This window comes from Chaetodon auriga, chromosome 16, assembly GCF_051107435.1.
Source record: "Chaetodon auriga isolate fChaAug3 chromosome 16, fChaAug3.hap1, whole genome shotgun sequence".
NCBI lineage: Eukaryota > Metazoa > Chordata > Actinopteri > Chaetodontiformes > Chaetodontidae > Chaetodon > Chaetodon auriga.
Window position 1 is genome coordinate 15,932,251 of NC_135089.1, and position 110,458 is coordinate 16,042,708.

Sequence of the window (110,458 nt, forward strand, 5' to 3'; positions counted from 1 at the left end):
GTGCAGTGGACCACGGAGTAATGTTAGCCCAAAGTGTGGCGGATAAAGATGTGATTGAGGAGAAAGGTATTAAGATAACGCTGATGCTACTACTTAATCACATTTTCATCATTAGTTACACTGCGTCTATTATGATACAGTTCACACCTGTACAATCTAATGCAATCTAATACAACAACCTTGCTATTAATCCTGCCTTTGCGAGGCATAGTCTTCAGTTTTTGTTGAAGCTCTATGGTCAAATCTGTAGTATTATTGAAGCTGGTGTTGTATTGCAGCATTGCATTTAGAGGATTTTCTAGTATTTTGGTCATCCCCGTTTATATGATACTTCTCAAGCACCTACGACAAGCGTGACAATGAGAAATTACAAATATTACGGCACAAAGGCTGAATTCTGTCATAAACATACTGTATGTCTAAATGCAGACTTTGATTAATCATGCAATTATCCCACAACCTTCAACTCTGCCAGCTTCAATGTAATGTTTTATATATTTATAGTGACAAAGCCATAGAGGGTGTTTTCGGAGCTGAGGCTTGATGCAGACAGGCAAAAAGAAGCAGCTACCAGATCTCTGACAGCACGGAGATACCGGAGGAAGAGAAAGTGGACCGATTCTGGGGCATTTTAGAGAAATACGAGAGGTTAAGCCAGCTGGCAGTCGTCATGAAAGCCAATTCTCTGCATCCCACAAATGTCTCCTCAGAGAAAACCTTCAGATTGGTTAAAAAATTGCCACTGAAAATAGAAAGAGTGTGGACAATGGTTGCCTCTATTCTCTTTTGTCCTGCAAGATCAACTACAGAAACACTGGCTGCAAATATGCTCCAACTCAGAGAGCTGCCAAGTCTGCTACCTGTAATTACAACAGTTTGTGAAGTGAAGGGGCCAGCATGAGAAAGCATTCACACATTAGCACACCATCTTTTAGATCCCCCTTTTTAAAGCCTCAAAGTCTGTTTGTATTCTCATGGCAGATTGCTGAATCACCCGTTTTGGTAACAGCTATCAAAATACAATTTGCGACCTTTGTAAAGATGTTTGTAGTGGCAATAAAGGTCTAGTTCAAAATCAGGTCATAGAATCTGATGGGTCGCAGATTACACAGTAAAACAGAGCTTAAAATCAAGACAGAGGCAGCACCTCTGTTATCAACATTGAGAGCTTTTGCACCATTTCCTTTCAGATCTGTCTTTCTGTCATTTTCCCTGTGTGCATAGGCACTGCAGCTTCACATAATAGTGATGTATTACAGTAACCGTCCTTGTCATTGACAGAAAAAAGTAGAAAAGCAGTAAATAAACATTTCGCAATTGCTGTCTTCCATATCTGGCTGCTGTTGAGCCATCATTAACAACTCCCCTTTCCTCTGCAAGAGGTAGTTTGAGTTTGAGCTGCTGCCGCAGTAACAATGAATATTTCTGCCAAACTGTCAAAGCTGTTGAACAATCACAGAAACAAATCTCCAGTTTTATATGGCTGCATCAAACTTTCACAGACACCAGTGAAACTTTGTCACACATAGTGAAAACCCACAGACATATTGGCGTATTCCCTCTTTCAATATATCAAACAATTTATGCCCTTTAAGTATTGCTGAAAGGATTTCCTTCCCTCCCTGATGTAAACCGGAGGTCTTCTGATTAACTCTCATGTGTAGAAACAGGGATATCACTGCTTGTGTGGTTGAGATCCACTGATGTGAAACTACAACTTCAATATAACCTGGAGGACACTAGTGATGGTACGTCACAATGACGACATTCGTTACATAAGCCATTAACCCTAATATGGAGGCACTGATGCAACTTTTATTCTCTATACCAATTGTGATATTTCAGCGGAGGGTATCTGCCCATACTGAGCATAAATACGATACTGGAGCTCTGTTTGTCCTACATTTCAAATGTTTATACCTTACTGCATGGAACCCATTGCTCGTGTAACATTTCTACTGCATCTATGCATACTTGTGAGGACCTTAATCTACATAATGTAATTCCCAGCCCCTAATCCTAACATCACAACTAAATGCTTAACATTAGAAGAGAAGATCTGTACCACTCTCATATGGACCTTACGGGAGTTTTCATTTTCACACTCTGATTTCTCTACGGACTGAACAAGCAAGATATAACATGTTCATCTGTGAACTTAGGAAGGTAGGCAGATTTTGTTACCATAGAGACAGCCATGCTATGTGTTTCCCTCTGTTTCCAGCCTTTACGCTAAGCTAAGCTAAGCTAAGCTAAGCTAAGCCAACTGGCTGCTGAAAGTCACTTAATAATTACTGAACAAATATGGAACTTGTATCTATATTTTCAAATAACTCTCAGAAAGAAAGTAAATAAACTCAATTCTCAAAATGTTGGACTATTTCTTTCACCCTGAAACTACTGGTCCACCTTAAAGTGAGGACCAAAATGTCTTCACTTTCTCTCTTTAGGTATTACACTTAAACTGTCCCTCTCTTATTCTCTGATGTTTCCATTACTTTTGGGGGGGGGACATTACCCAGACATGCATTCATTTCCTGGAGACTTACCCTAACCCTAACCATAACCCAAACCTAACTTTGCCTTAACCTTAATCCAAGTAACCTTAACCCCTCCACACACATACAAACACACACTCGAGTGTGTGTTTGTGTTTGTGTAGAGATCTCTACTCTAACCTGTGTGTGTTTGTGTAGAGATCTCTACTCTAACCTAACCATTAACAGCAAGTTTTAACCCTCAAACAGGCCTTTGAAGGTCTGTCTGAAACTGAGGACTGTCCAGAATGTCCACACTTTTGAGAAATGTCCTCACTTTCAAGGTCTAAGACTCAAATTGGTTCTCACAAAGATAGCCAAACAAGAACATATACACACATATGCAAACACACAACAGAAAATATCACTGTCATAAGGACATGAGCATCAAGACTAAGCTAGTTATCAGTGAATAGGCACCCTGTCTCAAGCACACAGGCACACACATACACACAAATTCAGGCAGGCTGAGTTGGGAGCAAAGGTAATGATTTGCATGGGCAGGTGGGCAGTGGAGCGTTTTGGAGTCTGTCCATCGAAGAGACGAGGGCACGACACGCAACAACATCCCGACAGGAGTGGCTTCACCAGGTCAGCCGAGAACTGAAAGGACTGCTGTAAACCTGGCTCAGCCTCAAGTCAAGGTGAGATGCTGATGAGTTGTTGATAAGTTAAAGCAGGTGCAGTGAAGATATAAAGTGCAGTATTTGACTGTCCCAGAAGGACTGGCTGTCACACATGGGGACAGTACCACAGAGGTACTTCCACAGTGCACTGTAAAGTGCATAAAGAAAAAAACAGTCTAAAAATTTTAAATTCAGATATTGGCAGGTGTGATAAAGGAGTGTGCCCACATGACAGGAAATAGAGAAGAAAAAAGAGCTAAAGCAAGAAATAGGCAGAAGTTCTTGCTGTTGGAAGCAAAAGATGGTAAATACACAGGAAATAGTGAAGAGACAAGTTGAAATGTCAAAGAACTTTTCTGTCCCATTTGGATAGTCTACATTCTTTTGAGCTCTGAATTCCTCTAAAGTAAACTGAGGACATTTTCCCCACCAAAAGTATGGCTGCATTGAAAAAGTTACACAAGTCAGAGTCTTAACTGTTGCCAAAAAATGTTTTCCTCCTAAGCAAGCCACAATCCTCCTGCCACAGTAAACCACACAATCATTTATCCAAAGAATATCTTTTGAAAGAGTCTCAAAAAGACTTCCAGCAATCATGAATGAGTGATGATCTCTCAGCCATTCTGACACAGAAAAAAAGTGCATGCCTGATCTTTCGGGAGACATTTTTCTTCACTTATGAACAATGTTTCCACACTGCCAAAGTTGTGACACCACGACAAACATTTTGTTACGCAACCAAAAACATAAAACCTGACTGCTGAGTTCTTGCACCACACACATGCAGTTTGCGCTGATAACATGGCGGATTTGTAAAAATACCTCAAATAAGAGCTCCTTTCAGAAGCAGGTTTTTCATTGGGAGCCAGCTGATGTCGATTTTGTTGGCTCAAATGACAGTCATCGCTGGTTTTTAAGAGCTGTATCCAGCATGCTAATTAGGCTAATGCTAGTTCCATGAGTTAGTTGAAAAGCTGTCTCTGGATTACTTTTTAATGTTTTCAGCTGACAAATGGGGTTGACGTACATCCCAAGCAGTTGATCCATGTAAAATACCTGGAAAAAAGGAAACACAGTTCTTGTATCACAAACTAAATCTATTTAGCACAAGTATTAAATGATAACAGTCTGATCTCACATTTTTCCTTGTTTTATTCTAACATACGCCGTTTGGCTGCTTAGCTTACATAATCGCACCAGCGAGACAGAGGTTAAGCTCTCAACTCATTGTTTAATTTTTTTTTTTTTTTAGACATTCTATGCCTTTATTAGGCAGCAACATTAGAGAGATTCAGCTGAGGTCATGGGCTGGAATGACCTGCAGGCTTTTCGGATGAGGACAAACCAGCGAAATGCTACAGCAGATGGGTCATTTTGAACGGGCCTTTTTTCCTCTTAACCCCACATAATGTAGTTACCTAATGCTCCTTCACCAAAGAAGTAACACTAGGTCAGTCAGTAAGCTAGTGTCGTTAGCTGGGCATGCTAACACATGTAGCTTACATTAGAACAGATAAGCACACTGTTCAGTTTTTTCCACTTTGTCTCCTTTGTTTTCAGATTTTTAGATCCTGAGCATCGTTCGTTAGCTGTAGCATCAAGTGACCAGAATTATTCACCCAAATGGCACCCACCAATAAAACAAGAAGACGAACAAGAATAGACAGATAAAGTAAAAGTATGTAAAATGATTCAAACTGCGCTTAGTTAGTCAGGGTGGGTTGAATTAGCAGCTGAGTCCACTGAAATTTTGGATGTTTTCGCAGATGTGGGCAAAGAGCTGGAGTGCTACAGGGAGCTGAGCTCTGCACTGTACAGTTGACTTTACTGATGAGCAGAAACAAGGAGCCCTGAGCAACTGACAGCACAGCGAGCAAAAGATATGACAGTACACAGAAAAACACAGAGCGCTGGGTCAAGAGAACGAGAGGAGGAGGACACAAACAGAATCACATAGAGACACACAAAGAAACAGACTTGAGGGGATGCATACATAAATACATACATAAACCAACACAGCCAGTATTGCACACAACCTTCCACACATTCTTGTGTGTGTTTTTCATTATTCTGCACTTTTTCACTTTGTCATTTTACCACCTCTCCTGCTGCAACGTGTCACGAAGCATTTCTTGATCCACCTTCCTCACATTTCTAACAGTGCCGAGATTTAAGCTCGCATGTATTTCGTGTTCCCGCATTTGCTTGATTCTCATTTTCACACTCTTTGCTGTGGCACCCCCCCCCCCCAACCAAGATCATGAAAGATTGATCTCATCACAGGGAGACACAAGGCGGGAAAGAAAAACAGGATAGCACAGGGTACACAGGGCGCTGAGCTGCAGCATCTCTGACGTTATGTACTGTTGCTGTCAAGTGTTGTTGTTTTAATTGGAGCCAAACCCAGCTCAACACAGCAGTCAGATCCTCTCAACCTGACCCCAAAACAACAGATACTCCCCCCGACACCCCTCCACACACTCACACACACACAGAATAAGACACAGGTATGCTGATATAGACACGGACAGGATGCCAGAAAGGTTGAAACAGATGGAAATGCCATGAGAGAGACTGAAACGGGGCTTAGGATAACATCTTGTTCAGTGAATAACCTGCTCATGGTTTATGTATGTCTAGTTTATTTTGACAGTTTAATGAGTTACCAGCTGACAGACGGTGGCTGCATTTCACAATAGTAACTCCCCATTCCTTTAAATCTCCATGTTTTAGTCAACAGCACTGCTAACGGTAATCTAAAATGAACTGTACCATGTTAATTAGTAGTTTTGAACACTGGAGAACAGAAATTGCATGATTACAATCTTTAATCTCAATCCTCCGCCGTGAGAGGCGACGGGATTCATTCAGTCCCTAAAACAATGTTGATTATGTGCTTGAATGCCTTGGCATTATTGTTCCTCATTCAGCAATCACAAAAGACAGTTGGAGTGAATTGATTTAAAGTCAAGTGAATGGGATTGAATTGTGCATTGTGGCACAGAGGGAGAGGCAGGCCAGCTAACTGCAAAGCTCAGTGCAATAAATTAATTCAGCTGCTCACAGGTGCCAGATGTATTGCCAAGTGTGGCTGATTAAAAGGTGGGACCTGCATAGGGAATCAGAACAATGGTGCTTTGTAAATCTAAATGTAAATCTAATCTGACGTACTGTTAAATAAAAAGGCGCACTTTGAAATGGAAAACGTGTCGAAGAAATGTGGAAGTTTATTTTGGCCAGGTGCACCTCCACTAATCAAGCCTCGAACTTGTGTTCTGTGATCTTGCAGGAAAAGTTCCCCATGAGATTCTGTTAAACGGTGTTTTGCTCGAGAGGTGCAATGCTTTCCAAATTATTTTTTGATGTAGCATTGATTCTGACTGTAAACACTTACATATTCAGCCAAAGCTACTGTGTGTTTTCATTTAACGATTTCTGATATTTCTCACGATGGTGTTTGACATGCCTAGTGCTGACTCAGCGGAACAAGCAAAAGTGAAAGTGACTTTACCTTAATCCAGGTGACAAAAATGAGGGAGGGAAGAAAACAATGCTGAGGGGCTTTATTCCGGTCCTGACACTGAAGCCGTCAAGTCCCCTTGAGGACATCTCTTCCTATATAACTTCTGAAACTTCAAAAAATTATTGTAGAGAGAAACCTCTTTGACCATGAGAGGCTGATACGAAAGGCAGCTGTATGCAAGATGCATTGAATCAATTAGCACTGACCACCTACACAAACAGATATTTAAACTTTTCCTGAATAGACGTTCTTTCAGGGCTATATTAGCTTTATTAACGTCTGACCTCCCGTTAGCTTTCTTACGCTTGTTATAACCTCTTACACTCGATGGTCACGTAACATAAAAGGCAAAGTTAAAGCAGCCACTGCTTTGGGGGCAATGGAGCAAGTTATAAACCCAACATATTATCACCTCATTTGGTTCATATACTAGCAAACACATTTAGCAGTCACGGAGCAGCATTAGCATTCATTTGGAGTCGTGTTGATGACCACCTGACGGATGACAGCCCAGCAGTTACTCCACCGACTCTTGAGGGAAATTAGCTGCTAAATGCTTCACTTTATTCACCAGCTAGCTGGTAATTTCATCTGCCTGCTGCTGCTGCGAGTCAGGAGATAATTCTCTGTGGGTCTCCATGATTCATATGTAGCGACAATGTCTAGACGTGTTGTGGCAGATGAACTGCAGCCTTTATAGTGATTAGGGTTGGGACAATAGCTGAATAAGAGAACAATCAACAACTTCAATTGCTCAACACTGTATTTTTCAAATGTAAATTTTCCAGCTGTGTGTTGAATTGAGGGACAAATGCACACAAATGTGGAAGATTCGTCAAGATGATACATTTTACATTCTGCACAACGAAAGAAAATGAAGGCCAAAGTATTACATTCTCTATGTTAATGAGAGCCAGTTGTTGGAATAATAAATAAAGCGTTCTCAATTTTTAGTCTAAAGCCAATTTGTTTTCACCTTGAGTGCAAATTTGATATGTAGAATTGGGAGGCCTTAGCAAAGTTCCCTCGTAGCTCAGCCCAGCAGTCAGCCTGAAAATAAATCTGATTAGCAAGAGTAAGACAACATCTGTGGGTGTGCAGGCCGGTGACTGTTTCTCCAATAATTTTGGTCCAAACTTTGTATGTTATGGATTTGACTCGTGGCTTGTAAGAAACAAAATAATTACATATATACTCTGTTGTTTTTTTTTCACTATTATGGATTTATTTGTTCTGTCAATTGTTTGGCTCTTTAGTATAAAGGAGCTGCTTGACTGAATCGCTGTAGGAGACAGGTTAGTTATTGCAGAGAGGGAACATAAAAGCTTCAGATGAAGCAGATTAATGGTTGTAATTGAGTGGAAAAATTGCAGCTCCTGCACTGGTGAGAGACTATCGTGGCGCAGAAGCAGATTAGTTCAAAGTGCAGTGATGAAGAGTGACAGGATTCAATCATAATCACTCAGTGATTGCTCACTCATGATCTATGTTCGTAGTTCTGTTTGTTAGACCAAAACAAAGCGTTTAAGGTGTTTGAATTAAAAAAAGGGAGGGAGACAATTTAATACACACCAGGTTGAGCATGATTTGATGCTGATTATTGAGTCTGCAACTTAGTCTTTTGATATTTCCCTTTGTGTGCACAGACTGATGTATTATTCTGAATTGTTTAAGCCATTTCAGCAGATGCCATTTAATGTGAGCATCAAATTGAATTTGAGTCAATTTGAGCTAATGTTTCCATTTCCAGTTTTCTGTTTGTGTGAACATTAAACACAATAACTTGTGAAGCTGTTGAAGCATCTGCAGTCAAGCAGCGGCGCCGTCACGTTCATGAAACTCTTCAATCATTCTATTTTTTCTTACTCTTTTTATTACTTCAGAGAGATTGTCAGATTTTAAATTTCACACCAGTGACTTTGAGGCTGTAAAATTTTATTTCTCCAGATAACGGTTAAATTGAGAATTCAGTAGAATCTGAACAACGTAATGTTCTGTAATAAGAGCTACAATTCAGCCGCAGATTTGCCTGTTCAGCTCAGGAACAAGTCTTCACCGATTAAAAACAAAAAAAAGACTCTGTTCACATGCAAACCAGCGGTTCTTGAGCCTGTGCTGGATACCACTGCTTTGAGCTAAATGCTAACTTTAGCATGCTAACATTCTCACAGTAGCTGGGTTTCCATCAGTGTATTTTTTGAAAAATTCGTGAAGACCCCTCTCCATTGTTCTCCTGTTGCTGGTCGAGGTGACTGGCTTTGTTTCTCCTTCTTCTTCTTCTTCTTTGGGGTTTTCTTCTGCTCTGTTTGTTACAGACATGTGTGCCAAATTCTGATGCACTTTGTGTAGCCTTATTTATTTTCTCTAATTAGCATTTTCTTTTGTGCCAGTCAACAGGTTTGCTTCACATTAGCTCGACAGATGGAAACACAACTATTGACGATGCTAACATGCTGATGTTTTGCAGGCACTATGTTCACCATCAAATTGCAACGAATGCCAAATGCCTTTATTTTTGCAGGTATCTGGTTATAAACAAAGAAACTGAAAACAAACTGAAATTCTGATCTGATTATGGCGCTAGATGAAAAGTGACATAATCACCAAAGTCATTAGGATTCATCCTCTGGGCACCATGAATGTCTCAAAGCAATCCAACACATAGTTGACATTTCAGTCCTGCCATTCCCAGAGCCACGCCGCTAGCGTGGCTCTAACACCGAGCCACGGGGCGGCCATGCAGGCTGGAAAACGGAATGAGGTGTGTCCTGCCCTTTCTTAGCAATTACAGCTGCTGTTTACTTGATCAATGCACGGAGCTCCCAGCTGGAGCAGGTAGCAGTGCAATAACAATGTGAAGCAAGATAGTGCTGCAGGAGCACACTCAGCAAAGCTTTGATGGAGAAATCAAAGGTAACATATGGGAAGAAATGTTCCCAGCTGACACTCACAGATTAATTGTGGCTGATTTCAGGTCAGGTGAGAGACAGAGCGAGTGGCCGGCTACCTGATGACTGACTGCTTTAATGACTGGCTTTACTTCCAAAGAGTTAATTTAAAAGACGACACACAAGCACACATTACATTTAATTTTCAGGTATGCACAACCACACCCCCTCCCACTCTGTAGCCATGATAAGACCTCCATCATCATCATCATCATCATCACACACACACACACACACACACACACACACACACACACACACACACACAAGATAAAGCCAGAGTAATTACGGATGTGTCCAATCACCATGAATTTCCTTAAGTTTAATTAATTTTGTGCAGAAGGTCTTGGCTCTATCTATCCATCAGGTTTTATGTGCTGTGTGCCGCCCACCTCTCCATCTACTATCATTTCCCCTTTAAAGCAGATGTATTGATTGGGGCTTGTCGGCGTTTTATGAAGTAGTCCGGAGAGCTTGTCTCTATTTTTCTTTCTTTTATATCCCTGTTGTTCTGGCGCTGAAAGCAAGTGGAATTTGACTTGTCACTGCGGTAATAAAAGCGGAGGTCCCCTGATGTAAACTGTAAAATTTTGCCTTAAATGACATTTGTTTTTCGACAGAGTGAGCAAAGACCTTAAACATTCAAGAGTGAGATACGTGCTGCAAAGTCTGTTTTTACTCCAAGTCATAGTAAATGAGGTCAGCAAACAGTGCTGAGTAGATGATCTATGGACAGCAGTTATGTTTTTAATATCCTTTGTTATATTGCCTCTGACAATAGAGGCAGGCTGTGCTGTTGAAGTGGGAACGAGCGGAGAATTAGTGGCACAAACCGGTAGATTTCCCGCCAGAACAGAGGGGGAGGGATGGAGAGTGAGATTTAGATGGATAGAGGAGTGTTCTTCCTCAGGAGGCCTGCAGTTTAATTGAGTTTATGAAGCGGTGGACGGAGCAGATTGATGGAGGACATCCATCTCATAGCACGATGATGTCTGAGGAAGTCTTGTCTTCATTCTGGCTCTGCATCTTTCACCTGATCTTTTTCTCCCCGTTTCCTCTTTATTCTTCCTCTATTCATCTCACTTACTGTCCTGATGCTTCCCCCTGCCTCTTCTACACCCTCACACACTCTTTAATACTGTATGGCCAGATCCTTCACATCCATCGCCACTTTAAAAGTCTCCACCATCTCAAGCTATTCCTCATGTTCCTCCTTCCCACATTGTTCTCAGCCATCTCTGCATTTTCATCTTTTCCTCTCTCTTCTTATGGGACGTCGATGTGGTATATCTCTGCTTTGGCATGTGTTGAATACAAAGTTTTTGGCTCACCTCTTTTTTATTTCAATCATTTTTACTGCTTTAGATCACAGCCCTCAAATTACAATGCAAATATTTTGTACATATGTGGTGCCAATGAAATACTCTGTTGCTAGCGATACTACATCAAAATGGATGACATGAAGGCAAAAACAGCCACTGTGGACAATACATCACTGAAATAGAATATATTTACATTGATGTATTGGTGCTTTTACAGAAGTAAAAGATTTGATTACTTCTTCAATCAGTGTGAAAAAAGGAGTTATGTGTCAAACTTTCACTGTAAGATAAAAATTGTTCCTCAGTAACAATCAGTAGAAATGTTGTAAATTTGCACATGTTGACATCTGTTTTAACATTTAGATGAAATTGTGGAATTGTTTTTGTTTCACACTGCAGTGTTTACAATCACAATAAGTAATGCTACGGTGTGTACATTGTGTAATTACACAAAAGCAATGAGAGAACAAGGGATGGCTTTCAGCGTACAGCCCGCACACCCATAGCCTTCAGTGCCTTGTCCTGATGGTAATGTACTTTCCTTGAAAAGAAATCTTGTCTATTACCTCGGCTGGAACGTCATGTCTTATGATTTGTTGAATTTAGCAATAGCAATATCAATGTTACCGCATTTTTCTTGCCAATTTAAGACATCCTTAAAGTGTAATTTGCCTCAGTACCTCCTAAACACAAGGTTTTTCCCCCTTACTCACCTGTCTCCTGTACCTGCAAAGCTTTCTACTGATACACAGTATATACTTAATAATTATAGTGTAATTTGTGTGCTGCAATCTAAAACCTTACCCCATACTTATGCACACGCCCATGCACCAACACACACACGCTTAAACCTCTTTTGTCAGCCTGTTACATTCCCGACTGTGTGTTGACAGCTGGTTGCAGACAGAGAGCTGACCAGATTGATGGAGCTGTCGCTGGCCAGGCCTGCAGAGTTGCAGATTCGCATGTGTGTGTATGTGTGGCTGGCTCGGCTGCGTGTGTGCCTGCATGAGAGAGAATCTACTGATTGAAGAATAGAACGCAAGAAAGAAAGAGCGAGGTCTTTGGGATGCAGAGCATGTGAAAATGATATGCTGATGAGTGCATGTTGTATGAATAAAAGAGCAGAGAGTTAATATGTGTGTGAATATGGTGAAAATCCTGTGTTCATGGGCGTCTTTCATTTCATGTGCACATGAATTGACTGTCTCCTTCCTCCCCTGATGATATTCAGCGTCACACTGTTACCCCTGTAATTATAATTCACCGTCATAACACACACCTTAATGCCTCAGTACCTCTTATTAACTCTTATTTAACCGTTCTAGTCCTACTGAGCTTTCTTAATGATCAGTTGCTTATTAGCTAATTAAAGCTGCTTATGCAAAGCTGAATAGAAGACTCATAAATATACCTGATCTGACAAAGCAGGGAAGACCAGAATACCATCCATGAATAAACATAAACAGACAAAACAGAACGGGGAAAAAGGAAAAGAGAGGAAGCAAAAAACATTTCTAGTAACCAGGATGCAAAATTATGTAAGAGTGTGACATTAAATGACTAAATTGAGGAGAATAGAGTGTTTTTTTGTGTACATACAGAGATGGTCATATCTAGGTTACAGTCAGACTCATAATTATGATCAGATTTTTTAAAGTTTCTGCCACTGTACGTACACACAGGACAATTTACCAGAAGATGAAACAGACACAGAGCTAAGAACTGGGCTTTGAGTTTAATGTTATCTTCAGCACGCTAACATGCTCACAGCAATGACACACCGATACTGAGTGGATATAATGTTCATACCATGGCCACCATTTTCGTTTAGTGTGTTAGGACATCACTAAAGTCACCAGGATCCATTCTCTGGGGACCAATCTTCAGTCTTGACCAATTTCAGTGCGCACATCCCGAGAGCCAAAGGCTGAAAAATAAAAAGTAAAGGTTTAAGTCTGTAATGGAACAGCTCAGTGGGTTGGCCACTGGTTGGAAATGAAAGCGTATGAAACTCACATGCTCTTGGCCCTCTGTGCCACGTAGCCTGTCAAACCACCAGGCTCAGCACTTCCTTAGCTCTCCATGGCCCCGTTTCCAGCTGCGAAGTCCCCAGTCAACCACCGTATTAGCTGGATTAACCTCCACACTCTTTTGGCTCGTCTGTCTCTCTCCTGCAGCACCAGACTTAAAGCTGTCCTTTGGTCCTTCCTGCCTCTGCCAGTCTATCTGTCTTTTTCCACAGCTTATGTTACATTCTGTTAGTTCTGTGGCAAATGAACGCCTCGCTGTCTTTCTCCCTGTGCAGTTGGAAATGTCATCTCCCTTTTCTCTCAGATTTCTTTTGTCCTTCCTTTCTTCTCCTGGTATTATCTAGCTCAGTCTCATTCTTGCAATCATTCTCGTTTTGACAATATTTCAGAGAGGGGATATTTCATCCCCTCTTTTCTCTCTCTCTCTCACCCTCCTCTGGCTTTTTGGTGTTTTTTCTTCTTCATTCATTTGGTTCTCTGTCCTGTCATTATCGACTGCGGCGACTGGCTTTGTGTGGCAGCTCCTGTCTTATCTGGTTCTGTCAGGTGTCGGTTAAAATCCATTCATCGGTAGGTTGCACAAAGGTGGGCTGGTAAAATGCCAGTGCTGCCTCCACACTGCAGTGGGAGAAATGTTTTTTACCTGGACAATCTGCATGGCACTAAATGTGTCTTGATTGCCTCTTCTTCTTCTTCTTCTTCTTCTTCTTCTTCTTCTTCTTCTTCTTCTTCTTCTTCTCAATTTATCTTCACTTTATGATCTACCTGTCTATCAGCAGTGGGAGAGATGTCTGTTTCCTTGAAACAAAATATCACAGGTTATTTTAATAACCTCTCTATCTTTGCTTGAAGTAACAAGGGGCAAGTGCAGTTTTGAAGTTGCAGAGAATGGTTGTCCACCCGAATACAAATTTCAATGTGCTGCACGTCTTTTGAAGAGAGCTCCGTCATAAAATCTGACCCCACAGACGAAGGCTCCTTATACACTTATCAGTAAGTTATTTATTGATATAGAATATTAGATGTTTTTTATATATATATATATATATATATATATATATATATACATTCATATGCAACTTTAATGACAAGCAATAACTTTAATTACAGTAACAACAATGCAGCATTCAGGACTGAAGTATTCCAGCACACCAGGAGCTCAGATTGTTCGACTTCCTATGAGATGTTTTTTTAATGCAATCATATATAGTTGCATGTGTATCATAATTAATATATACTATTATATAATATATAATAATAATATAATTATTTTGCATTATAAAGTGAGTATAATGTATACAGGAAGTTTTGAATATTCAGTGGTTGTATTTAGCCCTGCTGTCAACATAAGCATTGGTGAAATTCTTGCATGACAGTTATTCAGGATATAGAGATTAAATTATTTTTAAAGGCTGAAGATTGCACGTTGAGACAAGTTCGACATTCTGAGCGGTTTGGTTTCAGTTTTCATTTCATGCCTTTATATTTCTTATATAAACCTGACAGTCTTGGTTTAGACGTTTCAACTCATTTTCAACGTTGAAATGTTTGCAGGGTCTTTTTTTTTTTTTTTTTTCATAGAAGACATCTGGACATGTCACATTGGGAAAACCACACGTCTAAATGACAAAATTAATGATGAGCTGCTTCAGTTTTAGGGTCCTACTATTGTTCTGGCTGGCACACACCGTCATGATGTCTAGAATGGAGCCATCATTCATGTTATTAGTAAAACCTGTGCTATCATTATAAGCCAACGTGCCTGTTGAGAGGAATCCATATTGAATGGATACAGAATCATACTGTTTATGTAATAAATTCCTAGATAACAATTAGGTTGCTGAAAATGTTCCTTTTGTTAACTATAAGGTCAGTGAAAGGTTTCATCTTGCTGCTAGAATGCAGAGTTCCTGCATTAGTATTAGCGGAGCGGCTGAATAAGTAATGGTAATGCAATATTCCAGTATCCTCTGACCTGAATAAGAACATTTTTACACTGGTACTGAGCCCCAGGATACCCGCCATGGGCGAGAGAGAGACTGAGAGAGAGAGAGAGAGAGAGAGAGAGAGAGAGAGAGAGAGAGAGAGAGAGAGAGAGAGAATTATCGCGGACATGGTTTGTGGCATTTGGCTTTTTGCTCTCTGTGATGGATTTGGTCCAAACCCTTGAGACACACAAATGAACTGTGACATCTATGACAGCTGGAGATGATGCCCACTGCCCTGCCTGCACACACACACACACACACACTCACGCAGGCAAGCACGTGCACACACAGACACACAGACACACACACAAGCACACACACACTCACTTGGACAGCTTTTATGATGTTGCAATTTTCTTGCAATAATAAATAAATGTGAACATTTATTATGACGGGCTGAAATACTGGCATGAACATTAGTGAGGGTTTTCCCAAGTATAGCGTCTTTGTGGAGGCTAAACTACATGTTTATTCAGCACTACTTGCATTTTTTGGTGATTTTAAAAGCACTTTGAATTAAAATATGCAGAAACGCTGTAAATTTGTCTTTCAAGCCTCTGGGAGTAACAGCAGGAGAGCAGTGTGAATATGAAGAGTGCTGTGATTTAAAAAAAAAAAAAAAACCAAGAGCCTTTCCAATGTGTCTTTCTTTAAGGTCTAGCCTCCAGTGATGTACAGTATTTCTTGTTTTACCTCTCGGCCTCATTGTTGACTGCTGGTTTGTGCTTGTGCAGGATTCGACGCTGTTTCCATGCATGTACATTAACATGTTTTCTGCGTTTCCCTGCTGCAGTGTGTGTTCACATGTGAGCATCTGTGCTCATTTAACTCACGTCTGTTACACATTACTTTCTTTATGCACATTGGATATGCTTATTTTGCTCTTTGTTTCAGCCATGTGCACAAAGGACAACATTAGCTATTTTAAAATGTATGTGCACACAATCAAAAACCACACAATCCTGTTAGAGGTCTTATTCTGTCTCTCTGTACTGTAACTCTTCTCCAGGTCAAAAACGATGGAAGGCCTAATTAACAGTATGTCTTTATTGCAGGATAAATGGGCAATCATATTATCAGTGTCAAAACCAATTAACCAAGTCATTGTAAAGGCTTTTAATGTAAGCTGCAGGTTGAAAATAAATGAAGTGACATTCTGAGCTGGATTAGAGTATTGATCCAGTTATGAGGATGCTGCTGCACTAAGTATGAAACAGTCATGGTATGAATACAATCAGCAATCTTGATTATGATTTCTCTAAATGATAAAATATTCATACTGACTGTGGCGGTAAATGTTTATCCTCTCTCACACCACTAACTAAACTGGCTTTGAACTGATGATGCATTAAGATTGAGCTTTACTTCTGTTAGGTGTGCACGCGCTCAGGAGGGATTGGTCTTTTGACAGGCTGCAGGAAACGAGGTGGCGCAAAAGGTTTTACACGCTGTCAGCTGACATCACGCACTCGGGGGCTCTAAAACACACACTGCCAGCTCACTCATAACACACAGGATACGCATCCAGTCAAATCCCAGATGATGTCAGAACAAATTAAGCGGCAACACGCCTCTTTGGGAAATCCAGACTTTAGGCTGTGTATGACAAAGAAGTGAGAGGAGGAAAGAGAGGAAGGAGAGAGGCAGAAAGAGAGAAGGAAGACAGAGGGAGCTGCTGCTTTCACCTGATCAGGAAACTGGTGTTGCCAGTGTTGTCAGATGTTGCTATCATGGCCATCAATACTGCACAGTCTAAGCTGTTGGGGGTATTTTATCCATCTTTTTGTTAGATGGGGATTTTCTGTCCAAACTGTATTGATTTGTGTCGCTTACCGGTAAACCCGAAAGCATACTGTGTGTGGCATCAAGCTTTGGCGCTCCCAAACTGGGTCAGATTCAAGCTTGAAGCAGACGCTTCTTTGCTCGCACTGCCTTGAATGTTCGTCACAGCCATTTATTTAGGAACATTTTGGGGAAAACCTTCATTCTTGGATAATCCTGTGCTTGTTTATATCATCAGTCTACGACAACCAGTGCTTTTAGGGGTTTTTTGTGATGAAGTGTGGTAATTTACCCCGGCTTGAACCCACTTTCCCTCCCTTCTCCTCTCAGTTACTCATTTTTTGGTATTTCCCTGGATTCTTTTTGACAAGCCGCAAGCCGGAACTTGATGAATATCAGATGAGGGGTTGCTTAGTGCCTTTTCCATGTTGGATTTATTCTGCATGGCTGTTCTATGTCAAAAAATAGTGAGTCTAATACATGAGACCAAAAACCAGTTGCTTTTGGTGCTTTAAAGGATTCAAGATATATAGTATTTTCAGTGTGATTTGTGCAGGACAATTTAAACACAGCAGCCAGTCTGTTGTAAAAATGATCAGAAGTGATTGAACACTTTAAGTTATTTCTTCAGCTTGTTTTGATCTTTGTGTTCTGACTCATTTGAAGTGGGTGGGGCTCAGATGGAGAAGGTTGATGTCCTGTATTCCCATCCACCAATCAGAGCGACCTTTTAGTCTAAACGTGATGACATTTGATGAGACCCTCATAGGTCTCATAAAGCAGATTAATGGAGTTTTACAGCTTGATAAATAACAACTAAGAATCTTTTTTTAATGAGTTTTCCTTTGATTGCTGCTGACTGAGTAATGAATATTGTCTCTACAGTGAATATGAAGTTACAACCAGAAGCTATCTTAGCTTAGCATAAGAGAGCATGGAGACAGGAAATGGGGGAAACAGCTTGCCTGGCTCTGGTCAGAGGTAAGAAATCTACCTGCGTGCGACTCTAAAGCTCACTAATTGACCCATTCTTGTTTGTTTGATCCACACAAAAACCAAAAAGTATAAGGGACAGGTTCTGATGGGATGTCATGGGAGGTAATGGACTGTTTCTTGGGCCTTCTGAGAGCTGACAGTTGAGAAATGACAGGAAATATGGACGGGGAGATGATGACATCCAGCAGTGGTCCCCCTCCCGACACTAAATGGGGATGTTGTGGTTTATGGTCACTGCCCATCACCAGGGTGCCCACGGTCATAACAAGTGTCCAGGAATTTGCTGCAGTGCGGCTAACATTTAGCATTTGTAAAATCACATTTCCTTTTTACAATTAGATTTTTGTGTGGAATAAACAAACCACATATAACATATGAACTAGTGAGCTTTAAGGGTGCTGGTTGGCGTAATTTGTTACCTTTGGACAGAGTCAGGTCAGCTGTTTCTGTCTTTGTGTTAAGCAGGGTTCACTGGCTGTGACTGGCTGTTGGCAAAGAAAGCGAACAAGTCTATTTTCAAATATGTGTAACTATTCCTTTAATGGTCTGAGTTGGATCTTTGTCACAAAATGTTGGTTACCCGTGCATTTCTGAAAATATAGCTCCTCCTGAACAGAAACAGCCTGTACACACACGTACAATTAACAAATGAATGTATTTCTTGAAAGATTTATTCAAACAGGACACATGGGCCAACGTCGTATGAGTGCCTATAGACATTTCAGTTAGTCAGTCAAAACTTTATTTATATAGCATCTTGTATGCATGAAAATTCTGTTCATTTCCCTTCATCCCTAAAAAAAACCTCTAGAGAAATTTGTCTTGAGTTACAGAGAGTGACGTCAGATTGCCCAGTCTGCTTTTATATCTATAAAAAGCCCTTATATAAGCTGAGTAGTCAACAAATTTCACAGCAGACAAGTGGTACAGCATACATATATACACAAGTAATACATAGCAATCCAAGGCAGCCTATTGCTGCCCATAACAAATTATCATGAAATAACGCATGATTTTTTTTTTTTTTTTTTCATTTTTCATTTTTCGCAGATGCAAAAGCTGTACAAGAAATCACTGAATCTTCCTTTCACCTGTCAGCTAATGTGTTGGCAAAGCACTTGGATACAATGCAATATCTTTTAACATTAAATACATGAGTGCATGTATATACCATACAATGGAACTCAAAAGATCACAAGCTCACAAACATTTGACATCCCCTGGTGGTAAAGGAAGGTGAGTGGGGGGAGGGGTTGAAGGGTGCGCAGCCATGAGTCTAAAGTCTGGAAGCACTTTCCATTGGTCAAATGAACTTTTTTTTTTTTTTTTTGTTTTTGACAGGAGCTTAATCCTTGAAAAAACACAGTACAAAAAACAAACTGACAGAAAACAAAGAAACAATTGAACCATACACCATAACCTATATATTGCTAGGGACCATGGAGCCCAAGTATGTCTACCAGGTTGCATTCAGATAACCTGTTGTAGAATACTTGCATTGTTTCTTTTATAGAGAGGAAGTTTTACAAACAACAGTCAGTTAGCTCTGAGATGAGCGAGTGGTGCCATAGTCTGTCATTAATCAGGAGAGATTGAGTAAATGCACTCTAAGCTGATGATCCAAAACAGTCTCAGCATTCTCACTGTTTGGGATGTTTGAGCATCAGTTAGGTGTACTCAGTTTCCCCTGATTCGAGGCTTTTGGTCCTGTTTTGTACCACAAACTTGTGGACATTGTACAGAAGATATAATTAGTGTTTCAGCTCTGTGGCTCTTGTGTCTTGTTTCATGTGTCTGTGCGTGTATGTTTGTGCATGTGTTCTTTTTTTGTTTTTTACATTGCCCACAACAGAGGCAAAACTGTGGCTCAACAGAGGCGTTTTCAGTCTAATTGATTCTGTTTTGGCAACTGTTTGTTTTCAGGCAGGCCTTTGCCTGAAGGGGGTCTCGTCCATCCAACATGGCCGAAAAAATCATGGATCCAGGATACCCGACCGCAGGGAAATTAACACTGAAAGGTGTTTTCCGGCACATCAGCGTGATTGTGTCTTGTGAGTGTGGCACCTCCAACGCAGATCTCCCAAAGAGCAAGAGGATATTCAAGAGTCAGCCATTCACAGTGCTCGTTTAAACTCAGCCAATCGATTTGAGCCATGCCAGGCAACAAAATTTGAGGAAAGTTGAGAAGAAGTTGTGAGTCTCTTTAGGTTTGCTGGTAGCCTGTCCTCAGGCTCTGTTTGTCCCAAAGCACTTCCTGTGCACTCCAATCTTAAACTGTAAATCCTGGAGCCAGTGGTGCCATTGAGTTAAATCTCCAGTTTCTTAAGTCAGCCAGTGTTGTAGGGATACGAGTGGGTCCAGCTCCTCCCGAGACCCAACCGCAACAATAACAATGTTGAAATTGGGCGATTCAGATTAAAGACCAACTTCCCCTTTCAGCTACAGTCACACAAAGCTTTTGAAAGCTCGTCGTTTGAGTACATCAGAGAGATAAAACCCAGAATTAATGTTTTTAAATGACCCAGGCAAACCCGAATGAAAAACTACCACCGCCATATCAGCTGTGTCCATGCAACCTCATTTCTCTTTTCTGTCTCATCTCCTTCATCTGCTCCCAAGCCCTCTGCAGAGCCAATTCGTTCGCTCAGCTCTCCCTTTGGTTTTAACACCCGCACCCTCATTAGCACCCACCCCTAAACTCCGAAGAGGGCTCCAGATAGGCAGACAGACAGAGAGATAAGGAGAGGGTGAGGACGGTTGGGCGCTTATTGCTTTACTGACGCATATTGCTTGTTTACTCGCTGTCATTCCTCGTTTGTTCTCAACCTCTAATGCATTCCGAGTGATTAAGGACAGACCCCACAGAATATTTTGGTAGGGCTTTTAGAGGCCAGAAAACTTTTCTCGTATGAAGTGACCCACTTAAAGTGTGGCACCTCGTGGGAATAAAAGTCAAAGAGACAGGGAAGCCATGGAGAAGAAACCTGCTGTAACATGGTACATTACATACTGTGCAGCGCTGGCAGGAGCGTAAGCGCAGATGTGTTTGATGCATATTCACACCATGCATATCCCATTGATGCTTTTGTATTCATGATCCCCATTCTCTGCTGATCCCTTATTACAAAAGCATGCCAGCAGCTCCGAGCGCCGCTCCAACAGCTTGCCTTACAGGTTTTCCACATCTTGGAGAGGTAAAGTAGAGGAACCGCTGCAGCATAACAAACAAGCATTATATTGCTAATTTATTCTCTCTCGTTAAAGTTTTACTCCGTCGCTCATTTTATCTGTGTACACTCACAGCTCCATATAATTGAGATGCAAATTGGGGAGTTTGGCTGACTGACATTTCTGCTTGGAAGAAAAATCAATGGAGTCCAAAAATTTTAATTACACAAGATCACCTGCAAATTTCCAGATGTGAGTAATATATTGATGATTCGTGTCCTAGCCTGTGTTTGTGGATGCAAGTTGTCTATGTTTCCTCTTGAGCACACATGCAAGAGGACTATAGAGGAGAATATCATGGTTTATAACAGCTTGGAGCGCTGGGTACCAAACACCAGACAAGTGCTTGGTAATCATCACTCAACCCTTCGATGGACTTGGATGCACAGAGGGAGGTCGGGGGGGAAGATGACAGTCTGCTGGGGAGCAGAAAAAGAGAAGGAGAGCAACAGAAATAGAGAGGGAGTGTGATAAAGTGCTAAATAGTGTGTGACTCTGGTAAGCGCTGCTGTTTGATTGGGTTCCACCACCTGTCTGATGTGCTATAGCATGTGTCGGGCATATGCACTGCGGCATAGCTGGTATTCTCACGATAACAAATTAAGGTGAATTCAATTAGTGAGTCACATTGGCTGTTGGACTGTTCTGTACGGTGGAGGAGAACGTGAGAGCATGTGGTGTGGAGATCTTTTAAAGGTAATACTGATTGGAAACTGAAGCCACCTATAACCAGCGCTGAAAATTGTTGTGTATTACTCATAAAAGTTGCATTATTCATTGCTTCAGTCACAAGCTCTATCCAAGGTGTCTTTAAAAGAAATTCTGGTATATTTCAATGTGGTGTAGTTCCATAAACTGCTATTGTGACTCTATGGGTCATGCTAAGTTTGCACTTACCATCTTAACTGCAGAGTTTAGTCTGACCAAACACAAAAAAGTCACTGCCTGGAACGGCCATTATGGCTCACTGCATAGGGACAACTTGCCGTCTGACCTAATCAATTAAACTGTCATCTAAGGCAACTCAAAAAGCTGAATGCAATGATGGATTATCCTGCAGACTATTATGAGGATCACTGTGAGTCACTGCACTTTGATGGATTACCGTATTAATTGGAACCAGACACAGATGAGGAGCTAAATCAAATGGAAGAGGAAAGATGAAAAAGACTGTCGCCAACATCTCTCATGCAACTGGTGGTGTTCCTGTGGTCACCACTCTCTCTTGAAATACTCCACCGTGAAATAACACAACACGTAACTAAGTAATGCAAACCAAATTTGACCATTTTCATGCCAAAGAAAAGTATGTCTACAGTGTTTGAGTGCATTCAAAGCAGGAATTACATGGACTTTTGTTTAAATGCAAGCAGTCATTCCTTTTGTGGATGCTAAAGCACTTCATCTACAGGAAGTGAAGTAAAATTGCAAAGCGCTGGCAAGTGGTTTCAGTCTCATATTATGTTAACGTTGCAGCAGTAGACGCATGCATCAAACAGTTGTATTTAGGACTAGCCATGCTGGGAAAAGGTGTTCCTGTAATGCGTCGGTGCTTTTTCTTCCCACATTGAGAAACGCTCCATGATGTCAGTCATTAGTGTTTGATAATGAAATCATGTCTTCGCAAACTTGTGGATCTGCCACTTGAACACAGTAAAGTGGATCCTAGAGGATGTACATACAATATACATATTCATCAAATCATTTCAGTTCCTGGTTCAACCAAATACCTGCACCAAAATGCAGCATCGGCTGATGTTCTTTTGAGAGAAACCCAGTCTAACTTGTAAGAGCCAGTGTAGAGCAGAGAGGAAGAGGGAAAACAATGACTTTGTAATGACCTTTCTGGTTACATGGACTCTTTTTCTAGGCATCGTGACATATCCCAGGTTCTCTTTAGAGGTAAACAGCAACACAGAAGACAGTGACTGAAACGAGCAGTTCAACAAACCGTTACAAATGCCAACAAGAGAGCTCGCTATTTCGTTTCCCCAGTTTCTGAGGGTGAGTGCGGGGAGAGACAAGTGTGCGTCTGTTTGTGTGTCAGTAGGGGGTGCCTGTGGTCTCTGACACTGCTGAGAACCTTCTGTAGTTTTTGACAAGTGTGTAGTGTGTGTGTGTCTGTGTGTCTGTGTGTGTGTACATGGTTCAGATCCTTCTCATCTCATTTGCCCCTGGAATGAGATGAATAACCAACCCCCTCTCCCCGACCCCCGCCCTCCTCTCTGGTATGAATTGCCAGGCTGATATCTCACTCTCCGGAGGGGCCGGAGGGCAATGGGAGCTGACAACACAATGGCATTGTTTCTGCTGATGGGGAGCCAAAGTCTTAGGGGAAACACTCCCCTACCAGCCTCCTCGACAGTCTCCGAAAAAGTGGGTAGAGTCCGTCTGGGGTAGTTTGTGGGGTAAATGTGTTTGTGTGTGGGATTTTGGACGTTTGTGCCTGGTGGTGTCATTCTACAGAGCAGTGCAGAGTGCCGTTGAGGTGTGAGGGGGTTGAGAGGAGAAGGAGGAGAGAGCTGTGCCAACACACTGAGAGGCCACTCAATTATTTAGACGAGCCGCCAGGTTCAAAGCGTCACAGCCAACACCTGCCAATCCACCACCTTCACAGCTTATCTGCTGCTGCTGTTTTGATCCAGTGGTCTTAAAAGTACAGAGATATCGCTCACATTATTATTACTGTTGTCAACAATGATGAGGAAAACGCAGAGTTAAAAAAATCAGATTATACACGATATTTGCTTTCTTCCCCTCTCGCCGTGACAGCTGTGGATATAAAAGATATCTGAGCATTTCTTTTAAAGTTGCTTAAAACTCCACTTGGTTTCCTCCTCTGTGTGTTCAACCATTCATCTCCGTGTTCAGACTGTGACCTCTGTTTTGCTGTTGGTGGGCAGTCCCTTGTGCTTGGGGTGCATGTGCGGCGAGTGGCCGTAGCTCAGCGGCTGCGAGAAGAGCTCGGGCAGTGTCTCGATGCTGAACTGCCTCTTGTTGGAGTAGGCTTGGCGCCGGCTGTTCTGCTGGTGCAGCGGCTGGTGCTGCTGCTGCTGGATGGGGTGGTGCTGCTGCCCCTGGAGGCCCATGTGGGAGGCCACCGGGTGCTGGATGTGGCTTTTACTGGGGTCCCATGCTTTGAAGGCAGAGCTGGAGGTGAGCGGGTGGGTGTTGGTCTTAGAGATCTTAGGCTTGGGGATCTGGGAGGCGTTGATGGTGATGGCCAGTGGCGCGTGGATGTCGGGCGGTGGGAGGAAGGGCTTGTCCTTGGGGTGGAAGTTGATTGGCTGGAAAGTGGGAGGGGACTGGCGGTGGGTGTAATCTACCATTGGGTAGCTCTTGTAGTAGTCTCTTGCAGCTGTGTCTGGATGAAAGATGATGGAAACAAAGGCAGAGACATGGTTAATTTATTACGATGAAAATTCAAGACCATTAGTTTGATTCAGCAATGACAAAAGTGCCAATGGAAAAGCTCCATTCTGACCCTGAACGTACTTTACTGGTGAAATTCACAAAGAAGCATCACATCACAACACATGCGGTATGTCTACGTAGACACACACACATTCCAGACAGATCTGTCATGTCTGTCAGGTAAGCACATAAAAGATAAGCCAAGGCAAAGACGATGAATCCTGCAGGCTGTGCAGCATGTGTGTGTCCATGAAGATGTGAGCGTTTGTACCATATTTATGTATTGGAGCTTTGAACTGTCTATGCACTGACCATGGAGTTAAAAATACCAACGGCACCAGAGAGAAACAAATGGAGGGAGAGAGAGAGAGAGAGGGGGAGATCAGGAAAATAACCCACATATGAGGGGGAAAAGCAGGACGAGTGAGTGTCGGGCAAAACGGGAGATTTGTAGGGAATAAAAATAGAGTGGGTTCAGCGTGTCGAGTCAGATTAGCCCGAGTTCCCTGAGTGGAAGTCGACTCTGCTGTTCGGTCATCACCACTACACCCCCCCCCCCCCCATCACACACACACATGCATACACTCTGCCCTTAAGACACTAACAACCTTGTTGTTGCGTAGCCCCATTTTATTGGTCCTTTTTTTTTCCTGGAGAGATATAAGAGGCTGAGAAAAAATGTTTTGTTCCTTCATTCTGGTGCCCTTATCGCTCTGAATTACTCTTCCACTGGTATCTTTCAACATCTTAACATCTGACTTCTTCATAACATAACAGGAGGCAGCTGGTATCACGGTGTACTACATGTTAAAACATTTGTCTTTGTTCTTTATCTGTTTGTGTGTGTTTGATCTTATCATGATTCCACTCAAACAGGAACATCATAATAGGATTATGTCAATAGTCTGCTCAGAAGACGTATGACCAGTTGAATTTCATTTGCTGTAATGAATGTTGCTGGCCGTTAGTGGGCGTTTCTGCATGCATGTGTCAGAGAGGGAAGTGAGCGCTGGGTTCACAGGAAATTCAGGGTCTCCTGAAACATTAATGCAACTCAAAAAGTACATCATCTGAAAGTGTATTTGGGGTGCTGTATATTTGGACTGCTTGAGCTCTGAGCTTTGTGCTTCCACTTTCAGGAGCTTTACCTACTAACAAGCACAGTTTGCCTCCTTGTAGAGTATGCATGATTATCTGTTTGTAAGGGGAGTGCTGTCTGGACAGTATTGAGCTAAACACTGCAGTCAGAATAGAAGCAGACTGCAGACTAATTGCTTTATCTACTGTAGTTGTTAGAAATACAGACGTTAACTGAGGCCTGTTCTTCCCTCTCTTGTGGCTGCTGTCGATTAATTTCGAATCATTTTTTCTAGCCAAGACAAACTGAGAACATTTTCTGTATATCTTATATATATATTTTCAGAAAACATGAGGAGCAGTCTCACATTCACACATGTCAGTAAAGTGCCCAATGCTATCACAGTCTACTAATTGCTTATTGAACGCTTCAAACTTGGGTCCACTGTGTAACTCCAGGGCGCCTCAACAGCAGCTGTTGAGAAAGGAGACAGAGTCACCGGTAATCATTCACTACCTCAGTTAAATTCTCCAAGCTGGTCCAAAGATTTGATTAAAATCCTGATTTTCTCTACAACCAGTGTCACTACAGCCATTTTAATTGTTCTTTATCTAAAAGGCCAACTCATAACATGACAAAGCAGCCTTAATTGGTTTGATGCAACAAGTGGTTTATTGATGTAAGATGTCAAATGTTTTGAACTATTTCCACTGCCAGGACCAACAAATCCATTTTATGGGACAAGGTGGGATCTTAGGGATCTTATGTAGATCTAAATACTAACCAACAAGAGGGCGCTTTATTTAGCGCCCCATGAATTTACATGGCACCAGAGAATGCTGCTCAAGTCCTTTAAGCTTTAGTCCTGAGAGTTTCCATATAATCAAGTTCACTTACTCTTTAAACTGAGATGAGCTTCTGTGCCACAGTTAGTCAACATTTCAGACAGCATGTCCTGAAGACTTGTGGAGAGGACGGATAGATAAAGAACACTTTAAATGATCCACTTTAATTGTCCAAATAAGAGAGATTTGGGCATATTTTCACATCTATAAGGCACTTATTATTGTGTCACATTATTGATGACTAAGAATGAAGAGAATGAATAGAAGAAGTGCTTTGAAGATAAGGATGAACGTGTTGAGGATTAGTGTGTATTTATGCGTCTGTGCGCACACATGAATGTGCCGGCATTTGTGTCTGTGGGTTCATATAATTCTGTGTGTGTTATGTGTGCGCGGCTGCATGTGTGCCGGGCATTGTGTGACGAAGAACACATTTCCATACATTCTTTGCACATCCAAAGGCTGCTAAGCCGCTTGATTCGTATGCGTCTTCGCAGTAAAGTGCATCACATGGTTTTGGCAGCTTCGAGCAGCTGCGTGTTCGTCACAAAGACGTGAAGACACTCACTGGACGTCAGCAGTGTTGCTACAGATTGACAGGCTGTAGGTTTAATATGCAGAGTGCTGTACAAGCCCTGGGTTTGAAGAACACGTCAGTTTTTCTGAAAAACGTGTGTGCATAGATATATTTTGTGCAGTTTTATTTAGCAGTTTTTGTAAGAACTGCCATGTGTTGATTGCGGACGCTGCATCTCTCTTTTTGCAGTCGCGTACTGCCGCTGAAGCTAATTTGAGAGAAAATTGGTTCAAATCTCTGGACAGGGCGGGAAAATCTGGGACGGCACAGACACAATGAATTAAACACACTCTACCTTCCCAAAACAACTGCAGTTGCTGTCCATTTGAGTGTTTCCACACATGTCGCCAGCAGGAGCACCTGACAGCAGGGTCCTCTGTGACTGTATTATGTGCCTTCCTCTCCGTTTCACAGAGTCTCCATCTGCGCTCTCTCTCTCTCTCTCTCTCTCTCTCTCTCTCTCTCTCTCTCTCTCTCTCCCTTGTTTTCCATTCTTTCCATCTGTATTTCATTTATTTCGTACTTTTCAACAACATCAGCTTCTACTCTCTATCCAGCAGCAGCCTAAAGCAAGGCCTGTGGGCCCAATCTGGGCCACCACATTATAACTGCATAAGTTGGGTCCTCCAAAGGGTAACAGAGTTTGACAACTCACTGTATTCTGTTTGGTCTATTTTTAATGCCATTTCATTATGTTAGAGCTGTTATTTGGAGAGAACCTGCTCAGTACAATGCACTTTAACACACACCACAATGGCAAAAGGCTTAGACAAATATTTAGCAAATAATTTACATGTTGTGATGTTTTTGTTGGCAAGTGGCCGATCATTAATGTTATATCAAGTTTAAACCCAATTTTTACTTCTACTTTTTTTTCTGTATGTCGATTTCATAACTTGTAGGTGCAGTTGTAATTTCATGAGTATTTTAGAAAACTTTTCAGGGGCTTTAAGGTGCTTTTTGCCCTTGTCTGACTTTATTAAGTAGCTGTGGACAATTTACAGGCCACATTAAATACAGTACATGTGGTCATCTGCATTCTTAACCTCTTTAACTCTCTTGAATTTTCTCTTTTCCTACATCTTTTCCATAACTGTGTGTTCAGTAACTGCTTGCTCAACACTTCTTTGAAGCTATATGATGTCTTACACTGGATGAAATATTTAAACTCCCAGATGCCATGTTCTTAGAGCGGCACCTTTCCCTCAAATAGCAATATTCAGAAATAATTCAGACTGACATACGATGCTAAACTTTTGGATCTCCATCAATGTTCTTCTGGTTCTGAGCAATGCTTGGCCGCATGTTATACATCTTTAAAGTGTTGAACCTCAGGAAGGTTCAGCAGAGTTTACGAAGTTATTGAAACAAAAAAGTTGCTATCAGGCAAATTCCCTGCAGCTGCGTATCACATCGTGCAAGACAAACAAACTCACAGTCCAATTATTTACTCCAATCAGAAGGTTTCAACTAATAACAAAAACACAAGTGCAGAAAATTTCAAGAATCTTTTCCTCATTAGTCTCCACAGGTACTGCACTGATCATTGCTCGTAAAGGAACCCTATCCTGAAGTGCCAAACATAAAAAAAGAAAAAAAACTTTGAAGCAGTGTTTCCTTCATCTTCAAAGCCATCTTTTGGGGAATTTGAGATCACTCCAACACATAAAAAAAAAGAAAATACCAAAACTTATTTCACCCATTAAGTGACCTGAAGCACATGCTAAAAACTGCAGCAAACCGCACGAAAAAAATATGCAATATTTTAATAATAATAATAATTGAAATAGTGCTCAGACTGTTGGAGCATTACACTTTAATTAAAGACTTCAGGCAGTCTTGGCCCAGAGCCTGGAGTCCTGGTGTCCTGGCAAACAGTCTCTCACGCCCTCTTGGAGAACATCCTTCCACCTCCTGTCTCATGTTGTCTTTTCTCTTTCCTAGAAACCTGACACTCCCTGGAAACTCACCTGCACTGAGCTCTATGGCTCACACATGAAGCACTTGGTAATATATCTTAGTGTTTCCTCCAGACCATCTAAATTCTACCAAGTTTATGTCCTCCTCGTCTTGCTCTGACATTCTGCTTGTTCATTCTGTCTCTATCCCCTCACTTTCTCACTCTCTAACCTTTAGCGTCTTTATCCCACATTTTCTCACCGCCAGTCCACCTGTCCTCCTTTAATTAAGATAGATATATCAGAGCTGCTTGTGCCAGAGTCCTGCTGCTACACCTGGCACAGGTTTGCTGTCACAGAGACATGACCTCTTTGACCTGATGTACCCCTCCTCTTTTCCATCCTTTAATCATTTTGTGCTTCAGCCTCTCTGTTTTTACCTCTTCTGTCTTGTTTTGTACAAGACATTTTAGAAAACAAACCTACGTTGTTAACCGCTGCATTTAGTTCCAGTGTGTTTAGAAAGATTTCAAAGCAGCTTGGTCCAGGTACCTGCTGTTACACCTGGCAGAAGCTCAGCTCTCCCATCCAAACTGTTGTGTGTCCTAGCCATGACTTTGTCCACACAGCCAGGATCTCTGGACCCGGTCGCTTGTTTATTGCCCAGCGAGAGAGCTGATAAGCATGTGTGAAAATATGATTGGCTTGTGTCTACATTTATGTTCCTCCCTTTGTGACTGAATGATAGATAGTAATGAATAGAAATATGACTAAATTACTATCATTTTTACTCAGAGTGATGCAGAAGATGCAGCGTAGAGCTTATTTCAGCTCTAAGTGGTGTCTGGAGTCTCCACAACAACCACCAGCCAGCAAATAGGGCAGACTGTATGTGGCCAACACTCGGGGCAAAAAGTCCCCTAAGCTCTCGCTGTAGCTGCTCGTTAATCTTACTGCTGAGTCCATCAACATGATGATCAGCTCCTTTCTTCTCTTGTTTGGATTTTCCCTGCTGGAATGTCAGAGGACACCGTTTAGAAAGATTTTAGTGAGAAAATTAATTGGAAACTAAAAAAACTGATGGAACACAAACAGAATTTTGGAAAGTGGGACATGTCCCCGCATAGCTCCAGTGGGACTTAAGCCCTTGACTATTCCTTTTTTTATTCACAGTATCATGCATCAAATCAAAACAAAATTGATCCAACTGTTCTGCCTCAATCTGAGTCTGTTTTACAGTATGGTGAAATACATGACATTTAGAAGAGTGCTGTTAAAAGAAATATATTATTTTATATCTATTATATTCTTCCGTACAAACATTGTTTGCTATCTTAACTTAACGAAACGCTGTGAAAAACCAGTGAGCTGTGTCCTCTGTTCAAACTCATCACTTTAATTTCCTAAAGGCTCCAATTTTCACCTGTAATATTTATAAGGTAACTGGAGCCTCACATTCTGCAAGAACCCCCTCTCTCTCCTAGCATATTTAAAAAATACAACAGATGATGGAGGAGCAATGATGAGAGGAGGTGTGGCCTCATGGCTACATAGTGTGTAATGCCAGAGAGACTGGCTGACCGCCCCCATGAAGCATGTTTACAGTATGTGTTTTGTTGGAAAAATTGCCAATTAAACATCATATGCAAAAAGAATCTAGTTGGTCATGTATACCTCCTTTAAACACTGGATTTCAGAGTAATTCTATTAATAAAGAAAAACTACAACCAGTAGAGTCAGACTACAACGTCAGGATGTGCTGAGAGTATTTTTCTCAAACGTCATAGCTGTCCCCTTCAATTGTTGTTGTGTAAAGTCTTGCATGGCATCACTGGAGTTGTGACATTGCAAGTGCTCCATTGTGTGTCATACTAGAGTTCTACTGTAGCCCAACAATGGCCTCACTTTAGCTCTCAACAAATCACTAAAACTATGGGCTTAACAAGCAGTCATCATGGCTTTGTCCTTAAAAACTTTGGATGTCTCATGCTCTTTAGATTATGTCTCTGATACTCTGCGGCTATGATGGACAGTCCTGTCTATCTATGCATACTGTGTCAATGAACGCTGCATGTACATGTGTCAAACTGTCGTTGCTCATCATCGTCACTGCGTCCTTGTCTTTCTGCAGTAATCAGATGATAGATAGATGGTGTACATTTTTATGCCTGTGCCCCTCTGTGTGCCTGTGCAGAGGGAAGAACTATAATGTCTGTGTCTGTGTGTGTGCGTGTGTGTGTGTGTGTGTGTGTGTGTGTGTGGTGGGTAAGACGCGTTTGTCTATTTTCTTACTTTGAGTGTGTTTGTGTGTATGAGAAAGAGAGAGAGGCCAGAGGACAAGCTTGAGGCCCGAACCAGTCGCTTCAAACTACTGCTGTCCAAACCACTGTCACTCACCACCCACTAATGCCTAACTCATTTTGTGTTATGTGCGTATTCTTGTGTGTGTCTGTGTTTTATCCTTTCTCTTAAATTGTGAATCAGTTGAGTTACCAGTCCGTTCTCAGTTATGTCACCATCAGCAGCAGTGGATTTATGCCATCGTCGTACCTTTTTTTCCACAGCTGATTCATGGTTACTATTAACAGAAAGGCAAGCTGTCAATAACTGTCAGCATTACTGCAGCTGAGCTTTAGGAAGATGACGAACCCGCACATAACAGCAACAGCAATGTGTTTTTCATGACTGTGAGGCAACAATGATCCTAATGCCTGCTTTGTTCAATACAGGACTTTCCCAGTTTCATAAGGCTAATACACCAGTAATGTAACACCACTTTTGCATGGCATAATAGGAAGCTATTTATGATTCGGACTGATGGACCAAATTAAAGGGGAAAACAACACAGTGTGTGAGTACTCCAAAAGAGTTCATTTAAAGAAACAGATGAAAGCCAAAGTAGGCAGCTTGTTACAGCAGCTCTTGCAGATGAATCTGGCCAAAGTTTCCAGCCTTGCATTCATGCTGTTATTGAAATTGAGGTTGCCTTTGTTGTGAGTGGCTGCCGTGATCTGATATAATATGCAAAAAAAAAAAAAAAGAAAAAAAAAAGACAGCTCTCAAACATGACTCATGTGATTGGATAAGTGTTAGAATCATAACAAATTCATTATCCTAATGGGTGCTTGCACACCCTTAAGCACTTTCCCACTCAGCATGTGCATCAATACAGAACATTCTGTGTTTTTCATCATCCTGATTCATGTTTGTCTATACCGTCCAGTAATCGGGCTCACTGACCTCTGTACATCAAGCATGTGTTCTGTATCTGTCTCATTAACATTCACATCACTAGATTAATCCATTAGTATGTATTTAAACATCCATACCTGTGGCTGTATAGTTGTCAGTATGAGTGTGTGTATGTGTGTGTGTGTGTGTTTGTGTGTAATTCTACTCACCTACGGCCTTGAGCGAGGTGTACTTGTTGAAGCCAATTCCCAGGTTGTTATGAGGGTGAGACAAGGCCATGGCTGGACCCAGGGGAGACAAGGCTGCGTTGTTCAAGTGGTTATGATCTGAGGGAGTGAGACAGACAGACAGAGAGAGAGAGAGAGAGAAGGTTTCCATTTAAACATAATGCACAATTTAACACATTTCTGTAGTGTCAGCCCATAAAAAATGCAAACCAGTCTATGTTTAAATCAGCTGGTGTTATGAGAACGTTCTCAAGAGGCTGTAACAACATCACACAGTTGAAAGTCCTCAGTTACTCTGGTACATCACGACCTTTTTAGGACTGAATCCAGCTTATGATGACATTTCTTTCTTTTTTTTTTTTTTTAAACACACGGTTTGTGCACTGTATCCGGACATAAGATGCTGGTTAAGCTCATTTTGGGAGAGTAGTTCTAATGATTAGCTGAGGCTCGATAACCATCTGTGCATTTCTATCAGCCCTCATTACAAAAAGTTTCTGCTTAAAATAACAAATATATTCGTAAAGCCATTGGATGTGCAGGTTGCCCAGGACAGAGGCAAGCATTACTTAATACTTATGACCCACAGAGTTCGATTTTGTAAACATGTTGCAGTATGTGTGAGGTAGTTTGTCATGTTGTTTTTTTTGACTGAGAGATGTTGAGGTATAGATTTTCCTTGTTCAGACAGAAGTCATTGCATCAGATGTTTCATTCACGCTTCACAAGCATTGGCTCGTTCATTAGCTATTCAGCAATCAGCTGACTAATAACCTCCAATCATATTTGTGCATGCAGGCAGGTGTTTTGCAGCTGGGCCATTATAACCAGACTCTTGTTACCATTACTCTGCTGATACACTCATACCACCACACCCTCCTCCTATGGTGCTTTGGTATTATTGAATTAAAATTACATTTTTAGATTGATTGATGAAGGGATTTGTTCCTCCATCAGAATCCTCATTGTGCAGATTCTCTGAGCGCTTCCTCAAAGAGCAGACCCTTCTTCCATCAAAGTGATGGAACCATACTGTGTAAGTGGTCAATTACTCGACATAAGCATGTCTGACTGAATGACTGTGGCGGAGCTGAATATCAATACTGCATTTCTAATAGTTTGTCCCAGTGATTGATGCTCATATTTATGTGCTTTGGCGCAATATGGGTTTGGATTTGATAATCTGTCAATATCCTGGTAATTCTGGTAATTTTGCTATTGATCATGTGATCCCATGTGTGTTATGGCACTTGTGATGTATTGACTATTTGATGATAAAAAATAGGAGGAAGCTGAGTCCAAAATGTTGTTTGCTTTCAACACTGATGTGACCTGCACTGATGTCACCCTATGGAAAAGACACTATTGTTTAAATCACATAGCGTAAAAGGTGTTTTTAGTGATAATTATCATGTGATTGTGGTTCCCCTTGGCTATACCGAGCTTCATTGGCACCGTTCAGCTCATTGTTTTACTTTCACAACTTAACATTCAGTCTCACTGCTCTCATTAACCTTGTTTCTAGCACCATACAACAGAAAGACACAGAAACAAGCTGATGGACATAGTGGAGTATTTAGCAGATGAAGAGCCAGAGTGTTTTCTCAGTGGTTTAAAAAACAGAGCTTAAAAAAGACTGAGTATTGAACTTATGGTCACCAACTGTTGCTAAATTGATTATTTCTGGTTGTCGCAGGGACAGCAGTGACAGATTCACGTGAGAAACATAAGGAAAATGAAATCTTAATTTTAGGAAACACAATCACGACTTACAATCAGTCTCATTTTGTCACACAAACAACGGATAGCGATTAATTTAGGAATGATACACCACTCTGAAAATAATCCACAGAGCCTCCTTAACTGTAAAACCCTCCTGGCCCTCTGAAGAAACAAGGTCAGGCCAGGATTACCTCACTCCTCAAAAATGCCATCACTTTAAAAGTCTAAAACTTAAACTGTTTCCCACAGGGTTGGAAGTACACACACACACACACACACACACACTCTCCCTCACACACACATGCATAAACAAACACACGAACCTGACACCCGCGTCCACCAGCCCCATGATGACTGAGACGCATCAGTGAGAATGAAGCGAGGGGGAAAGAGGAGAGCGAGGCGGAGAGAGCGGGAGAGGCGGGGAGAAAGCCAGAGAGCGAGGGATGTGACACCAGCGCTGACTGATTGAATTAGAAATAGATCTTCACTTCCCCGTGTAATTGATATGCAGTGATGACACGCTGTGTGTGACGCGGAGTGCAGGGAGGCGCAATTGTGTGTTGCGATTTTAATGCGTGTGTAGCTGCATGTGTGTGTGTAAAATGTGGGTGGTCTCATATGAACCGCTGGCACCACCTGCTCTCCTCACTGATTCATCTATCTAAGTTTAAAGGTGCACCCCCTTCAATCAACCACCCAAATAAACAAACAATAACATTAAATTAAAATGTGCCCCTAAGTGCTAAATAAGGTAGGTTTTTAGGATCATCTGAGTGATTACTTAATAACAGCATTTGAAGAAATAGCTTTCGTCCTATATTTGGATGCCATGTTCTCAAGCGTTCTTCTAGCAAGCCAACAATGGAAATAATGAGACACACACACACACACACACACACACACACACAGAAAGAGAGAAAGAGATGGAATGAAGAACAGAAAGATAGAGTGAGAGACAGAGTTGAAGGCAGAGATATACGAGGGAAAAAAATCAACTAATTGATGGAAAGATCCCTGGCCGGTCTCCAGTTTGACCACAGGGCTGTTCCTGGCCACCAGAGAGCACGGAGAGAGAGAGAGAGAGAGAGAGAGAGAGAGAGAGAGAGAGAGAGAGGGTGAGAGAGAGGGTGAGAGAGAGAGAGAGAGAGAGAGAGAGAGAGAGAGAGAGAGAGGGAGAGAGAGGGAGAGGGTGAGAGAGAGAGAGAGAGAGAGAGAGAGAGAGAGGGTGAGAGAGAGAGAGAGAGAGAGAGAGAGAGAGAGAGAGAGAAATGTAGAAGTGTGCACTCTGTTTATTTTCATTTTGTCTCTTGTTTTTTATTTTTTAATTAGTTGTACAACCTGCTTCAGCCATACTGTACTTAATAACAGTCATGTTAATAAGGCATAGGCTGGGCCATGGAGATATGGAAGAGATGTTTTAGGTTATGTCTTTTTTCTTAATGTCAGATAATAGAAAAATGAAATTAACTTGGCTCACAATGAAAATAGAAAAGGCCATTTCTCCTTTAATGACACAGGAGGGTCTACGAGTTCAGAAAAGACACTGTACACTGGATCATGACAAATATCACACATATTAGTGGCATTTGACATAGCTTTCACTGCAGGGGTGTAAATTAGGGAAAATATAATGTTCTCTTAGGGTTAATGTAATTAATTTAGTAAACAAAATCAGTTTTGGGGAAAAAACAAATTAGCATTAATACGTATAAAGTTATCATAAACTTGATGTGGCTAATGTGTTAGCAGAAAGTGGCGTATTAACACATCAAGCAGATTCAGAGCAACATTATCATCCATTTGAAGTTGTGCTTGTGGCCACCTGATGAATGTAAGTCCAATATACTGAAAGATCAATGCTCAATGCTCCACTGTGATCACCAGCCAGTTGCTGATGCTGTCGGTCTGATGTTTGTTGTTGAGCAGCTAGCAAGCAGTGGGTTTTTAGAGCTTTTTCACTGGAAACAGCTACCTGTTCAGCTACCCAGGAACAACACTAACAACCCCACCAAGCAACAGAGCACCAAAACAGTAAAATAGTGGGTCAGAACATGTAAACAATGAGCTGAAAGATGCTAAAAAGCTGAGTAGAAATAAGAGGGTTGTCACCTTTCACATCACATGTTATTATTTTATCAATTGTTACTGTGAAAATGTTTTGATTACTGCAGCTTTAATGTTCAGGTTTTGGTTTCAGGTTAAATGCAGCATTTTCTACGAACACAATAGCCTCACTCAGGGCTGTAGCTGAACTCAGGATTCCAGAGTTAGAGCTTCCTCCCTCATCTTTTTTTTTGCAACTGAACTGAATTTCTGTCTATGAACAGAGTATATATTTCAATTTTAAGACATCATGTTCATTTCATGAAATGCCAGGTCACCAGCCTGTTTTTATGTGTAATTCAGTAGGCTTCCTGCCTCAGTCACTTTGCTACTATTCATATGGCCATATTGTAAGAGCGCGAGAGAGCAGATTGAAAGGGAATAAATTCCTTCCTGTATTCTGTATTCTTGAATAAATTCTCTCTGAATGTCCTACATTTTCCCCGTGTGTGCGTTCGCGAGTGTGTGCGTGGTCTTTGATGTGCTATAGTATAGAGGCCTCAGAGGAGAAGCACTCATAAGAATTCAAATTTATGTTTATTAAAGAGAAGCGGAGAAGGAAATGAGGACTTACAGTATATGAATGTAATTCACAGTGTGTGTGTGTGTGTGTGTGTGTGTGTGTGTGTGTGTGTGTGTGTGAGAGAGAGAGAGAGAGAAGCTGTGAGAGTGACGATAGGAAATGTTTGGACATGTTTTAGTGCATATTATTTAGGCATTGCAAGACCTGCATGGCTTGTGTGTGCATACCCAGCATTTATACTTTGCTTTGCATGTGCATGCTTTCCGACCATAATGCATTTGTTTTTGTTTGCATGTGTGTGCTTGCAAGTGTACTCTGTGTGTGTGTGTGCGTGTGTGACTAGTGTGTATGTGCAGGCAGGCAGCAGAGCACCACTGAGTGATGGCCTAATTCAGCAGGGCTCAACATCAAAGAGGCAGACTGCTGCAAGTGCTCCAGCCAGCCTTACTCTGACATGACTACTGTCACACAGAGCAAGAGAGAGAGAGATGGAAAGAGGAAGAAAGGAAAATAGATGCAAGGCGGAGGGAGTGGTGTGGGTAGCAGGCAGGGAGAAAGACACGAGGGTCCTGTGTTGTTTAATGCATAGTGCATAAAACTAGCAGGGATAAGAGTTTGAGTCCCGCTCGCCGCGCAGCCTGAAACGAGCGCACTGTAGAGCACACTGCATAAACAAAGGAGTGGCGTATATGTCACATCACTTCATGTAAGTGTGTGAGAGAAGGAGGGGAAGAAAAAGCAAGGACGGAGAGGTCAGAGGAGGCCATGGAGGAGAAGTTTACTTTATGACAAATGCTGGAAGATTGGCTTTTGATTGTAGCAGGGATGCACCCTTTCTATATGAGTATGTAGGAAAGAATACATGCTTCTGAAGTAATGCACCAGCTGTGTAAGGGAATGGCCGGTGTGCACATTAAATTATTAGAGCAGAAGCTACGAAATCATACATGTGTCCTCACTCACTGCATGCAACCAGCATCGTCTCAGAACGATGAAAACTATAGTTTGCAGCAGATCTGAAGGGTTTAGTTGCTTTACCTTAAATGATTGGTTCACCATTTGGGGATGTCAGGTCATTTCCCTTTCCAAAGAAAAGAAGCTATAGCCAACAGCTGGTTAGCTTAGCATAACAAAAGACTGGAAACAGGGGGAAACAGCTGGTTTACCTCTAAAATTCACTAATTAGCATATTATACTGTTTGTTTGATCTGTACGAAAAGCCAAAGTGGAAGAAGCTTAAAAAAAAGTAACACAGTTTACTCCATGCTTTAGATTTCACAATATTTAATTGTATTTAATTGTATGTAACCGTTTTATTTTTAGTTGCCGCTGCTAGCGAGTGTAAAGAAAACACAACACTAATCAGGAATGTGTTAGGTAACCGCGCACTCGTTGCATGTTAAAGCTTGCAGGGGTGGCATGTGTGTGACATATGGGCCTCCTTCATTAATATCTGTGCTGGGAATAGAAAGATGCACGCCAACATTTGTTTGAGGTGCTGTATAGTATATTGTGCTGTAAACCCTCTAAGTCACGCAAACGCATCTATAGAGTATGAGCAGATTGCTGAGCTCTCTTCCTGTCTCCTCACTCTTCCCTCTCCATGCGTCTTTTATCTGTACCTCAGTCTCTTTCTCTTTCTGTATCACCTAGTTTCTCTCTCTTCCATGTATTGTCATACGCCTCTTCCTGCTCGTGTAACTGTCCCTGTATCCTCCTTCCTGTCCCACTTACCTGCTTCTGCATGTAACTCTTCCTGTCTTCTTCTTTGGTTCTCTCTCAGTATGTGTGAGACAGGCCATCTGTTGTCTTTGCAGTGAAAGAGGCAATGTGTGGGGAGCACTCATCCACCTTAAGTTTTTAAATTTCTTATCTCGTTCTCTCAACTCTAATTATAGTGGATAGGCGTGCAGATGAGCATGAAAAGTGTTTCAAATCTTGGTGTTGCAGCATCTTGAGCTGTGGTGTGTTTGCACTGTAGAAACCTGTGAGTGCAACAGTTTTTATGTCTGGAGTCCTGCTGTTAACAGGCAGTGATGTAACAAATTTGGACTTGTTGTCTTGTTGGTTGTCTTTACGGGCAGAATTGCTCGAATTTTCACCTTCGTACTGCTAACAGGCACAAAGAGACAATGATGAAACAACCAGAAAGAGAAGCTGCACCCACAGCTCGTCCACTCATTCTACGCTTCCCTCACTTTCTGTAGTCTCACTCTTGTTTGTATTTGTTAAATGGAGTAGATGGAGTCATTTCAGTACACTGACTCAAATGAGGAAGTGTCTCTGTCCTCCCCCTCCCCTTCTTTTTCCCCTCTCACACACTCTATTCGCAGGGTAAATGAGGGCTTATCCCAGAATAACACCATTATATTCTGCCTTTAACCCACACATTGGATGCATTGAACTTTGGCTGCCTGTCTGCTCAGCACTATACATAACGCAGTGGAGCGCTATACATCTACACACACACACACTGGACTGGAAAAAATGAGACACTTACATTTGCAGTATCACATTTAAAGCCCATTAAAACAGTGCTCTGAAAGACAATTCTCATGTAAACATTATTTAATGATGACCTTAACGCAAACGGGTTCAGAGTATTTATCATAGTGACACCGGCAGACAAAGAGCAACATTAGCATTTATTTGGAGTCATATTTGTATGTACAATATTCATTATCCTTTTAACTCTTTTCTAGTTGCCACCAAACTCCTGAGGGAAATATCTGGCTTTTCAGAAGCTAATTGTGCCAAGCTGGCTGCTAACTGCGTCTGTCTGCTGTTTGGTGCTGAGCAGGTCGTGTACGTTGGGTTTATCTGAGTGAGTTTTGCTGAAAACAGCTGCCTGCTGTGACGGAAAATGTGGATAATACAAGCCAGATTCCAAAAAAGTTGGGACTCTGTGTGAAACGTAAATGAAAAACAGAATGCAGTCATTCGGAAATGAATTGTGTTTACTTGCTCCTGTTTTCCAAAGTGTTCCTGAGTCCATGCAGTCACATCTTTTGTCCAATCATGTGTTCACAAAGTGGTGAACCTCGCTCCATCTTCGCTTGTGAATGACTGAGCCTTTCGAGGATGCCCCTTTTATGCTCATGAGAGTGAACCAAACCAGTGCAACTGCAGGCCCCAAAACAAAGAGCTGAAATCTGTTGTTCCACAGACTCTCTGCATCATTTGATCCATTGTTAATATAAAAACATCAATTAGTGCAACATTAGCTATTGTTATCATGGCCCAAAGGAATAAAGCCAGATAAACTCAGATTACTAAATGTTAAATGTTGTTAATAAATGTCTTAAAAACGGAATGAAAGATGTGAGGAGTGAGCGCAGATGAAGCGGAATGACAGGGCAGTGACAGAAGAACAGCAGGGAGACGGATAAAAGAGAGACAAAGAGGACAGAATGTCCCTCATGGCTTTCATCCTTTTCCTGAATGTATAGAAGCTGGTTTCAGCACCGTGGACAGAGCCATCAAGTGTCCCACTGAGACGACGCGTCTCTTATCAGCACCGTGGACAGCGCCACAGTAACACCCTAAATCCGCCGACTAGACGGTTTTGACAGTAAAGCGCGACACAAAACATGAGAAGGGACCGTCATTGTAATCTAGTTCCTTCATTATCTTCATTTCATCTTCTTTTTCTACGTTTCGTTCCTCCTCTCTCCCTCCTTTGTCTTACTTTGGTCTTTTTTCCTTCCTTTTGGTGCCTGAGCTCATTAATAAACCGATAACAGACTAGGTCGCTGTTCATCTGAATTCCATGTATCCACTCTGGCTGGTTAACCTGTCAGGCATCATTTAAGAAACGTGCGGCGAATACAGGAGAATGTTATGTATGTTTACCCCTCCCCCATCCACCCACCCACACACGGACTTTCTTTTTGTAGTCAGAATGTGTGTTTGTGATAATTAGCGCTTGTTGGTGTGTGCATGAATGAGGGTGCATGCCTTTTCCTCTGCTTCCATGTGTGTTATGTAACATTCCATTATTTTTTCTCATTATCTACAAAGACCGTCTTTAACTCTGCCAGTTGTCTGAAGTCCCACTGCCCCTCCTCAAAAGTCACCATTACCCCCCCCCCCCCCATAATTGTTCTTCAAGGAACAACAAAGGAAACCCCTGCCGACCGCTTCTTAACTTCTGAGGATTCAATTATTCAACAGAGGTAATTGTACTGCACAGTCATCTAAAACTCATTCGCTAACCACAGACATGATGTTCTGTGTGTGTGTCTATTCGCATGTCTGTGTTTTGGTGCAATCTTGCAACCTTGTGTGTGCTATGATACATGTGCAATCTGTGTGTGTGTGCGTGTGTGTGTGTGTATACCCCAGTGTGTGTGTTTGTGTTGCATAATCATCTCCAGCTCCCTCTAACAGCTGCAGAATTTTGGAGAGGAAAAGAAACCCTCGTTATGCAACACGACTCAATCTGGGTCTCATGCATTCAGCTCATTTGGCTGAATTAAAATTTCATGAAAAAAAAAAAATTCACAACAATCGCTTGAGGCTCCAGTGTTTTGTACGTGACAAAGGTCATGTGAGGGTCATTCGTATCTCTTGGCTGGTTGATGACAGATGGAAAAGAATCAGAAACCTTTGTCTTTTGTGCCTAGAATTACATTTGTGACGGGCGTGAAGTCTCGGTGTGACCTCGTTTAACCTGCTCATTTACAGCAGGAACATTTGGGACCAAATCAATTGTTTATTTCAGTCCATTTCAAGAGGCACATCAGTGGTTTGCGATCATGGATGCTGAACTGGACACACTAATTCAGAATGTACCACATTAACTTACAAGCCCACAGTAGCTGCCCAATAGTGATGTCACAGCATCCTGGAGTACACCTGTACGTCACTGCAGCAAGGTGAGCCGTTTAACAAGACTAACATAAACCCTGCAAAAGATTTATGAGCACAGTAGTTGGGTGTTAAACTGAGGCGAGCAGTGCTGAGGTCTGACTTACTGGCCTGAGTTTAGATAAAAGTTTTGATATGGACCCACAACCAAAAGTTTAACTCTGACCAAATGGTTTTAGTTGGTTAAACTCAAGCTTAATGTAGACTCATGTTGTCATTTGTCACAATGTTTCCTTGTTGGCTAATGAATCAACGCACTCAAATCCTCCTGTAATCGCCCCAGGCACATTTCACTGGAATTGGCCATAATTCAACTGACATTAAGGTCTGAAGGATGACTGTGCACAACTCTGAGCAGAGGGGTGTTGAAACGTCTTCAAGACCAAACATCAAGTCCTTTCCTTTGACTCACTCCTTCTCCATACGCAGACACACAGTTAAACTGTAAAACACACCTCAGCAGAGATGTATTTAGAAAAATCCCCCGGCAGGCTCTAAACAAGCTGAATTTCAAAGACTGCGAGAAACTCGTCTTCCCTTCGAGACTTCCTCTCTGTCTACCATTTAATTTTCTAAAAGGTAGCTGCAGTTCTTCTTCTCTAAATCTCTGTGAAAGGCAGAGCTCCTCAGTCGTGCAGGCTTCCTATTCACTCCACCTGCAGAACTAATGAATTAATAATAACCAATCTGTTTGCGTGTGTGTTTTTGTTTGTGAATGTACATATGTGTGTGTCGCTTACAGTGGCCGGATACAGGTGCGCTCCTTCCTCCTGTTCTTACAGAACTCGTGAATTATTGAGCCATTCCGAGTGTTGAACATGCCCTTTCATCACAGAGGCCAAGCGGCCCCTGGGGCTTCACTTTACACTCACAAATCTCTGAAACTCAACTCAACGGCTCGCTACAAGAGGGTCAAACCACTTTAAGTCACACATGCTGTTCCTTGTTTCGACTGCACTGGATTTACTCTTCACTAAAGTTGTTATCATTAGGTTAACAGTATGAGCCAGCGGTGACCTGGACAAACACAGATTTCTCACAGTCTAGTCTTGTGTTGTGGCTTGGAGTTCAGCAGCTTCATTAAAACCTGTTTCTTTCTCAGTTTTTCTGCAGGTTTTCAAATCATTTACATTTTCACTCCTCTCAGTAGAAATGAACCCGTCCACTCTAAATTGTCTGATTGAAAAGTGACACACTGGAACATAAAAATATATGCTTCCACTTATGTTTTCATTAAATTATGATTTTGTGTTCTGAGGGAAGGACTCTTTTCAGCCCACCTGGGTGTCAGTCCTGTCCTGCAGAAATGTATTATTTGTATTATGGCAAATTAAAGAGCTACCAGTAATCCTCTGACACATGTAGCTGCTCAAACGTCATGCAGAAAGCAGCACTCATGGGCAGTTTCATGAGAGAACCAGGCAATTGTGACATAGACACATAGACTTTCTCACAGTTTTGGAAATATATCCAGACATATACAGTACAGTATATTTATTTTATGCAACAAAAGCACCTGTTCAGACATATTTAGCATTTGTTTCATAGTCCCGGTCAGCCTGACTCTGGACTAGGATAGGACCCTAGAATACCTGCTTGCAGGTCAAGCATATTTTTGTCATACAGAAACTATAAATATAGCTTTAAATATTAGTTAGATTAGATTTAATTATCCTACATGTATCCCGTTGCCCCATCTAGACAATAGTGAAACATGTAACACTGTTATACTAAACCTGAATGGCATTAACCTATATCCTACACTTTGGTTCCCCTTAAAACACACATGAATGTTTCGCATGTACAACACCTGTGATCTCATGTATTTTTCCAGAAACACAAATACGTTGTACTAGTGATGACCTCAAACACCTTCTGGCCATGTATTTGTCAGTACGCGTCTTAAAAAGGACCAAACTGTGCTACTTATTGTTCAGTGATCTTTTGTACACGAGTATAAATCACGACCAATGTTAGGCCTGACACAAGAGATTTGAAGCGCATTTCTCCTCATCTATAAACCCATTTAAGTCGTAGCCGGGGGCTAATGTTGTACCCATAAACGAGGCGAGGAAAAAATTAACTGATACATATTGTCCATTAAATCTAATTTCTTGCATGCTTCTGTCACCGTGGGGGCCGTGTCTCTTTCATTGGTTTAAGTGCTGTCAAAGGGCCATAAAAATAGTTTAACCCGTTTCATTAGCTGCTGATAGGCCACTATCCAGCAGGTGAGAATAATAAAAAAGGAGAATCATGAGCGTCTGTATTAGTATCCTTAGAAATACTATACTTCTCTTTATGGTTATATCTTATAGTTAAAAAAGTAGAAATGATGAATAGCTGATGGTTGTCAGGAGGGAGATGCTTTTAGAGAGCGACGATAAAGACGGAAAATATCAAATACGGATGTTTGATGTGCTGCTGAGAGTGCTGCAAACCCAGCATGCAGATATTAAAGCAGTCAAGGTCAGTGAGAACACACACACAGGCACACACACACACACACACACACACATAATATGACATATGAACACACACTCTCACCTTCCAATCACTGCCAGGTTGTGTGAAAGAAGAGTATCAAGCATTGACTTAATTATTTATGTATGCATCCAGACAGGAAGAAAGGGCACAGGCTATGCATATTAGTTTCTCTATGAAATATTACTGAAGAGACCTTTGATGCAGCCAAAGAAACTCGATAAAGGATGAACGAAAGAAGAAGAGGTATAGAAGAAGAGAGAGAGCCTAAGACGATTTAGAGGGAGGGTTCTGGAGGTGGAGAACTCATGGGAGAAAGACGGAGAGACAGGGATGTGACGAAGTGTCTCAATAAATTTGCTGTTCACTCAGAGAAAGAAATAATTAGGATACAGACCAGTGAGAAAGAGAGGGAGAGCTAAGAATAAGTGAAAAAGGAAGGAAAAAAAGAGAAAAACATAGCTGACTTCAACAGTTGGTGATGAGGAATTAGAGCCGGAGAGTGACGTGAAAGTGACACAGAGTGTGTCTATGGATGGTGTACATGCTACAAGTCCATTATTACACAAGAGCTGCCCCCCCCCCCCCCACTGTCACTGTTGGTTACTGAAGTGGCTCCAATCTCTTGCGATGTAATTTGATGTATAATAGTTGATGACAGTGATACACAATAATATGTGTGTGTGTGTGTGTGTGTGTGTGTGTGTGTGTGTGTCTGTAGCCCCATTTGTAAGTGGGATACTCCCCATTTACTGGACAACCATCAAGAAGGTCCGTACATGCACGCACACACGCACGCACGCACGCATGCACACACACACACACACACACACACACACGGATGCCTCATTGACGCTCAGCTCTATAAGCCTTCATACTCATGCAAAAAAAAAAAAAAAAAAAAAAAAAATACAGATCCATTAAGCAATGTGAGTCTGGTCGTCAAGATCATCTGTATTTTATGGGAAACTGACAATAAAATCAGACTGCAGGGAAAATCAGATCATTAAGGAACAATTCTGTCCTGCGTTCGCTGTCCCTGCTTTTCAAACTTGAGGAGTTGCTGCTATTTTGTTTAACATCATCACAGCAAACTGAACATCTTTTTTGCTTTAGACTGCTGGTCAGAGAAAAGCAGATGATTGAAGATGTCCCATTGGGCTCTCTAAACACGTAAATTGCCTTATTTTCTGAACCATTAATCAATCTTAAATGTACAGGACGGATTAATCAATAATGAAAATAATTGTTAGCTGCAACCCAACTGCAAGTCCAGCACAGCTTCCATGCAACTCTGAACAAAGTGCCTTTATATCACCTCACACACACCCTTTTGTGTGTGTGTTTTGTAGACACAAGCAAGTCCTAGTTTGCGGCTGTGTGTACATATATAAACATTTGCGGGTGTGTTTGTGTGTGTCTTTGTTGTCTCTGCCTACACTGGGCTCTACGCTGTGCTGGTCCTCCCTGACTAATTGTGGCAGGCCTGTAATGTGATTGTAGAGGCGATACGCCTTTCTACTCCCTCTAACCACACAGGCACATACCTCATCATGGTAATTCCCCTGTGTATGTATGTGTGGATGTAACCAAACTCTCTCAGCGTGCATTTATATACAGGTGCGTCTGAGCCCTTTTGTGTGCGTGGTTCAGTCTGTCTGTGTGTGCATATGTAGGAATGATCTCATCCATATTCTCCAGGCGGCGGCGGCGGCGGCAGCAGCAGCGGTGGAGGAATCGCTCAGCTCACTGACTTCATGCAGCACCATAAAAACCCAGCAGCCAGCCGGCGCTGTCCTTCACTCAACAGCTCCCATTACAACACTTGGCAAGGGGCGACTGATCAAGAATATTAACTGCGAATCTATGGTTGAAAAAGAAGCTCACGCAGGCTCTTAGAACTATACCCATGTAGGTGACAAAAGAAAAAAATGGCACATGGTGCTAAATCATGTGAATAGCTTTTTAAATTGTCCACAGAGGAAATCATCAGCGTACAGCCATCCAGCCAGCAGCCTACCCTGCATCTGTTCTGCATGTTTGTCCAGCGTTTCCCCTTAGACGTGCAGGGAAAATGAAGCAGCGGTGCAGCAACGTGTACGCTACACGTTACCTTGACATACTTAGGCTGCTTTGTAATTTTTAATTTGGAATAGTTGCTACTTTGAATGGCTGCGCAAATATCTGCAGCCAAAAGCTGAGCTGAAAGTCTGCAAGTTTTCCAAACGTTTGCCTTTGTCAGTTCGTATCAGTGGACGGTGAAGTTGACTGACTGAACTGAGGCTGAGTAATGACACTCACGCAGGCATCAAGACCTAAAACACAAAAGCAATTTTTGCTGCCTCTATTCATTTGAATTCTCAAGGTTATTTTTTAATGTGCAGCAGAGAAACCAGCTTTATATTCAAGACCTTCAACCTTACAAAGCTTACAACAGCAGGCTGAATGGTCAGACCGATATGAATGATGTTAATATCAATCGATCCATACTGTCCACTTAAATCATGATATGTTCCCTGGGTTACTTCACCCATGTCACAGAATGCAGTAACTTCCTTTTGTTTCCTTTGGGTTTTGTAATGATTAAATAAAGAAAAGTGTTGATGGTGCTGGTAGGTGGATTTGTCAGGCTAACTGGTTCCCCTTGTTTCCAGTCTTTGTGCAAAGATAATCTAACTATTCCCTCAAAGCTATCTGTGGGGATGAGCCCCATATTATTTAATTTGAGAGAACTAATCATTTCAATTACACACAGTGTGGCTTATATATTTTAGCTGCAAGTCTAAATATCATGTCTAAACATTTCCCTGAAATTGTACTTGCTTGATTACCTGATTTGGAAACCATGGGAGAATTGAAAATATAAAATATTTCTGTTGGTTGTATATTATCCACCTATATATATATATACATATATATGGGTTTAGATAAAAGAACTGATCGGCCGAAGGATCTGTGTGTGACTGGTGGTGAAGGAGATGAATTGGAAGTGAGGACGCACCAACAGGAGAATGTAAAATAAAAACTTCTTTCGTTTACTATGTTATGAATAAAACAGAACGCAGCTGTTGTGAGAAATGCCTTGCGCTTGAATGAGCTCCTTTCCATGCTCGGGTTTTTACTCCTCTGCCACATCCTTCGGAAGCAACACACACAAACACCTCCGTCACGTGGACATCCCGTGAGGATTGCGTACAAACACGCACAACTTGTATTTGGTCACACGCATACTATATGGTCATTCACAAACACACACACATACATACACACACTTAATCTGCAGCTCCTTTGTCGTGTCGGATCAGGAGCCAGCTCCTGTCCATGTCTCCTAAAGCGTGAATCTCTTGCTGGTGTGCCCACCCACCATGTCTAACAGTGATTGATGCTCCACAGACGCACTCTTAGACTGACTGCGTGTGTGTGTGTGTGTGGGTGTGGGTGTGTGTGTGCTTGAGCATGCTTGTGTTTGACCTTCAAATCACCTTCCATCCCAACAACTCCCCCCACCACCACCTCCAAGCCTCCCTGTTTGTGCTTCCTTCTTGGTATGTTCTGACTGATACCCGATTAACATGGTGGACTGGGTCAGTGCTGCAAAGGCCACCTGGGAGGGAGGGAGGGAGTTGGATTGTAGGGTTGGGGTGTGGGTGAGGGGTGTTAGCATGTCCTGCACAGACTGCTAATTGGCTGCTATATAGCTTGCAGCGGGGGAGGAACAAAGGGAGGAGAGGATGGAGGAAGAAGTGGGAGGAAATGATGGAGAGCAGCAAAGAGAAAACCAAAGGGAGGAGAGAGGGAAAGACAGTGTTGCAGAGGTGTGATGGCATGAGAGAGACAGAGAGATAAAGAGAGAGAAGAGTGCCTCGTGAAGAGAAACACAGGGAGCAGATGGCTTTGAAAGAGAAACGGATGGGGTGAGAAAGGAGGAGAAAACTACATTACTGCATCCAGCAGCGGTCTTGTCTCGCAGAGAAACAATCTGCCAGCTTTTTTAATGCTGCGTGCATGTTTTCAGAATTGTCGTCTCCTCTTTCGCTCGTCCTCTCATCAGCGTGGAAAGTTAGGAAACACTCCACGCAGAACTTTTACTCCGACAACCGCACTGACATCCAATTAGAATCCAATATTCATCACTCTCCACTATTGTTCAGTAATCTGCTCATATAAGCTCGACGTTGCCCATCAGTTTCTCAGCCTACCTCCTCTTCCTCTTCCTCCTCCTCCTCCTCCTCCTCCTTCCCACCTCTGTCTTTACCCCACTTTTTGCTCCCCTAAGGCAGTGATTTGTGGATTCTGTCATACTGTGGCAGCTGGATGTTCTGTCTGTCCCCCTTAGAGAGAGAGAGGAAGAGGAGACAGACAGAGAGAGGAAGAGACGGAGAGGATGAGAGGACGTAAGGGTCTAGCCACCTCCGAATAATTACACGTCCCCTCTCTCCATGCGCTGTCATCCTTTAGGTAGAGTGAAATGTAGGCCACCAGACTAAAAATAATCCAGACTGCTGAGATGGTTTGCTCCCACTTTTGTGAATGACTCCCCCATTCTTAAAAACACCACATTCCTCTGCACTTCAGACTCCATTCATTATTTAGTTTCTCTGACGACCCTCACAGATGATTTCAACCTCCGCTCAGGTCGACCGTCGGCGGCTCTTTGTACATTACTGTGTTGTTTTGTTGGGGTTTGGGATCCGGAAGCTGATGGACTGGCTTGTAAATGAAGCATCAGCGGAGATCTGGACTAACGCTTCACTTCCCAGATGTTTGACTGTTGTTGACATGAAGCTTGTGTAGGTTCACAATGACAAATGAAGGCAACTCTTACCTCATAAACACATGTAGAGAGGCCATTTTCAACTTACTTTGAGATAGCACAGCAGGAACAGCATGGATGTAAATAATGTATTTTATAATGGCTGAATTGCATTTAGCTGCTTAAATTTCAGGGTCCTCTCATCGAGCATGCTGGTTCACTGTCACACTGTCATGGTTTAAGGTTCCTGTACACTGTGCAATTTCTGTCCGACAAAAAAGATTACAGGTGAGAGAGAAACGTGTTAAACTGAAAACAGCGGCCCTAGATCACACTGCGGGCACGTCCACTGATGGCTGATTCTGAGCTTTGGTGACCAAAGACAGACTAATTCTGACTGCTGTGAGCCAAACCAACCAATCCAAACACAACACATTTTCCTATTCACAGTCCATCCCAGCGCTATGATTCACCATGCAGTCTGAAATGCCTCAAGCTGATATCGTACATTGTGACACCGATTTTGACGAAGATTTTTTTTAGACCCATCTCGCACATTGTGACATGTAGGGAACTTCTATAGTCGTTAGTGTCGTACAGTCTGAAGCTGGGACAGCTGATGGGAGCACAGCCTGGGAAAAGGTCTGCTGTGTGACCTGTGTAATGCTCTGTGTTCAGAGTAATTAACCTTCATATGTGATTTTCTGTGGTCTTCATACCAGTTGAAATTACAAGAAGAAATAGCATCAATTCATGCCTAGTTCACATGCGTTGATGAAGGAAACTGAGTTTTTGGTTTGTGGCGACAGAGTGTTCGCTGTTATCTCCTTTGTTTACATGAAGCGGTTTAGTGCAAAGCAGGACTTTTTGCTTGTTTACACATAAATGTAGTTATTCTTCCACTTTTATTGAGGAGCAGAGGCATCAGCATGCACTACAGAGGTCACTGCTACATAATCCAACACTCCCACACTATAGACCCCACCGCCAACGTTGACAGTTTTGTATGAGACCCGGTTGGACCTCTAGTTGCCGGTGGACTAGGCATTAGATTACTTTACTTTCTATATTTTTATTCTCTCTTTTTTTTTAAATTCTTGATTAGATTTTTTTCAGCTCTGTTCAAACAAGTGCGGCTGTCAGATGTCAACATTCATCTCTTCATAAATCTGTGCTTTTATGGTTGGGCTGAAATGTGCAGAATTAAAGCAATTGTTTGCCGGTTTCAATAAACTTATTGTCTGTGACAGAATATAGTTTAATTGGATTTAATGTCTTTCCACTGAAGGTCCACTGAAGTCATTCATAGACCTTCGTCACAGTAGATTTTGTTGTCCTCTCATTGCAGGAAAGGCGCAGGTGTGATTAATTGCATGAACAATGGTTTTTTTTCCACTCTAGTGCCTCAGTAAGCCTCTCAGTTAATGCAGCATATACACAGCATAAGAAAAAGGTCTATAATGGGGTCTTGTATTGCATTAGCTCAAACACAATCCAAACAGCAGATGACACTTCCGAGCTCAGTGACCTGTGCCTGACAATGTTGACCTTTTTGTAACCTTTATGTGCTCGGGGAAATGCTGAAACCATCTCCTCCAGCACTTTGCTCATTTTCATTCAGAGTGTTTTGTACAGCCAATCCTGAGAGAGCTGCCCGGCACAAACAGTGTGAACAGAGATCACCTCGGCTGGAACAAGTGGAGGTTAAGTGACTCCACTACATGTATACTTTCACCGCCCCAACTTTCCCCTTTTTGTCGATTTTGCTTGTGTTTAAAACAATGCCACTTCATACACACCTTTCAAAATACTGAGTCGATAAGGAAGAGTTGTGACTTCATATGCCAAGGTCAGGACTGTGACATTTGTAACATATGATTCAGCCTGTTATTGATGGAGACAGGCTGGGTGAAGTGTACCACCTCAGGGTGTGTTATAAAACACACTCACACTGGGGCGGCATGGCTGCGCTAAGATCAGGAACACATACATGCAAAGGTTTGTGACACAAAAATGATACTTGCATTATAAGATGTACTTCTGACTGATTTCAAAAGCCCCGAATCAACAGTAACGGCCTTTGCTGCGTCTTTAACCACGATACAATCCTGGTTCTGATCTCAATGCTCAGCCTAAATACAAACCCAGATATAATGGTGGACTTAATTTGATGTTAATCTAACAAACCGATCTCATTTGTAGCTCATAATCCAGCCCCCTAGCCCTAATTCTAACCCTTAATGCTAACATTAAAATAGCATCAGCCACTTGATATGCAAGATATTCAATCTGCTGAAGTGGATGGGAGACAGACAGTATACATTAAAAAGCACAATTAAAGATAACATAAGGGTCATATGTCACTAGCATGATTCGATGTGTTCACATATGTACACGCTGCATGTTAACGTGCCTCCAGTCTTGGAGCAGCACGGCTTACATAACGGCCAATATAGCACACATACGCAGACGTAGTGAGATACGTCAGTGGTTTTTACCATGCTTGACATTTCTCTCACTCTGCAGCCAGCACATGTAAGCTGTCCAGTGACATTTCTCACACTGGGTGGAGAGATGGACAGAGACGGAGGACAAAGTAAAGCAGGAAATAAATGGGAGCAGAAGAAGAGTGTTTTGGAGAGGCTTTACACTCCCACGCCTACGCACAAACATGCTATTCCTTATTGGATCCAACTGGAGTCTTTCCTGCCTCTCATCCCTCTCACTTTTTCTTTCAAGTTTCACCCCCCCCCGAGTCCCACCATGTTTCTCACCTCATCGTCACCCCATTGCTTCCATCTGTCACACACACATATGCCTGTGTGCGCACACACAGATGCACACACACACACACACACATACACACACACACACACACACTGCTGCCACATTGCACTTTCCCTCCAGAATCTCTTTATTTTTGGCATCTTCGCTATCACTTCTTTTCTCTTGTTTGTCGCCTTTCCCCTCTCCACCTCTAATCCTCTTTCCCCTGCATCTCTCCTGCACGATGGTGAACGATTGAGATGCCACAGCGGCTGACAGGCTGTGATTGAAAATCCTGTTCCTGTGTGTTTCCCTCTCCTCCTCTGTTTCCTCCTCTCTTTCTCGCCCCCCCTTGTCTCTCCTCCTCTCTCCTCCCCCCTCAACCGTCAGCTCCTGCATGGCATGGTGGCCAACACTGGCCTCCCTTTGATCTCCCATAATGCATTGTGATGGCTGTGTCAGCGCTCAGCCTGATCTCAGAGAAACTATCTCTAAGCAACAAGCTAAGATCAATAGCGCAGTGTCACCGGGGAACTGTTTTCCCCTGTTGGTCTTTCTCCTCTGTCTGTCTGATTATCTCATTCTCTCACTATTCCTCACATCTCCTTTCTTTTCCTCAACCTCTGTGTTATCTCGCTGTCATATTTTGCAACCTTTTCCACCCCACACTGTGCCTTCTCTCTGTATCCTGTCATCTGTCTTTTTGTGATTTATTTATCGTCTTTTTCTGTCTACATCCCACTCTTTCCCACCACACACGCACAAGCGGGGACGCCTCAGTGCACATTAAATATGGTTGTGTTATAAAAAGTTAACAAATCCTTTGTCAGTGCTCCAGCAGCAACAGTGCTGTTTTCGTCTGTGCGACTGCCGTAGGTCACTGCTGCAATTACAGAGTTCAATTTGCTCCTCAAAGCTTTTGTTTCCAGGTGGCCTCCTTTTCCCCCCAAATGTTATCTTTCTTTCACACAAAACAAAACAGGATTTGACCACAAGGTGCTCAGAATATGAACACTGCACATTGTAATTTCATGGCAGTGGAGCGCTTCCAAAAATTGATTTTGTGCCCACCAAAAAAGGTCCAGTATGACATGGAGCACTTTCTGCTGCCAGCTAATGACAAACGTGACACTGAGTTTCCCATTTTCAGCAAACACAGAGAAAGTGCCAGGACATAAATTGTTCATTGTAGTAAGTGTATATTGTTAAATTATCCAGGATTTGTAGTTGTGCAGTGGGATTTCAGAACAAGACTAAGAGTTTACAGCCATGTTTACAGCTCTGTGAAGCTGCACCAAGCCACAGCGCTGCTTTGAGCTAAATGCTAATGCTAACATGGCAACATGCTCAGAACAACGATGCTAACATGCTGTTAAGCAGGTAAAATGCTCATCATGGTCACCATCTGGTGTTAGTGTGCTAACATTTGCTAATTCTGTTGTAGCACTAAACACAAAGGATGGAAATGTCATTCGTTTTGCAAGTATGACATGCAAAACGCCGGTTAATGCCGAGCTGCCGGTGAAGCCAGAGGACATGTCAAGGATTGCCAGCCTTCATCCTCTGGGGGCCATGAATGTCTGCAAGATTTCATGGCAATCAATTCAATAGTTGAGATATTTCAGTCGGGATCAAAGTGGTGCACCAACCAACAGAGAGACAGACATTCCCGTCCATTCAAAAAAAACAAAAACCACACACCAGGCCAGTTTGGATAAAACAATATTAAACTGTGGGATAGACCATTTACAGTGTGTAAAACATCAAAAATACATTTCTATTATATTAGGAAATTTGGTGTTTCTCATTCAATATCTGTGTGATTAATGTCCATCTATTCTAGAGGTTTTATGAAATGTCATTACCACAGGTAGCAACCTCACAACAGCAACATCTGCTCGGAAATCTTGTCCCTGGAGCCGACAAGCAGCCCGATGATTGATGGTGGCGTGTGGGACAAGAGTGACAGCGAGACAGTTTTATAGAAAAAGACCATTCCACTGTGTTTCAGAGCAGATGGTGGAGAGGATAAAGCAATGACATCGCCGCTGCCATGTTAGCTTGTATTAAAGGACCTGCCACATCCCACAGTCATCTGGATTCACGAGTAAAGACTGAGAATCAGTCACAACATGGTCAGAATGGCCACATTACAATACACATGCGTGTAACTTCCAGGTGTGGATACAAGGATGCTGTCAAGCTGCTTATTATCCAAATAGCATCCAGATGCAGATCACAGTTTAATGCGAGGTATAAATGATGTGTTGATTCGTCCTTGTGTTGCAGATTGGTAATTGGCAGGCTGGGTTTGCAGCAGTGTGTTTTGACATATGGCGAGAGTGTTGGGACGAGGATGAGCAGCGTGATAAAGTCAGTGTGTAGGGAGAAGCTTGAATGGAATCCAATGCGGGATTAAATGAATATACGTGGATTAATGATTCAATTAAGACAGATATTTGTTTTTAATGATAACAAAAAATATGGCGCGTGTGTGTGTGTGTGCGCGCGCGCGTCTGTGACAAAGAGAGCACTTCTATCCTTCCACTGTTGTTAGATAAATGATAACTGTCACTTGCACAGCAGTATACTGGCAGTGTTATATGGCTTCACTTTGTTATATGACAATCTCACCTTGTCATGTACATAAACACAAACACACACACACACGAACACACACAGTGAAGGTCTGTCTCTGTTAGTCCCTGTGATTGATGCAACTATTGTAGTATGTATGACACTACTGAACCCATCTGGTGAATACTGACTTGTAAAGGCAGACAGCAGTAACTGCAGGCAGTGAGGATGAGGAAAAAGGCTTTGGAGTTTGACGGCTCTTAGCTAATCTGTGGAACAGATATACGCCTTATTAAGTTTATGACTTTTTATGCTGATAATTAATCATTGTCACGAACCTTATTTCAAAGCTGACTAAACATCTGGCTGCACTCTGCGTTTGGAAAATGTAGCACGAAGGCAGCATCTGCAAACAAGCGTTTTCTTGTCCATTTGAGGTGGTGAGCTAGTTTAAAAAAAAAAATTCAATTGGTGAATTTGACCACGTCACTTTATGAGGATTCAGCTGGAGGCTGCAGAGATGAAAGCTGCTGCTCCTCTGTTAAGTTTGACTAGAAAGCTTCTAGTAGAACTTTATGTGGTGTTGTGATGATCCTTTATGTCTATTCTGGTCTAAGTTACTGTCTTATCATTAGGTATAACAAACTCAGTTCTGTTGGAGCATTAAAACTGGAGAGCAAACAGAAAGCAGGTTGACTGAATTTAGCCTAAGGCCGTCTGACAGCCTTAACTAACTGGAGTTACAGCAGTTTCATTTACCTCTGACTTCCTCATCCTTGAGAATTTGTCACGATGCCGATGTCTCTCTCTCTCAAAAAAAAGGTAAGGTATGATGTCAAAAAGTCAGATTCTGAACTTAACTCAGGTTGACCAAACATGTAGTTCGGGCATTCTGGTTTTGTAGGTCAGGTTAAAGGAGGCTTCATGCCTCTGTCACAATCTGTTTTCAAATATTTACACAGAGCCACATTAATTCTCAACATGGTAAACATGACTCTCCTACTCATGCATTAGGTTCCCATCTCACTACAGGTAAACACTGAATCACAGAAAGCACTGAAACTGTGAGGTTTCATGGGACGAATGTGATCGGACGTAGAAGGTGCAGCCCTGATGTGTGTCTGCTCACAGGTTAGCGATATGGAAATGAACCAGAAAATTAGTCACTCGTTCTGCCTCGCAGGCTTGTCTGGTTGGCTTCCTTCCTTGTCTGTCCACATGTCCGCCTCTCCTGTCCTCCTGCACAGGTCTTTGTCATGTGTTTCAAGCCAGTGTGTGTGTGTGTGTGTGTGTGTGTGTGTGTGTGTGTGTGTGTGTGTATTAACAGCAGGCTGCTGGTTGGTGCTCTCTAAACCCCGTGGCCGTCACACAGCACATCGACTGTCATAACAGACCTGACTCCCCCTCTGAGGATCACGCATGGTTGAGTGTGATTAGGTTAAACACGCTCTCTGAAATGACGTGATGTGATGTGGCATTGTGTGTGTGTGTGAGTGTGAGTGTACGGAGTGGACAGAGAGAGAAAACCAGAGAGAGAGAGAGAGAGAGAGAGAGAGAGAGAGAGAGAGAGAGAGAGAGAGAGAGAGAGAGTGTGTCATTTACGTGTGTTATCATTTTGACGAGCAGTACTCACATGTGTGCATACAGTTTGTGTTTTGTTGATTCTTAAGGTGTGTGTTGCTCATAGAGGTTCTTTGTTCTTCTGTGTGTGTGTGTGTGTGTGTGTGTGTGTGTGTGTGTGTGTGCATGCGAGTGTCTGAGCCAAAGACTCCCATGCTGCTGTTCAAGAGTTCTGGCTTTCTGACGTGAGACTGATTTCAGTGTGATATGTTACAGCATCATTTGGGTTAGCTGAGACACACACACATACACACACACACATATGTGCACACGCACATGCACGTACACACACGGAGCTCCCATGCAGAGCCCAGCGAAGGCTCTGTTTCTTTCGCGATAACTACATCAATTTAAGCTCGCGGTAGGGGTAACCGTCAGCAGACAGAGGGAGATATCGTTATCAAAGGCACATCCTCCTCTGTTACTTATTGTTGGTTTCGCTTGTGAAGTTGTGCTTATCGGTCAGTCACGTCCTGTGAAAACCTACACCATTAAACTTCCTATAACATTTCATTGTCCGGTCTCTAACAGACTGCGTCGTGGCCGCAGGACGAAGCCAAATGACGCATGTGTAAATCAAAGGAAAAAGGAGTGAAAAAAAGCAATGTTTTCTCACTTTAGTCCTGCCACGGAGATACAAGGTTTCCAGAAGACACTTTCCTTTCATCTGATATCATCTCAAAGCTTGTAATCGTAGGATTGAGCTTGTACAAGATTGCTGGTTTGATTATGGGAATTTGCTCTTGTCGAACATGACAGAACACATGTACAGATTCTCAGAGCGGCGTCGAGCAAAGACAATTAGCCGGCTGGATGGCACATCAGACAGAATAAACCTAGAGAGCTGCATCGCCATCTTATCAGAATCATAATAAAGCATGCTTTTGTGTTGTTTGAACAATGTACTTAATATCATTTATCTTAGGCAGGAAAAATCTCTCAACCTGGGACAATAAAGCAGGAAGGCAACAATGGGTTAACTTTGCCCAGCAGCCATGGGTGGAACCCAACCTAAGACAAGGGGTTGACCTGTTGGTGTTATTCTGACATTAGTGTTGGGTTATTTTGCCAAACGGGAAATGTTATAATCCACCTCAACTCCTGTTATACTTACATGACTGTTTGTATCTGATACTGTATATGTCTACATTGCAGTTTAGGATGCCATATGGACACTGCTTTGTGTAACTAACAATGCATTTTACACTTTTAAGGTAAAACCTGAGCATGTTGTGTCTAACACTGGGTCAAAATAACAGTTTTAGTTTGGGAAAATTCCATTCTACTCATATAGAAAACGGCCTGTTTTGTCCTGCAAATGTACTTTTTCCAGGCAGATTCTCCATCCTCCATTCTCTCGCTCTCAAACACGCTCCCCCTTCCGTCAGCTCACTCCCTGGTAGTCAGCACAAGCACTATCCTTGGCCTGATGCATTAACTAGGAAACCATTGTGTCCTCTATGAGAGGGGTTATGCCTCATTATGACAGAATAACAGAGCCAAAATGGAGCCCGATCCCTCCCAGTCGCTCCATAACAGTAATACTATCAGGGAGCCCGCAGCAGTTGAGGCTAATCCTGGCCATTTAATGTATAGCCACGCACTGCACCTCACTCAGGGGCTCAGCAGTGGCTCATATCAGTGTCCAACAGACACACACAAACACTTGCATGTACGCACACATTCACACGCTCTTCCCATGCGTGGAAATCCATACTGTTCCTTTGAACTGCCTCTCCGCTTATTGCTCTTTATACATCCACCCTCTGCCTGCACATACAGGGCTGCTAAGTGCTTTTGCATGCATGCACAGTGGAAAAAAACACATGCTCCTTATTCTCACCATCTGTTTAAGTTTCAAACATCATTTTCAACGTGTCATATAACAAATCCTAACAGGAATAACAGACTGGTGACTCGTTCACTTACTAATACATGTATGAAAAAGCTTGGTGAACTTCCTGTATATCTCCCGGATACAGACATGCACAGGAAAAAAACAAACAAAACCAAACGAAAATACAATTGCATGGCTGCCTTGTTTCCGCTTACTCAAACACACACACACACACACACACACACACACACACACACACACACACCACTATTTTTTTTTTTTAAGGTCAAATGTGTAAAAATGTGTCAATCCATAATGCTGACCCTCGGGACGGCTGGAGGCAGAGGAGGTGACAGACATGACAACGCCTCCCTCAGCCTCTCTTGACATCTTCGACACACACATATAAACAAACACGCACACTCATGTGCCCCCACGCATTAAGACAGTACACAATGACAATGTCTTGCCAATTTGTGCCGTCATTTGTCTCTATTGAGCTGCAGTTTCTGAATCATCAGTCCACACTGTCCTCGGCTGTCTTTGCTTTGTGTGCTTGTACGTGTGTGTGTGTGTGTGTGTGTGTGTGTAGGGGGGCTGTCATGACTGCCTGACGCGTGGGTGCAGAGTGGGGTCTGGTGTCCTTCAAATGACAGAGAGAAAATATCCCCCGCACTGTACAGGATCAATGCACGCACAAAAAAGCATGCAAACACACTCACAGATAGAAGCATCTTCATGCACACATGTAAATAACAGCACAGATGAGCCTGAAGATACTCTTCTGTCCCTTGTGTGTGATGTAAACATCATGAACACATGTCCTCTATAGCAGCTGCAGGGGTCTAAGTGTACTGAGACCCTGATGAGAGCACAGAGAAGCCCATGAGATGACTCCGGACAAAGCGGAACTACATTTTCTAAATCTAAACCTTCATCGGTATGAATGAGATCAGTCAGTAGATTTCTGTGTATTTGTGTATTTCAGTGGGTTGGAATCTTCACGAATACTCCAAGTACTAGATAAAAAAAATAAAACGATCCAAGCATGAGTTCCCTGAGAGCTCTGCAGGACACAGTAGGACAGTGAACAAGCTGGATTAAGGCCATAGCCAGGATTTTAGAAATACTGAGGTTGTGAGTCCAAACACCCTCCAAGCCCAGCACAGTCTGCACCACACTGCCAGGAATATATAAATAGCTACTGATACTAGACACAGAAGCCTGTCTTTTGTCGTCCAAACGTAACTAAATTGTCAAACGTCTTTGTCAAAGAAGACTGGAACCAGCCTATAAAATGCCCACCGTGTGTTCAGTCGTTCGCCTTGCTCAATAAATATTTCCAATCACATCAGCGACCGTCTACCTTTGGTTTCTGTCTGTCTGACTGTCTGTAGGACTCGGTCATTGTTTTGGCGGCTCACTCAAGCCGTAATCTGCCGGTGCCGTAGGTTATTGATAATGCTAATCTGAATATTACTCCTCTATGAGTTGGTTAACTTTCAGCAGTGGCGACAGAACTTCACAGAACCAGAACAAACAGAAGCCGCACCAACGCTGGCTTCGTGAATTATTCTATTTTCTGCACTTTCTTTGCTTTTACGTTCATGTTTTGTTTTTCTGGCTTGTTTTCGAGTACTATACGATGTTGTGTTTTCATTTTACTTATGTCACCCAGTTCAGATGTCTTAGTTTTCTATATCTTCATTTGACATGAGGTGAAATATCAGCTTATGTTTTCAACCAACTCATTATTTTTACTTTTCTACTGCTTTTATCTTTGTTTTTCTCTCGGTTTCAACACTGTATTTTCTTCACATTGCATCTTGGCTTTGTCCCCGTAACCCCAAAAAGTTTGCTTTTCAATAGTGCAATTCAACTCTTGAACTCCTAAAAACACCAAAAGGAACATCGGGTCTATTTATTGTAGCTCTGTGATCATCGCTGGGTGACTTTAGAGTTCAGTCTGAAAAAGAGGGATCAGACAGTTCAGTCTGCAGACATTCTGGCCATGATTTAGAGAAAGAAAGAAAGAGGAGGGGAGATGGACGAAAAGGGGACAGAATGATGACAGAAAAAAAGTGCAAACTGAGTGAGAGAGAGAGAGAGAGAGAGAGAGAGAGAGAGAGAGACCTTGAGGGAAGCAGGGCTGGGAGCAGAGAGGGGATGAGAGAAGATTGGCGGCTAATGAGAGGGAACTGGAAAGAGGAAGACTGAGATGGGAAAAGAGATAGCGGGGGAGTAAAGCAAGCAAAGGACAAGAGGATTATCAGCCCGACTTACACCTGATTTACCCACCCTGAAGATCAGTGGGGATATCTCAATCCTACCATATATATCTAGTAGTGTGAGGCTTCATGCATTCAATCCTTACCTGCCTAAATGAGTCACAGACTAAAAAATATCACTTTTGATGCTTAACATTCATGGTAGATATCACAGACTCACCCAGATAGGAGAGATGATGACTGCCAAAGAGAGACTTTTCAGTGGTGTGAAAATCATCCAAAGTTTTTCATGAAAATATTTGCAATTCAGACAAATATATGAGTGAGAAATTTAAATAAAAAGTGCTTTATTATGGGTGTTTTGGGCTGTGTCAGTATAGATTGGGTGGAGGGTGAGCTACAGATAGTTTGGCCTGAAGGGGGAGAGAGAGAGAAGTTAGAAGTCGGTGTAGTGAGGAGGGAAAATGCAGCGTCACATTTCTCTTCTCCAAGTCAGACAATAATAGATTATTGTGAGGCTCATATGAAGGTCGAGGGAAAGAAACAAAGAGCCAGGAAGAAACTCAAGAGTCAAACAGGAAAGAAGACACAAAGATCCACAACATTCAGAGTGATATAATAAGAGGGAAGATGGAAGGAGGAGGGAAACCGAGACTTGGAAAGAGATGAAGGAAACAGGATGTTAACAGAGAAATATGGGAATGGATGGAGTTGATAAATTTTAGTTAAATACAAGTGTAAATACAATGCTGATGTTTAGCAGGTATAATGTTTATCACGTTCACAGCCTTAGTTCAGCGTGCTAGCATGCTAACATTTGCTAATTAGCAATTTTCACAAGGTGCAGTTGAAGCTAATGGGAACGTCATCAGTTTTGCAGGTTTTTGGCTAAAACCGATCTAGCGATTAAATTATGGCCTGATGGTGGCGCCAGAGGAACAGTCGGAGTATCACCAAAGTCATGAGGATTCATCATCAGGCCACCATGAATGGTTACATTACAGCTACATTTAGGGATGCACGCAGTGTGGCATCTCTGTTGATGTATTACAGCTGCCAAGTCCGGATTAAACATCCCTGTGATCCCATAAAACGCGTTCTGTTCTGCAATTTTAATCCAGTTGTATGAGGTCAGCAGTTGAGGGTCGGCTGAAGGCCACAGCAGCCATCGTAAGGCCAGTGGGGTCAGGATCAGTCAGCTGTGGTTCACATGCGCATCCTGTCAGACGCTAAATAGATTAAAAACTTTCGTAAAGCAGCAAACAGATTGGTAGACCTGTCAGTCATTCAGACATAATGGTGAGAATGTAACTGGATTAGAAGACATGTCGGCCACCTGATGTACCAACTGTACAGCATGTTCATGCATGACTGCATGTTTTCATGCTTGTATGAACATACACACATATATTCTCATATTCTTGAACCATGTTTGCCCATGTTGCCTCCCTCCCTCCCCTCTCTGTCTCTCTGGTGGTGTGTCGTTGACGAGCTCAATGCGGGTATAATTGGCACTGGCCCCATGTGGCACTGTAGTGACGATCCACAGAAATCAAGGGCACACAGATGTAAACAAACACTCTCTCTCACAGATGCTAACGCGCATGCACACGCACACACGCACACACACACACACACGCACACGCACACACACACACACACACACACACACACACACACACACACACACACACAAGCCCCCTGCCTATAGTGCGTCTTTTCACTTAACACCCGTCCTGCAGGCTCCCATGATACTCATTTCCTTGTTTTGATTTCAATGTCACACTGATCGTATCTCACTCCTCCACCGTCTCTTGCTCCCTCTCTCTGCATCAAACACACACTCCTTTTCTCTCTCTCTCTCTCTCTCTCCCCACTTTTTCCTCCTGCTCTACCTCTTTTAATGTTCCCTCCTTCCATCTCACTCACTCACTTCCTCCCACTCTCACTCTAATGTTTATATTTCTCTCTGTCTGCCTCCTTTTCCCTCTCTTGCAGGCCAGCAACATGCAAATTATGCCCCACAAATGCAAATCTGTTCCTATCTCAGAAGAGACCTCCAGTGGAGAAGAAGAGTCCGCCCAGCTCAAAATATACCCCACTAAAGTCTTCTCCATCTGTAACAGAGGGGCGTCATTTGTTTGAAGGTTACCTCGGAAAGCTGCTGAATGAAGCATCGTGTGTGTGCATGTGCGTTACTGAGCCAGTCCAATGCATCATGGCTCACAGTGCTTTAAACAGAGATTAGGATAATAACTAGGGCATAGGTTTATATGGGTAATTTGATCAGTGGTACAATAATCAAATCTCATGTAGGAAATATTATCAAGTTAAAGGTTTTTGTGTATAGAGTTAGGCAACTCACAAATAAATCAGCTAACGGTTTCATTGCAGTGGGTCAGTGACATCTCTCTACCTTTATGCTCAAGGAACCGAGAGAGACAGCACGATTTTTAATAGAATTTATATGGAACTCAAACAACAGGCGAGTTTACAGCCGTGCTAGCAGCTCTGTTAGCAGCTCTGTTAAGAAAAGTGTTGCTTTGAGCTAATCAGCATGCTAACAGAGAAACCATGCTGATGTTTAACAGGTATAATGCACAGCTGAGGCTGATGGGAGTGTTATATGTTCTGTGTGTGTGTCTTTTCAGGTGTGAACATCATGATGACTCTAGCAAAAGTCAGAGGACCATTAGGGTTTATCATCTGGGCACCATGAATGTCTGTACAAAATTTTATGAAAATCCAATAGTTATTGAGACATTTCAGTGTGAACCAGAGTGGTGCATTCACTGACTATTCGTATCCTTACAGCCATGGCAGTAGCATTGCTAAAAATGTTATTTCAGCGAGGGCCATAACCAGAGTTTTAGAAACAGTGAGGCCCTTTAGCTGTGACCTGGAAATATTCAAATTTAAGTATATTGAGCCAATAAATACTGGAATTAGTCTATGAAATATCCACTGTGTATATAGAAATTGTTTGTTATAAAACAAGCACAAACTTCTCCCTTAAAATAATAAAAAAAAAAACTCCTTTTGTGTCCTCAATGACAGCTACAGGCCTGATTTCAGTCAGCTTTAACATTATGACGTTGGTTTTAATTATTACATATGATAATACAGTGCTCCTCTGAAGATTGTTTTTGAGGCTAACAACTTTCCAGCTCTATTCGTGTATTAAAGGGAAGTTTTTGCAAGTTTCCAGCTGAGGGAAAACTCCCCAGCAGAGTCTCGGCTGTTCTCCGCGGTGCTGTCCATGGTGCTGAAATCAACTGACTGTCGTTTGATTAAATAAAGGAAGGACCATTTCAGCTCTAACCCGTGCTGCAGTCAGGACTGCCTTTAGAGGCAATGTTTGCATAACTCACATTAGCTGTAAGTGATCAGGGAACGCTCTAACATTCCCAGCTTTCCATCGCCCTTCCCTCCATCCTGCTCCTCTTCCCTGCCATCTGTTCTCCTCTCACTCCTCCTCCCCTGCCACACATTCTTATTTACATCCATTGCCTGATACGCTCTCACTTACTTTTAGATAATTGCTCACTGTTTCACTTATTTGCACCTTTTTTCTTTTCCTTTTTAATCTCTCTGATTTCCAGAGCTCTGCTGTAGTCTGTGGGGATTTTTTTCTCTCTTCAATCTGCCAATTCTTCCATTATTCTTTCAAATATTTGCCTTTAGCTCACCCATCATTTATTTATTTTTCTTTTATCTCTCCTTTACCATCACCTTGAAAACACACAAATCTCTGCTCCCTGCCTGTACAGTAAAACGCCACAAAATGTGTCTCTCCCAGTCTGCGTTGTGTGTCTGTATATATATGCATGCAACCTTATGCATATGTGCATGTGGCTGTGTTCATACATGGATAAGCAAGTTTCTGTGTGTGTGTGTGTGTGTGTGTGTGTGTGTGTGTGTGTGTGTGTGTGTCGGTGGGTGGGTGTGTGCGTGGAGCAGGGTGACTGTCCTCAGGGCAGCTCTCCACACCAAGCAGAACAGAGCAGCAGCTGACCAGCTGTCCCCCTTGCAGCTAGCAGCATGTTGTCTCTTCTATCTATTCTCTCTATCTCTGTTTCTGTTCATCTTTCCTGCCTCACCCTCTCCGTTTTCTTTTCTCCAGCTTTTTCTATCACTCTTTCCTTCGCGTTATTGCTCACTCCAACTCTCTCCCAAACTGTACTTGCTCTTACCATGCCTCTGTTTTGATCTAATTCCTCCCACTTTTCCTCATTGTACACTGGACACAGTGTCTCACCCACCCGCTTGTTGTCGTCATCATCTCCCCTTCATCTCCTTGTCACCTTCTTTTTATTGACTCCACTTTCCCTCCCCCTCTCGTGCCCTCACTTGCTTGCTGGTTCTCCTATTCCACGCCTCAGTAATGTCATTGTTAAGGTTTGTCTCTTTTAACCTCATCTCCCCCCTCCTGTCTCTCTCCACTCCCCCTTTCCTTGTTCATAGACTTTTTTCAGTAACTGCTCCCTGTCATCCCCTTTTCACTCCATCATATCAACTGTGTTTTGTAACTACACAAAACCTCTCATCTTCTTGTTCCTTCCTCCACTGATTCAGTCATCGAAACCGTGGCCTGACCTCAATACTTTTCCTCTCAGTGTTTTTCTCTTTCCTCTCTTTCTGTCAAATATGCCCACCTTAGACTTAACATTTCGCCACTTTTATCCCTTAGTTCATCTCTCAAATTGTATTAAGTATATATCCGCTTGAATTGAGCACAGGAGAGGAGTGGAAGACAGATAAGGAGATCATTCTTTTGTCAGAGAGGAAACATGGGGATTTGGCTGCTGTCTTCATTAGGGAAAGGGCTCAGAACTTGTTCAGTGTATATTCATCCTAATCAGCTGCACTCAAGCTTCTCACTGCACTCTAACTTGGACAGCTACAGCCTATTGCAAGCCACAGTGCATTGAGGCAAAACAGACATTTTTTAGTATACTTGAATAGTGATAAGAATAACAAACTAATGATTGGTCTACATTGTTCCCTTGCAGCAAATTTGAAACAGTTTATCATGTTTTCCGACTAGACGAGAATTGCCTTGGTTCTGATATAATCAGCTGCTGGAGTTCATCTACAACGGCATGGGAAGGCAATACATCTATCATAAATGGGTGTACAAATGCTGCATTATGTGTATTTATATCTGCATTGGAGGCAAGTCAGCGAGTCAGAGATGACTAAGAAAAGTTGAGGACTACAGCCGAACAAAAGAGCCAAGCTGTTAGCGGGCTGAAAACCACTAGGGAATCTGTGTTTAGGTAACATTCAGCATGCTTTTGCTTTAGACATCCAAATTTAACAATAATAATAATAATGATGATAATAATAATAACCTGTGAAGTGCTGAACATTTCATCTACATTTAGACTCATTTGTCTACCGTCCTCTCTCCTTTCCTGCCTGTCTCTCTCACACCTCGTGTCTGTTTGTCCTCTTGGTCTCTCTCTCTCTCTCTCTCTCTCTCTCTATGTCTAAGTGGCCTGGAGGATTAAATGTGTTTAATTAAGAGGTGATTATGTGTAGACAGCTGACACAGCAGGATCAGGATGGCTTCATCCATTCGGCCTGACTGTCATCACCCCGTACCCCCATTCAGCCCCTGCACTACACACACACACATACACACCCACACACAAACAAACACAGCCACCCACACACAAACACACTGTCCTCCATATGTCTGCCCAGTTTATCCCTCCTTTCACACCTCTCACACCCTTCCTTCTGTTATCCGCCGTCTTTATTATCTTTTTAACTACAGGATTCGTTCTTCCTCTTTCCTCGTCTGCTTCTCTCGCTCCCCTGAGCGGTATAATACTCACAAATAATCCTTCTTTCTTTTACAGCCTGTATATGTCATTTCATCTAATCACGCACATAAAGCAGAAAGAAGAAAAAGCTGTATTTAATAATGAAAAACAGGAATTATTCACCAGTACACTAATGATAAACACTACTTGTTATAGTAATACGCTTTGAGAGCTACAGTAAATATTGATCAGAAACTTCCAGATTTTTTTTCTTTTTTATGAAAACATGAGCATCCCCCTGATCCATCATGTTTAAAGCAATAATCAACGCATAATTCTATCACACATAATAAATATTAAAGCGAAAATGCTGAAAATGCTATCACACTATACACGATACAGTGTGTACTGACAGTGCATGTGCATGCTGCTGAAAGGCTGATCTGATACTGACTTTGAAGATACCAAGACAAAGCAGTGTGAGAAAGCAGAGGGTGTAAAAGGAGGATTTAATAGCAGGGGAATAAAGAAATGGAACGACCAAGGGAAAGCAGACAGAAGAAAGCAGAGTGCTAATAAGCACAGTACGGGGTGAAAAAGAGGCCAAAAACTTGTTTATTGCAATTGTGGGAGGATGAAAGTAAAGGGAGAACCCTCAGCATTTCCCTTTAATCCGCATGTGTGGATAAATACTGCATGTGTGTGCATTTGTGACAGTGTTAAAGGAGAAAACTTCACACCAGAATGATTTATATGTGAACCCGATCGTGTGAGACATGCATTTGTATCTGTGATCGTATGTTCGATGAGGTAGCTCTCTTTAGCGAGTCACGTTTATTGATATCATGTAGCTTAATGCGAGCTTTGGTGAGTAACAAGATATCGACCTGAGCGGTTTGCAATAAAGACATTTACCTTGCGTACCGCACAGCAATACAAGTCAGTGTGGATACTTGAAAGTAGTGGGACCAAAGAATGGCTCACATTGTTCCTGCTGCGTCTAATGAGAAGGACCAAATTGTGAGGCAACAGAGACCTTTGTCCTTTAAAGCATGCCATCACTCTTGTCACAAATGAGCCCTCAAGAAATGTGCCCACAAATTTGAGTCTCAATTCACTGAAGAAGCACAAGGTCTTAATATGTGTGTGTCCGTATGTGTGAGTGTGTGTGTGTGTGTGTGTGGTCAAAACATTTAGAGAAAGAGGGAGACAGATGGGTCACACAGTGTTCCCTCTGTGGGTTTGGAGCTGGAACACGGCTAATTACATCTTAATTAAATATGACCTGTCTGTCCCCGCGCCTTCTTGCCCGTGGACGACATGTGGGCTTGTGTTTATGTGTAAGACAGAGAGGCAGCAATAGAGAGTGAGACTAATGTGTGTGTAAGTGTGTCACTTTAAGTGTGTACAAGGGGAAGAGTTCTGGTGCAGAAACGTGAATGTGCATTTAATGAGTTTGTAATGTGTGTGTGTGTGTGTGTGTGTGTGTGTGTGTGTGTGTGTGTGTGTGTGTGCGCGTGTGTGTGTGTGAAAATGAAAACTGTTCTCGGATGGAATTGAAGTCGCCACTGCCCCATAAGCCCAGTACTGACGTGTTGTGTTTGTGAGGTCATTAGAGGACATAAAGGTGTGTCACAGTGGCCATGAAGGCTTTGTCACAGTCCTCTAAATTGATCCACCTCCCTGTGTCTGAATTGCTCTCGATTTAGAGGGTCACTCTAAAACAGTGTATCCCCAATGGGGGGTATGCCCACGTGTTCCTTCAGGGGTAGCCTACTTCTACTGCTGCCAAGGAGCTTGTGGAAAGCTTGCAGAGTTGCACAACTAATCTGAAAACATATTGATTTAGCTGTAGCACCTGAACACCACATGCTGAGAGCGTGTGAAAACTAGTTAGCAAGTGAGCAGAAAAGTCTAAACACAGCTAAATATGATGGGAAAATAGTTAAAACAGCTCTAGCTGAAAATGATGGATAAAAGCTTAAATTAGATCGTTAAACTTAATGAGATAACCAGTATTTTTTTTTTAAATAATCTGTACAAATGTACATAGACATAGTTGTTTTTTCTATTCTGTATCTTGTAAACTTTTATATTTTTATTTTGACCTCTTTATGCCACTGTGCTTGCTTTGTGTAAACTGCTTGCTGTAATGACTAAATTTCCCCCATGTGGGATCAATAAAGTCCTATCTTATCTTATCTTATCTTATTTTATCTTATCTTATCTTATCTTATCTTAGTAAGGGGTAAACAGGTGAAATGGTTATCTTAAAGTAGGCTGATGGATAAACTGTGTTGAAATATAGTTGGCTAGGTAATGGACAAAGAGTTAGCTTAAAATCCAGGATAAACAGTTGAAATGGGTATCTTAAAGTAGGCTAATGGATAAACTATTGAAACATAGTTAGCTATAATACAATAATGTTGAATTTAAAATAAGGGATACACATTTCGAAGGGTTAGTTTAAAGTAAGATAACAAATAAACTGCTGAAATGTGCTTAGCTGAAAGTATTTGAAAAATGGCTAAGAGTTAGCTAAAGGTAATGGATAAACAATTGAAATATAGTTTGCTAAAAGTTGTAGAGAAATGGCTTAAATAGCATTAAAAGCATTTTTAATGAAGGGATATGTGAGTTCATCTGATGTGGTACACTTACCACTACTCTAAGACACGTCTCTTAGTCGGAACTGCGCAAAAGAGACTATACAGGGTATATATATAAAAAAAGACTATGTTATTGGACTTTGATTGCACAAGCTGGAGTTAATATATGATGCATTTTACATCATCTCAGGGTGCTTGCATGCAAACCCATGCAAATACACAGACACACGTGGACTGACCGTTGTTGGAGCGTAGTGCCCTGGCTGAGATGCCATTGGTCCCTATAGGATGATGAACCCCGGTTCCATCCACCACTCCTGCCTCTCCTGGCTGCTTCAAAAGCTCCGTCAGAGTCCTGGCGGGAGGAAGCAAATTACACATTTCGACATCATTATACTTTATCAAAGCAGCCTGCACACAAACTGAAAAGTAGACACAAAACCCAACAAAATGTCTTATAAAACTTGACTCCGGCAATTACAAGCGTCAACACAAAGGAAAAACTGATGGGAGAACGTTAGTGAGATGTGCTGGGAAAGAGTTTGGACAGATTGAAGAAGATGATAAAAGCTAGAAAAAAGTTGCAAATATTCATGTGGACATAATATTAAAATCCATTATTAAAAACATCCAGACAGCCTTCATCCTAATCGCTCAACCTGTGGTTGAAAAAGATTGCTCACATCTATAAAAACAAATAGAAAAACTAAATTCAAGACAGCGGAATTGAGGATGAAAAGGATGAGTCTCTGGATGTTTGCCAACTGGGAGCATCAATCATTTATAAAATATAAAACAACTTCCCCTGTTGCCGCCTTTTATTGTTTGATGCCTTTGAACAAGTTTTGATGCCTCCTCAAAACTGGAACACAGGCAGGAAAAGGCCTTCCAACATGCAGATTTAACTCTTTAGGAACAAACAGACGCTGCAGCTGGAAACAAGGACTTGGACTGTCTACAGCTGAAAGCTGGCTAGCAAAACCAAAAACAGTTCACTAAAATTAATGCATACATTGTTGAAAAAGGTCGCTAAACCTAGTTGACAAATGGTTGGAATAGTTAAAAAAAAAGTAATAGATGAATGTTAAATACAGTATAGCTAAAACTAATGCATAATAGTTAACACAAAACTGAAATACTTTAAGTCTGTTTTATGTGTTATCTTATGCTGGAATGACGCTTTTAGTGTTGAAATTCTGGGGTTTAACCTGTTTTCACAGATCTTAAAGATGAAAAATGCAAGACTGGATCCATTTTACTGTCTTTCAGTTCAAATAGATGCCCTCTCTAGTCTAGTCTGTGCAAGATGGCAGAGGAAGGGGGTATATTTTATATAAGTGGTGGTTTCAGTCAAATAAACAGATGTCAAAGTGTGACTCATACAAAGCTGCTCACTGTCATACGTGTGATTGCAGTTTAATTACTGCAGTACTCTGGCAGAAACTGAACAAAATGACTTGCCCTTTTAGAGTGTCAGCTACCAATTTTGCTTCTGCCGCTGTTTGTTTTTAATGAGGTAGAGAAAAAAGAGAGAACCTAAAATAACAACACCTGCTGTCAGTCTGCTCATATGAAAACTTTTATTCTATTTCCACTGTGACCTCGAGGACTTAAATTGGTTTCATACACTTTCCAGTATTTGCTCACATTAACAGGGACTGAAAACAAGAAAACGCTCACCATCAACATGTCGCCACTGACAAGGAAATTATAGCAACACAGTCAACAAATTAGCTGTGACCTGAGAGCCGCTATCAAGAGACCCATAAATATTTCCTCACTGTTAATCTCACTGTGGAAACCTTCTAAAATGCAGCTGAGCAACTGCCTTTTTTATTAGCCTGCTGTTAAATGATTGCCTGTGGTCATGAGAGCAGTAAGCATAAAGACATGAGCACCTGTACAATATAATGCAATTCAATGCAACGGACTTGCACTAGGCGCTAAGTATAAGGTGGTATTGTGAAGATTATGCGTCTTTTTTTTTGTTTATTTGATCCCAAATGGAGGGAGAAAATAGCATGAACAATAAATGGAAACTGGTATACTCCAGGTTATGATATACGACATACTGACATTGCTACGATGACTTTCTACAGTTGGCCTCATGCCCACTGTGTGACTTCATCATAGCAATGGCAATCCATCATGGTTTAATATGTAATATACTTAAAGGCACTCCACCAGTTTTACACATGAAAATCTATTTCCTTGTCATGAGGAGTGTGACCCCGCCATGCTCTCCATGCAGTTATTCAGTACAGTTAAACTTCTACTAGAAACCGCTCACTGATGCTGTTGAGAGGGAAGAGCAGCGCTGATGTGTTTGACTTCCCAGTGTAGACGTGATTGCACGCCATAGCACAAAGTCAGGTTGGAAAAATCTGAAAATGAAGCTGATGTTTCCTTCCTCTCCCTTGACACTACTTCTCACTGCTACGCTGCCATTAAGCAATCTTCAGCTGCTCCAGTGGAGCTGCACAGCGACCAGCAGCCATCTGTGGTTGTTCTGGGCAGCTCCCTGGTGTGAAAGTGAAGCTGGGTGCTGCTGAAAAAAGCCCAGCTCAGCAAAATCCCTCCAAAGTTACAGTCTAAGTCTAAGTCTGCACTTAACATCAGGAAAAAGTTTGAAATTAGACCCCTGCTGAGAGTCGTCTCTCCCGGCAAATAACTCAGTGATCAGAAATAGGACTTATTCTTAAACCCAAAAAAGTTTGACAGAAACCTCAAATTTAATGATTTCCATGAGGATATCAGTGCAGGGACGAGCACGCAAGGACAATGAATACCCATAAAATGTGTCTTTGAACCGGACAGTATGGACTGCAAGTGCCCTAGGACACACACATCACACAAGCATCTGAATTGCCCTTTACATTTTCTGCTTGCTAGCCAATCCATTCCTCTCTCATCAATATCCGTCCACTACCATTCCATTACTTCATTTGTCTTCCTCCACCCCCCTCATCCTCGAACTGAAGCTGCATCTCGCCTCCTTCCACTCGCTCTCTGTCTCTTCCTCTGGTCCCCTCCAGACTGCTCAGCAGGGCTATTGTTGAGTACTTGTTGTTCTTGACACCCTCTATCTCCCTGGAAACATCTTCCCTTTCTTTCTCTCCTCTTCAAATCCCGTCTGTCTTATCTTCTCAACTTTCTGGGTCTGACTCTGCCCCCCTTGCTATTATCTCTCCCCCTTCTTCATCTTTTTTCGGCACTCCGAGCCTTTTATCTCTCCCCGTATCGCTTCCTCACCCCTCTGTTTCTGTCGTTCTTCTCCTCTCAGTCCTCTTATCCTGCCTCTCTTGCACTTTCTTGTCATCGCGTCTGGTCTGTCTCAAGCCTCTTAGCCTCTCACCCTTTGGCCCAATTTCTATTTTCTCCCTCTTCTTTCCTTTTCCCCCTTCAGTATTCTCAGCCCTTCCTCCCTCGTTTCTCTTCCCCTCCCTGAGGAAACTGTCACATGAACTATTCCAACTTGCAATATTACCACTCTTGAACTGATACAGAGTGATATGAAGCCATCACAGTCCCTACACACACACACACACACACACACACACACACACACACACACACACACACACACACACACAGGGCTAAAAAAAAAACATACATTTTCATAAATTCATAATCAAGCAACTTCAACTTTTTCCACTGTGTTGCATGAGATAAAAGCATAGCTAAAAGCCTTAAATGTGGAAAATAAAAAAGCAAATATGCACCATGTAAGTACTGATTCAAACACTGAGTAAAACCCAGATCAGAATAGCATCAACCCAGTCTATATGCCGAGGGATATCTGGCTCTTTCCTGATAAGAGTGGAAGTGTTGACATGCAGCAACATCAAACAACACACATTTCTAGCACAGATGTGAAGGAGGACAGAGGATGCAGTGTGCTGTAGGCCCACACACAAAAATGCAGACAGTACATACCACATGCCGTGTTTGGTACTTTTTCTTTTTCCTTTCTCTTACCATGTTTATTGTTATGCACGATGATTAAAGAAAAAAAAAAAACACAAACTTGGAATATATTTTCATAAGCTGTGTCTTTTTTCATAAAATGTTGAGAGGTTAAACCAATCTTCTCTTTGAAATGCGTGAAGTGTCAAGGAGCTGCAAACCCACTGGATTTGAAAGTAGGCTGTTTAAGCTGAGGTGTTGCTGATTAGCTGCATCCTCCTCGCTCTCTAAAGAGGGAATGTCAAATATTTAAAGGCAACCTCAAGATGACACACAGCACAATCTATGTTGTATATTTTACGACCAATATTTAAAATTATCACCAATTTACTTTTTGGACATCTTACTGCAAACAAGGTAAATTATACTATTTGTTGCATTATATGAAATGTAGGATTTATTGTTTTTACAGGTTGACCAATATGAAGAACGAAAAAGTCTGGATGTTTCTGACCCTGTCGCTTCAGCTTTAACCAAAAATCTGTCTTTTGAGATGGGATTCTGCTGCAATGCTGTACAGCACAAAGGCTATGCAAGTGGCTTAAGAATACTATGTTATAACAGTATTGAATCCAACTTTACTTTATTATGTGTGCATTTATTATTGTCTTTTATTATTGATTAAAAGTCAGCGTATATTGCTAATCAATGTGATGATTTTTGCATCCACATAAGGCCCAGTGAGCTCAAATGAGCCTGATTTCCAATTGAATTACTAAAAAATGGATTTTCCCAGTAATGCGAGACAGAGTATGAACTGAATAATGAATAAAAGTTGATGCACAGAGACTGTACAAAACTCATGAACACAAATGATTCAGCAGAAGGTGGTAAATATCCACCACAGAGGCTTTTTCACCCTGTGAGGTTTGGTGGAACTTCTGGAAAACTCCAGAGAAACATCTCCAGGCGGTCTGACAGCCTTAACACCACATGCTCGGTTTTGTCCCGACAGAGACTAAATATTGCAGAGTAAGAAAACACAAAGCACTACGCTACTCCCGCTATCCCCTGAAATTTGATTTGACAAAACATATAAAGTGCCATGGAGGTATTCAAACTGATAAGAGTGACGAATTAAAAGCCCTTGTGAGCCCACTGCGTGAGCACGAGTGCAGCAGTTTAATATGTATGGTAATTGCTTCAAATGGAGTCAACCACATACCATTGTGGACTCTTTTCAGTCGGGTGCAAGTAGCTAGATTTACAGGAAAAACACTCGGCCTCTGAAAACTGTGCTAATATTCACGCAGCATGAACCTTCTCAGGGGTGAAACATGTGGCACTTGAGACTCAACACTGTCTTTATCATGCTGCGCCCTCTAATTCTGAGCAGACTAAAGCAGATAAAAATGCTATTTAAATACATTATTACAGCATTACAAGTATTTTGGATTGGAAAATATAGGACATACAATTTGCATAAGATTTTACATAAAGAGAGGTGAACTGCTCCGACATTCAAGAGCATTTTCAGATACATTCTTCTAGGGTATCGAAAGCATCAGGGGATGTCAAGCAGCGGTTCTTGTTCATGTGTCAGTGAGTGCTTGTCTGTGAATTGGAGGCTTGAGGGTGTACCAGAAGGCAAATAAACACATCTTTTAGGTCTTACTGTAAAACATAATGTATATGAGAAAAGATAAAATTTGGTATGTTGGAAGCTAAGATTTATTGTTAGTGAGTTGAAGTTTTTGCATGAACAAGATGAAGAGTACACAGGCATGCTAACGGCTCAGTGAGGCTGCATGTAGGCAGAGCGGTGCTTTGAGCTAATGCTAACATCAGCATGCTAACATGCTCGTAATGGCAATTCTATCAACGAGGACGTTTATGTTAAGCAGGTGTCATTGTTACTGTGCTCACTCTCTTAGTTTAGCATGTTAGCATCCCTACGTTAGCTGCTTAGCATTGAACACAAAGCACAGCTGAGGTGATGGGAATGTCATTATTTTTGCTGATGTTTTGTCATAAGGTAAAGTATTGGACAAATGGATATGTTGACCTTATGGTGGCACTAGATGAAAAGCCAATCAACCAGGGATCTTCAAAGTCGGTGGGATTAATCCTCTGGACACCATAAATGTCTGTACAAAATTTCATGGCGAACCTTCTGATAGTTGAGATATTTCAGTCTGGACCATGTGTCTGACAGACCAACACTGGCATTCCCAGAGTCACACTGCTACCTTGGCTAAAAATCACAGCACTCTTTCATGATATATACATCATTAACACTCACTTGATAGTTTATGAGTTACTGTGGATTAAAACCACTGCAGGCGAATAGAACATTCGAGTATTGATAAAGTGAGTGTGTAGAATGTGTTAAATGTGTTATTTACTGCTTCATTAGAAACTTATAAAAGCAAATGCAAGCACGAAAACACACTATTTCCCTGGAACAAATAATCTGACACCTGTATATTTATTTGTTTCACAGCCAAATGTTATCCATTTCCTCTACTGTGGCTGAAAATGTGCCCTTGAACGCTGTTCTGCCACAGTAAGTATTCCAGTACAGCAGCTCAGCTAAAGGCTCACTTTATGAGCTCATGTAAGCACTTATTGTTTTGTTGTTATGACATGACAGAAAACTCAACAGGGAGATTAAGAGTCCAGCATGATTAAGTCATTCCCTCACTTGCTCACTCGCTCAGCTGCATAAACATCTGCGACTCAAATGTCAATCGAGCGAGTGGATTGTGATGGAGTTTAATTTGCGAGTGTTGAAGAAACACACGTTTTTTTGTACCGTTTGACCCAAACACATCTTGCTCTGCCGTGCTGCTCCTATTTATTTCATGGTCAAATTGCATATCAAGGTGGTAAAACACTGTGAAACCAAATCAGTGCATCCGTACAGTTTGTGTTTGTTAGCGTATCTCAACCTTGCAGTGGCCTGGTCCTGATTGTATAACCAAATGTGCACTATTGTTTTCAATTGTCAGAGAGTGTTTCGTGCTAAAAATAAAGTGAGAAAAACACCCCACGGTCGTGTAATAAGACATTCAGTATTGTTCTGCACACACACACACACACTCACAAACAAACACGCACTAGTGCACACAAACACATTTACTCCCCTGGGTCTATCACACAGCATTTTGTAGCTGAATCACTCTTCACTGTCACAGCAGGTTAGTTTATCTTACAAGGTCCCCCACAGATGATTCCAGGGGCCTGTAACCTAGCATGGGACTGAGCATGGAGATGTAGCCCTGCTGTTTTCAAACACTGGTGCTGGATAATGGTGTGTGATGCTGCTTGCCACCTACAGTTGTGCCACCCGACCAACCTACACAAACACACGGATCCCGCTCACGCGCTCGTCCATGTTCGGCAAACAGAAGCTGCTTGCTGAGACGCGCACACGCACGCACACACAGACCTACCTACAGTGTGTGCCTAGAGGGAGTTAATTGAGGAGTGACTCACCCTTTAATTCTCATGGGTGGTAATTTAGAGAGGTTACAGTGGGTGGGAATTGGGTGTGTGTGTATCCGTGTGTGTGTGGTGGTTACCAATGATTTCACAGAAAATCCTGCGGGGCAGGGAAAGGGAATTTTTGAGTGAGCAAGGCAGGAGGGTGTATGCAAGTTTCTGATCATGTGGAGGTTGTTTTCTTTCTATATTTCACTATTAATTAGAAGCGTGAGACCCCACAAAAACACAAAAAGGCCCTCTTCATTGTGCCCTTTTGACAAAATAATCGGGTTTTCAATGTGCTTATTTATTATTACAAACAGTGCTTTAGTGTTGTTGTTTTATGTTTAGGAAAATACTTCACTCATAATACAATTAAGTAGGATTTTTATTCTCTGTCATGTTGGTTGCAGCTCTGCAGCTTTTTGAAGAGTCTGATTGTTATGTAAATTAAGTTGAAGTTCATAGTTATTGTTGCCTCTAAATAGGCATCTTGAACTAGAATGAAAAATGAAGCCTTTGTTAGTAAGAGAAGGTAAAGAGATATGTAGCATGTCGTGTGTGTGTGTGTGTGTGTGTGTGCTGTAATTTATCTATCTCTTTATCTCTCCCTCCTTCTCGTTGTCTTGTGGTGTTATGAAATGACAGTCAACACCTGAAGTCTCTCTTCATCAGTAATTCACTGCACTTTATCCCACCACTGCTGTCAGAGGGAGTCAATACACACACACACACACACACACACACACGCACACACACACACACACACACACACACACACACACACACACACACACACACACACACACAAGGCCAGATAGACAGTAGGCTAAATGGACACTATAGTGGCACAAGTGGTAGCATGCAGTATCTCAGAGGGGGTCTGATACACCAGTCCCTCTGACACACAAACATTTGCAGACTGCACACATGCACACAGCGGACACACAGTTATGCTGTAGCTGCCAGATAGTGCACCCTTGTAGGCTTGGTACAGAGCCTGGATCTGTCTCCCACCCTGCTATACTCCTATTAGACCTGACAGCTGCCAAATAATGTCCCTTGGCATGGCTGAGTGCCTGCAATGCCAGGGCTTGTTTGTGTTCATGCATAGTCTCTCATCCACTTACATGAGTGTGTGTTTACATGTGTGTAACCTCGCACTGGAATTGTTTAATTCCAAAACATGACATCCCTTTTGGGCAAAAAATGGTGCTATAGTATTCGCAAACACAGATATAGCACATAAAATATGTGCTGTGGTCATAGGCAGTATTTAGGATAAATAATCAAATGTATTACCTTTTTAATGCAAAGTCTTATTCAGTGTATCTGTAGAACCATGTTCTAGGCTCTTTATGAGCGAAATGGCATCCTCTGCTGCCCCCAAAAAATCTCTTCCTCAGATGCTGATTTAGCATCTTGAATCTGTGATCTAAGCAACAGATTGATGGCAAAATTAATTTACAGTTCCACAAAAAAATTTGACATGGTGAAGCAAAACAGCTGGGACAACTGGCCAAGCTAACATTCAGGTAACATTGTCAAAAGCGGGTGCTCTGTTAAACCTGCATTGCAGAAACTTTGTCTCCCCCTTCTGGCAGTGAGAGTAATTACACAAACACTGACAACATGCTTATGACGCCAAACTCCGCCATACTCCGCCATACTCCATCGCTGCAGTTCCTCCACTCTTGCAGCTCCAGCAAACCAATCAGTGCTAGCTGAGCGAATAACAGCCCCTGAATGATAACATTGTCATGCACCGCTCACCTAGCATTACTGCTGCTATGTGCTATGATAACGCTCACTGCTAGCAAAAACAAAACTGAGTGGGCAGCGACTATATGTTCAAGCGGCAGTTTGTAATGACAGCTGGACTCACTGAGAAGAGACAGTTTGTTGTATTACAGCAGAGCAGTGACGCACCTCGCCATACATGACACCTGTAACCATGGTAACTGTACACAACAAAGATGGCGACAGCTGTAGCCTCAGAGTGGACTTAACTATTGAAAATGCATGACGTGTTTGGTTTTCTTTTCTTGCTACAACAAAATCAGAAGTACATCCATTACATCATCATTGATTCATAACTTTCTATGCAAAAGCTGTTTTTACTATAATGTCTTATAAAGAGAAGAAAGGTCACTGATGCTCCTCTCATCTCCACTTCATGATCTCTGAAGCTGTTACAGTAACGACAATCAAGATTCTGGTGGAGTCTGATTCACAAGTTTTTCCTGCATTGATTTAGTGCATCAGTGTGTCCAGATAGAGCAGTAAAATGATAATAAAATGAACTAAATTCAAAGCCAGCATGCTGGGAGCCATGTGAACCAGTTGCTGGCAGGCTCTCAGTGCTGAGGCTGTGGCGTTGCTAAAGATGATGTCACAGAAAATACCATATGTCAACCTCTGAGTCACCGCCTGCACTCATTATTTTTGGGCCGTCTTTATTTTAGAAACAACAAAACGCACACAGAGACACACACACACACACACACACAGACACACACACACACACACACACAGAGACACACACACACACACACAAAGATTCATTCTCCTCAAGGGATTTATTCTCAAGCATTCATCAGTGTGACGCACACATAACCCACGCATGAATACACACAGGGACACACATGCACACACATTGTCAGCAGAATATTTATCATCCTGTGAAGCCTTTGACATTATTGATACAGGTACTCAGTATGCTGTGATCCTCCCATCGTCCATCATTGCACTGAGATGGACAGAATAATATTGATCTATTTTATCTGATATCTATCAGTGTCTAAAGAGCCATTCATTGGAAAAGACTATAGGAGCCATCATAGGTCTTCATCAGAAAGGATGGAATACAGTAGATGTAATGCGCCTGTGAACATCTGTATTATTATTTGAATCAGTATTTTTTCTGCCATTTGATTCAGCCAATGGGTTCAACATCCCAACCATCAGACATCCCTCAGACATGGACAATAGGATCAATTCATGCCTTTATGCCTTTTATGGACGCACCCACCTGGGCCCAACACACAACCTGTAAATGTCCTGTACTGTAAATATGTCAGGGTCAAGGCAGCACTGATGAATTAGCAATACCACAGTACTCTATCATCATCAGCGCACTGTGACAGGCTCTTGTAAATGTCCGTGGTGTGTGAACTGTGGAGTTAAGTGACCTTGGATTACAACCGCAGGCACGCATGCATGGCACAGGCATGGCCAGTATGATGGTCATTCGCCTGGGGAGCTGTGTGCTCAGTTCAGGAGACATACACACACACACACAATTAAAAACCAAAAACCCTACAGGATGCATGGACGAGAGGCAAATCTTAACTCTGCTTATTTTGAATGTGGTTTACATTAGCAGTGGGATGTGGCAGCTCTGCCTCTCCCCAGAGTAGGAGGGTGGGTGCTATTTGTGGCTAAGGGGATGCAGCTGGTCAGCCAGCAATGTGAACAATCAATGGATATGCAAACAGCTTGATGAGATGCCCAAGAATGACTGATGCACAGACACATCTAGAGATCCTCATTTCAGGGTTTTGCTTCACGTTAGTGTCACATCAGGTCAGAATTATGATTTAGCCAACTTTTTGTTATTGTTGAACAGGGCTTGCTCATTTTAAGAATAGATATATGCATATATCGTTCCAGCAGCTGGTTATCCTAGCTTTGTGACAGCTAGCTTGACTCTGTCCACAGGTAATAAAATCTAACTACCAGTTAAACTGATCAGCTGTGATGAAAGTGACAAAGAAGTACATACTGTAACCCTCCATAAAACCATAATGTGTCAAAAAAAAAAAAAAGTCAGGCTAGTTGTTTTCCCCAGTTTTCAGTCTTTGTGCTAAGCTAAGCTAAGCTAAGCTAACAGTTTCATGACTGCAGCTTCATATTTACCGTACAGACATGAGAATGTTGTCAGTTTTTTGTTAGCAAGCCAGTTACCTAGTTACACATCCTACACACTAGCAGCAACATGAGCATAAATTAAAATATATTCACTCTCCTTTCAGTTTTGTTTTGGTCTCCATTAACTCCAGAGGGAAATATCTGGCTTCTCAGCAGTCAATTGCTCCACTATGTTCACCAGCTAGTTGCTAATTTTGTCTGTCTACCATGTCATGTTGAGCAGGCGGCATGCAGTTTTTTTAAAGCATTTTTGGTAAAAACAGCTGGATGTTGTTGCCTAAAATGACTCTATTTGAGCGGTGAGAGACCCAAAACAGTTAAGTCATAAAACAGAAATACATAAAGAATTAAAACAACAAGCTAAAAGAAGCTAAAATGTTCCATTGAGCTGAGTGGGTTCATTACTATGAGTGACATTAAACGATTTGAACAGAAGTTTTTATAAAAAATATCAGTTGTCGCTGCTTTAAAGCTGTGTACTTTGTACACAGAAAACATTCTTAACACCAGACGTTTAACAACAGTCTTACAGCAATTTATGATGGCATTCGACTGCATGTTACTGGCCATGACACCAAAGTGTGTTACTCGTTGCCTTTAATCTCCAAAGACTGACTTCACCTCGTCTGATCACTGTAGCTGTGTGGCTCGCACAGTTAAAACAAAACAACTCAGTGCTAATCTGTTTGACGCAGTACAATAAATTTGATGCAATGCAATGTAATGCAACAGCGAGCAACGCTATAAAAAGCGTTGCAATGCAGCGCAACAGAAGTGGGAGCCAAGAGTCAACCTGTGTTTAGCTCATAACACACATTCACTCATGCACAGATATTCCCTTCACACTGCATTCAACTCAAAGTTCAGCCTTGTACACAGACATCAAAGCTATGCGCAATATGTAGTTTGTCACAGGGTTTACAAGCACACACACAAACACACACACATAGAGCGCAAGGACACCCTGACAGTGCTGTATAATATACTAATGGGTAAGCAAGTCTCAGCCAATTCTTGCTCCTCAGTCGCCTTGAAATCAAACACACACATGCACTTACACACAGGTGTACAGTAAGTCAGATCTTGGTTTCACGTGTGAGAGTGTGTGAGAGCGTCGCTACATGGTGGGTCACATCAATGACTCTAATCTATCAACCTGTCCGACTTGACTACTTCTAATTCCATCCACACACACACACACACACACACACACACACACACACACACACACACACACACACCCCTCCTTCTTTATTTCTCTTTCTCCTACTCTGTACCTCCACCCTGGTCGTTCTAGCAGCCTCTGTCTTCATCCGCGTCATCTTTTATGCATCAGTTTTTCCTCAGTAGCATTGAAATGGCCCATTTCACTTTTGATCTTTGCCTGTATTCATCCTCTATTCTTTCTCTCTTTTCTTCTCTCATTTGTCTTATTCTGAAAAGTACCATTTTCAACATTTTGACAAATTTTCACTGATCCAGGAGTTCAGTTCGCTCTTGCCTTGCTTTTATAAGATCCCTGTACCTCACTTGTCCTAGTTTTAGAAATGGTTTCAAAGATGGAATTCCAAAAGGCACAAATGGAACAAAGAAATGTAGTTTGGACAGGTGCTCTCTCTCCCTCAACACTTTTTGTCCCATGTCCATTAGCAACATATCTTTTTGCTGCTTTGGCACATTGTCCTCTATTCGACATCTTTTCTCTCTCCCTGCTTTTTCTCGCTTCATATATGCAGACAATCCAGCCGACGATAACCATGATTCACTCTGATTTTAATGTTCTTAAATGATATGTCTCATAAGAAATTGCTGATGAAAAATCATCTAAAGCAGTCAGTCAGTTCCCATGTCCACATACTGACAAACAGCCATTCCAGGGAGAAGACAGAGACATGAAAAGAGGGAGAGTCAGAGAGGGATGGATTAATGGAGTGATGGTATGAAAAATTAACTCGCTCAGTTCACTCTTTTGATAAAATGCCAATTAACCAATCTCTTTCACCAGTTAATCTCAATTCCTTCCTTTCCCAGGCTTTCCATTTTGCTCAAATTCACCCACTCTCTCACTTCCCGTCATGCCTCTGCTTGTTTTCTTGTCTAGTCCGCCTGTTTCTCTTTTTAATGGCTCTCTAACTCGGACCACTATCTCCCCATCCCTCTATTTCTCACACTTATTTTATGTCCATCCCCCTTTTCTCATCCCCCATTCTCCCATTCATTTTTTGTCTACTGGTCTCCCCTTATCTCCACTGCCTCCTGACTGTCTCTCTCTCTTTCGGTCTCTCTCTCTGTCTCACTCTCTTGTCCTCTCTGTTACGTGTGCTGTTTAGCTGCGCTTAGCTTCACCTGTCAGCTTGGATCAGGGCTGTGGAGCAGCAACATGACAAACTGCCCTCTGATTCACTTACACACACACAGACACATACGTATAAGCACACACACTTGTAGCGTCTTCTCAGAAACCCCCTGCACAGCCCCACTTTCTCTTTCTCTCTGCCTTTCACTGGCTTATTGCTTTGTGTTGATGCTTTAACTGGCCTGTCTGTGTGCAAACATCTTAAAGGAATATACTGTGTTTTTGTGTCAGCTGGTGAATTTACCTACAATAAGGTGTGAAAACAGACAGCAAAATGTTTTCCTGAGCTGTGTGCACACGATACTGGTGACAGTAGGTCAGTTTTTTTTTTTTTTTTTTTTTACATGTTTATATATAAAACAGGCAATTATCTCCGAAAATATGTGGCTGATCTGTCTGTTGGAGGTAAAGTTCTGTTGTTGTTCCATGAACATTGTCACAGATAAATCTTAGTGCTGCACTGTGTATACAGACATGTACACATGCATATAGTGTACATATCCACATACATCATGTATATAATCTATTACATGCTGTTGCACCCTTGCACCACCATATGCTCGTTTACAATTCACAGAAACAGTTCTGCTTGCATGAACAGTGTTGTTGTTCAGTGTTGCTTGTTATATATACTGTTTTATTCACTGACTTGTCCGTGCATAATAGTAATGTACATGAAGCTGATTCTGAATGTAGAAGGGATTGGATATCCATTGTCAACACATGCATGGTGTCCTGAGAGAGCAGAGAAAATGACCTCTGTGCCTCTGAGCCCTGGGAAGCTTATTTTTCGTAGTGAAAATGGTCTATGTATAAGCAGTAGTTTGGTTCTGTTACTATAACTTATGTCTTTGAATGCGCTACATACAGCAGACCACATCACACATTTTTCTGTTTTAAAGCTGACAGTGTTTTGTCTGTTGTCTCCTTTTGGAGTGGTTAGATGTGTACAGCAAAGATTGTGCATTGTGGAAAATTGTGGAAGTTTTGTGGAAATACAGACATTAGTAATATTAAAATCCATCACATAGATGGCTTTTTAAAAAGTTTTAATTAAAGAATCACTCATTTTCTTCTTTCCTGTGCCTCTCTCGTTATCTCATCTGTTCCGTCTTGCAGCTGACATTGTCGTTGACAAAATATTTCCCAAGTCTTTACAATCCAATTCACTTATTCAATTGAGATTATTTTTCTCAATATTCAAATCAGTGTGTGTGAAATGTTGCCTGCATAAACAAACCGGCTAACATGAAAACATGTTAGGCAGAGCTCCAGAGAACTGACTGGGGGTCTTAAAAAGGTTCCTATAGCTGTCAAAGAAACGAGGGTCCATAAATCCACTTAATGGCTGAAGATATTAGCATGAGCTAAGCTGCTGGGATAGTGATCACTTAGAGAAAAGAGGAAGGTAGAGATGGATGGAGGGAGACAGACTAAGATGGAACAGCAGAAAGAGGGAAAGGGGTTTAATATATGTTGAATGGTTATGGAAATTAATGCTTGTACACATCCTGATGAACATACAGTTCAGTTCAGTACAGTACACACACACACACACACAGAGGCAGCGTCCTCCTCATACAAATAAGTCTGGAGTGAACTGTTCGACAAAGTAATGCCCCACCACCAAAATACAAAATACAGGTTGCTGCTTCTCTGCTGTCACTCCCTAATGCATTGTGGGTATTCTGTCTGGATTGAATGCCAACACTATTAAAAAACAATAACTTGAATTCGAGCTAAATCTACAGGAAGTTTTTAACATTCGCTGGTGCTGTTGTGCACACCAGAAACATACTAAATGACGTCTCATCTGCAAGTTCAATCCTTTGATGATATACAGTATGATGGGTGATTTACAGGACAAAAAAAATATTAAATAGGTCTTTAACAAAAGAAAACATGTGTAAAGCTAACATTTTTAATCACCAAAACACATCCATGAGGCCAAATAAAGGCAGAGTACTTTTTCAGAGCTAATTTTTTGGAAGAATTTGAGACCTACATTGCTTATATCCACGGGTCCTTGCTTGTGGCACATTGCTATGCAATTCTTTGCCCGTCACCACCAGCAACTGTCAATCACTGGAATAGTGTGAAATGACAGGACTGCGTGTCACATCACCCATGTGCAAGTACATGCATCGTTAGCATTTCTCTCTTGTGCAGAGATAATATAGACCCGGTCACGCTCCACGGTGTTCCTAGTGGACAGAAACTCCACAGGACACCTTTAAGAGATGTAAGTCCATATACAGCAGGTAACAATAAAAACCAATGAGGAGAAGATGATGTTATTGGGTTGGAGATTGCATTACTGATTATTACTCCAACCGGGTAATCGGCGATCCTCAATAACACACTTACACACATGTTGACGTCTATAGTGCTTTTGTTGACGACAGTACAGTAAAACAGAAGCAGCGTTTAAACTGCATCCACAAGTGTGTGTGTGTGTGTGTGTGTGTATGCATGTTTGTGTATAGGTATAGGTACATACATGTGGATCTTGGTACCTGTGATATACATGTTATCTTGCACTGTGTGTGCGGCTGTATGATATGTGTGTGCACATGAAGCAGAGAGAGATCAGAGTGAGGGGGTCTACTGTAGTGGTTTACTATGTTCAAAGGGGAAAAGCACAATGTTAATGCACAGGTGAGTGTGGAGGAAAACTACAAATCCCAGTGTCATCATCCTGCTGACAATTTGTCGTGTTTTGAGCGTAATGCAGGCTGCTGGCTGCCCTGCTCTACTTCCTGGAGAGCTCACAGAAGTGTTGGAGGGCTGTCAACAGGGTAGAAGTGCCTGTCTTTCTCTGAAAGCATCTTCCACAGCCGGAGATGGATGAAGGACGAGGGTTAGGGAAAAAGACAAGTCAGCGAGCAAAAGACAGGGAGGGATGTGGCAGTTGCAATCATAGTACTGTAGCTTAAAAAGCCATTTCAGTTTGAGTTGTGGGATGTCAAAAAAAATTGCCTTCACTTTGGCATCGGAATGTTCGACAAGAGATGGGCCATTTTATACGAACCGATAAAAATAAATAGAAATGTTTGCTTAAACAGACATCTCTCATTTATACTTCATTTCTGAATTCCTATTGACCTGATGCTGCTTCATCACTTTAATGTATGTATATAAATTCATCAAATATCAGCTCTGGGATTTTTTAAAAGTTATGGCCCTGACACAAATGTATGCCTTACAGCAGCATTACGAAGGTTCAAGCAACTGTTTTAAGCTTCCTCTGTAAAGGACTTACACTAAAACTTGTCATTGATTGTTGGCAGTGATGCCAGCAGCTACATGTTTGTCTGTACCTGCATCCCTTTCGCTCCAGAAAAAAATCTGACTTTGAGCCGTTGTTGTCATTCCCCTCTATCTCCTCAATTTTTCTGCCACTTTCCACAGTCAGGTTTCACATAACTCAGAAATGCCACAGGGTTGTTAGATTTTTAAACATCCAGTCTCAGGTCTCGTCATGGCATGACATAATATTAAACTCTTGTCACCAAATGTTGCGGTTGCATGAGGCATTTAATGCTGTTTTCCAATTGAAAACGGCAAACATCTGCTTTGCTGTCTGCTGCCTTTCTGCAGTTGCACATTACTGTACGTATGCAGCATATATAACACTCCTCCTCTCTAAAGATTTATCGCACTCATTTGTACTAAAGTGGGAGGAGAGGAAGCATGTGGCTGGAATGAAAATGTCCCTGTACATTTCACAGTGGACCACACTGATAAACACACCAAATGGAGCTGAGAAGAAGAGATTGATGAATTAATGAACAAGGGGATGAATGGACAAGGTACAAGAGAAGGTCACACAGGAGAGAAGATGGTTACGAAGGAGAACATGAGAGGAAAGAAGTAAAGAAGAGGGGATGATTCAACTTTAGCATGCAGCACAGCAAAACAGACCCACGTTCTGCACGTTTTCTAGGCTCTCAGAAATTCCTTTTCTCTTCTAGCTATTGTAAAAAAAACTGCTTTCATGTAGTGTATGTTTCAGCCCTCTGTCCTCCTCAGAGTTTCCAATGCAGCTGCTGTGAGAATTAAACTGTGAAATACATATTGTGTACCTACATCTTTGCATTTGTGATGTGAAGTAAAAAAAAATCTGGGTTGAGTGCACATTTCATCACCTTCATCTTGCCATGTGTTTGCATCTGCACAGAAAGAAAACAATAGCTGGATTCCTTCAAGAAAACGCTGATCCGGCTGGCTGCAAAACACAACGGAGAATGTGACGCTTGATCGCAGACTCAGGTTATCTTGCTTCTGTATCACTTTTTATCATTCGATTGTTTGCATTATATATTGGAAGAGTTGATTTCACCTTTAAACTGGCACTCAGCCATAAAGAGGCACGTTTGGTGGATATATGATGGTTATTTCAGGAAAAACCTCAAGAGGGGGACCTCAGCAGAGAAATAATAGTAATGATAATTTGTTCAAGCAACCTCTGTTAATTAAGACTGTCAGTCATCCTGGTCATGGTCAAATTAGGGGTGTTAAACAAAAATACTCTTGTGGGTCATTTTGAAAAGCAGTGACAAAGCTATTTTATAATTTAGACAAATTTATAGTTTTTCTTGGCAAATGCCATCAATTGTGCATTTCCTGCAGCTTTCTCCTGTTTCAACTGAACTAACTGAGCTGTCACATCACAACCTGTTTGTACATTCACGTAGAAAAACAAGACTAATTTAGCCACACTGCTTTAATTTTCTTAGCCTGGGGATCCCGGTGACAAAGTGTTGTCACCTTCTGTCTTGAATCTAGATGAAGGCACAACCAGAAGTGTCACGCCTGACAACCAGAGAAAATATCTTCATTAACATTAGTCCATAGACTAGATCAACAAGAAACGAAAATCTCTTCCCATCTTCGTGTCTTTTTGCTTTATCTCTGTGCTCCCTGTTTTCCCTCTGAAGCGTTCTGTTTTCCCCGAACTCTCTCACTCTCGCTCACTCCTCTCTTGTCTTGTGTTATGTAACCGTATTTCTCTGTCTTCATGCTCTACTTTCGTGAGGAGTGTAAGGGCCCTGTATGGTTAAACAGTGCAGCTGAGCACCAGGAGACAAGGCTGGCTTTATTGGTTATGGGGTCTAGCAGTAATCAATGACTTTATTCCTCACAAAGCAGGAATGAACAGCGTACATGAAGAGACTTTGTTTACTGAACTGTTCATCCCCATAATCACAGTAGAAAATGTCCTCAAGTATAATAGTTAAATGGTTAATAATGCATTGGTGCTTTGTGTTGTATTTGTAATTGATGGGAATTAGAAAAGGAAAGCAAAGATTACTAATAAGTCTAATTAAGAGTTGGCATTACCAGACAATCACGATAATAATGCATAATTAAAATTATATTCATCGTATCACTTAAACCTGCTTTAATTGATGTTATTGGCCACTTGGGGGCCACACATCAAACTGCAAACACAACAATGACATATCATCACCTTCTGAACATGTGCATCAGCTAGTGGCTAACTTTGTTTGTCTGTCTGTCATTTCGTGCTTGGCAGATCAAGTCTCTTCACTGCAAATGTTGGCCTGTGGCTTGATGAGAGCAATGAGAGTGAGCCCAAAGAGGAAAGTTGCATAAAATTGTAAAACCAAAACAACACGTTGAAAGATGCTAAAACGCTCAGTCAAGCGTGTTTGACTGAATTTGAACTTGAATAGACCAATATCATCAACTGGACTGCAGAGATTACCTTAGTTAACGAAGCTCAAGTGACATTTCAGGAAAGACTATTCTTTTGTAATTCTTCTGAAGTTCATTTCTCTTATTATCGACTCCTCTCACACATGTTCACTCATAATTTCCTTGCTGTTATTGTCTGGGGTTGATATCAGCTGTTCTCATCAGCTGGTCACATCTATCCAATAGCACAGCCGCACGCCTACATTGTTAGCCTATCATCTTGCTGCTGTCTTTTTAAATATGATTCCCTCTCTGCCTTCGAACGTTCATGCTGCTGTTATGCAGCTGTCATTTCATTGCAAGTCATCGCAAATGTCAAGCTTTCACATTACCTTTCTTTCAGTTCTCGTTGTAGTAACAAGCTTGATGTCCGACTCTCCAGCCAAAGAGGAGAAGCTTCTCTACCTGTTCTTCTGCTCACGTACAGCTCATCTGCTATTCCAGGACACTTTGCTGCAGTCAACACCCTGATCACCACCATGCAGTCTCTAATTCCATACAACCTATCCACACATGCCTTCAGTCCCCTGAAAATTCTTCAGCCCTGCCACATCATCGGTATCCCTTATCGCTGCCATGCCCTGTTTGCAGTCTGCCTTTGTGTTCAACAGTGTTTTACATCCAAGCCACTCACCACCCTCTGGCCTTCACGCCTCAGCCTCTCACAGGTGGGAAACAGCAATATCCGCTTGTCTGGTCAAATAATCTCCCATGGCAAGAATGGAGTCAGTCATATGCAGATTGCCAGTGGTTGGACTATGACTGGTGAGTTCCTGGTAGCTTCTGCTTTGATATGATTTGCTCTGTCCATCCACAGAGAAGGCAAAGATCTGACCCCTATTCTGAAATTCATCTGAAATTCATCTCCACCAACTATTCTCTACGTTCCCAATCAAACACCTGAGCTGGTCTTCGTAGGACACTAATGCAAGTCCTGCTCATCAGAGGTTCCCAAGTCATTCCCTGTACTACTGTGGGAATACAAGGTTTATATCTCCTCACCGCTAATCTTAACATCTAGTTGTCTTCTCATCTGGGTTCAGGGTTGTGGTCACCTTTGTCATGTATTTCAGGGTAGACTGCAACATTCATCCGTCTCTGAGGCGTTTGTCAAACCTCAAACACTGTTTTCATTTTCCCAGCGCACTCCCATCAGATGAGGAACTATTACCATAAATTCTGCTGAATTTATTGATTAAGCATGGAAGCACTTACAGATCAGATGACATTTATGACTTGCAGCAGGAGTTATTCAGCCTTGTTTTTCCCCCCAGCTGGCCTCAATTTGGAACCTTATTTTACCACCAGCTTGAGTAATAGGTGGTCAAGTCACACATGTCCAGAGCCCCTAGGAATCGCACTTGGGTCGTTCCATGGAAGGGTTCCTCCCACCTATCTGTATCTCAACAAAGTGCTCTCCTTTGCTGGAAAGATAAAAACCGCTCATCAAGGTCATTACAGACCTCATCAAGCTAGTCATGGTCATCTGCACTCATTCAGCAGTTCAGGTCATTGCTGACCTCATTACTAAACATCACAAATCATAAACAACAGTTGCAACAGTCACCAAATTTGTATGTTCTTTTTACTTTTATTTTCAGTGGCTAACTTCAGCTTATCATTCATGTAGCTGGTTTTATGTTTTAATTCAACATTGACAAATGTATCACATACATCTGGTCATTGCAGACCCCATAGGTACCCTAATTTTAGTATCCAGTCATTGCTGTCAGTGGGCATATTAGATCTTTGCTAATTAATTCATATTCATTGCATTCTGCTAATTTCGTCATAGTCACTACATGTACTACTTGTTCTGTCACTGCTTTGCTAATTGCTATTCATGGGATTCTGCCAAATACTACACACTCATTGCCTCTGCTATCCTGCTGCTCGCCGTCTCCTTCTATTTGCTTTTTCTGTTATTTCCAGTCAAGGTGACCTCTGGATACATTCATGTATCCTGGTCAGTAAATGAACTCAGATCTTGCTGACATCTTACAGGCTTTCGTCATTGTAGGCTATATGGGTTCTCCAATTTATCATTTAGTCATTGCTGACAATGGCATATTATATCCATCAATTGCTACCTCGTCACGACATACTGCTAATTGCTGCATTGTCAATGCATCTGCTATTGGCTACATCGTCATTGCATTCTGCTAATTACTGCATGCCATTGCTCATGAAAGTGCTGTCATGTTCATGGTCTTCATGACCCCATCAATCACTCATAGTCTACGCAACACTATGACACCCACACTCTATTATGACCCACGTCACCAAGGCACGGAAGTGGTCTTTGATGAACCCATCCTATGCTTCAACCATCTACATGCGTCCTGATGTCATTGCAATTATTGAAGTTTGCAGCAGTTAAGAGGACCACATAAGAGTGCTGCAAGCTAGTTTAGCTACATTAGTGATCAGTCGCAGTTTGCTGAAAGATAACAATAATGCTAATGACTTCAGTGTCTTATTAATGAATGAATAAAACGCAAACATGCAAGTCTGTATGTAAGTCACTCCTGGACAGCAGTCATGCTGGCTAAACTCAAACCTGACAACTATTCAGGTCACTGTTGACCATTAGCCATTTGACAGATACTACGATTGCGATATGAGTCATGATTGGCTCGTATCTGGGATTTTTGCATGTAATTTTCACTCATATACAGATAGATAGATAGATAGATAGATAGATAGATAGATAGATAGATAGAATAGGATTTCTAGGAGATTTGTGTATTTATTTGATTTACCTTAGCCATTAGCCATTGCTGGCTAAAGGCTATTCATTGCAACCAGGGCATTGCTGTCCTCTAGCCATTGCTGGTTAAGCTGGAAGAAAAAAAAAAAAAAAAAAGCTGGCCAGGTCAGTGGTGACTGAGTCATGGCAGGGCGTGTTCTGTTTCTGTCTATTCATTCATGGTAGACTCAACCTTTTTTCTGTGTCATGCACTTTATTCCGTTTCATCTCTTAACAGTCATGGTTGATGCCACTTACAAATAAACAAAAAGATGCACCTTATGACTTCAGACCTGAGAATCTTTATGTTTTTGCAGTTTCTACAGTTTTCTGCACATCCATTATTAATACATACAAAACAAATTCAGACAACTATTAAATAATTTAGCTTAAAAAATTAAACAAGACTTCTTATAAAGTCACTGTTAGTGCTGTCATATTAGAATTAGCATCCAGCCAGTCCAGAAAAAAAAAAAAAAACAGGCAAACATTTCCCTTTCTACTTGCCAATTCTTTTCAAATGGCAGATCACGCTGTAGCCCGAGTATGTCCCTGACACGAGCCCAGATTATGTTCCTTGTACATCCCATCTGTCCTCAAGTTTTGGCCTTTTGGATGTTAGCAGGCCAGGATCCGCAGTACAAACAGCATTTAATATCTCTGTTTGCAACTCTCAGAGCAGCCCGAGGGCAACAGTCTGTCAGCGTTCTGTTAAAGGGTGGTTTCTCTAATCAGTTTAGTTAGCTACTTGTATGTTCAGCAGGTTAAAGTATTTCATTTGGGCATTCAGACAGCTTTCCAGTGCTGACATATTAACTGTTAATGTGGGGTTAGACACCAGAGGGGGCAGTCAGGTGGGAGACTTTATGAGGAAGATGACAGGGGGGGGTAAAGGGAAGTGGGGCAAGATGTGTAAAATGGGGATGAAGGTGATGGATTGAAGGAGAGATTACTGGAGAAAGGGAGGAGGGGACGGATAAGGTGAGTTGTATTTTGACCATCATGGCTGTCATGTAGAGATGAGAAATATCAGTTCCCTTGTCATTTTCCATTGACTCTGTGTTATTTCACAGAAGCCCGTGGGGGGGTGTTATATTGTTTTCACTCCAGCTCAAGGGTAAGACATCAGAATCTCTTGCTCCCTTGTCCATCTATCCACCTTTCTTTCTTTCCCTTTACCCTCAGTGACATGGTTCCCTCGGCCAGCGTCAGTGTTGCGTCACACTGACATTTCTAACGTTGATACAGCATTGGTATAATTAGAAAGCACATATCGACTGTCTAACTGCTGCCAAATGTGAGTGTTTGTGCATGTGTGCAGTGCGATTTCATATTCAGACTAATGGCAATTTTTCAAACTGACAGCAATCTCTTTGCTAAAGTTTTTACTTTCTTGAGCTGAGTTGAGTTTTAATCACTTGTTTATACATTCAATCTGCAATATTTGCATCCACATTTTTTGAGTGTTAAAAAAGAAAGCAGTAGACACTTCTGAGTGTCTCACCATTCGGTGCTATTGCTGCAGTTATTACACAACAAAAGTGCATGATTCACTAGTGAACAAAAACAATCACTGAAGGCGGCACTTGACACAGCATTGGCATCATTGTGGCCAGCTGAAAAACAATAAAAATAAAAACTGGAAAGAGTTGACAGTCAGAGAATTAGAAAACCAGGCATGTTTCCAGTGTCGGTGGGAGGCTTCCAAAGTACTTCGAATGATGCAGGTAACATACTGAATCTAATACTTGCTGGTGGCTGTACAGGCAGCACAATAGCTCCTGCAGCACTGCAGCTCTTGTGTACTATGATAGTGTCATCATGCATTGCAGGCCTGAATCCTGATTGATTTTCATTATAGCTCAGACACTGTTACTAATCCTGAGTGCAAAGAACAAACACAGCCCTGTTCAGTACACAGATAGTAGAGATATGCTCTGCTGCTGTAATGCACGTAGGCTTTGTGAAGTGTTTTGATACCGTAAAATACCTGAGCTGACACATCTGACATGTCTCCCCTGTCCCAGATGAAAATGCAAAATAAAGTGAAACTAAAATGATGTGTTTTCCACCAACAACGCAGTGAAATCAGCAGAATAGGACTAGTTTGGTAGCTGGTAAACTACAGAGGAAGACAGCGTAATAAGTTACAGATTTTAGCTCAATCTTAAGTCTGTGTTTGAGTAGAAGATGTAGAAGTAGATGGAAGAAAAGTGTCTTTTATGACAGTAATAAATGAAACTCAGTAAAGACTAAATAATTTTTGCACATTTCTATGTCTCTGACAAGGAGACATGTTGATTTTGCGAAAGCATCTATTCCCTGGAAACATCTTGTACACTTCCAGCCTGATTTGACCTAAGTGCAAACATTAGGCACAGCTCTGTGTTGTTGTTGTGGATGTTACTGTGTTGAATACGGTGTGTGTGTGTGTGTGTGTGTGTGTGTGCGTGTGCGTGCGTGTGCGTGTGTGTGTGTGTGTGTGTGTGTGTGTGTGTGTGCGGAAGGGGTTGGTGGGGGGGTTAAAGGAAAGCGAGCAGCAGAAGACAAAATGATATAGTGGTGCTATCAACTGTAGAGCCTGAACCCCTGCAGTCTCATCAATCATGTGACATGTTACGCCACTAACATACAGAGTAAACCCCAATTAGCTGTCGTGGAACACCAGCAACATATTGTATGAAGGGAATCCAGCCCGAACCAGATCCACATGGTACAATAATCCACAGTTCAATGATCTATTTTGTGACTCTACTGTGTCGCTCAGAACAGAACACTGACCTCTGCTCAGAATACAGTTTGGATGTTGTTTGCTTTCGTAATGGATGTTAGGTGAGAATGCTTTTACTTATTAAAGACAGCAATCAGACATGAACCTATCTCAGCACAAACATTGGGAAAACAAATCTTTGGAATCTCTGATGTAAACAAGATTAAAATGCAGGCTGAAACTCGTCATGACGCTGTGTGGGACTCTGTCACTCTAATACCTTCAGCAGTTTAAATTAATTCAGTCCTGCTTTCTGATTCTGGACCATTTCTGCAGCGATGGTTCGCTGTTTTGTTTCTGACTGCAACAACAAAGTGATCTGAATTTGGTATTAGACTGATTCATGCTCCTTGCTGGCTTTTATTTCGTCTTCTGGTTGCTGAGGATTATGGGTACTGATTTAGACCCATTTGCAATGAGAAAGTGAATGAGTAAGAACAAATTTTCCTCTGGAACAAAGCTGCAGTATTTATAATGAACAACTGGTGGAAGAAGTATCAGATCTTTTACTTGAAACCATATTGTAGAAATACTTTGTCACAATGAAAAGTCATGAATTTAAAATTTTACAGTACAAAGTACAAAGGTATTAGTATCACACTATACTCAAATTAGCAGAAGAAAAAGGACCCATTTTGCACTATAGCTCAAAATGATTATTGATGCAGGAATGCGTACATCACTTTAATGTTGCATCTAGTAAATGTGGGGCCAGTTTTAAAGTCTTAAACAATAATAACTTGTCAAATTCAGTGGAGTAAAAAGCACCAAATTTGCCTCTGAAATGTATTGGAGTGGAAGAATAAAGCAGCAGAAAATGGAAATACTCAAGTAAAGTACAGGTACCTCAAAACAAGTACAGTAAAAGGTACAGAGCTTGTGTAAATGTTACTATATTTTAGTTGCCTTCTGTTACTGATAATTTTAACATAGCCATATGTTTTTGCCACTTTTGTGATGATTTGCATTGAGGAGCCATATCATCATTAGCTACAGAGCATATAGTAGAAAGGCTGATAGTTACACAACAATAAGTTATAATAATAAGTTTTGTTTGTGCTGAAGTAAATATTAGGTTAAGTTCAAACACGGTTGATGTCTTGGGGGCACTACTCTGACACTGTTTTGTCCCATCCTCTGATGGCTTCAAACCCCACTGAGAGCATTTCAGCAGTGAAGCTTTTTGCCTGCCTGATTTTGTTGACTTACTCAGATTTTGCAGATTTGGTAATTTTTTCTTAATTTTTGTGCATCCACAATGGATAAGTAGGCTACGTAGTTAAACAATTTCTTGTTTTTTCTCTGTTTTTACGATTGTGAGTCTGCACAGAGTGTTTTATTTTGAAAATTAACTGGTTGCTTTCTGCCGCTGCTGTGTCTGACTTCCTGTACGGGGTGATCTACTCTGTGCAGCTTGATGCAGCTTCATCTAGGCGCGTAGTTTAAACGGAAGGAGAGTGAAGAGCAACTTCTGAAACATGCTGCAGTGCTTCCGGTGCAATCACAAGCATTATCTAGAATGGCTGCGACCAGTTCTGGCATCCATAATGTGCCTGGTGGAATCATAAGAGAGGAGAAAACAGCTGGAGAAAAAAGGAAACTCTCTGGTTTGAACTTTCTCAGTAGCCTCTATCTGTCCTCTTTTCTCTGTGAATTTCGGCTGGTATGAAAGGAAGATAAATAACCGCGTTTTTCCACCCCTTAGGTGAGAAACTGCTGGCAAGATTGCTCTCATCATGTATCGGCACTGCACTCTGCAGCCTGTGACAAGTTTGTGTGTGTTATTGTGTGTATTGTGAATACGTGTTTGCTACTGCTGGTGAGAAATAGAAGGCGGGACAAGCATCTCTGAAGACCATCCCATGCAGGGCAGTGTGTATACATAGAAAACATGTGTCAATATGAACAAAGTGTTGAAAATCCATTCATTTGATTACGAGTTGATGGCTGCATCAAAGTTATTTCCCTTCCTGCTTTCATACTGTGCAGTATATATGTTCTACCATGCCAACAAAAACTTTGGGAATGAAATGGGGCTGATTTGGAGGGAGGGAGGGAGAGCAGCGAGACAGAAGGATCAAGAGAGAAAAGGAACAAGAAGATGGAGACAAAGCGAGACCAACGGGGAATGAGACGAGCGTGAGCATACGAATACCAAAAGCAAACAGAACATGAACAAGGGATGAAAGCAGAGAGCAAAGTAAAGAAGCGAATTCCTCCTCGCTCTACCATCCAGCTCCCCGTACAGAGCTTCCCCTCATCCACGCTCTTGTTTCATCTCTGCTCCTGCACAGCGCAGAAGATGTACGACGGTTTGGGCGATAGCAGGTAATTATTTTTTGGATTAGAAAAAAAAAAAAAAAAAAAAAAAAAAAGGAGTGGGGAGAGATGGAGGGATAGGGAGGGATGGTGGAGCAGGTGGTGGAGAGATGAATGGCAAAGAGGATGGATCGGTTTCTCTTCTTTAATCTCTGTGTTATCTTTAAGTTTTCCTGTAGATGCGATGGTGCTTCCAGATAAGAGCTGAGACGCGAGCAGGCAAAGAGCCAAGATGGAGAAAGAGAAAAAAGAGACACACAGTCACACCGACACACAGCAAAACACACTGGTTGAGGTCTGCAATTAAAAACAAGCTATTAAGAATTTATTGTGCACACTGCGGTTAGCAAGAGCTGTTTCGCCATTGTTCCTCATTAGCAACAATGTTGTCATGATGTGCAGATACGATGATGAGAGCTGTGATTACAAGTGTTAGATAATTACCACGGAGAGCGGATGAGAGAGTAAGACAGGCTTTATAATCACGAGCTATGAAGGTCTGGTCACACTAACAGTGAATTTTCGCAGTTCGAAGTTTGTTTTCATGGATCAGTGGAATCACAAGCAGGAGAGCAATGGGAAGTTCGACTCTGGTGAACCTCAACACTGTGGCTGCATTTATGTTTCTTTACATACATTATCAACTGAGAAAACTATTACCTATTTAGTCTTCTATTTATTTGCTAGCCATTGGAAACAGTAAATATTAACAAATCATTTGATAATGATTCTTAACATACAATTATGAACCAATTCAGCATCCAATAATGATTTCTTTTAAATCAATACACCGTCACTTCATCGTACCAGCACTTCATTTCATACTTTAGGCCTACTTGCTTCGGGTAACAGCAGTTCCAGCAGAGTAAAGTGTTTCAGTATTCTTCCCTCCTCTGACAGAAATATATTAAAAGATGAAAAGGAAACGGAAGGTGGAAGGGCAAATTGCAAAGAAATGAGGATATGCATAATAGCTGAGAATGGTGAGATGGCGATGAATAAAAATGAGACAAACAGACAGAGATAGATAGATAGATAGATAGATAGATAGATAGATAGATAGATAGATAGATGTGAAAGTGGAGTCAGTGGTGAGTTGGATGTGCAGGAGAAGGGGAGATGACCAGCTACACTACACGGGGAGTGATAATGCTTGCTACTGTGCGCGCTCCAGCAAACAGCTACATGTAAGCAGTTGATTTTCTGTCAGGGCGACTTGGAGCCAGCGTCAATCTACTGGGACAAGACCATTACCGGGATCACTGGAGTGAAAATGGAGCTCACGTTGGACGGCCTGTTCCCAAACTCAGTGTCAACTACGCACACAAACACAGAGAGGCTCACAGACACACACACATACACACACACACACACACACACACACACACACACACACACACAGTCAACACACTCTCCAGTTCTGAGGAGTTAGCAAAACATTGTTAGTCTGAATATAGAGGGGAATAAATATTCACACACTTTAACAATGGAGCCTCCCACAAAACCTCCTACTGTGCCTCCAAATTACAAAGTCAAAAGTGACAGAGATCCTTGTTAACAGCCCACAGCCCTGCTCAAAATAAACATCTCACTATGAAGTAATCACTCGCCATTTATCTATATTTTGTCTGTGTTTCAAACATAAAGTGAAATATGCTGTTTTAGCCACTTGTCTCATGTTTAACATGCTGTAAATATCTCGTAATTTGGGCGTGTGGGCTTTGATGAAAAACTGATATAAATATACAGAAGAAGTAGGACAATGAAGAGGAGGCATGACTCCTTTTTTTTGGCATGAAATTAAATTAAAGTCAAAGCAGAGAAAACTGCAAGATGTTGCAATATCATCACTTAATTAGAGAGATGTGGGAAAGGCTAAAGAATCAGTTGTGCCTTTGGTGGGAAAAAATATTTTTCTTGTCTGCAGCGAAAATGGTGCTTTCACTGTCCTAGAAGCTTCTCTGTGCAGGGTTTTCTTTAAAGTAAGGTGCTGCACAAATAAACTTAACTTACCTTGAGAATTCTCAATGTGTCTTCTGTTGCTTTAATAATGTTTATAATGTGCACACAGGGATCACATTGTATGAACAAGCAAAATGTCATTTTCTTGTTGAATCTGACCATCGCACCATCACGCACATTCTTTTGGCCTGACATCCAGCAGCTATGTTTTAAACCTGAGGTCCCAGAAAAGAGCGAGAAAAAGAAGAAGATGAGGTGGAAAAACAGCAGGAGGAGAAATAACAGGATACGGTATGAGACATGGGGAGACCGAGGGGAGGAGAAGGAGGAAGAATTAATAGTGAATAGAGGAAGTCGTGCATTGTGGAACCACTGCAGCAACAGTTGAGCTGAGGAGGTTCAGGGTTCTGCAGCAATCTGTCTCACTGGGCTCTGCTGCACTGAGGTGTGGTGTGGAGTTACAATCGTAACACGACTGATACAGCTGCCTCTGTGGGACAAGACACGCCTCTGTCCACAGACACAGAGTAGAATAGATAACAAGTGGCGGACGAGATGTTTTTTGATAAGTCAGAGCAGCAATACGTTATCGTAAAGATAGGTTGAGGTTACAGGTTGAAGTCTTGCATTCATAGTTACAGGAGCACAGAAGTATTAGTAGGAAAATGTGCTTCCAGTATCCAGAGTGTGAAACTTCATAATGCAGCAGAACGGCACCTGTCACAGCTTGTTATGCAATTAGATATTTTTTCTGGTAATGCTGTAACTGGTCAAAATGATTTTAATTGGCTTGAGTTCCTGGTGTACTGTTGAATAATTTAATCAATGAATATACACCAGAGTATAAGTTAAACATATGTTTTGCATGTAAATTATTTATCTGCCGAGCACTGTCAACAATATTAAATATATCTGCAAAACATTCATTGACAAGGTCTTTTTTTTTTAATTGCTTGTTCAATATCTGCTCCTGACAACTAAAACATGATTCAGTTTTCATACTGACTCTGGAGAACATTTCCTCAAATATCTGTAGGTAAAGACGGCAACTGCAAATCAATCATGTTGCTTCCACAGCATGTGAACAGCAAAATAGCTGTTGGAGCAGAAAAGGATTGCTTGGATTAAACAAAGACGTTTAAAACACACTGGCCTGACAGCCTAAGGTCAGCTTATAAAGCCTTTTTTTTGGATGTCGCAGTTCCAACAAGTAAAGTGTGTTAAAAAAGAAAACTTCATGCGGGTGCATGGCAACAAGCTGCAAGCTAAGGGCAAAGTGTGTTTTAGAGCTGGAAATACGGGTTTTAATCACTTTTAGAGTCCGGCTGCCAAAGATCACTTTGGTCTTGTGTGTGTGTGTGTGGGGTGTGTTTTCACGAGCAGGCTAAGTGGAGGAACAAGAAGCAGGGAAACATTCACATTTATCACCCAGGTGCAGAGGTTAATAAAAGGCAAACAATAGTTCCTTGTTGATTTGAGTTAACTGTGCACTTCGGGAGGGTCAGAATCTATTTTTCATACTGCTGCAGCATCAAAGAGTTTATTTTGGGTCCAGATTAAGCATGGAGGAGGAGGAGGAGGAGGAGGAGGGCATGAGCTTAACAAGCCTCACTGCTTTTCTAAAAAAACACAAGCTCCTGTTAATGCAAGGTGAGAACGGCTCTTACAGCGGCGGTGAAATCAGCACCGAAGCCCGAAGCCACGTTTTACATCAGTGATGAGTTTCTTTGTGGCGCACAAAGTCCATTTGAAGAACTGTTTGATCTCGTTTTCTGTCATATCCTGTATGTCTTATTTGATATTTTAATTGATTTCTTCTCTCTCATTTCACCTGAAAACTTCTCAATGAAAAAGTAAAGTTCTCATCGTCACTTTACCCCCCCCCCCCCCCCCCCAGGCCTCACCAACACTGAACTCAGACAACAAGCCTCACTGGAAAATATTGAATTCATCTGTTTGCTGCTGTAGCCGTTACAGGAAAGCAGAGTCATGAGCACGTTTATCTCTGGCCTCTAAACACCTGTCAGAGGCGGTGATGAAAAGCACCACTGTGGCTGAACAATAAAGGAAATAGAAAGCACTGTTGATGGAACACAATACAGTAAAGGAACAGAACGGCCGAGGGAAATGGTTGTTTGGATCCCCAGTGGGTCATTCAATTGCTCGTGCCCTTGAACACATGGCTCTTCAGTGGAATAACTTATGGTAAGTAGTATAATGCAGTTAAAGGGAGTGAGAGGGATGTTATACTGCATGTGTGTGTGTATCAGGGTAAACATATAGATTTAGGGATCAAGTGGTCACTTGTGTCACAAATATTCCATTGATCCCAAATTTGGTTAGTTATGTGAGTTTATAAGAGTTTCCCCCATCAACATGCAACTTTCTACATATTTAGAAACAACTCTGGGATTATTGTGTTCATATTTATGACAGCCAGACGCCATCATGACGACAGAAAGCCCTGCATGTTTGCTGCCTTCCAATCCACATACCAGAACAAGATCTAGTATGTCCCAGAACATAGTACATCAAATGCAGTATGCCCAAAATACCAGAATGCCTTGCTGCATCCGGCGAGCCAGCATGCTTTTCAGACTGTTCTGCAGAGTCCTCTGTGCAGCGGAAGACGCGTCAAATCGACTGAGCCACCGAGAGCAGGGTTCATACAAAGTCTTGACACCTGTTCTAAAGCGCATACTTTTTCTTTTTACTTGAAATTTCACAGCACGGACTGCAGCAGGTGTATGAGCAAGAGGGCCAGAGCTCAAGGCGCACTATGGTACGAGGTAGTATGTCCCAATTGTATGCATACTGGATGCAACAGTGCATACTTTATAAGGGCAGCTGCAGAACAGACTGAAGGTGAAGAGAAAAAGGATGTGATTTGGATCGCAGTCGTCGTGTGGTGGTCGGACATCTGCGTGTAATATAATAAACAGTACTTATTGTTTAATTGTGTGCAAGAGTGAGCTGATTTTCATCCTTTACCTATTTATTCACGCTGTGCTTGTTTGACTCGTAGCCTGCTAACACTGGCAGTAATTCATGCCTGGCAATGAGATTATTTATGCTGTTGGCGAGTACGTGTTATTTCATTGTCTTTAAATAGCTTAATGCAACAGTAGGTGTGTTGTGAGTAATGCTGCACAAACATATTTATTATTTTTTCTAAAGGCTGATGTGCCAAATATTTATTGGCCAACACCTTAATTGCGCTGGCACTGATTTTTCCAGCCACAGTGTGCACAGTGGTCTTAACGACAAGGCTTTTAGGCACGTTTTCGTCACGTTAGCTGTGCTGATTTCTACAGATCTGCTCGTGATCAATGATGCAAAATGTAAATTTAAACATTTGTGGTAATAGTCTGTTTACTGCAGCATACTTCAGGAGCCCTTGTGTACATCCTCCTCTGTTTCGCTCCGTCTGCTCCCCTCTTCACCTTCAGTCCATAATATCCCGAGCTGAGCTGTGGTTAATTGAAAGAGCTTGATTTGGCATATTAATTCCCACCGCTAAATCACGTATCAGAGGATATAATTCATTTTTCATTTTGCTTTGCAGCAGTTTCCACATGACAGATGCAGCAGCAGACAGACGGAGAGCAAAACAAAAACACAAACAGCCACTTGGGAGGTGAGAAGCAGTGCAATGGGGGGGCACTGTATAGTTGTAATGAGAGGCCTGTGTGTGTGTGTGTGTGTGTGTGTGTGTGTGTGTGTGTGTGTATGCACATGTGTGCATGCGTGTTTTGTGCTATACATCATTGCACCACTGCCTGTTGTGATTGCCTGACCCAAGGTTTCAGCACATTACCATCATAACAGCTTTGTGGCTGGATTTATTCATTGAGTGCATGCACACACACACACACACACACACACACACACACACACACACACACACACACACACACACACACACACACACAGAGTGTCGTTTCCATCACTTTTGGGGACACTGCATTGACTTATATTCATTTCCTGGAGACTTACCCCAGCTATAACCACCACTTGCCTAACCCTAACCTTAACCAAGGTCTTCTTCGGAGAATGTAATGATTTACATTGTGGGGACTTGCACTGTGTAAACAGATTTATGTCCCCGCAACATGAGTAATACATCGGCACAAACACACACGTTTATGCACAGACCCAGGACACTTTCTCTCTCACAGCTGGGTGAGAGTGTCTGCCTGTCAAATGTATGCAGGCTGAGAATGAATTTTAAAATGCGATGCCCATGAATAGATGTGATAAACAATTTTGCCGGGTCTCGTCCATTCTGCAGCGGAACACAAAGAGGCCTCGCAGTATTTTTGTCTTTCACGGGCAAACTATCCAAAATCATTACTTCATATTTCATAATTAGGGTTTCAGACTCAATGCAGCTCTTCTGTCATATTGGATTTTAGGCATTTGCTGGTTGTTTTATTCAGAAGAACTTACAAACAGCTCTAACTCCGACTCATTCTGTGATAAGATCATTTTAAGCATTTTCAACTGTGTTTGCTTCCACTTTTCACTGACTTTGTGTGCAAAGTGCTGCCTCTAAAAAAAAGTCTTTACTCTCAGGGAGACTGTGCTGAGACGATTTTGTTTTTCCTGAAAGAGTGTGTGTGAATGGGAGACTTGTATGAGCTAATTGTAAAGTGCTTTGCCTGTTAAGGTAGAACTCTGCGATGTAAGTGGAGTCCATTTTCCATTACATGTGGATTACTAATCTATGTGACTAATTATTGCAACTGTAATGACCAGCATGGAAAAACCCCAAAAAGTGGTCAGACGTACCTTGAAACAGGCTTTCTAATTAGGTAATAGAACAACAGCAACCCCCGTGTCAAAAAGATATGATGGAACTGAAAGGATACAACATCGCTGCCACCACAGCAGTTCAAACAACAGTCCCATCCTAAAAGAACAAAAAGTGTGGAGAATAAAAACTTAAAGTTAGAGCATAACCTCGTTGTCAAGTCGCAGCACAAATGTGTTCAAACAAGCCCAGAAGATGCTTTGAAAGACAGTCATTTTCCATGCAGACTGGCCACAGAGCTCCGCAGTCATCCACAGCTCTTAATGGCACATCAGTAGAATTACAACAGCTTAGCGCCTCACTCATCAGCACCTCCTCCTCTCCTCTGTAACTTTCTCTCTTCCTCCATCTATCCCTCCCTCCCTCATGCTCCAGCAGACTGTCCTTTCACCGGCTCCTTTATCACTGGGCTCTGGTCACATCACTACTCCAGTGTCATTGTGTCTGCCCTCACACACACCAGCTGTAGCAGTTGTAAGGTAAACAACTGTGAAAGGCAGGAGGGCAGCAAAACAACCTCTGCATCGCTAGTCGCTCTGTTTCCCCAACATGGCCTTCTTCCATCCCTCTGTTCGTTTCTTTCTTTATCTAATTTTTCCTACTTCGTGGTTGTCACTGACCCCGTCTCTGTCCTTTCCTATGAGTTAAGAGACATTTCTTTGGGACTATGCCAAGGTAGTACAAAAAAAGGGTGCATTGGCAGCGAGTCAGCATTTGTCACAGTGCCTGTGCCCCTTTTGCATTAATGCTAAATATGAATTGCTGCGAGGCAGACAGACGGGAAACCACAAAAACATAACTCTGTGACAACGCTGACAAAGTTTAAAACCATTTCGTCTTAAAGATAACAGCTTCTCGTGCAGCGGTGCAAGAGACACTGAGATCGTTTACTCAAGTAACACAATGTTAAACTGCTCCGGCATTCACGAGTACAACACAAAACATTTATCAACAAAATGTACTGGATGTATTTAAAGTACACATTATGCAGCAGAATGACCCCTGTAGGAGCGGCATTTATATTATGGGATCATTATACTGATGCATAACTGTACGAACAGCATGTGAATGTTTTAGCTTGTCAGGGTGGAGCTAATTCAATGTGATAGCTACAACCCTGATTCTAAAAAAAAAAGCTGGGACTCTAAAATGTGATAACTGGCAAATCCTTTTTGACACATGCTCATCTGAAAACAGTACAAAGATAAATATTTAATGTTTCGCCTCATCAGCTTCATTGATTTTTGTAAATATCTGTTCTATTCTGAATTTGATGCAGCAACATGTTTCAAAGTTGGGACAAGAGCAACAAAAGACTGGATAAGATCCAAAAACACCTGTTTGGAACATTCCACAGGTAAACAGGTTGATTGGTAACAGGTGACAGTATCATGATTGGGTATGAAAGGGGCATCCTGGAAAGGCTCAGTGTTCACAAGCAAGGATGGAGAGAGGTTCACCACTTTGTGAACACATGATTGTACAAAGGATCTTATTGCAGGGGCTCAGGGACACTTTGTAAAACTGTAAGTAGAAAGTAGCATCTAATGGAAAATACAAGTACCTCAATGCTGTACTCACATACAGTACTAGAGTAAGTGTTTCCGGATACTTTCTACCACTGCTGACATGATAAAACTGATCTGCCACCACAGGTCTGGTTAGACTAAGACAAATAAAACTGCCTCATCAGAACATCACCATCATGGCAGAAAGAAACCAGTGCAAACTATCGGTACAAGACGAGAACCGCCGTCCTCATTTTCAGGGTCACACGCTTTGTTGACCATCCTGCTCAGCTGTCACGGAGTCATACAGTGTTTATGTCTCAATTCTGAGTGTACAATGAGACATTTTGAGCACTTGGAGGCACAGATGTACTTCTGCTGTTTGTGGACACCACAGAGGCAGTTTGGAAACACTATCGGCCTGGAAGCACCTGAACATGTACCAAGCCCACCTATGTGTGGGTGTTATTTCTTTCAAATTTATTTAATTTTATTTTGCTTCTGAAATGAATCTAATATTTCTTTTACACAATTTCTCCATAATTCTCTATAACTCACTGTATATATATTCATTGATTTGACTTGGATTTGCAGTAAGTTGTTTGATTTTAAAGGAGGACTGGTAATAATCATCTCTGTCTCATTGACTTAAACTGGGGGGAAAAAAAACCCGTTTCCATCCAGGAAGGTCAAAGTGAGCGGTCAAGCCAGTAGAGTTTCATTGTCTTGCTGCAGGACACTTCAGCGGGACAGATGCTTGCCAACATCTGTTCTGCTGATTGGAGGCATACACATGTCAACTCTGAGAAACTTCAAGACGAATGCTGCACATTTCTTTTGACAGAATGACCTGCATGTGGTGAACAGAGCCAACTAGATTTCAGGAATATCTCCAAAACAATCCCTTGACCCAAGAATTAAAATTCACACAGACTTTTTTTGAACCAGGGGAGAAAATGTGCCAGGAGCTGCCAGCTTTCGTTGTGTTATGGGTGCCTCAGTGCACTATAACATTAATGAGCACTGATGTCCAGCGCTACCCTACTCTTCCTCTTCCTCCACCTCTCATCCTCCCCTGGAGAAAGAGATCCGGTAATGACAGGATTGTAAAGGAGCCCCCGTGGCCTGACTCTTAACACCCGATAGGCTGGCCAGTCACACCCAACACACACACTGTCTCACTCTCCTCCTCTGCCCCCTCACACACACACACACACACACACTGACACAAACACACACCCCTGTTCTCTGCACTAGAATAAGCCGTTGGCTGCACTCCAGTCAGATCCGCTCAATATTTCACCCTTCCAAAAACCGCCCCTCTCTCTTCTCATTGTTCACTGGAGGCCGCACATTGCCACAGTCATAGTTGTGTCACAGCAATCAATCAGCCGTCAATGTGAAACGGCTACAACAATACAGAGAAAACACAGTACAACCGCACTGTAATTTCCCCCCAAACTCCTCCCTTACTGTCACCTGACGTCCGTCCTTAAAATCTCCATCCTACTGCTCGACCTCCACCCAGTCCTCTCTCTGCTTCACTACGTCCATACAAGCATCACACCACTTATCACCTCACTGTGATTCAGTCACTTGGCTCGTTATCCAGCTGGTGACCCTCTCACACATATGCAGAGATACGCACACACAAGTCCATTCACACATGCAGGAATTTACGCTTGCATTTACTCACACATGCTTAGATATACATACACACGTAGAAACACTTGCGTGCTGAGGATGCTAACCAAATGTGATATTTAATTAGGGTTTACTCAGTCCATTCTGTATGTGAGTGACAGCGTTTGACAGTAATGTGATTATAGTAGGTATAAATGTAGTAATTACATTACAATTGCTAATCTCACTAAGTTGGAGTTGGTAAAGGGAGTCTGGCAGTGTTGGGCTAACTACTATTGCTGTTGAGTAATGAGTAATGTAATTACTTTTTCAATAAGTAATGAGTAATCGATCAGAGGTTTTGAGAGAATTGCGCATGTTTAACTGATAGAGGAATTTAAAAGAGTTTCAAAGCTGGAGTGTTTTCCCCATTCTCTATAAATCTTTCTTTGATCTTCAATGTTACCCAACAACCAAACCCAGGATTCTCCCAGATCATGTGCTGATTATGGTCATGTTGTGACAACCAGTAATTATTTTAACTTTGCTTCTGAGAAATCATGTTCTGTCTGTCAGCGAGACCCATGAGCCTCGGCTCCTGTTACCATGGAGAAGAAGATGGCAGATTAAAGAAATGTTGTTGATGAACAAAACACAGTACCACAGTACCTGAATTCATCCCAAATTAAACCAGAATCCAAAAGTAAATTCGTAACAGCTACAGGTTGAGTTGTGGTTTTCTCTACAGTGCAATCTTCAGTTTTCGCTCAAAGCTCTGTGATTGGATACATCCTGCCAAAATGCACCATGGGAATCTCAGTCAGGCTCGTACCTTTGACTTATTATCAAAAAACCAAATATTTCAGAGTGCAGTTGATCATCTTTTGCCCTAATATCTTAATCGGGAGTTTTCAAGCTGTAGAGGAGCTCCAACTGAGGGTCACCTCAATGTTGTCTGAGGGAAAATGAATGGGACCTTAATAGCTAGAACAATGGCAACACAGATGGCTCCTCCCAGTCTGCTACTCTTTATTTTATGCCCTCATCATCTCCATAATTTGAAATGTAAAGCTGTAAGATATATTAATATAATAGACAACCTATACTACTAAAAATACTAGTTGTAGATGGCATAAAAAATGTGAATTGTCCAGAATAGACAGAAACATTTAGATGACGATCTGAATAGAAAGCTTCTTGAAAAAGAAAATGATCATCCATCCACTCAAATCAAATCTATCATCTCTCTCTGCCCAACATCAACTATCCATCCACCTTTCTCAGCTCGTACCTGGAGTTGGTCATGTCAGTCTGTCCTCCCTGACTCTTCTCCAGCCCGAGTTTGGTGAAAATCCCCACCAACACCATGATGGCCACCACTCCACAGATAATATACACGATCATATGGGTCCGATCCCGGTCTGGCTCCTCGTGGACCTCTGTGACAGGTGCCGCCGGTCGCCCGGTGTTTGCCCAGACGGGCGTGTCATAGTTGGAACAGGAAGTCTGGTCCAAACTGTGGATTTTGAACTGGCAGCAGAAGCGGTAGAAGCAGGAACCACAACAGAACAGGTAGATACCTGCGTTACAGTTGAAGGGCGGGTCCCACTGGCCCATGACATCGTAGTAGCCCCAGCAACGGTTACCAGTAGTTGGAGCTGTTTTGTCCTCCATGTCCGGTGTGGGCGTTGCCAGCGCGGCCTCTGGCACCATAGTGGGCTCTATGGTCCCATTGTTGGTGGAAACCTGGGCCAAAGCCTGACCTGTCGACCCAGAGTTCAGTCCGCCCAGAGAGGTCAAAGCCAGGAGAATGGCCAGCGAGAAGCTCACCAAGACTGGATGAATGGAGGTGGCCATCTTGGACTTACTCCAGTGTCTTTTGATGGCTCAGTGCTGATGTTATTGATAGGCCCAAATTAAAGCTCCTATAGGTTAAAAAACAACAAAGAAAGAAAAAGAAAGTTAAATATCATGCTTGCCCAGAGCTTTGAATTATAATCAGTGAATGAATCTCTGAGCTGCGCAGGTATTAGAAATCAGTGAGGGGGTTTAGCTTAGATTCAGTAGAGAGGATTCAATTAGTGTTGTGGGAGCTATCACCGCACGCAGTTACAGAAAGCTAAATTGTCGTCAGGGGGCAGAGGAACAAGTGAGAGAAAGAAATCAATCTCCCATCTCAACATGCTCCTAACAGGAGTGAATGGGTCCCCTATGAGCAGGCACTCATGTGCGCACACACATCACAGCCGCTTGCAGTTTACTGTACAGGTGTGTGTGTGTGTGTGTGTTTATGAAAGCAAATAAATATTCCAAAATTCAGGAAATGTCACCTTTCACAAAGAAGCCATATGTCGTCAGCAGACAGCAGAGGCGGTTGTAGACAAATCTGGTGACTTGGAGGGAATCCAGTTTAGGAGGGCGTGTTACGTACGAATGAACTTGCCTCTGGCATTTCCAGCAGTGCGCTCCCCCGCTGAGCGGATGAATAATCCGTGGAAAGTGAGAGCACTGGGTTCCTGAGCGCTAGCAGGACAAGAAAGCAGATTCCTCTAAAACTCACAGATAGTCACGGGCTGCCACATGAAAGGCTTTTCACTCCGGAGACGGACTCATATTCCTGAGTGGATAACAACTCTAATGCTCATCGCTGGAGTCCAATCAGCTGTGATGTCCTGAATAAACTCTGACCGGAGTGAAGTGTTTTCTTTGAAGAGTTGTCTGCCTCCTCCACTTCTCCCTCTCAGAGCTTAACTTGCATCTATCATCCTCTTCCTCTCAGTGTCACTGTTCAGAAGAAGCTTTTTTATTTTCGTGGTGGGCATCTTTTCACCTCCACCTTGGTCCGCTTTGACGTGCAGATGTGTAGATCCAGTCTTTCAGTCCCTGACGTCTCTATGAGTGATACTGAATGTTGAGCTCTTATTTTGTAAAGACTGCGCAGGATATCTCCTTCCTATTTCCAGACCCAACAGGTAACACCAGCTGTTCAGTAGTCTTTAAATCATTACTCCAGGCTCTCGTCAAATCCTGTGATGATTACAGTCCAAAAGCGTCCCTCTTGCACCTGAGGCGTGTTTTCTGTCACACACACAAACACACACACACACACACACACGCAGACACACACAGACAGACACACACACTCACACACACATTCACAAATAGCTGAAATCCCCCCTGGTGACAGTGCTCTGTCAGTGTCAGTCTGTAGCTTTTAAGCGACACACAAGGAGTCCAAAGGCTTTTTGTTCCTCGGTGTGTGCGGGGGGCTCCTGTTGCTGCTGCTGCTGCTGCTGCTCCACTGACACCCCTCCTCTCCGTGGATCCCTGGGTCTGTAACAGACCCGGGACACCAGCTGGGTGCTCTGTCTGTCAGCCTGCTCAGTCCTGCCCTACAAGTGCTAAGAATAAGAGGAGAGGAGAGAGGAGGAGAAAGGGAGAGGGGAGGGCTGATGTTGTGATACTGAATCCCTGATCTTAATGTCTTGGCGCTGCTGACCAGCGTGGAGTGTCCCACATAACGGATCCCTGCTTGTTCTTTGATGGTGCTCCTTCCTTGCTTTGCTTTTCGGCTCAGTTTTTGATGATGTCTCTTTGTTTACACTCTGATCCTAATCTCCCTCTATCCTCCCTTTGATATTTTTCGCCTCTTTTCTCCCCCGCCACAACTTACCTCACCCTTTCCCTCTCAGCCCGAGCCGGGCTGTGTGGGCTTTGGTCGATTTGCTGAGGAAATATCAGCGTGGGGTCAGAGAGCTTGTGGACTGCCCTCTGCACTTTCAGTGGTGCGCTTGCACGAGCCTCGCTGGAATAATACTCCCCCAGCCCATTCGGACGACAGAGACAAGTGGAGATGCGACAGCCAAACAGCCGCGTGGCACCGAGGGCAGATCAAAAAATATCCTGTTTTCAAAAGAAGCCCCCTTGGAAATATAGGACTGTCTGCAGCAGGAGCTCTTTGTTGTTGTTGTTGTTATTGTTGTTGCCTCAACAACTCAGTTGCCAGTTTTCCAAATTTCCCATTTGCATCAATGTATTTTTTTTGTCTTTTTTTCCCCCCCACACTGAGCAAAAAAATGGACAAAAAAAAATCTCAAAGCATTAATGCGCGACAGTTTTTAGGCAAATGCTGCATGTGATCTCCCAATTTTTCATGCAATGGATTTTGCTGTCAATTCAGTCCTTGTCCGGCTGCAGCTTCTTTGAAAACAGGCATAATTTGATATATATGTATAGGAATTTTATATATATATCATATGTATGTGTTTTCACTGGTGCTCTGCTTGTGGGGTGCTCCAAACAGAAGTGGGAAGAGAAAGGAGAAGCAATCAAATGCTTTTTGTTCATTCCATCTTCCCCCTGTGTTGTTGCTTCTTCTTCATCAGTGTGTATTCCCTTATTTCCTCGCTGCCTCAGTGCGTCTGTATCCCGTCTGCTGGTGATGCTCGCGCTGCTGCCGCTGCTCTCTGGCAGGACTGGATGACAATGTCTCACACTCTCTCTCTCTCTGTTTCTCTCTCTCTCTCTCTCTCTCTCACTCCTCCCTCTCCCACTCACTCCTCCCTCTCTCGCTCACTCCTCCCCTCCCTCTCAGTGTCTCTCTCTCTCTCTCTCTCTCACACACACACTCACTTATATCTTTTGTGGGCAAATGAGCGCAGCTCTTGCTTGCTGACTCTCCCTTTCACTCTCCTCCTCTCTCTCTCATTATGTGTCACTGACACTCTCCTCTTCCAGTTTTGACCCGCGTTTTTTTTTTTTTTTTTTTTCTTCCTTTCTGGCTCACCACTATCAAAACTCAGCCCTGGTCCTTTTTTCCTTCACCCTCCTTCCATTCTTGTCCTCCTGTTCTTTTTTTATCCATTCATCTCTGTTTACCTGCTGTCCGTCTAACCTTCTCACTTTGCTTTGGCTGCTTCTCCTGCCCCCTTTCCTTCCTCTTTTTATTCCATTTTCTCATTATTACTAAGCTTTCATCCCTCCCTCTTTTCATTCTCTTTGTTTTTTCCTCCTGTGCTACTTTCCATCCCCAAAATGCCTTTCAGACCAACAAATGGGAGCACTGGTGCTGACTGAGCGGCAGGTTGTAATGTGCAGGCATGCTTTGCGTGTGCATGTGTGTGTTTGGCTTGGTGCATGTTTGTGCCTGTGCGTAATTACTGCGCTAACACCTCTGCACATCCTCGTCTTTGTGTGAGCACGTCTGGAACATGTGTGGTGCTGCAGTCTACAGGGG

The 110,458-nt window shown here is 42.1% G+C and overlaps 1 protein-coding gene across 1 annotated transcript; it reads right to left on the reverse strand.

The window, feature by feature from the left end:
* Nucleotides 1-18,391: 18,391 nt before the first annotated feature.
* Nucleotides 18,392-109,860, reverse strand: LOC143334106 (protein shisa-8-like). The gene is made up of 5 exons (XM_076752641.1): nt 107,553-109,860; nt 106,514-107,147; nt 68,319-68,434; nt 32,197-32,313; nt 18,392-24,347 (listed from the first exon to the last, which is right to left on the reverse strand). The coding sequence occupies exons 2-5, from the start codon at nt 107,077-107,079 to the stop codon at nt 23,851-23,853; spliced, it is 1,296 nt and encodes a 431-aa protein (XP_076608756.1). The 5' UTR covers nt 107,080-107,147; nt 107,553-109,860; the 3' UTR covers nt 18,392-23,850.
* Nucleotides 109,861-110,458: the final 598 nt, after the last annotated feature.

Bases quoted from the DNA above. Each gene is read 5' to 3' on its own strand.
- LOC143334106 (XM_076752641.1), bottom strand. From the start codon at position 107,079: ATGGCCACCTCCATTCATCCAGTCTTGGTGAGCTTCTCGCTGGCCATT. The intron at 68,435-106,513 runs GTACGAGCTGAG...TCCTCCCGCCAG, and splicing joins ACTGACATGACCAACTCCAG to GACTCTGACGGAGCTTTTGA. The intron at 32,314-68,318 runs GTCAGTCCACGT...TCACTCCCTCAG, and splicing joins GGCACTACGCTCCAACAACG to ATCATAACCACTTGAACAAC.